The 141128-nt window shown below is 46.0% G+C and overlaps 7 protein-coding genes, 1 long non-coding RNA gene and 1 pseudogene across 23 annotated transcripts; 4 read left to right on the forward strand and 5 right to left on the reverse strand.

Annotated features, from left to right (window-relative positions):
• Window positions 1–15693: 15693 nt before the first annotated feature.
• On the reverse strand, window positions 15694–22343 carry ZNF691 (zinc finger protein 691). Of its 2 annotated transcripts, none has more exons than XM_005204773.5 (2): window positions 22302–22343; window positions 15694–18436 (listed from the first exon to the last, which is right to left on the reverse strand). In XM_005204773.5, the coding sequence occupies exon 2, from the start codon at window positions 18425–18427 to the stop codon at window positions 17579–17581; it is 849 nt and encodes a 282-aa protein (XP_005204830.1). In that variant the 5' UTR covers window positions 18428–18436; window positions 22302–22343; the 3' UTR covers window positions 15694–17578.
• A 2317-nt stretch (window positions 22344–24660) lies between these two features.
• On the reverse strand, window positions 24661–59799 carry ERMAP (erythroblast membrane associated protein (Scianna blood group)). The gene is made up of 10 exons (XM_010803775.3): window positions 59377–59799; window positions 35753–35842; window positions 33062–33178; window positions 32340–32372; window positions 31310–31342; window positions 29195–29215; window positions 28413–28433; window positions 28291–28317; window positions 28138–28164; window positions 24661–26561 (listed from the first exon to the last, which is right to left on the reverse strand). The coding sequence occupies exons 1-10, from the start codon at window positions 59558–59560 to the stop codon at window positions 25837–25839; spliced, it is 1278 nt and encodes a 425-aa protein (XP_010802077.2). The 5' UTR covers window positions 59561–59799; the 3' UTR covers window positions 24661–25836.
• On the reverse strand, window positions 35851–43109 carry LOC788834 (peroxiredoxin-1-like; annotated as a pseudogene).
• Window positions 59118–65835, forward strand: SVBP (small vasohibin binding protein). 6 transcript variants are annotated; one of them, XM_005204847.3, is made up of 3 exons: window positions 59118–59519; window positions 59820–59969; window positions 65405–65835. In XM_005204847.3, exons 2-3 carry the CDS (start codon window positions 59856–59858, stop codon window positions 65489–65491), a joined length of 201 nt encoding a protein of 66 aa, XP_005204904.1. In that variant the 5' UTR covers window positions 59118–59519; window positions 59820–59855; the 3' UTR covers window positions 65492–65835.
• On the reverse strand, window positions 60513–91280 carry TMEM269 (transmembrane protein 269). Of its 7 annotated transcripts, none has more exons than XR_009494011.1 (8): window positions 86124–91280; window positions 84728–84836; window positions 81502–81640; window positions 76596–76693; window positions 75779–75922; window positions 74936–75136; window positions 73024–73188; window positions 70098–70253 (listed from the first exon to the last, which is right to left on the reverse strand). XR_009494011.1 is itself a non-coding variant. In XM_024990197.2 (7 exons), the coding sequence occupies exons 1-7, from the start codon at window positions 86136–86138 to the stop codon at window positions 62517–62519; spliced, it is 843 nt and encodes a 280-aa protein (XP_024845965.1). In that variant the 5' UTR covers window positions 86139–91280; the 3' UTR covers window positions 60516–62516. The 7 variants fall into 7 exon arrangements, 5 of the variants coding, with proteins under 5 accessions (XP_059741160.1, XP_059741161.1, XP_024845965.1 ...); XR_003034095.2 differs by having other exon boundaries at window positions 70098–72926; XM_024990197.2 differs by lacking the exons at window positions 70098–70253; window positions 73024–73188 and adding an exon at window positions 60516–62653.
• Window positions 68429–70438, forward strand: LOC132344930 (uncharacterized). The gene is made up of 2 exons (XR_009494012.1): window positions 68429–69086; window positions 70165–70438. It is a non-coding gene; the product is annotated as an uncharacterized lncRNA (long non-coding RNA).
• A 96-nt stretch (window positions 91281–91376) lies between the features above and the next one.
• Window positions 91377–98909, reverse strand: C3H1orf50 (chromosome 3 C1orf50 homolog). Of its 2 annotated transcripts, none has more exons than XM_005204679.5 (5): window positions 98789–98909; window positions 98559–98674; window positions 92920–93006; window positions 92272–92403; window positions 91377–91899 (listed from the first exon to the last, which is right to left on the reverse strand). In XM_005204679.5, exons 1-5 carry the CDS (start codon window positions 98865–98867, stop codon window positions 91699–91701), a joined length of 615 nt encoding a protein of 204 aa, XP_005204736.1. In that variant the 5' UTR covers window positions 98868–98909; the 3' UTR covers window positions 91377–91698. The 2 variants fall into 2 exon arrangements, with proteins under 2 accessions (XP_005204736.1, NP_001029451.2); NM_001034279.2 differs by having other exon boundaries at window positions 91517–91899; window positions 98798–98885.
• A 266-nt stretch (window positions 98910–99175) lies between these two features.
• P3H1 (prolyl 3-hydroxylase 1) lies at window positions 99176–118603 on the forward strand. Its single transcript, NM_001103291.1, has 15 exons — window positions 99176–99667; window positions 102949–103101; window positions 105125–105314; window positions 105515–105646; window positions 106709–106848; window positions 111809–111898; window positions 112168–112220; window positions 112395–112516; window positions 114417–114544; window positions 114710–114805; window positions 115473–115623; window positions 116727–116844; window positions 117253–117328; window positions 117584–117724; window positions 118130–118603. Exons 1-15 carry the CDS (start codon window positions 99203–99205, stop codon window positions 118283–118285), a joined length of 2211 nt encoding a protein of 736 aa, NP_001096761.1. The 5' UTR covers window positions 99176–99202; the 3' UTR covers window positions 118286–118603.
• A 5905-nt stretch (window positions 118604–124508) lies between these two features.
• CLDN19 (claudin 19) lies at window positions 124509–130479 on the forward strand. Of its 3 annotated transcripts, XM_005204718.5 has the most exons (6): window positions 124509–124621; window positions 125295–126043; window positions 127305–127469; window positions 127578–127662; window positions 129474–129626; window positions 130341–130479. In XM_005204718.5, exons 2-6 carry the CDS (start codon window positions 125821–125823, stop codon window positions 130387–130389), a joined length of 675 nt encoding a protein of 224 aa, XP_005204775.1. In that variant the 5' UTR covers window positions 124509–124621; window positions 125295–125820; the 3' UTR covers window positions 130390–130479.
• Window positions 130480–141128: the final 10649 nt, after the last annotated feature.

The following is a 141128-nucleotide window of genomic DNA, read 5'->3' on the forward strand; positions in this document are numbered from 1 at the left end:
AGGGCAAAGACTAATAAGAGTTTTTCCAAGAAAATGCACTGGTCATAGCAAACACCCTCTTCCAACAACACAAGAGAAGATTCTACACATGGACATTACCAGATGGTCAACACCGAAATCAGATTGATTATATTCTTTGCAGCCAAAGATAGAGAAGCTCTATACAGTAAACAAAAACAAGACCAGGAGCTGACTGTGGCTCAAATCATGAACTCCTTATTACCAAATTCAGACTGAAATTGAAGAAAGTAGGGAAAACCACTAGACCATTCAGGTATGACCTAAATCAAATCCCTTATGATTATACAGTGGAAGTGAGAAATAGATTTCAGGGCCTAGATCTGATAGATAGAGTGCCTGATGAACTATGGAATGAGGTTCGTGACATTGTACAGGAGACAGGGATCAAGATCATCCCCATGGAAAAGAAATGCAAAAAAGCAAAATGGTTGTCTGGGGAGGCCTTACAAATAGCTGTGAAAAGAAGAGAAGCGAAAAGCAAAGAAGCAAAGGAAATATATAAGCATCTGAATGCAAGTTCCAAAGAATAGCAAGGAGACATAAGAAAGCCTTCCTCAGCAATCAATGCAAAGAAATAGAGGAAAACAACAGAATGGGAAAGACTAGAGATCTCTTCAAGAAAATTAGAGATACCAAGGGAATATTTCATGCAAAGATGGGCACAATAAAGGACAGAAATGGTATGGACCTAACAGAAGCAGAAGATATTAAGAAGAGATGGCAAGAATACACGGAAGAACTGTACAAAAAAGATCTTCACGACCCAGATAATCACGATGGTGTGATCACTCATCTAGAGCCAGACATCCTGGAATGTGAAGTCAAGTGGGCCTTAGAAAGCATCACTATGAACAAAGCTAGTGGAGGTGATGGAATTCCAGTTGAGCTATTTCAAATCCTGAAAGATGATGCTGTGAAAATGCTGCACTCAATATGCCAACAAATTTGGAAAACTTGGCAGTGGCCACAGGACTGGAAAAGGTCAGTTTTCATTCCAATCCCAAAGAAAGGCAATGCCAAAGAATGTTCAAACTACCACACAATTGCATTCATCTCACATGCTAGTAAAGTAATGCTCAAAATTCTCCAAGCAAGGCTTCAGCAATACGTGAACTGTGAACTTCCAGATGTTCAAGCTGGTTTTAGAAACGGCAGAGGAACCAGAGATCAAATTGCCAACACCTGCTGGATCATGGAAAAAGCAAGAGAGTTCCAGAAAAACATCTATTTCTACTGTATTGACTATGCCAAAGCCTTTGACTGTGTGGATCACAATAAACTGTGGAAAATTCTGAAAGACATGGGAATATCAGACCACCTGACCTACCTCTTGAGAAACCTGTATGCAGGTCAGGAAGCAACAGTTAGAACTGGACATGGAACAACGGACTAGTTCCAAATAGGAAAAGGAGTATGTCAAGGCTGTATATTGTCACCCTGCTTATTTAACTTCTATGCACAGTACATCATGAGAAACGCTGGGCTGGAAGAAACACAAGCTGGAATCAAGATTGCGAGGAGAAATATCAATAACCTCAGATATGCAGATGACACCACCCTTATGGCAGAAAGTGAAGAGGAACTTAAAAGCCTCTTGGTGAAAGTGGAGAGGGAAAAAGTTGGCTTAAATCTCAACATTCAGAAAATGAAGATCATGGCATCTGGTCCCACCACTTCATGGGAAATAGATGAGGAAACAGTGGAAACAGTGTCAGACTTTATTTTGGGGGGCCCCAAAATCACTGCAGATGGTGACTGCAGCCATGAAATTAAAAGATGCTTACTCCTTGGAAGGAAAGTTATGACCAACCTAGATAGCATATTCAAAAGCAGAGACATTACTTTGTCAACAAAGGTTCATCTAGTCAAGGTTATGGTTTTTCCTGTGGTCATGTATGGATGTGAGAGTTGGACTGTGAAGAAGAATGAGCGCTGAAGAATTGATGCTTTTGAAGTGTGGTGTTGGAGAAGACTCTTGAGAGTCCCTTGGACTGCAAGGAGATCCAACCAGTCCATTCTGAAGGAGATCAGCCCTGGGATTTCTTTGGAAGGAATGATGCTAAAGCTGAAGCTCCAGTATTTTGGCCACCTCATGCGAAGAGTTGACTCATTGGAAAAGACTCTGATGCTGAGAGGGATTGGGGGCAGGAGGAGAAGGGGACGACAGAGGATGAGATGGCTGGATGGCATCACTGACTCAATGGACATGAGTCTCAGTGAACTCCGGGAGTTTGTGATGGACAGGGAGGTCTGGCATGCTGCGATTCATGGAGTCATAAAGAGTCAGAGTGATTGAACTGAACTGAACTGAACTGAGGTGATAGAGCTACAGTGATGTAGCTTTGATTTGCATTTCTCTAATAATTAGCAATGTTGAGTCTTTTCATTGCCCATTGGCCATGTTTATGTTTTCTTTGGAAAATGAAACATTCCTATTTAGGTCTTCTGCCCATTTTTTTATTGAATTGTTTGTTTTTTTGATATTGAGCTGTATAAGCTGTCTATATATTTTGGAAGTTAATCCCTTGTCTGATACATCATTTGCAAATATTTCCTCCTGCTGCGTAGGTATCCTTTTGTTTAGGTTTTCTTTGCTGTGCAAAATGTATTGTTTAATTATGTCCCATCTATTTTTGCTTTTATTTCCATCAGAGTAAGTCTCCTACATACAAACCTTCAAGTTGCAAACTTTCAAAGAGGCAAATGTCTTCAAAGAGGACAAACGTTCTCATGTCCGTTCACATTGTTAGTTCACATATTTGCCATACATTGTTACATGAGTGCAAGTCATGGAGAGTGATTCCTCCAGCTCTATTCTTTTTTCTCAAGGTTATTTTGGCTATCTGGGATCTTTTGTATTTCTGTATAGATTTTAAATTATTTGTTTTAGTTATGTGAAAAATGCCATTGGTATTAGTTTGGAAAAACCTGAATGAACTTTTTGGCTAACCCAATACCAATGGCATTTTTCACATAATTAGATGTTATGGAAAACCCAAATGAACTTTTTGGCCAACCCAGTTATTTGATAGGATTGCATTGAATCTGTAGATTGCCTTGGGTATGACTGCATGTGATTGCATTTTAATAATATTGATTATTCCAGTCAAAGAACACAGTATATATCCTCCAATCTATTTCTGTTGCCTTCAGTTTCTTCCATCAGTACCTTATAGTTTAGGGAGTAGTCTTTTGCCCACTTAGGTAGGTTTATTCCTTGGCATTTTATTCTTTTTGATACAATTGTAAATGGAATCGTTTCCTTAATTTCTCTTTCTGATATTGTTAGTGTATAGAAATGCAACAGATTTCTGTATATTAATTTTGTATTTGACGACTTTACTGAATTCATTGATGAGTTTTAGTAGTTTTCTGATGATGTCTTTAGGATTTTTTTTAATAGAAGTGTAGTTGATTTACAGTGCTGTGCCAATCTCTGCTGTACAGCACAGTGACTCAGTTGTACATACACCCTTTTTTATATTCTCTTCCATATGGTGTATCACAGGTTACTGAATATAGTTCCTTGTGCTATACATTAGGACCTTGTGATTTATCCATTCTAAATGTAATAGTTTGCCTCTGCTGCTGCTGCTGCTGCTAAGTCGCTTCAGCCGTGCCCGACTCTGTGCGACCCCATAGACGGCAGCTACCAACCCCCAAATCCCCGTCCGTCCCTCTCCCTCCCCCACCCCCTGGCCACCACAAGTCTGTTCTCCACGTCCGTCCGTGAGTCTGTTTCTGTCTTGTAGGTAGTTTCATTTGTGCCACATTTTAGATTCCCCATATAAGTGATGTCATATGGTATTTGTCTTTCCCTTTCTCACTGACTTCACTTAGTATGATACTTACTTCACTTACTCTAGTTGCATTTAGGATTTTCTATATACAGTATCATGTCATCTGCAAAGAGTAACAATTTTACATCTTCCTTTTAAATTTGGATTCCTTTTATTTTCACCTCTGATTGCTGTGACTAAGACTTCCAAAACTCTGTAGAATAAAAGTGGTGAATGTGGGCATCCTTGTCTTGTTCCTGATCTTAGAGGGAATGTTACCAGCTTTTCACCATTGAAAATAATGTTTGCTGTGGGTATTATTGGCTGTCTTGTGAAAGATCAGGTGACTCTGTGTCAGTTTCCTTCTAGGCTCTTTATTCTGTTCTTTGTTCCATGTGTCTGTCTTTATACCGATACCTTACTATTTGATTACTGTAGCTTCATAATATTAATATATTTTGAACCAGAAAGTGTGATGCCTCCAGCTTTGTTCTTCTTTCTTAAGGTTGCTTTAAGAAACCTTGGGGGAGGTCTTTTGTGGCTCCATGTGAATTTCAGGATTTTTTTCTATTTCTGTTAATAATGTCAGGATATTGATGGGGATAGCATTGAAAAGTGAAGAAAGGCTAAGGGACCCAAACTTATACTTTGGGTAGTATAGACATCTTTAAAACACTATCTTCCCCAAGATGAACATGGCATGCCTTTCCATTTATTGGCAGCCAGTTTCTTTCAGCAATATTTTGTTGTTTTCAGTGTGTGTCTCTTGCCTCCTTGGTCAAGTTTATTTCTACATATTTCATTCTTTTCGATGCTATTGTAAATGGGATTGTTTTCTTAATTTTCTTTTCAGCTAATTCATTATTAATATATAGGAATGTTGTTAGAAATGCAACTGATTTTTGTATGCTGATTTTTTATTCTACAACTGTACTCAATTTATTAGTTCTAACAGTTTTTTCATGAAGTCTTCAGGGTTTTCTACATGTAAGAAAAATTTACTGCTTCCATTCCAGTGGATGCCTTTTATATCTTATCTATCTACCTTTCTTATGCCACAGAAATAAGAAGACTCATAAGAGACTTCTGTGAAAAATTATGTGCCAGAAAATTGGATGACCTAAAAGAAATAGATAAATTCTTGGAAACATACAATATATCAAAGATTAATCACAAAGAAACAGAAAATCTGAACAGAGCAATAACTACTAAAGATATTAAATCTGTAATCAAAATGCTTCCAACAACAAAAGGTCCAAGACCAGATGGCTTCATAGGAAAATTCTACCAAGTATTTAAAGAAGAATTAACACCAATATTTCTCAGTTTGGGGAGATTTTTGACCATTATTTCTTCAAACATGCTCTCTGTCCTTTTCTCTCTCTTTTCTCTTTCTGGAACTCCCATAATGCATATACTGGTTTACTCTGTTATCCCATAAGTCCCTTAGCTTTTCTTCACTTTTCTTTTTTGTTGTTGTTCCTCTGACTCTAAATAATTTCAAATGACCTTCTTTGAGTTTGCTGATTCTTTCTTCTGTTTGATCAAATGTGCTATTGAACCCCTCTAAAAAGATTTTAGTTCACTTAATTGCATTCTGTAGCTCCAGAATTTGGTTCTTCTTTTTTTTTTTTTAAATAGTTTCTCTTTGTTGATATCCTCCTTTTGTTCATGCATCATATTCCTGATTGTTTTAATGGACTGGCTTCATTCAGGGGAAGTCCTTGAATAGTTAGCCTCACTAGAGATTCTGGGGATCTCTGAAAACATTTTTGGTGGATACAACTTCTCCGAGCTTGTGTAGCAAAGTTTCCAATTAGAGAGGGCTGCTTGTTTCTTTCGGAGAAGGCAATGGCACCCCACTCCAGTACTCTTGCCTGGAAAATCCCATGGATGGAGGAGCCTGGTAGGCTGTAGTCCATGGGGTCGCTAAGAGTCGGACACGACTGAGCGACTTTCCTTTCACTTTTCACTTTCATGCATTGGAGAAGGAAATGGCATCCCACTCTAGTATTCTTGCCTGGAGAATCCCAGGGATGGGGGAGCCTGGTGGGCTTCCGTCAATGGGGTCGCACAGAGTCGGACATGACTGAAGCAACTTAGCAGCAGCAGCAGCAGCAACTTGTTTCTTTTTCATAATCTCTTGCTCCCTCTGGTGTCTGTCTGTGGCCACTGAACGTTTACTGGTGCTACAGCAGTAAGCCACCTCACCAAGCAGGATCACAAAGTATGTTGATCCCTGAGTCAGGAAAATCCCCTGGAGAAGGCCATGGCAAGCCAATCCAGTATTCTTGCCTGAAGAATCCCATATACAGAGGAGCCTGGCAGGCTACAGTCCTTAGGGTTGCAAAGAGTCAGACACAACTAAAGCGACTTAGCACACAGGCACATGGGGGTTTCTTTTCCAGTTTTCTTTTCTGCAATCTCTTGCTCCCTCTGGTGTCTATCTGTGGTACTGAAAGTTCTCTGGTTCTACGATCACGGCAGATGGTGACTGCAGCCATGAAATTAAAAGACACTTGCTCCTTGGATGAAAAGTTATGACCAACCTCAACAGCATATTAAAAAGTAGAGACATTACTTTGCCAACAAAGATCCATCTAGTCAAAGCTATGTTTTTTCCAGTAGTCATGTATGGATGTGAGAGTTAGACTAAAAAGAAAGCTGAGTGCCGAAGAATTGATGCTTTTGAACTGTGGTGTTGGAGAAGACTCTTGAGAGTCCCTTGGACTGCAAGGAGATCAAACCAGTCCATCCTAAAGGAGATCAGTCCTGGGTGTTCATTGGAAAGACTGATGCTGAAGCTGAAACTCCAATACTTTGCCCACCTAATGTGAAGAACTGACTCATTGGAAAAGACCCTGATGCTGGGAAAGATTGAAGGTGGGAAGAGAAGGGGACGACAGAGGATGAGATGGTTGGATGGCATCACTGACTCAATGGACATGAGTTTGAGTAAGCTCTGGGAGTTGGTGATGGACAGGGAGGCCCGGAGTGCTGCAGTCCATGGGGTTGCAGAGTCAGACACGACTGAGCAACTGAACTGAAGCCACCTCACCTAGCAGGATCACAAAGTATGTTGTGCTCAGTGGCATCCCAAGTATTTTGGCTCCCCATCAGTATCGCAAATCAAGGGAAGCAGAAACTAGTCCCTTGGGCAACCCTCTGAAAAGCCAGAACATTGCACGCATATTCCACTCTTCTTTCCACTCTCATCCCAACCCCAGAAAAACAACCCAAGTTGAGCTGTGCTTGCTTGTGGGTTTCTGGAGTTCTCAAAAAAGGTATTTTGGTCCATACGTTGTTGTTAAGTTGGCGTCTCGGTTTAAGACTGATGCCTGAGACTTCCTATTCCACTATCTTGCTGAGATCATGGCCTCCTCTCTTTCTTATAATATGGTATTTTATTTTCTCTAAAACAGCATCAATTATCGGATGTATTTTAACTTTAGAGATGCTAAAATGTGGAGGAGAAATGACCAATGGCAAGAGTAAGACATCGTACATAGTATGATGAGCCACAGTTTTATTATAGCAGAAACTCACCTGTAAATATCAAGATGAAAGATTAGGGTGCTGTAATAAAGAGACCAAACAACACAGTGGTTTGAAGTACCAAAAAAAAAAAAAAAATGTGTTTCTGTCTCATTAACAGCTGTGAAATGTGCATCCAACTAAAAATGATTCATTGTTTATCTGAAATTAAAATTTAACTTGGTGTCCTGTGTTTTATCTGGCAAATCCACACTAGGACATTGTACAGTCTGCAACCATCAAAGTTGGGTTCCTGCAGGTTACAGCTGGTGAAAAGGGGAAAGAAAATGATGTGAAGACACACCTGCTTTCCTGAGTGCCTTGGCTGAGGAACATCATGTATCATTTCTGCTCATTTTCCATCGGCAAGAACTTAAATGAGAGGATTATCCGTAATGGCAAAGGAGACTGGGAAATACTAGTTAAGTGCTCCAAATAAAATAGATGGACAGATTTTGGAGAACAGTCAGCAGTCTTCATCATACGAAATTGATCTTCTGTGTCACTTATTTCCTCTTTCCCTATCTCTGTATTTTTGCCTTACATTTTAGGGGCTTTTCTCGATGTTATCTTCCAAGTGGTTTCTTGAATATCTTATTTTATCTATCATATGCTTAATATCCATAAGGGCTTCCCAGGTGGCGCTAGTGGTAAAGAACTCCTGCCAGTGCGGGAGACATAAGAGACGCAGGTTTGATCTCAAGTTGGGAAGATCCCTGGAGGAGAAAATGGAAATCCACTCCAGTATCTGCCTGGAGAATCCCTTGGACACAGAAGCCTGGCAGGCTACAGTCCATGGGGTGCAAACAGTCAGACACGACTGAAGCAACTTAGCACACAATTTTAATATCCAAAAGCTGTTTCCGATTTTCCAGTTGGTCTCTTTCCACTAGCAACCTTCTTGTTCTATAGAGGTAGTATCTTGCCAGATCTCCCTGAGGATATCTCTAGAGTTTTTAAAAGATTCTATTGTGTCAGAGAGCCCAGAAATAAGCCCACGCCTTTATGGTCAATTAAGTTCTAACAAAGGAAGTGAAGATATACAATACAGGAAAGGCACTCTCTTCAATAAGTGGTGCTGGGAAAACTGGACAGTAACATGTAAAAGAATGAAATTAGCACATTTTCTTATATGGAAAAGTAAACTCAAAATAAATTAAAGACCTAAATGTATAACCAGAAACCAAAAACTCCTAGAAGAAAGCAGAAGCAGAAGTCACAGCAGTATTTTTGGGGATCTCCTAAGGCAAAGGAAATGAAATAAAAAATAAACAAATGGGACCTAATTAAACTTAAAAGCTTTTGCACAGCAAAGGAAACCTCAACAAAATGAAAAGTCAACCTAATGAATGGGAGAAAACATCCAAAAAGGGGTTAATATCCAAAGTATATAAACAGTTCATACAACTCCACATCAAAACAATAAACAACTCAATTTCAAAATGCTCAGAAGACTTACACACTTTTCCAAAGAAGGTATGCAGATGAAATAGGCATGTGAAAAGATGTTCAACACCACTACTCATCAAAGAAATTAAAACCACACGATATCACTTCATACCTGTCAGAATGGCTATCATCAACAAGACCACAGATAACAAACATTGGTGAGAATGTGGAGAAAAAGGAAACTTGTACACTGTTGCTGGGAATGTAATTAGTGCTGCCACGATGGCAAACAATAAGGTTTCTCAAAAAACTAAAAATAGAACTACCATCAGATCAGATCAGTCGCTCAGTTGTGTCCGACTCTTTGCGACCCCATGAATCACAGCACGCCAGGCCTCCCTGTCCATCACAAACTCCCAGAGTTCACCCAGACTCACATCCATCGAGTCAGTGATGCCATCCAGCCATCTCATCCTCTGTCGTCCCCTTCTCCTCCTGCCCCCAATCCCTCCCAGCATCAGAGTCTTTTCCAATGAGTCAACTCTTCCCATTAGGTGGTCAAAGTACTGGAGTTTCAGCTTTAGCATCATTCTTTCCAAAGAAATCCCAGGGCTGATCTCCTTCAGAATGGACTGGTTGGATCTCCTTGCAGTCCAAGGGACTCTCAAGAGTCTTCTCCAACACCACAGTTCAAAAGCATCAATTCTTCGGTGCTCAGCCTTCTTCACAGTCCAACTCTCACATCCATACATGACCACAGGAAAAACCATAGCCTTAACTAGACGAACCTTTGTTGGCAAAGTAATGTCTCTGCTTTTCAATGTGCTATCTAGGTTGGTCATAACTTTCCTTCTAAGGAGTAAGCGTCTTTTAATTTCATGGCTGCAGTCACCATCTGCAGTGATTTTGGAGCCCCCCAAAATAAAGTCTGACACTGTTTCCACTGTTTCCCCATCTATTTCCCATGAAGTGGTGGGACCGGATGCCATGATCTTCGTTTTCTGAATGTTGAGCTTTAAGCCAACTTTTTCACTCTCCACTTTCACCTTCATCAAGAGGCTTTTGAGTTCCTCTTCACTTTCTGCCATAAGGGTGGTGTCATCTGCATATCTGAGGTTACTGATATTTCTCCCGGCAATCTTGATTCCAGTATGACGCAGCAATTCCATCCTGGATATATAGCCATAAAAAGACAAAAATACTAATTCAAAAAGATAAATGCATCTCAATGCTCATAGCAGCATTATTTACAATGGCCAAGATATGGAAACAAGCCAAGTGTCCCTGAACAGATGAATGAATAAATAAAATGTGGTGTACACGCATATATACACACACACACACACACACACACACACATACAATGGAATATTACTCAGCCATGAAAAGAATGCAATTTTGCTATTTGCAATAACATGGATGGACCTGGAGGCATTTTGCTTAGTGAAATAAATCAGATACTTTATGTTATCCCTTATATATGAAATTTAAGAAGTAAAATGAATGAATATAACCAAACAGAAGCAGAAATAGCAGACTAGTGGTCACCAGTTGGGGGGAGAGAGGGACAAGATAGGGTTGGGGACTAAGTTACTAACTACTATGTATAAAATGAAGTACAAGAATATATTGTACAGCATGGAGAATATAACCAATGTGATCATTTTAAATGGAGTATTAGCTATAAAAATTCCAAATCACTATGTTGTATACCTGAAACCAATGTAGTATTATAAATTAACTATAATCAATTTTTTTAAATGATTCTACTATGCCATTATAGCTTTCTGTTTTCTGGAGTCACCTACTCGGCTTGTGTTGTCTCACGCTTTTAACTGTCTTTATCATTCTGGTGCTGCTGGTTGTATGTTTATGGAATAACGGACCAACGGTCTCAGTAATTGTGTTGGTTTCTCTGTTGCTGTGTTTCCTCTGCTGCCGTGTCTGCTTGCCTGAGCGGGACCATGAAGGACTTCTGGCAGTAGGGTTTTCTGTCAGGAATTACTACAGGGTGAGTGTTTGGGTGATTCCTGGTGGGGAAGGGTGGGAGGCTTATAAATGTCAGAATAACAAAAGTTTTATTCTGAGATGTCAACACCACATTAAACACCCTAGATTTCCCCTAGGGACTTACTGGATTCCCATAGAATGATTCTTCTTGGTTTGGCTGTGTGTGTGGTGTGTTGCTTGTCTGGAGGTAAGTGCCAATCACTCTCCTCTTTGAAGGTGGAGGGATAGGGGGTGACTGGTACAAGCTTCTGCACAGAAAGACCTCCTACCAGCTCCCTCATTTTTAGGTCCACTTTTCATGTCTGTCCCCAGTATTTGCTGGTTATGAACTCAGAGCCTCTGTGGGGTCTTGCCAGGAAGACTGGCTGTCACGTCCATCACCTACCTTCTGGGCCATGGCTTCCTCCACTCTGCTGAATCACGAATGTGTTGTCATCCGCTTCTAGAAAGGCGTTGACATCGCTTCACCTGCCACCCCATCTCCCTGCCATCTTCTTTCTGTTAGGTGTTTATATGCCTACTCTGTCCTTTTAATGGGGGTCTCAGAAAGAAGTGGAAAACACTTGTGCTCACATGAGTGTCTTGAACCTTTAACATGTTCACATGCTTTGCAAATCTTCCAGGATATTTGTCGTTTGGATTTTTTTTACAACTGCTTTTTGGGGATGGGTGTACCACTGTCACCAAGAGTTGGACACAACTGAGCTGAACTGTACCACTGTTAAGCGGTGAGGCCTTTGTTCTGCTTAGCCCCTTGATGTGTTTGCGTATACAAATTATTATCGGAAGCTAAGGAGAGCTGGACCAGAGAAGGCAATGGCACCCCACTCTAGTACTCTTGCCTAGAAAATCCCATGGATGGAGGAGCCTGATAGGCTGCAGTCCATGGGGTCACTACGAGTCGGACGCGACTGAGTGACTTCACTTTCACTTTTCACTTTCACGCAATGGAGAAGGAAATTGCAACCCACTCCAATGTTCTTGCCTGGAGAATCCCAGGGACAGGGGAGCCTGGTGGACTGCTGTCTATGGGGTCGCACAGAGTCAGACACGACTGAAGCGACTTAGCAGCAGCAGCAGCAGCAAGGAGAGCTGGACAGCTTTTTTATAACAGAGTAAAACGACCTGGAGTTTCCACAGCAATCTGAGAGAGGAGGAGTAAGGATAGTGATGGGAGGAAAGAAGAGCAAGTTAGCCCCACTCCCTGATGAGACCCCTCCCCAAGATTCCCAGTCTCTCGAAGGGATTCTAGCTGTACAAATGCCTGATATGACAGAACGTCCTAGGGAACTCAGGAAGGTGCTTAGTTCTGTGACTAAGCAAATGGGGACAAACAAGGGATGAAATAAAATTTACATTTTATGGTAAGACAAGAAAATTTTAAATAAAATTTTTTTCTCCTCCTCCTTCCCTCTTTACTGTGTATTATGCACCTACACTACCAGACCTCATTCAGAGACAATGTCTCTTCTTAATCTCATCAAGGGTTATAACTTCCTGGGAGATAATCTTCCTTCTTCATCTTGGAAGGGGCCATGATGACCCATGGCCCACTGCTTGCTTTGTACACACAGATCTGGATTGTGTAAACTGTCAATAACACAACGTACAACCCTCTGTCTCATTTATATAACTTTGCTTTGACGTCTAATGGGTGGAACAGTTCTCGGAGCTTTCTGAGAGGCTGTTCCTGAGTCATAATCCTCAGTACGGCTCAAATAAAATTTTCTATTTCTTTCTTAGATCGCCTGATTAGTTTTTTGTTGACACAGAGGATTGCACAGACCACAGGAACCTCAGGCATGAATGTGATAATGTTATCTCTTGGCTTTAAAATTCTCTACTGTCCACAACCTGAAATTCCTTTTCCTGGCATCCAACACCCTTCAGGACCCAGTCCCCAGCTACCTTACCAACCTCATCTTCTTACCCAGGACAACCTTCACTACCCCAAATGTTTCACTGTTCCCTAAAACACTAAAGCTTCCCTTCCATCAGAAATAGCCTTCCTCTTCTTTAACTAGTAAACACTTACTCATTCTCCAAGACCAGATTCAATCCTCTCAGCCTTCTCCCCTCCTGTGAAGAGTTTAGGCATCCTGCCTGTGTTCCCCCAGCACCTTGTTCAGAAGGGAGTTTCCCTTCCTCTGAGTTCCTAGCAGGAAGGACTGTCCTATTCAGTCCTGGGGACCAATGTCCAGTACGGGCCAGGTTAGGGCCCTCCCCGGGGCTGCTCCCGCAGACCCCTGGGCATGACTGTGAATGACACCTATCATCCTGCCTCGGAACTCTGGGTATAAGTGCCAGTCGCCCACAGTCAGAAGGAATGACTCAGAAAAACAGAGTAGGAATTACTTTTTTTGAAAGGGAAATTTACACTTATAAAGGAAATCTCTATTTGTGAGGTTGTCTCCCTCGCTGCACTAGGAGAAACAACTAGATAGTAAGAGAATCTTACTGATGGGGAAGGCAGAGACTTAATCTGCATAACAAGCCTTACCCTGTTTACCCTGCTCTTCCTGGCAACCTCCCGTAACTGGCTGGCTTCCTCACCCTCACCTTTATTTCGTCTTTGGCTAAAGATGGTATTTAAACTGCTGTTTAGGCCACGTAGGGCTTCCCAGGTGGCTCAGTGGTAAAGAACGCAGGAGATGTGAATTCGATCCCTGGGTTGGGAAGATACCCTGGAGAAGGAAATGACAACCCACTCCAGTATTCTTGCCTGGGAAATCCCAGACATAGGAGCCTGGTGGGCTACATGGGGTGGCAGAGTTGGGCACAACTGAACACGTTAGACCAGCTAGGTGAGTTCACTCATTTTCCCTGGGTGTCTCTCAGGTTTGTGAGATATACCCATGAATAAGCTTGTTTTTCTCCTGTTCATCTGTCTTTTGTGACATGAGTCTCAGGCAAGAACTCTGAAGGGTAAAGTGGTAGTTATTTCTCACCTCTTCCTGGAGGCTCCTCCCTCTCCCATCACTGGCCTGCTTCTGCAGGTGAAGGAGCTCTGCAGGTTGTACCCTGGTCTGCTGTCTCACATTAGGGTTGGTGAAAATTAAACCCAGGGTGGGAGCCTCAGGGCAGTAAGCTGAGGCCCGGGGCAGTGTCCCAGAGCAGGGGAAAGACAGTCAGCTTCTCAGTGTCCAATGAAGAGGAAGAGCAAGCCCTGGTTGTCCCAGGGTCCCAAATCACCATGGGGACTAGAGCAAGATGTTGTACCGCCCAGAAGACACCCTGTGGGGGAGGGAGAACAAGGAGGAGCCTCACAGGGCTCCAGCTGATCCCTGTTCTTGTTCAGACCTTACCCTCAGCAGCCTGGCTTTGGCTCAGTACACCCCATCTTCTCTAGGAACATCAATTCCTAGGCCAAGCCAAATAACCATGATAGAGATGTGAAAGAACATCCTTCTGGGTGGGATAGGACCACTCTAAGGAGTAGTGGGACCTGACAGGGAGTGGGGGTCCAGGGAGCAAGGCTCAATTACCATGTCATTAAGAAGGCCTTACTATCGGGTCTGGGTTGGTTAAAATCCCAGGTGAGCCACCTAGGGGCCCCATGACCTTAAATGGGCAAATTACTTAATCTAACTGAACCTCAATTTCGTTGTCAGCAAAATGGAAACAGTAATTACCTCGCAGAACTATGAAGACTTAAAATTAGGATCAGTAGTAAATGCTGTTACAATCACCATTTCCCAGTACCCAAACCTGTGTAGGGCTGGTTCCAGGCCTCTCTTCTGGGCTCCATCAAAAGCAATCCTGTAATTTGCCTGCATTATGGTTTTTGTGAGACTGAATGGGAAAGAAGTATTGTTACCCAAATCCTAATGGGATGACGTCTCTCTGTGGACTAGAGCCTGGGAAAATGCCTGGATTCCAAGGAGTACTGGATGGTAGGTGGCAAGTTACATGTGGGCCTCTGCTTTCATCTGGGATCTCATAGCAGAAGGAACCCAGAACTTTCAGAGCATAAGGAGACCAGGGGTGACTGTCCATCCCAACAGAAGTCAGGACCCAGGAGCTCTGTCTATGGCTGTGTTGATGTCCCTTAGATCTTTCCTATCATAGAGAGTTCAGGGGTTAAGGTTCTCCAGTGCTGAGGGGAGAAGGCCTGCACATAGGCTATGCGTGCTCAGCTTTTCCCTTCTCCACACCTACCCACAACATCCCTTCCCTGCTGCAGACCCTCTCAGGCATCCAGTTAGGACCCCCTTAGGTGAGGCAGGGAGAATTCCCTGCTTCCTGACGCGTAATAGCTGCTTCATAAATGTTGGTGGATGGAACTGAATTGCATGCAGGCTGATGGGAAGTCCAGGGGCAGGGAGGCCGTGGGTGGTCACCACACCAGGATCAAGTGCCAGGAGTTGATGGGAGCCCCACCCTTCCAGGTTTGCCTGCTGTTGAAACCTAGCAGCCACCCCACACTAGAGAATACAGAAGCCATATCTTCACTGTCAGTATTCCTAGTAACTAGGAGGAAGAGAGAGGAAGAGTGGGGAGGGAGGAAAGAAGGGGAAGGGAAAGGGAGGAGGAAAAAGGAATGAAGAAAAGGAAGTTAGCAAAAAAAGAAATCAGAGTGAATAAATGGACTAATCAGAACTCAATAGCCTGGACCAAGACCAAAAACATAGCCTATGCAATTGTCAGAAAAGGGTAAATGAAACGGGCCAGCAAGCTCAAAGCAGGTCCTAGGTCTTACTGGCAAGACTCCAAGTCACAGCAGTTGTCACTAAGGCTCTGGGTCTGGAAGGTTAATGTTACCAAGCTCCCCAGACTGAAAGACCACCAGCAGACCTAGCTTGGTAATGAGCAAAAACGAAGAGCTGGCCTAACTGGAATCCCAGCTCAGCCATTAAGTCAGGTCATTTAACCCCTCAGAATTTCCTTATCTTCAAAATGGGGATATTGCTACTTTGCAGATTAGTCATGCAAATCAGAAATAACTGGCACTCAGTAGGTGTTAGATGGCAACTTCTTAAGTTTTATTTTTGGCCACGCGGCATGTGAGATTTTGGCTCCCCAGCCAGGATCAAACCCGCAGCCCCTGCAGTGGAAGCAGTCTTAAGCCACTGTACAGCCAGGAAGTCCCTGGCAACTTCTATTATTAGGGAGCAAGATATACATACAAGTTGGGTGACTATATGTTTAAAATACTTTGTATGAAGATTTTCAAGGAGCGGGAAAATGTATATGAAATAAAAGTCCTTTGTAAACTGAAAAGGACCCTACAAATATCAGGGAATTGTTTGGAAGTCATGTTTTATGGTTAGAAAAAATAAAGGCACATCCCTTCCTGGGTGGGTGGCAGGATCCCTTTGCAGTAGGTCAGGTCATCAGCTGTGCCAGTCATTCTGCCAGCTGGTGACAGATGAGGGCCTCTCACCCTGGAAGAACAGAACCCCAGAGTGGCCAGAGGCGGGGTTGGGGGAGGGTGGTCTTTTCTATTTGTTGGAGGAAATCTGGGTGAACTCTATAAACTTTAATGCAGAAAACACTGAAAACTTGCCACATGGAGACAGGCCTTCAGAAGGGCAGGAAGCCAGGCCTGACCTCTACCAAGCTATCCCAACCTTAGGAACTAAACTGCTGCTAAGGGCAAAGACTCTCTCTAGGTTCATCTTGTCCCACCCCTCAGCCCCTACTCCAAGTTCCTGTCATATTTCCTAGGCACAGAATAGTGTCAATCAATTATCAATCTAAAGCTGAAAAGGTTCTCATGCTTGGCACTGACGTCCCAGAGCAAAGGGTCCAGGACTGTCTCAAGAGGCCACGCGCCAGCTCCCACTTCCAGGAAATCACCTGGTCCCAGGCCAGCTCCCTAAGTGGCTCCTCCTTCAGAAGCCAACAAGGTGAATGTAGTCAAAGAGCCTCAGCTCAGAAACAAGGGAGACCCAGGTCTGAACCCTGGCTCTATCAACATACCCATGTGACTTCACAGCAAGCGATTTCACCTTTCCTCACTTGTCTCCTCCACATACTCCCTTGCAGGCTGCTGCAAAACTAAGTAAAGAATGGGAATGTGACCTGTAGCATTGAGGGCACACAGTAGATGCTCAATTAGTATTACTTCCCTCTCTCTCCCCTTCCTCCTCACAGACCTCAGTTGGCTGCTTCCTTTTGCTTTTCAGAGCAGTCACCTGTTCTTTCTTGAAATTCAGCTCCCTTCCAGACTGGGGGCCGTGTGACCATCTCTCCACCTCTTTGATGCCCCCAAATAAGTACACAGGTCCTTTTCATTAAAGGGTTTTACTGCTAATCCTGGAGAAACAGATGCACCCTGGGCTGGGGGTGACAAGTCACAAACATGAGGGAATGTGAAGGTCCCTGGATCAAGGTTCCTTGAGGGTTTCCCTTTCATTCCTAAAGTAGGACCTGAGACCTCTTCTCCAGGCCTGGGAAGCCACTTCCTCCCTGTCCAGCTGAGGCACAGTGGGTGGAATTAGTGGACCCCTGCAGTGCGCCCTAAGCTCAAGCAGTCCATACACAATACAGAGACCGTCCAGACAGCGATGCTTATCTCACAGGCACTTCCTTAAAGGCCAGGAGAAGGTCACCCTAATGATATAAGCAAGTACTAAACCTACCCTATTTCTCTTTCACCCCAAGGAGATGAAACTAAGATGGAGTCCTCTGACTATCTACCACAAGAAACTGGCCTGGAAAAATGTAAAGATTTTTACTCAGAGTCCCTTCTCTGACTTCCTGGAGATCCTGGCTTCAGAGGCAGCAGAAAACCCGTCTCCAAAGTGGGAGAAGGGCTTGAGGTCAATGGAGCAGCAGCGGATCCTAAAGGTCTTTCTACGTAGGCTGGGGCCCCTTGCTCTGTCCGCGCTCCCTCGGCCTCTTCAGCTGGACTCTCTCCCGGCCTGCTCTCCCCGGTGTGTTTTCTGGTGGCGGATGAGATTGGAGCTGCGGGAGAAATGCTTCCCGCACGCGGTGCACCGGTAGGGCTTCTCGCCCCTGTGGGTCCGCTGGTGCGCCCCGAAGTTGGAGATGTCGCTGAAGGTCCGCCCGCACTCGGTGCACTCGTAGGGCCGCTCGCCCGTGTGGGTGCGGTGGTGCACGCCGAAGCTGGAGCTGTTGCTGAAGCTCTTCCCGCACTCGCAGCAGATGTAGGGCGCGGGCTCCAGGTGGGTCCGGTAGTGCACCGCCAGCGCCGAGCTCTGGCCGAAGCTCTTGCCACAGAGGTCGCAGCGGAAGGGCCGCCGGCCCAGGTGGTCCTGCTGGTGCGTGGTGAGGTCCGCGTGCCGCCGGAAGCTCTGCTCGCAGTTGGGGCACTTGTAGTGCTTCTCCTCCAGGTGGATGCGCTCGTGCCGGATCCGGTTGGAGCTTCTGGAGAAGCTCTTACCGCACTCGGAACACTGGTAAGGCTTCTCGCCCGTGTGGATGCGCTGGTGCGTCCTCAGGTTGGAGGTGTTGTTGAAGGTTTTGCCACACTGGACACATACAAAGGGCTTCTCATCCACCTCGGGCCTCCGATGAGCAGAGAGGTCCTCCGGCTCTGCAGCAGAGACAGCGACTTCCTGCGTGGGCTCTTCTGGACTGGGCCCTTGTGGCGCCTCCGACGGGTTTGCTTGCCCAGGCTCTTTTTCCCCATCCGGTACCTTGGAGTCATCCACTCTCCAGGGCTTATTACCCCGTTCCCCTTCCTCGGGTAGGTGCTGTTCTGGGCTCTGCTCCTTCTCACTGCCCATCTCTGAACCCTGAGAATGAACACAAATGGCCAACACCTTTATTCCATGCGTCAGACCAGCCCCCAGCGAATCTTCTATCCTGGGTTGATTCTGTCCCGGTACACGATCCCTATAGAAAGAACCATTTCATTCCATTAATTGGAATACTTGGAAGAATGCCTTTACTAACTTCCAAGTGACAAACCTCCACAGATATGTAAAGTTACCCACCACAGCAAAAGGAAGGCCCCCAGCTTTGTCCACCCCCAAAAGATGTTATCTGTGAAATTTGCATAATGCCACTTATCTTACTACCACACTAAACCATAAGTCTAGACTGTAATTCACCTGCAAGTACAGGACCTTCCATTAGGGGGTGAGTTTGATTTTTCTGCCTAAGTTAACTGAAATTCCCATTCTGTTTAATCTTATCTGGAAAAGTCTTCCTTACAAGTATCCCTCTATCTGCCTGCTTTCAAACTGAAAATAACAGAACCTCTAATTCCTGAGGCTCTCCTACTCACTTACAAGGCCGAGCTCTGAATCCTCTGAAGTGTTCTGCCACCCTTCCCTTCGCCACATCTCACCATAGTCTAACAAATAAAGGGTAACATCTGGGTCCTCCAAGATCCACTGCAGAGCCTGGACTGTGTCTGTTCTGCCTGGGCAGTGCCCACTTCCACTCACACACCCCACAGAACAGTGCCTACACACACAGTCTCACACCACACACACAGTCATACTCACCATACACACACACTCTTACAACACACGTGCATATCATGCAATCACACCTACACAGCCACACACGTACCAATCACACACACCATACACAGCCCTCCCATACAAAGAACCATATACATGGCTACACCACCACACACCATACACACACGCAGCTACACACTCACACCACACAGTCTCACAGGCACACACTGCCCCCTCTGCCCCACTGCCCCCCACACAGTCCCCAGCACGGGGCCTATTTGTGCATATGTCAGTAGATGCTCGCTAAGCCACTCAGACTCCTTTAGAGTTCCTACAGACACGGACGGCAAGTGAGGGAGAGAAATACTGACAAGAGGAGAGTGGTATTTCCTCAGAACCTTGAGGAAATAATGGCATTTCAAAAGGCAGAATGGACTGGTGGAAATACCGCAGAGTGACATGAACAAGGGGATGTGGGAGGCAAGCCCGGGCTATGACGGGACACTGACAACAGGGAATGAAAGATTGGTAATTCTGCATCCTTTGTGGAAAACAACAACAAACAATAATGGAAGGGACACCAACTACATTTAGGGCTGGATCTCAATGGTGACATATACTGTCTTTACAACTCTGCAAATTACTCAACCACTCTGAGCCTCAACTCCTGTATCACTGAAACTGTGAGACCAACTGACACAGCAGGACTGTTAGAGGAAATGCCTATCATATGCTCAGTGTGAAGTGTGGCATGTACTAGTCATTCAGTACATGACAGCTGCAATTAACTGCTGAAGACACTATATGCTAGCCCTGTAAAGAAGGCAAGAATGAAAAAGATTCCTTATATGATCTTGTTAAAAATTCAATTAAAAAAATGGTACAGTATATATAATCTAAAATGTGAAATATGGACAGTACATTAAACCTTTAAGGAGTGGGGTGGGGGGATGGTCAGTAAACTTTTTCTGTAAAGGACCAGGGAGTATATATTTAGTAAATATTTGGGGTCATAGGATCTCTGTTGCAACTACTCAACTCTGCCATTGTATCATAAAAGCAGGCGTAGAAAATCCGTAAATGCTTGGGTGTGGCTGTATCCTAACAAAACTTTATTTCAAACAAAAGAAAGCAAACTATAATCTACCAATCTCTGTTAAGAGTGTTTCTTTTTTCAATAATCTAGGTAAGTAATGTTTAAAAAAAAAAAAAAAAAAACCAGAAACTATTCCTTGATACTTAGTCACTATCTTCTGACCATCCCTTTAAAAAATTACAACCCCTCCAAAACTAAAAGTTAAAAATAAAAATTATAACCCCTTCCCCCACACTCAGTTCCCCCTTGCCCCATAGCATTTCTCACCTTCTAATGATCTGTTCTTTGTGTCTATTATTTAGTATAAGCCTCCCCTTGCAAAACATAAGTCCCATTAGGGCCAGGTTCTTTGCCTTATTCATTAATGTAAACCAAACTCCTAGAGCAGTGGCAGTCATACACAATAGATCCTTAATAAATATTTACTGAATAAACTGAGTGAAGACCAGGTCTGTCTCCACAACCCATTTTATGCTTACCTGTGTCTATTCTCACCCACGATTCCTTAGCAATCTCTTAATTCCTGCCCACTTCCTCCTTTATGCACTCACAGAATTTTGTACTGGCTTTTACGGTGTTTTGCAATTATCTGTTTACATGTTTGTTCCCAGTATTAGTTTATTAGCAATTTGTGGGCAGGGACTGGTCATTTTAGTAATGTCTCCAGCACAAGGCCTGGTGCTCAAAATTTTTTAAGTATGAGTGAATGGATATGATCTTAATTTACCTCCTACTCCTTCCCATCCCACCTACGGCTCCAATATCTCTCTCTATGCAATGAGCTACACGGCCTCCACTCATAACCAATCCCACTATACTGAGAATTCACAATATACCAAGCCCTGACTCTTCCCAGAGCTGAATGCTGAGTTGAATAAGAAGATTTAAGACTAGAGTCACCACCCTAAAAGACTTTATGGTACAGTGCAGCGTCATGGGCCACCAACTCCAGAAACTGTCATGTAAGTGTAGAAGGTTAAGTTCCAGGCGAAGCAGGAAACTTGTAATTCGCCCAAGGGCACACACCAAATGAGTGGCAGAACTGGGAGCCATGCCCATTGCTCCAAAGCCAGTGCTTTTAAGCGCTACACCAGTAATAAATACAGTCCCGTGGGAGTTCTGATGACACAAGCATATCTCCCTGAAGAGTTCAGGGATAAGCAGCTTCATGGAAAAGGTAGTCTTTGAGTCAGGACTTGCAGGATGGATGAGCAAGACTGGAACTGACACAGATGGGGAACCCACCATCTACTAAGAAGACAGTGCCAGGTAAAGAAGCATTTCCATATCACATTTCAGAGATTGGGGAGAAAGGGACTCATGGGGTTTGTCTTCCCAGGAGGTTGAGAGGTACAGGGAGGACCACAGGTGGAAGGGACTGAGACGGTGTGCAAAAGGAGCCAGATCTAACAAGTTAGAGCCAAGAAGATGGGGCTTGTGATTAGAGATGCTGAAGGCCAAGAGCCTGGGTTAGATGGAAGGGACAAAGCTGGAAAGTGGTCTGAGGAGCCTTTAGGGTCATGTCAAGACTTGCAGGGAGGAAGGAAAGAGGGGAGCTTGGAAATATCAGGGGAAATGTGTGAAAGAACTGCGAACTGAACGGGGAGGTGGGGGTGGTGGATAAGGAGTCAGAGAGAGAAGAGGACCAAAACAGTCAGAGGGTCCGAGGAGAGACTGGTTAGGGTTGGGAACCCGACTCAAGAAGCTAGGTTGTGTGCAGCCGGGCGGAGTCTGAGGTTGGAGCGGTCTACAGGAGCCAAGTTCAGAGCTGCCGGGCGGGCGTGGGGCCGGAGGGGTGAGAGAGAAGGAGAAGCTGACCCCAAAGATATGGTCAGTGGCAGCGGAACTGGGTACTCAAAGGCCAACAGAAGGGCGGGAAGGCAGGGGCTTGGAGCCAGACGCTGGCCATGCAGGCGGGAAGGGGCTCCAGGAGTTGGGACGAGAGGCCACAGGGCCCCGTTTGTTCCCCAGGGGGTCCGAGGAACAAAGCCACAGCCCCAGCTGCCCGGTGAGAGGAAAGGGACTAAGCTGAGAGTTCCCCCGCGAAGCCACTAGCACCTCCCCACGGCAACCTCGGGCCCGACCCCAACCCACCTAGCTCCAGCGTCTCGCGGTCAGGAACAGTACCGCCTCTCTGAGCCGGGGGGCGGAGCCGGAACCGGAACCCGGAAAGGATCCGCCCTACCTCTTCAGGATTGGTTCCTGAGGATTCCCTTTCCTTTCTACTGGCTGCCACAACGCTAGAATCCTGGGAGTGGCCTGCTGGGAGTTGTAGTCCTGTGGAAGATAATAGGCTCGGAGAAGAAATTTGAGAAGTTTAGAATTTAGTGGTGGAGACTGGATTCCCTCTAAAGTCGAGGGCTTCCTGCTGCGCTCCGGCGTTAAAAGCCCAAAGTGTGGGCCACCAGTGTGGTAAGTAGTAGGCTATGTAGCGCTAACCTACATGATCTCCTGCTGCTGCTAAGTCACTTCAGTTGTGTCCGACTCTGTGCAACCCCATAGACGGCAGCCCACCAGGCTCCCCCGTCCCTGGGATTCTCCAGGCAAGAGCACTGGAGTGGGTTGCCATTTCCTTCTCCACATGATCTCCTGCTGCTGCTGCTGCAGCTGCTAAGTCGCTTCAGTCGTGTCCGACTCTGTGCGACCCCATAGACGGCAGCCCACCAGGCTCCCCGGTCCCTGGGATTCTCCAGGCAAGAACACTGGAGTGGGTTGCCATTTCCTTCTCCAATGCATGAAAGTGAAAAGTGAAAGGGAAGTTGCTCAGTCGTGTCCGACTCTTAGCGACCCCATGGACTGCAGCCCACCAGGCTCCTCCGTCCATGGGATTTTCCAGGCAAGAGTACTGGAGTGGGGTGCCATTGCCTTCTCCAACATGATCTCCTAGGGGCCATGAATTCAGAATTTCTTCTTCACTCTAAATTTGACACCCTTGGTGGTCCTGTAGACATCCCCCGAATCCAGAATCCCGCGCCCCACTGGAGGTTTTTAAAGTCAAAGGATTTGGGAACTGGAAAGGCGTCTATTTATTATGAAGTATAGGTGATTTACAATAATGTGTTAGTTTCCGGTATATAGCATAGTGATAAGGAGTAGTTGTTGTTTACAGATTATATTCCATGATAGGTTATTTCAAGATATTGTGTGTAATTGCCTGTGCGTTACAGTAAATACATGTTGCTTATCTATTTTATGGATACTAGTTTATATCTGTTAATTCCGTACTCCTAATTTATGCCTCCCCCTGAAAGGGAGTTGAAAGATCAACTAATCCCATACCTACTAATCCAGTACCTTTGTCGGAGAAGCTAAACATTCCCTGGCCAAGGAACCACCTCCAGTTTCCCAAAGTCCCTGCACAGGGATTTTTCTGAGTGCTACTTAGTTAAACTTGACTTTTGTTCATCAATTCAAACACAACAAGACCACTATCCAGGATTAAGACTTTTTTCTTTCAGGTTTAATTTTTTAAAAATCTAATCACTGCAGATGGTGATTGCAGCCATGAAATTAAAAGACGCTTACTCCTTGGAAGGAAAGTTATGACCAACCTAGATAGCATATTCAAAAGCAGAGACATTACTTTGCCAACAAAGGTCCGTCTAGTCAAGGCCATGGTTTTTCCAGTGGTCATGTATGGATGTGAGAGTTGGACTGTGAAGAAAGCTGAGCGCCAAAGAATTGATGCTTTTGAGCTGTGGTGTTGGAAAAGACTCTTGAGAGTCCCTTGGACTGCAAGGAGATCCAACCAGTCCATTCTAAAGGAGATCAGCCCTGGGTGTTCTTTGGAAGAAATGATGCTAAAGCTGAAACTCCAGTACTTTGGCCACCTCATACGAAAGAGTTGACTCATTGGAAAAGACTCTGATGCTGGGAGGGATTGGGGGCAGGAGGAGAAGGGGACAACAGAGGATGAGATGGCATCACCGACTCAATGGACATGAGTCTGAGTGAACTCCGGGAGTTGGTGATGGACAGGGAGGCCTGGCGTGCTGCAGTTTATGGGGTCGCAAAGAGTCAGACACGACTGAGCGACTGAACTGAACTGAACTGAATCAAATATGTAGACTAAAATTCTACAATCCTCTCACATCTTCAAGGTATTTCAGTGCAAAGAGAAAAAAGAGTATTGTCTTCAGAGACAGATACACTAGGTTTATAAACCCAGTTCTACCACCTTGCATTATTTCCTTCCCTTATAAAATCCCTGGCTGAATTACTGTAAGAATTAAATAAGTTAACATATGTAATACTTCTACCACCACAAATGTCAGTTCTCTTTCCTGTTGGTAAGTTTTCTTGGGTGCAACCAGTGTGAACAATGTGAATCAGTTTTAAGACTGGGATAGTCACAAATTATGGTTGAAACTAAATATGGATGAGTGAAATATAAATTGCCCACATACACTACGACTTTATAAATGGATATAAATGAAATACTGAGAAGGCAGACTCAGAAATAAAACTGTGGCTTTATTTTTAACTGTGGTTAAACTCTCATGGGTGGAATCAAGGCTCTTCAAAAGCAGTCTTGTAATGTGCCTTTTGCTTATCAGCCCAAAGCCTTTCCCCACAACTTCTCATTCCCAATGAAAATAAGAGCATGCCAAATACCAAGCTTTTATTTAAGGACTGTACAAAAGCAAACAAAAAATTCCTCTCTGAATCTCAGAGGGGATTCAAAAGGATCAGTGTAACACAGGGCCTCACTCACAGCTGCTTTTTCAAGGCCACACACAGCTGGGCTACTCTGTATGAAGCCTTGCTTCCTATCTTCCTGATGGTGATCCTTAGGTTTTTCAAAATTAAGGTTACGGCTACCACGTTTAAAGTCCCCATACCTGGCTATCACCAAGTTAGCTTTGAAAACATTCTCTGGTGGCTCAAATGGTAAAGAATCTGCCTGCAATGTGGGTGACCTAGGTTCCATCTCTGGATTGGGAAGATTTCCTGGAGGATGTCATGGCAACCCACTCCAGTATTCTTGCCTGGAGAATCCCCATGGACGGAAGAGTCTGCAGTCTATAGGGTTGCAAAGAGTCGGACACAACTGAGTTACTTAACACACCCATATATTAGTTCTGCTTGTCACCAAAGTATGTTGTAGATAGCATCAAGGAAATAGAAAACAATGACTTTCTTTTTTTAAATCCCTCTGGCCCTCTGCTCTATATTCCAGAAGAAAGAAGAAACAGTACGTGATCCAAAAAAAGTTTGGTTAGAGGCCTGAACTGAGAAAAGGAGAAAAGCAATTCTTGATGTGATAAGTCAGGACTGGGCATCCTAACTTCATAACTACAAGCCTGAGTGCAGGATGAGGCAGGATGAAGGCTTTTAAGAAGCCCCTTGAGTACAGAGTCCCTATATCTCAGTGACACACATTTTACACTGTCACCTAAACCTAATCTGATTGTTCATTTGGTTTTCAAGAATTCTTCCAGGGCAATAGAAACTTCAAGTTCCCAGAAATTCTAAAACTGAGCCCTGGGAGAAAGGTGGTGCAAGAGAAACCATAAAGGGGTTTGGGTTGGGTGAAAGGAGAGGAGATGGTCCAGAATCACTGGGCCAGAAGACTGAAGTCCAGGGCACTGGGCTAGAGAGTCTGAGAATCAGGTGACGAGGCCCATCCCTAAAAAGAAGGAACCTTGAGCCCCTGAAGGGCTGGGCCAAGGTCAGAAGACCAGGACAGGATCATATCTCTGAGTGGGATGAGCTCTGATGCCTGAGCAGGGAGCAAGAAAGGGTCCACTTGCAGGGCCACATCTCCATTAGCCTGGCCTTTTTCTTCTGTGTTGGGGACAGTTGATTCCTCTGGTTTCTGGAGTTCAGAACAGATAATTAGAGGTGCCGTGTTTTTCCCTCCATCATGAAGGCAAGGTTCAAAGAAAGGGCGGAGGGGGCCGGAGAAACTGTGGGTGAAAGTAAAGATGTGGGACTGGTTGGTCACGTTGTAGAAGGAGATGACTCCTGCTTCATAGTCCAGGAAAATCCCCACGCACCTCATGGGCTCTTTCAGGCGGAAGGAGGTCTGCGGGGATGTGAGGGCCTCGTACTCATTCCCGTGATTCTGTCGCAGGAGCCAGTGTCCGTTGGCGGGCGAGGCGGTGACCTTCCCCTTCCTGCTCACTGACTCACTACACACCCCCAGGGCCCATTTGGTCTTGTCTGCCACAGACACCTCCCAGTAGTGACAGCCAGCTATGAAGTACTCGGAGCCCAGGACGCTGACAACGAAGTCAAATCGCTCGGGATTGTCGGGCACGGGCTGCCTTGTGTCTCCAAGCTTCACACACTTGCGGTCCTCAGACAGGATGAGTTTGGGATGCGCTGTATCTGGGTCCAGGGTCACAGTCACTGCAGAGAGTCACAGAGAGATGAGGTTTAGGAAGCTAAGTCTCCAGCGACCTCTGAGTAGCTGTGGAGGGAATAATCATCTCTAGGTCTGCAACCATGGTGCCCTCATCCCCACATGTCCTGGAACTAAAAAAAAATACATTGTCCAGTCTTCTAGATCTACTCGTGGATTAAGTAAAAGAGGGCAAAGTTTTTCATCTGTCTGTGAAGCTGTCTTAATCCTTAAGAAATATTGCCTTTGTCTTTGCTGGTCCAAAGGACTCTCACATATGAAAATAAACAAGTTTTGATGTTAGACCCAGTAGCGTGATAGCATATTGGAGCCCCAGCTATGTCTTACACTAGTTATGTGATACTGGGCTTGTTATTCATCTCTAAACCTTCATCTGTAAAGTGGGAATAATAGCAACACCAATGTTGGAGAGTTGTTGTGCAGATTTGATGAGCTAATGCACTAGATAATGAGTGTGTGATGCTCATTTTCTTAACTAAAATTATTGCTTATAATCATCATCTTAAAATGCTAATGTAGAGAGATAACTTCCTTAAAATTATGGATTAGGAGGGTGACAATGAATCTCCTTCCTTCCCCAAGTCAAAAAACAGGCTCATTTTGGAGAGTTAAATCCACAAAATGCACACTCAGTTAAGCAGTGGGAATGAATCAGACTGGGAGAGTGAAAAGGGTTTGTGAGTTCCCAGAATGTCAATAGAGGTGACCCGGTGTTTTCTCAATGGGCCGACTCATGGATTCTATTGATCCTGCCTAAACAAAAACCTTCTGAATGGAAGGGGGATGAGCATCTTGGAAAACACAGGAAGGGCAGAAGAGCAGTGAAAATAACAGGTCTCATTCAAACAGCAACAAAAAATGTGATCTATGAAAAAAATTGAAGAGATGTGCAAATCTTTTCAAATAAAACTATGAAACCTTTTTGTAGTCTACATTGCTGGGGCTGCTGCCCAACTCACTCTCTTCTCTGAGAAGCACCACTCACCAAGGAAACGGATCTTCAGAGAAAGAAGGATGTGGCAGATGCGCAGAAAGAGACAGGAGCACTGACTAGCTGTCCAGTAGTGGGAAAGGAAGGAGTGCTCAACCTGAAAGCACAGGAGAGACTACAGGAAAAGACGAATAGACTTGACCACAGAAAAATAAAACACTCATGCTTCAAAAGAGGACATTAACATGCGAAAGAAAAACTCAGAAACATACTGTGTGAAAAATACGACCAAGGGTTAATACTGCAAGAAGTCCCCACAAATTGAAAAGTAGCCAGAATAGGACAGGAGCAGACAAGTCACAGAGAGAAAATACAAATAACCAATGAACCTAAGAAAAATCTCAAAAATCATAAAATACCCTTAAGAAGAGTAAACCAAATATTTATCAGTGTTTTTAAAAGAAAGGAGACTTTCTAAATCTAAATTTGATCCTCCCAAAATAAAAGATTGTCAAAATTTGAATTACAGATAAACAGATTAGATTTAAAATTTGTTAAAATTACAGTCTGCCTCCTAAAGGAACAGAGTCATGGGCTCTCAACTGTGGATCCATCTGACTGGTGTACCTTACCAAAGTGCAGCCGGGCCCTTCTCCAGCCTGAAAGACAGAAAAAAAAGGCATTGTTAGAGTGACGGAGAAATAAATGGAGACTTTCTGATACAGGGTGGGGGTGGGGAATGGTGGAAGGATGAGTAGGGGCTGGATGGGGAAAGTGCATCTCACCTGAGTTTGCTGCAGCTCTTTTTAACTCTACAAAAGAAGAAACACAGAGAATGAGTTTTCATTGGAAGCAGAATCAGCAGGAAAGAAGATGTTATGGCAGTTATAAGAGCAGGGTTACTTACTCAGTTCTCTCCGGAGTTTCTCTAGAGAATAAAAACAATTTGACAAATCAGAATGAGGGCTTCTACATGCCTGTGATGCTCCAGTCCCATCCCAACCACACTCCTAGAGCAGATCCTTCCCCCATGACAGTGTTTCAACCGCAATGACTCCCAGCCCGGGTCCCCAGCGATAATGCAGAGGGTCAGCAAGTTCCTATGGGAGCCAAAATGACCTGCAGACTGAACGTACAACGCATCTCACGTAAATGTATACAATGTTGTGGGAGAAAAATAAAATATAGATTCATTTAAAACTGGTATTGAATTTCCATTAGATTTGCTAATGCATATTTTCTCAGTGTGAAATCATATAGATACGTCACGTGTTTGAGGATTTGGGGTAGTTGTTGTTATAACGAGGTTCTCATACATGAAAGGGTAGAGAAGCACTGCTCCGTATATTCACTTGAATGAGGATCCATCTACCTCGGATTCCACCTAACCGAATGTCATGCCTGAGTGATAGCAGTGTCTTCCTGATGACTTCACCTGGAGGAGGTACCTCTCTTCTTGCTAAAACATGTCCTTTTTAGAGACCAGATAACAACTGTGCAGGAAACAGGAGCAGGGAATATTTGAGGAAAAAAAAAAAAGAGGCCTTTATGAAGCCAAAAAGTTCCCAACCCATATGCTTTAAGTACCCTTGCCCCCTCTCTTCTGCCCAGGAGGTGAATCTGGGACTCTCATCCTAAAACAAAGATGTCTGCAGAAGGTTTGGAGCACAGATGAGAAGCAGAACTTACTGAGGGCTTTATGGAGTCGTCCTAGAAAACAGAGAAAGAAGCACAAGTGAGCAGGAGGGCTCATCATGCCACCCCCGCACCGCCCCCCCCACCCCCCCCCCCCCCGCCGGTGGAAAAAATGATGATGATCCCATCAGCCCCCAGTCCAGTCACATCTCCCTAAGGGCAGATGTGGAAATTCACTAGTGCCCGTTCCACTTTCCAGATGACCTGGACTACCCTGACTGTGGTTCCTCTTCCCTTCCCTTTGTCTGTCTGGTTTCCTTTCCGCTGTCTGTATGAATTTTTCCATATGTTTTTAACTAGTGTCCATAAGTGTATGCCTTGCTGCTCTTTTATAACTGTTGGGCTTCCCTGGTGGCTCAGATGGTAAAGAATCTGCCTGGAATGCAGGAGACCTGGGTTTGATCCATGGATCAGGAAGATCCCCCGGAGAAGGGAATGGCTACCCACTCCAGTATTCTTCCCTGGAGAATTCCTTGGACAGATGAGCCTGGTGGGCCAGAGTCCCTGGAGTTACAGAGAGTCAGACATGACTGAACACGCCGTAATATCTATGGTGTAAAACCAGCTGAAGACCCACTGTCCACTTACTGACATGTTCTTTTATTCTCTACAGTAGCCCTCCCTGAAGAACTGTGACCCCAGGAGGTCTGGGACATGTGCATATGCTTCTGTGCTGTGGGGGAGTGCCTCCAGCTTCTCTGGAAGGGTCACCCGTCCACGTTTCCACTCAGCACTGGCCCCACCACAGAGCTGAAGTTATTCATCTGAGTTTACTGTCAGCCTTGTGCTAAGGGCTGGGCATGCATTAGGTGCTGGGCATTGGGGCAGTGAAGCTGAATATGATACAGCCTCCCAACAAGACAGTATTTTATCATTCTCACTACCAACAGCCTCCATTCATTGTGTCCTGTTCTTATGACGTAGGTCTTGAATCCTCTCAACAATGTGAGGTGCATATAATGATTATTCCCATTTTACAGAGTGGTGGCCTGGGGCTCAGAGGGACATGGAAATTTGTCCAGATTATCCAGCTAGTAAGTGGCCGAGGAGGCAGGATTCACACGCAAGTCTGTCTGACTCCTAGCTGGAGGCTTTCATACTACCCCACACTGTCCCTTCCCTTCTAGGACAGGATGGTCATTGCACGGTCATTGCATCCTTGAGGCTGCATCCCACACTTTAACCAGCCCGGAGGAGATGAGATGGGGGAAGGGAGGAGATGCCGAAATCATTGCATGTGGAGCCATTTCTGAGCTAGAAGACAATGATTTGTCTTCCCAGATAGACTTTCAAAGGGCAGAGTCCCACCTGCTTTTTGAATCCAGGGTTCTATCTTTTACCCTCAGTGGCCCAGAGCAAGCATTTAATTAATGAAGACAAAATGGTAATAAGAGAAAGGTTTCAGGAATTGTAACAGGAGGGTGTTTTTTTTTTAAGTTGTCTTTGATAATACTGAAAACAATCAGGTGAGAGGATTTATTATCACAGTTTTACAGATGAGGAAACCAAACCTCAGAGTAGTAAAGTGACTTAAGCCAGGCCTATAAGTGGCAGATCTGAACCAGCTGCTGCTGACTCCAGCACCTACGATCCTCCCACTGTATCGCACCACCTCTGTCGATGCAAAGTTTGTATGGATCCTTGAGATTCTCGTACACCCTGTAATACCTTGTTTTAAAAAAAAAAATTGGGACCTGTACCACACAGCCTGCAAGGTCTTAGTTCCCCAACCAAGGATCACATCTGTGCCTCCTGCATTGGAAGTGCAGATTCTTAACCACTGGACCGCGAGGGAAGTCCCCCATATACCATTTTAATATATTTTTACATAGTATATAGATCTTCTTTTTAGGTGATTGGTGGAAAAGCCAATGAATGGACCAATGAACTCTGACCACAGGCATCCCCTCACCCATAGCTACCAACCCTTGATACTGGAAAGCAAAGTCCAATAATACGAACAGAGGAGATATGTGTGGGGAGTGTGTGCGTGTGTATGCACATACACACATGTATATTGTATGTTTAACAAGCGACTGTCAGCATTTATGTAGAAGGAGAAAAAATATGCTATCTGTTCCCTGCCCTTTATGCTATACATATAATTACCTTTTTCTTTTGCATGGTCTGAGAGAAGATTTTCTAGAGGAAGGAAAGTAAAAGGAAATGAGATTCTATGCCATTTTCTTGAGGATCCCTGCTTCTTACTGAGTTTAGGGCTCTTGAACATATCCTCCTCTACCTCCACCTCCTCCTCCCTGATCCAGGCCCTCATCACCTCCCATCAGGATGCCAGAAAGAGTGGCCCAAATTGCCCTCACGTTCTGTCTCCTCCCTCTGGTCTCCTTTCAACACAGCAGCCAGAGAGAGCTTTCTGGAAGCATAGTTCTGGTCGGGATATCCCACTCACAGCTTCACCACTGCTCCAAGGAGAAAGATGAAGACCTTCATGGGATCCCCAGGGCCTCACACGCTGGTCCCTGGCTCACTCTGCAGCAGCATCTGCTGCCACCTTCCCCTCACTCAGGCACCATGTCTCTTTCTCAAGCTCTTCTGCTGTGGGTGGCTTTCTGTGCTCCCTTCCCCCATGTCAGTCCATCCTCCAGGCCAAACATCACTTCCTTTGGAAAGTCCTCTTCTATCCCTGAAGTCTGGTTAGTTTCACCCAGTCACCGTCTCTCCAGCCTTCAGAACTTCCATCTGTGGCATCTGTCTCACTATTAAAGCCAGGTGTACCTCCCTGACGGGATCAAAGCTTCCAAGAAGGCAAAGACTGTGCCCACTTTCACTCACCATCGTGTCACAAGCATCTGGTATAGTCTGAACCACTTAGTAGAGAATTATCAATTATTTGTTGAATGAATAAACATGTCCCCTGTCTTAGACCTACATGACTCTTCCAGAATCAGATCAAGCCATGGGTTCACAGACAAAATCACCAAACACATTGGAAGGCAAGAGATTACAAAAAAGAATCATCAGAAAGTGGAAATGACAGGTGCTGATCCCCCACCCCACTACTGTCACCAGCAAGGACAGCAGATGCCAGGATCTGCAGGTCCAGAATTTAGATTAGTGGGTCCCGGGGACACAAAATGAACAAACGGAGAAACATCTCCACCCAGCCCAGGACACTTACCTACCTCCATCGCATGTTCATAGAGAAGCCTCTCTGGAAGGGAGAGAGAGAGATGTGAGCTTAAGGAAGGGTCTTTTCCTTTTTTTTAAGGAAGGCCCTTTTCTAACACCCACTCCAGTGTTCTTGCCTGGAGAATCCCAGGGACGGAGGAGCCTGGTGGGCTGCCATCTATGGGGTCGCACAGAGTCGGACACGACTGATGTGACTTAGCAGCAGCAGCAGCAGCAGCTTTTCTAAAAAGGTGGCAGCAGATGCTGCTGCAGAGTGAGCCAGGGACCAGCGTGTGGCCTGAGCAGGATTTTGCTCCCTGTCACTATGAGTGTCTGACCATTAGAAAGGATTAGAGGGTCTTCAAACCATCAGATGCAGAAAGGAGTGTTGGATTATGTGATTTTTCAAAGTCCTTTGCAACCCTGAGAGCCATGAAATGCAACCCTATTAAGGGTTTCATCCAATGGATACAACTGGAGTTCTTAATTAATTAGAAGATTGGCATGATGTGTTATGTGCTAATTTCTCTAAAGATGAGAATTCACAGCCCTGCCCAGGAGCTTCCTATTGATCCGCTCTGCAATGTGGACTCCGAGAGCATGGCTTTACCAGTTTTCTCCCAGACAACCTACCGATAACTGTTGAATCTGTGTCGGCATCCTCCCAGCCTTTCCCTAGAGAGTCTGCAGTACTATTTCCTGCCAGTCTGGGCTCCCTTACCACTCAGTTACCTTTTGACCTTCTTTGCTTCCAGATGATGTAAATGCCCACCATGATGAAAATCCCCAGAACAGGTAGGATCACAGTAAGAGCCACGGCTGATGGCGAGAAGCTCCCTGGAGATTCGGCTGAAACAGAAACCACCTGTGACCACCCACTCAGAGCTTCTCCCATGCCAAGGGCCCCACTTTGAATGGCAGGTGTCTCAGGCACATCCCACAGCCTTTGTCACCTCAAGAGACACCTTAAGCCAAGATGGTGAGGGGCTCTGCTTCTCTCAGCAACTCAAAGCCCAGATGATCAAGGGATGACTTTAAAGTGAGATGTTTATCTCTCAGGATTGGTTTCAATGACCCTGCCTGAAGACAATGAGTCAAACTCAGCAATTTGGACTTCCCTGGTGGTCCAGTGGTTAAGAATCCTCCTGCCAATGCAGAGGACACAGGTTCGATCCCTGTTCCAGGAAGATTCCACAGGCCATAGGACAACTAAGCCCGTGCATCACAACTACTGAGCCAATACTCAGGAACTACTGAAGCCTGGGCACTCTACAGCCTGTGCTTTGCAACAACAGAAGCTGCCACAATGAAAAGCCCGAGCACCAAAACTAGAGAGCAGCCTCTGCTCACCACAACTACAGAAAGCTGATGGGCAGCAAGGAAGACACAGCACAGCCAACAATAAAGTAAATTTAAAAAAAAACTCAGCATCTAGGGACTTCCCTGGTGGTCCAGTGGATAAGACTCTTTGTTTCCAATGCAGGGGGCATGGGTTCAATTCCTTATTTGGGAGCTAAGATCCCACATGTTGTGCAGCATGGTCAAATAAATTTAATTTAAAAAGAATAAAAGGTGTTAGACAAGACAAAAAAAAAAAACTCAGCACCTAAACCACAATCTCACCCTACCCTATATGGAAAAACTACCCAGAGACTTTGCAGAACTGGAGGTGTGCCCTCAGGAATCCCCTATCATCTTGTGAGCACCCACCTGCTTCCCCTTCAAATCCTCACTCCAGGATAGAACAGCCGTCAGTAAACCCTTTTCCCTGAGCCCTATTGGCCAGGGCAAACCAATTTCAATAGAGCTACGGCAGCAAGCCAAATGTCTAAGCAGGAGAGAAAGGAGAAAGGAGAGACAAAGTGGAGAAGGAAATAACAGCAGAAGAGGCTCTTTGACAAGCGGCGAAGAGCATAAGCTGGATGCGAGTCTTTCGCTCAGCACTGCATGACCCCAGGCCAGAGACTGAGGCTCACCAAGCCTGGCCTGCCAACTCTATTGCATTGGGTTCTTGGGAGATTTAATGAGATCAGGTACTTAGCTCTTAGTGAGAGACAGTGACAGTAATAAGAGAAGCGGGGGAGAGAGAAAAGACAAAAGAGATTGGCAGAGATCCATGACTCCTCCCCATCTGGGACCCAAGACCACAGTCTTTCTTGGCTCTAAAACCACTCTGCTCTGCCACAGGGCTCCATGTTTCAAGAGTCTTTAAAAGAGTCATACCCTTTTGACCCATTAATTCTACTTCCAGAAACACATTCTAAGAAAACAATCAGAATCACTTCCCAAAATGTGTGCTAAGATGTGCATTGCACCATTTATTATAATATAAGGAAAAAATAGAAACCTTCAGATGTCTAGAAATGGAGATCTGAATAATTGTATTATGCTATAACCACACAATGAAATACTATGCAGCCCTTAAAAACCATGCTGCAGAGAATGACTTAAGGACATGGGTGAACAATGTTCATGGCATTGTAAATGGAGGGAAAAATAAACCTGAGCAGAAGAATACATACACGTAAACACATAAACACACAGAGATACAGACATACAAGAAAGTCTTCAAAGAAATCCCTCCACTATATACGTATGTATAGACATATATAGTGTGTATATATATTATATATAGTGTGTAGACATATGTATGTCTATATATATAGATCTATGTAAAACTGAATCACTTTGCTATACATCTGAAACTAACACAACATTGTAAATTAACTATGTTTCAGGTTTTTTAATGGTTAAAAAAAAAAGAAATGCCCCCAAATGTTAGCAGTTGTTCTTTCCAATTTATGAGGTTCTAGGTCATTTAGCGGAGAAGGCAATGGCAACCCACTCCAGTACTCTTGCCTGGAAAATCCCATGGGCGGAGGAGCCTGGTAGGCTGCAGTCTATGGGGTCACTAAGAGTCGGACACGACTGAGCAACTTCACTTTCACTTTTCACTTTCATGCATTGGAGAAGGAAGTGGCAACCCACTCCAGTGTTCTTGCCTGGAGAATCCCACAGACAGAGGAGCCTCGTGGGCTGCCTGCCGTCTATGGGGTCGCACAGAGTCGGACATGACTGAAGCGACTTAGCAACAGCAGCAGCAGGTCATTTAGGGTTTTCTTTAAAATGTTCTGTATTTTTTCAAATTGTCCACAATAAACATTTGTTATTGACAGTATTTTAAAAACCCCCAAATTGCTTTCTTAAGTTTCAACTAGCATAGGAGTTTTCTCTGGAACCACCAGGGACTTCAAGCTTTTTTCCTACCCTGCATTTATCTCCTATGACCATGGCTACGGTCTTCTCTTGGCCGAGGGCCACGCTGCAGATGGTGCAGTACACATTCCCCAGAGTGCTGTCCCTGACTCTGTTGGACACCTTTGCCCAATGTCCCAGGCAGGGAAGAGGTTCAGAAACTCTTACCTGACATGTGCAAAGGCAGCTGGAGGAAGACCAGTGTGATGAAGCATCTGGAGAGCCAGGAGCCTGAGTAACTTGGCATCTTCATCCAAACTAGGAGGACAGACACAGGGAGACATCAAAAGGAGTCAGTGAGCTTGATGTGAGAAAGGGTACCACCCAGCAGATGAGGCGGAGATGGAGGTTGCATAGAGTATGCTCCGGTGTCACAGAAACAAGGTGTCTAATCCCAGCTCTGCTGCTTAGCTCCATGTAAGCTGAGTCTCTGGGACTCAGTTTCTCCATCTTTGAAATGGGTATACTTACTGTGCCTCCTGGCAAGATTATTATGAAGACTGAAGGAGGCTGGCAACACAGAGGCTGGCACCATGGTTTAGTCTATAAATGCCTTTAGTGGGGACAGGAGGGTGAGACACCAACTATGAGTTAGAGAGCACAGGGAGGAGTCTGGAAGAATGAGAACTTATATCCAGAACTAGCCAGATAAACGTGGTAAGGACTGAGTGTTTTTGCGTTTAGTGTCCCAGGTCAGGCTTGGAAAGTGCCTGTTGCAAGCCGATCATGGGCCCACGATGTGGCCCGAAGCACTTCCCTGACAGCTTTTCAAGTCTGACTGTTGGAAAACAAGAAACCAAGGCAGTGAGGTCCCTTCATTTCATCATGAAGGCACTAATTCTACAATTTCAGCATCTGGAGTTAGAAAGACCTGGGCCCAAGGCATAGCTCCATCCATGCATTAGTTCTGTGTCCCTGGGAAAGTTGTCTTTTTTTTTTTTTTTTTTTGATAGTGCTGTGCTGCCATGGGGAATTTCTTTGTTCCCTAACCAGGAATCAAACCCATGCCCCCTGCAATGTAAGCCCTGAGTCTTAACCTCTGGACTGCCAGGGAAGTTCTTAACGTACAAAGGGAGGACCTTCTTCACTTGCCAATGTGAGGGTTCAAGGAAATGATGCATGTAGAGCACCTGTCACCAATACCCGTTGTTATTATTACTAAACTGAAAGAGACCAATCATCCCTGGGAGGTGTGGGTCACCATCTGCACTTGCTATTGTCTGAAATTCCTTGTTGTTTTTCAGTCGCTAAGTCATGTCCAACTCTTTGCAACCCCATGGACTACAGCACTCCAGGCTCCCCTGTCCTTCACTATCTCCCAGAGTTTGCTCAAATTCATGTCCATTGAGTCGGTGATACCATTCAACCATCTCATCCTCTGTCTCCCCCTTCTCCTCCTGCCCCCAGTCTTTCTCAGCATCAGGGTCTTTTCCAATGAGTTAGCTCTTTGCATCAGGTGGCCAAAATATTGGAGCTTTAGCTTCAGCATCAGCCCTTCCAGTGAATATTCAGGGTTGATTTCCTTTAGGATGGACTGATTTGATCTCTTTGCTGTCCAAGGGAGTCTCAAGAGTCTTCTCCAGCACCTCAGTTTGAAAGCATCAGCTCTTCAGTGCTCAGCCTTCTTTATGGTCCAACTCTCACATCTGTACATAACTACTGAAAAAACCATAGCTTTGACTACATGGACCTTTGTCGGCAAAGTGATGTCTCTGCTTTTTAATACACTGTCTAGGTTTGTCATAGCTTTCCTTCCAAGGAGCAAGTGTCTCTCAGTTTCATGTCTGCCATCAAGAAATTCCTTGGTCAGGAAACAAATCTTTCATGCCACCCCTGGGGTTGAAGTGCAAATGCAAACCCTCAAAGAAGAGAGAATCTATCTCTTACATTCTCTTCAAGATTTCAAATCTTTTCCAAAAAGTCACAAGGCTGGGTCCCTGCAGGTCTTGGGAAATGGCAAAATGGAGCTTGGAGTGGGTAGGACGGTCAAAGCAAGGTTGTGAAACTGAAGATGGACTCAAGATTTGAACACATTTCCAGTTCTGTTTATCTCATGGCAAACAGCATACTGGTTTAGGGTTCTATTGTTAGTTTTTGCTTTAAAATTGTGATGCATGCATATAACAACTATGCATAGGGACTTCCCTGGTAGTCCAGTGGTTAAGAGTCCACCTTGCAATGCCGGGGACACAGGTTCTATTCCTGGTCAGGGAATTAAGAACCCAACCGCAGCTGAGCAACTGAGCCTACGCGCCACAGCTAGAGAGTCCGTGCACCACAGCTAAAACCCGATGCAGCCAAATAAATAAATATTTTTACAAAAATTATGCATCGTCTGATACAATTTAGGGAGAAGATGCTTAGAGAAAAGTCAAGAATGCAGACATTAAGCAGTGGTTATTTCTAAGAGTGGGAGAGGAGAACAAAGATGATCTTTACGGTTTTCTCTGTGTATTTTCTAAATTATCTACCTTGAATGTGTATAACTGTGATTATCAGGAAATAAATCTATTAAAAGAAGCAGTAGGAGGATGACCAGGAAGAAAAGGAGAAAAAGGAGGAGAAATAGAGTTCACTTTGGGCAAAGGAACACACAGTCCAGGAGGCACCTCTCTCATTCTTGCTATTGGTGATTTGTGTCTCTTTTTTCTTGATCAGTCTGACTAGAGGTTCATCAATTTTATTGATCTCAACGAATCATCTTTTGGTTTCATCTATTTTCTCTAATGTTTTTCTGTTTCTTATTGTATTCGTTTTTGCTCAGATCTTTATTAATTCCTTTCTTCTGCTTACTCCGGATTTAATTTGTTCTTCTTTCCTTGTTGCTTAGGTCAATGATCTGTGATCTTCTTTCCTAATGTTGTCACTTAGTACAATACAGATGACTATATTACTCATCTTTCCTAATATAGTCATTAGTCATTTAGTCACAAATTTATCCTTAGGAATTGCTTTAGTGACATCCACCAAATCTTGATATGCAGTGGTTTTCATTTTTGTTACAGTCAGAATACATTCCATACTTCTGATTAAATTCAGGCATCCGTGGACCCAGGATACACGGAAGAACCAGGTGGAGAGAGGCATTTTAGGGTGACAGTGAGACAGTAGGGCTCTGAGCCTGAGTCACCACTTACCAACCCATTGTTTAAGCAGAACTTCTAAGCCTCAGTCTCTGTCTTTGTGAAATTGTGAATAAAGACAGTGCTCATTTCAAGAAGTAAAAAAGGAAAAATGTTCTAATTTCCTTTTAATTTCTTCTTTGAATTAAATGTGTTATCTAGTTTCCAAATATTTGAAATTTTTTGAGATGACTTTCTGTTAGTTTCTTTTTTCCCTTTAGCTCACGTTTCATAGAAACTACAAAAGATTAGAAGTGATACCCTACTACTATGCACCCTACTACTGAACACATCAGTTGGCCTGCCCCATAACACAGCTCAGGTCATTCCGTCCAGAGGAAGAGAGGCTTGCCTCCCCAGCTCCTGCAGGAAAGGCCTGTCCTGTACCATACCACATCTAGAATGAGTGTAAGGTCTTGGTTTGAAGCATGGCAGTAGGACAAAGGAGGTTTTGTTCTCAAGGCCCTCTACTGCAACCTGGCCCTAAAATGGCCCAGGGCTCAGTTCTACCTGGAGAAATATTCTTTGCTCTTCTGGACATCAGACTTGACGGTATTACTGCCAGGCTTCCAGCCAGCTGGGCATACTTTTCCACATGTGTCAATAAACTGAAAGTCCTGACCTAGTCTCAATGTCGCATCCACAGAGTGGCCAACAGGAAGGTCGTTGGTGGTGATCTTTCAAAGGATACCTTTATCGTCAGTAGTAAAGAGTCTGAATGAGATGCCTTCATCAGCCTTTAAGACCCCATAGTCCTGAGCAATGGTGCCCTTAGGGTCTGAGATCAAGGGAATGTTCACGGGCCCCAGTCCTCCTTGTTTCCTGGGTGCGTTAATCCACGCCAGATGACAAGAAGTGAAAATCCACAGAGACATCCATCACTTGGCAGTTGAGTCTCTCTTTTTTTAAAATTTATTTATTTTAGGCTGCACTGGGTCTTCATTGCTTCTCGAGGGCTTTTGCTAGTTGCAGCGAGAAGGGGCTGTTTTCTGTTGTGAAACAGAAAACCCCAGGCTTCTCGTTACAGACGCTTCTCTTGCTGAGGAGCGCAGGCTCTGGGGTGCACAGGCTTCGGTAGCTGTGGCATGAGAGCCCAGTAGTTGTAGCATATGGACTTTGTTTCCCCGCAGCACATGGAATCTTCCCAGACCAGGGATCGAACCCGTGTCCCCTTCTTTGGCAGGCAGATTCTTAACCACTGCACCACCAAGAAAGACGGGCAATTGAGTTTCTTCAATTCTTCTGCCATATCACTGAAAGCAATGATCTCCATGGGGTACACAAAGGTGAAGTCAAGAGGGTAAAAGAAGGACACAGCACATTTTCTCTATAGTCAGATAGGCTGATATCTTTGAATTGACCATCTGGCACAACAACTATTGCTTTGAACTGAGGGGCACGGTGCCCAGTTTTGGCATTTCCTGAAGACATATTGCTATCAGCAGTTCTCAGGCGGGAACCACAGAGACCAGTCAGGAAGAAGACACACCTCTCTTATTGATTTCTAGTTTAATCCTGTTGGGGCCAGAAAACATACTTCGTGTGGCTTCAACCCTTTGAAATGTATTTACTTATTTTATGGGCTAGTATATGGTCTATTTTGGTAAATGTTTCATGTGTATGTTGCTGTCATTGGGTAGAATGTGACTCACGTGACATGAGACTTGAGCATTTTTATTGAAGGTGTGAATGTTATTCCTCATAATCTCATATGAGAAGAGCAGAGAGTAAACTACTTGACAACATTCCCACACATCTAAGGTTAAATAAAACCAAGAGATAAAAGAAAGGCTTATGTCCCTAGTGAATTGAGGACTAGAGCCAGATGCTTGCTTTCAGTCTTGGCTTGGGCTCTCTATCTGTGTGACTTTGGAGCAAGTCACTTAAACTCTTAGGCCCTGATTTTTCATCTTAAATTGGGAGATTGACTTACATTTGCTGAGTACACTGTCAATTGGGAAGTAACAAGAGATAAGGAAATGTATTTGGCTTTTGATCCAGTAAGAAATATTCTGGAAATCTACCCTAAGGAAAGAATCTGAAATACAGAAGTTTACGTGATGCCAGTAGTATTTGTATAATAGTGAAAAACGGGACCATCTGTAAGTACATCAATAAGGAAATGACTAAGTTAATTACAGTTCATCAAGCCCATGCTTCAAATGTAAGATAATGATGTGTCAAAAGCAAAAAAAGAAAGGCCTATAAAATATGAGTAGTTATTAATCATTAAGGTGTTGGAAATATGGGCAATTTTTTCTCATCTCTATTTCCCAACTTATTAATAAAGTATGATATATTGATGAACAAATGTGTAACATGAAACTAAATTTAGCACAAAGGAAATGTATTTAATTAAAGAATTTTGACTAGATGAAGCTTTAAATCCCTTTCCCCAGCTCCATTATGCTATAATCTTGCTTCCTAAAAGGAAAAACAACATATCAAGGATGTCTAACTTTCAGTTCTCCATTCAGTTCAGTTCAGTTCAGTTGCTCAGTCATGTCCGACTCCCTGCGACCCCAGTTCTCCATTAGAAATATCCTAATTTGGAAAGTTGATACTTCAGATAACAAAACTACTGAGTTAAGAGGGGCATTATTCAAATTCTCTTTTTGAGAGAGCCTTCAGTGGGCAGAGCAATGGTAAAGGAAAACCATGTTATTCAATGGAAGTTTCCAAGCCAGATGGGAACTGGAAACTAGAAGATGGTAGAGGGGAGACAAGGCAGAAGAAAAAGACTGAAAACATAAAAGGGTAAACAGATGGTGAGGAAGAGTTTGCCATCATCAGCTGTCTAGATGTTACCTTTGCTGTAAGTCACCTGTAGGACACCAGGTCCAAAAATTGCTATATGTAAAAGAGTATTTTTCCATTGCTATTCATGTGATTTTAATTTTTTCTTGTATCCATCCTACTCTAAGGAACTTAAAGTCCTCTCTTCTTACTATCTCCCCTAGTCTTTAAAAAAATTTTATTAGAGTATATTTGATTTATAACGTTGTGTTATTTTCAGGGACACAGCAAAGTGAATCAGGTACACATATACATATGTCCACTCTTTTTAAGATTCTTTTCCCCATAGGCCATTATAGAATATCGAGTAGAGTTCCCCATGTTATACTATAGGTCCTTATTAGTTGTCTATTTTATATACTGTAGTGTGTATATGGGCTTCCTGATGGCTCAGACGGTCAAGAACCTACCTGCAATGCAGGAGACCCAGGTTTGATCCCTGGGTTGGGAAGATCTCCTGGAGGAGGAAATGGTAACCTACGCCAGTGTCCTTGCCTAGAGAATCCCATGGACAGAGGAGCCTGGCGGGCTATAGTCCATGAGGTCACAAAGAGTCGGCCACGACTGAAGTGAATGAGCACACACGCACAGTGTATATATATCAATTCCAATCTACCTCTCCCCCATCCTTACTCTCTGGTAACTGTAAGTTTGTTTTCTACATCTGTGACTCTATTTCTATTTTTTAAATAAATTTATTTGTACCCCCCCCCCATTTTTTAAAGATTCTACATGTAAGCAATATCATATGATATTTGTCTTTCTCTGTCTGACTTACTTCACTCAGCATGACAATCTCAGTTCCATCCATGTTGCTGCAAATGGCATTATTTCATTCTTTTTAATGACTGAGTAACAGTCCAGTGTGTATATGTACATCTGTATCCATTTCTTTGTTGATGGATATTTAAGTTGCTTCCATATCCTGGCTACTGTAAATACTACTGCAGTGAACACGGGGGTGTATGTATCTTTTTAAATTATGGTTTCCTTCATGTATATGCCCAGGATTGGGATTGCTGGGTCATATGATAGTTCTATTTTTAGTTTTTTAAGGAACCTCCTTACTGTTCTCCAGGCGGCTTTATCAATTTACCCACCAGCAGTGTAAGAGGGTTCCTTTCCCTCCACATCTTTTCCAGCATGTATTGTTTGCAGAAAAAATTGTGGACAATGGCCATTCTGACCAGTGTGAGGTGAAGCCTCACTGTAGTTTTGATTTGCATTTCTCTAACAATTACTGAATTACATCTTTTCATCTGCTTTTTGACCATCTATAGTTCCCTTACCTTTGGCCTCAAATTCACTCAGGCTCTGGGAACCCTTCACACTGCCTTCTGGAAATGGGTGGTCCCTGCCCTGACAGGCACCCATGGGCAGCCAGCTCCAGCTCACCTCTAGCATAGCCCCATGATATTTCAGCTGTTTTACATTTTTTATCAAATAAAATTTATTACTTTCTCTATCCTAGTTATTTTAGAAAATCTGGAAATTACAAGGGAGAAAGGTGACCAAAACGTGTGAAATGATCTGTAATTCCTTTACCTAAAGATAATATAGTTCTTTAAATATTTTTTCTGTGTAAGTGTATAACTTTTAAAGTAGGACTATATCCTCTGGAGGAGGGAATGGCAACCCATTCCAGTATTGTTGCCTGGAGAATTCCATGGACAGAGGAGCCTGGCGGGCTATAGTCCATGGGATTGTAAAGAGTCAGACACGACTGAGCGACTAAGCACAGCACATACTGTATATGCTGTTTTCATACCCAGCATTTTTACCAAGAACTACATTATGTAGTTTTTCCCTGCCATCAAATATTCTTTTAATAATTTCAGTATTCCATCATGTATATGCAAGAATTTAAAAAACAATATAATAATTTAAAAATAACTTTTAAAATAATATTATAGAATATTCAGGTTTTCCCCAGTGCATTTCTATTATAAGCTTTGCTACAACTGGCTGTGGATTAAAGGTCGGGTTATAAGGCTTAGTTCTAGTCTTAGTTTGGCCTCTAACTATGTGACTTTGTAACTTTAAGGAAATCACAAACTCTTAGGCCTTGAGTTTCCCATCTTTAAAATGATGAGACTTTTAATTTGCACTGCCAAATTGCCCTCCAGAGAGGTCATAGCAATTTACCAAAGTGTATGAAATTGTTTTTCCACAATCTTGCCATCACTGGGTTTTAGTTTTTTTATTCTTTGTCATTTTAATGAGTAAGAAAATGGTATCTTATTAAAAATAATGATGTGTCATTTTAACTTGCACTTCTTTGATTATTCCTTTGTCATTTGAACTTTGTCAGTTACCTGTCTTTATACTTTGTCCATTTTTATATTTGGACATTTGTCTCTTAAATGGTTTCTTTAAACAATATAATTCTTCATAGAATAACAATTTTTTTTTCTATTACACATGTTGGAAATATTTTCCCCCACAGGAAATCATTCACCCTTAAGTTTGAAACAGTTTAATTTCAAAAACTTCTAAATCAGAAAAAAATATGCAACCAAAGCTCCCCTGATAAGTCCAAGCAGCTTTAGAAGACCCTGCATATATACAGATGTTCAGTCTAAAAGCACACAGCCAGGACCTGGCTTAGAGTAAGGGCTAAGTGTTAGCTGTCATATTTGACAACGATGACAGTAATAACTAAAGGAGAGTCTTTTGACAAAACCCATTGGGTCCCCTGGTCACTTGCCCCCTTTTTTGTTCCTCATTTCATCCTCTAAAATGTTCTTGCGAATATGGAGAAAGGAGATAGTTTCTCCAATGAACCTGAGGATCCCGAGAAAGTCACAGAACTGAAAAGAATGCAGAGAGGGGAGAGGGAGGAGGACTCACCACCTTTGGCACTGGGGGCCCTTTGTCCCTCACTGGCAGCACTGGAGTCTCTAAGCTGGGAACATCCTCTGCCCGTTCAGGGAGACCAGGCATCAGGCAGGAGCAGCAGGAAGGACTCCGGAGGTGGGCCTGGCAAGTTTTTCTTTTATTCTAAGGCCTGAAGCTCTCAGCCAGAGCTCCCTCTGCCACACAGTCTCTCTTCCAGCTGTTCCTAAGCACCAACAAGCCACGCCCTGCCTGTCTGCCCCTGATAAAGGAACAGAGCAAAGAGAAGGTTCCTAAAAGCAAGGAAGCCTCCCCAGCACCGCCAGGTAAGGAACAGAACCTCTGCCCCTCAGCTCCTTCTCCCATTCAAGCTAATGGCATGCTGATTGCTTTGACACGTTTTGCTCCTATCACACCCATGCTGAAAAGCTTGCTCCTCTTTACTTTCCAAATCAGAGTCAAATTGAAGACTGGTTTCAGACACCCACCAATTAGCCACCTTCTTTAACTCGCTACTTTTATCTCCAACTGCACTCTGACATGTGCTTTCTGACAAACCTGCTGACTGTCCCTCAATATGTGATAAGCCCTTTCCTGCCCATCTTGCTCCCAGAATATCCATAATTTTATGTTCATAATATACATAATGGTGTTCTTACCCACGCATTATATACCGTTACGTATTTTTGAACTTTACAAAGATGGAGCACATTGCACATGAGTTCCTGTGATTTCCTTTTTTTCACTCCACAGTAGTTTCTGAGTCTAGCAGCACCTATGGTTGCTCACACCATGTCCCCTCAGCCCACTCAGTTTCAGGGTAGCTGAGTGAGACTTGCAGGCAAGCTGCCAGCATTCCACCTCACAGCCCATAGCAGTTCTTTTCCTACCGAACTGGGAGTCTTTACAAAGTTGAGAAGGCTGTTCAGCCTGTGCGTAGCTTAAGAGTTCAGGAAAGTTAATGCCCCAGGGGGTCAAAGGGGCTTGGACTGTCAGGGATGGAAGTCAGTGGAAAATGGTCCAGCCCCACATCTCCAGAGGAACAATTCTAAGCTGTATTCTACACGATTCCTCAGGGAGTTCCCAGAAGGAATAAGGACAATCCCCACCATCATCAGTAACTCAGTAATGCACATTTTATTGGTTTGTCTTCCTTTTCTTCTCACTCACCATTTCTGATTCCTGGGATCATCACCTAAATACACTCTTGCACTGAAGAATTTATCTTGCACTCTGATTTTGTGGAGTACAAATTAAGAGAGTGAAATCTATCCCTACTGATTGATAGAGCTTTAATATATTCATCCAACACTGTGGTGTGTGTGTGTGGGGGGTGTGTGTGTGTGGTCAGTCGTGTCTGATTCTTTGCAATCCCATGGACTGTAACCTGCCAGGCTCTTCTGTTCGTGGAATTTTCCAGGCAAGAATACTGGACTAGGTTGCCGTTTCTTTCTCCAGGGGATCTTCCCAACCCAGGGATTGACCCCAAGTCTCTTGTGTCTCCTGCATGGCAGGAGGATTCCTTAGCCACTGAGTCACCTGGGAAGCCCCGCTGTGTGGTAGGTCATTGTATTTAATATGAGTATACCAACAGTCTGCCCATTTCCTCATCGATAACAGTGAGGCTTATTTCTGGGCTTTTGCTTTTACAAACAGTGCTGCTATGAACATTCTTGACCTATGTTACCCAGTTTATATTTGCAACAATTTCTCTGGGACAGCAGTTCTCAATGTGGATCCATGAATTCTGAGAGTCCCTGAGATCCTTTCAAGGGACCCCTGTGTGATCATGTTCACTGAGCCATCATTTGTCTTTTTCAAGGTGTTGACGTTTTCCCTGAACCTGCAAAATCAATGATGGCTAAAACTGACGGCATCTTAGTACAATTGAGGAAGTGGCACCAAACTGCAGTAGAAGTTGCTGATTTTATTGAAGCGCAACCACTGAGCACGTATCTTTTAAATATTCAGTGTGTCAAAATGGAAGTAGACGTAAGCAGTTCTGCTGCGTATCAAGATACAATGACTTTCTCCAGGAAAAGCACAGCAATGATGACTTGTGAGCTGAACTAGCCCTTTACTCATGAACTTCATTCCTACCAAAAAGTATAACCAACAGACAAACTATGATTATCCAGACTTGGGGACTCGGCAGTTGTTTTCTCTAAAAGGAGCAAAGGGCACCTGTCACTTCAAGGAAAACAACTGACAGTGTTTGTTGCCAAAGAGATTTGATATTTTGGTTGGAAATTATAAGTTTGGAAAACTTTTATCTGCTACTGTGAGCCTAATGGTTTCCCACTAAAGGAAGATTTTCCTGATGAGATTGGTAGTGACCTTAATGAATATGAAATGTGTCAACATTTGAAAGATCTGCACAATTCAGTGAACCAGTAAACTCAAATTGACTAATACATGTGTTGACAACCATGCATGAGTAAAAGATCCACCAAAATTCAAGATAATCTAGTGTATTTTACTGTAACAGTATGAAAAGTTCATTGGTATATAATATATTTGAAAGTTGCTAAAAGAGTAGATCAAACCAGATAGCCCTAAAGGAAATGAACCCTGAATATTCACTGGAAGGACTGATGCTGAAGCTGCAGCTCCAATACTTTGGCCACTTGATGCGAAGAGCCAACTCATTGGAAAAGACTCTGATGCTGGGAAAGGTTGAGGGTAGGAGGAGAAGGGGGTGATAGAGAATGAGATGGTTGGATGGTATCACTGACTCAATGAACATGAGTCTGAGCAAATTCAGGGAGATAGTGAAGGTCAGGGAGGCCTGGAATGCTACAGTCCTTGGGGTCTCAAAGAGTCAGACAGGACTTAGTGACTGAACAACAAAAGAGTAGATCTTAAATGCTCTCACCACAAAATAGAAATGGTAATCATGTGATGTGCTGGTGGTGGTAACTGCCTTTATGATGGTAATCAGATTGCAATCTGTAAGTGTGTCAAATCAACCTATTGTACATCTCAAACTTATACACTATTATAAACTTACACAATTATATCTCAATAAATAGGCGAGGAAAGATAGGAAAAGTTCACTGGTATAGTTTTAGATTCTAAGCTGCAATAACTTTTAAGACAAGTGGTAACTTGTCAAGTTTCTTCTAGCATCAAAGAAGAAAAATCCACAATTATCTGAGGTGATTGAAATACTCCTTTTCCAGAGAACCCTCCTATACTGTTGGTGGGAATGTAAATTGATGTAGCCACTATGAAAAACAGCCTGGAGTTTCCTTAAAAAGGTGAAAAATAAAGTTGCCATATGATCCAGCAATCCCACTCCTGGGGACATATCCAGAGAAAACTGTAATTCAAAAAGATATATGCACCTCAGTGTTCAAAGCAGCACTATCTACAATAGCCAAGACATAGAAGCAACCTAAATGTCCATCAACAGATGAATGGATAAAGTAGATGAACACACACAATGGAATACTGCTGCTGCTGCTAAGTCGCTTCAGTCGTGCCCGGCTCTGTGCGACCCCATAGACCGCAGCCCACTAGGCTCCTCTCACCCATTAAAATGAATGACATAATGCTATTTGCAGCAACATGGACGGACCTATAGATTATCATACTAGATGAAGTGAGTCAGAAGGAGAAAGACAAATGCCATTATGATATTACATGTGGAATCTAAAATATGGCACAAATGAACTTATTTACCAAACAGAAACTGGATCACAGACAGAGAGAGCAAAGTTATGGTTAACAAAGGGAAAGGGGGAAGGAAGGAATAAAGAAGGAGTTTGGAATTAGCAGATACAACATACTATACATAAATTAGATAAACGACAAGGACCTACTGTATAGCACAGGGGCCCAGAGTCAATATGCTGTAATAAATCATAGTAGAAAAAGTATTAAAAAATAATAAATAAATATATATATATATATATATATATATATATATATATAACTGAATCATTCTGCTATATACTAGAAACAAATACAACTCTGGAAATCAACTACTTCAATTTAAAAAAAATTTTTTTAAAGAAAAAGAAAAATATCCACATATAAATGAACCTGGGCAATTCAAACCATCGTTGTTCAAGGGTTAACTGTACATGAACTTCCTGATTGAATGCAGTAGCTTGCATGAGGATACAGCTGACTTCTATTAAGCCAGACACATAAAAAAATTTACAGAAACAGAAAACAAGTCCATCTTTCTCACTAACTTTTTTGTTTCAGAAAATAATTGTTTTTCATAAAACATGTTGTACATGTTAACATGTAATGTGTTTATTATTTTTGTTTTCAAATGAAGCAATAATTGTAATTTAAGTATCTTTGTTTTAATTTCTAATATGGTAAGTTTCAAAAACATAACCCACAGAAACTGAAGCTCTTGGGAGTTCTCAGTAATTTTTAACACACACAGACACATACAACTACACCCTTCATGCCATCACTATACCTATCAAAATTGACAATCAGTTCAGTTCAGTCACTCAGTCGTGTCCAACTCTTTGCGACTCCATGAATCGCAGCACACCAGGCCTCCCTGTCCATCACCAACTCCCAGAGTTCACTCAGACTCACGTCCATCGAGTCAGTGATGCCATCCAGCCATCTCATCCTCTGTCGTCCCCTTCTCCTCCTGCCCCCAATCCCTCCCAGCATCAGAGTCTTTTCCAATGAGTCAACTCTTCGCATGAGGTGGCCAAAGTACTGGAGTTTCAGCTTTAGCATCATTCCTTCCAAAGAACACCCAGGACCGATCTCCTTTAGAATGGACTGGTTGGATCTCCTTGCAGTCCAAGGGACTCTCAAGAGTCTTCTCCAACACCACAGCTCAAAAGCATCAATCCCTCAGCGCTCAGCTTTCTTTATAGTCCAACTCTCCCACCCATACATGACTACTGGAAAAGCCATAGCCTTGACTAGACGGACCTTTGTTGGCAAAGTAATGTCTCTGCTTTTGAATATGCTATCTAGGTTGGTCATAACTTTCCTTCCAAGGAGTAAGCGTCTTTTAATTTCCTGGCTGCAGTCACCATCTGCAGTGATTTTGGAGCCCACAAAAATAAAGTCTGACACTGTTTCCACTGTTTCCCCATCTATTTCCCATGAAGTGATGGGACCAGATGCCATGATCTTCATTTTCTGAATGTTGAGCTTTAAGCCAACTTTTTCACTCTCCTCTTTCACTTTCATCAAGAGGCTTTTTAGTTCCTCTTCACTTTCTGCCATAATGGTGGTGTCATCTGCATATCTGAGGTTATTGATATTTCTCCCGGCAATCTTGATTCCAGCTTGTGCTTCTTCCAGCCCAGCATTTCTAATGATGTACTCTGCATATAAGCTGGTTTTGGAAAAGGCAGAGGAACCAGAGATCAAATTGCCAACATCCGCTGGATCATCGAAAAAGCAAGAGAGTTCCAGAAAAACATCTGCTTTATTGACTATGCCAAAGCCTTTGACTGTGTGGATCACAATAAACTGTGGAAAATTCTGAAAGAGATGGGAATCCCAGACCACCTGACCTGCCTCTTGAGAAACCTATATGCAGGTCAGGAAGCAACAGTTAGAACTGGACATGGAACAACAGACTGGTTCCAAATAGGAAAAGGAGTACGTCAAGGCTGTATATTGTCACCCTGCTTATTTAACTTATATGCAGAGTACATCATGAGAAAGGCTGGGCTGGAGGAAGCACAAGCAGTCCCTTAATATTATCTGGTGTCCAGTCTCTGTTCATATGCTTTCAATGATGTCAAACATGTCTTTTTATAATGGCTTGTTCAAACTTGGATCCAAACAAGGAACACACATTGTATTTTGTGATTAAATTTCTTAAGTGTCTTTATTCCATAATGATTCCTCTGCCCTTCTTTCAAAAGCTTTCCTTACACACTTGATTGTTGGTAAATTGTCTTATACAAAGGGACACATTGTGGATTTGGCCAATTATATTCCTGTGGTAACATTTAATGTATTTCTCTATTTCTCAGATTTCCTAAACTGGAAAGCTGCAAGCTTGATTACATTCAGGTTCACTTCTGAGCTGTGTGACCTGGGTGAGAGGTGTAACCTACTGTTTCCCTACTAGTAAACTTCTTGTTCTGGCCTCACCACACAGTATGTGGGATCTTAGTTTCCCAGCCAGGGATGGCACCCACACCCCCAGCAGCGAAGGCTCAGGGCTCTAACCACTGGACTGCCAGGGAATTCTCCTTACCAGTAAAATTTTTTACATTTCTTTGTAATTTTTTCAGGAAAATCAACTTTTAAAAATTTTACCACAGCCTCATATACCAGAATAGTAAATAAACCAATCACTCTTTTTTTAAAGGTTATACTCCATTTATAGTTATTATAAAATATTGGCTATATTCCTTGTGCTGTACAATATATACTGTAGCTTATTTATTTTACAGGACTTGAAGGTGGCACTAATGGTAAAGAACATGCCTGTCAATGCAGGAGATTCAAGAGACGAAAGAGATACGAGTTGGATCCTTGGGCCAGGAAGATGCCCCGGAGAAGGCAATGGCAACCCAGTCCAGTATTCTTGCCTGGAGAATCCCAAGGACTGAGGAGCCTGGTGAACTATCCACAGTAGTTTGTTTCTTATTGGTAAATTGAGGATAAGAATGGTAACGCCTTAATTGGGTGTAAAGATTAGTTAAAACATGTAAAATACTTAGAACTGTGCTTTACACCCAATGAAAGTGTTAGCCGCTCAGCTGTGCTGGACTCTTTTCTACGCCATCAACGGTAGCCCGCAAGGCTCCTCTGTCCGAGGGATTTTCCAGGCAAGAATACTGGAGTGGGTTGCCGTTTCCGTCTCCAGGGGATCTTCCCGACCCAGGGATCGAACCTACTTCTCCCCCATTGCTGGCAGATTCTTTAAGGTCTGAGCTATCAGGGAAGCCTGTTAGTTGCTCAGTCATGTCCAACTCTTTGCGACCACATGGACAGTAGCTCCCCAGATTCCCCTGTCCATGAAATTCTCCAGGCAAGAATATTGAAGTGGGTTGCCATTTCCTTCTCCAGGGGATCTTCCTGACCCAGGGATGGAATCCAGGTCTCCTGCATTGCAGGCACATTCTTCGCTGTCTGAGCCACGAGGGAAGCCCTTACACCCAGTAAATGGCAGCTATTATTATTATCTGAGAAAAGTCTGCAACTTGAAAGTGAAAGTGAAAGAAAGTGAAGTTGCTCAGTCGTGTCCGACTCTGTGACCCTCTGGACTGTAGCCTTCGAGGCTCCTCAGTCCATGGGATTTTCCATGTAAGAATACTGGAGTGGGTTGCCATTTCCTTCGCCAGGGGATCTTCCCGACCCAGGGATCGAACCCGAGTCCTCCCGCATTGTAGGCAGACACTTTACCGTCTGAGCTACCAGGAAAGCGAACGACAATAATAAACAGAGGCAGTCTAAGAAGTGGGAGAAAATGGGAGAAAACAACAACTGATATCCTCAGAAGCATGAAATAAGATCCTGAATCAACAACACAAAAGCAAGAGGCTACCAAAAGAAAGCCAAGGAACCGGGAAGAACACTGGAAATTAAAATTTTATAGCAAAAAATGAGCAAATTCAACAGAAAAACTAGAGGGTAAAGTTCAGAAAAATCTCTTATAGAGTTAGAATAAGCAAAGCCAGGAGATAGAAAGTAAGAGAAAAAATGATGGAAAAAAACAAGGAAATCTAACACAATGAAAATTTCCCAGAATTGAAGACTATATGTTTCCTGATTGAAAGGGGCCACTGAATACCTACTGTAATGCATGAAAAAGACTTACATTATTATTACTTATCATGATAAAGGTTCAAAAGATCAAGAAGGGAAAATACATGTCCTAAAAGCTTCCAGAAACAACAAACAAAAATTACATAGGAAGTAACAGAAATCAGTATAAATCAGACTTCTCAAGAGTCTGCATGCGTGCAAAGGTGCTTCAGTCATGTCTGACTCTTTGCAACCCTATGGACTCTAGCCCACCAGGCCCCTCTGTCCATGGGATTCTCCAGGCAAGAATACTGGAGTGGGTTGCCATGCCTTCCTCCAGGGGATCTTCCTGACACAGGGATCAAACCAGCATCTCTTACATCTTCTGCATTGGCAAGTGCGTTCCTTACTACTGGTGCCACGTGGGAAGCCTTCTCAGAGTCTAGCCACATGAAAAGCTAGACAACAATGGATCAATGCCTTTAAAATTCTGAGAGAAAATGAGTTCCAATCTGTTCCACGCTAAACTGTCAATCAAGTGTGAGAGCAAAATAAAGCCATTTTTAGACAAGCAAGATTTCAAAAATTTACCTCCCGTGAAACTGTCCTGGGGAAATTACTGGGGAATGAACTCCTCCGAAGTGAGAGGATAAACCACAAATAGGAAGATCCAGGAGACAGGGGCTTTGGCAAGAAGAGGAGATGGAAGTCCCCAAATGTGGTTAGGGGAAGTCTCAGAACTACAGTGGGACAGCAAAGCTAAGAGTACAGCTTGGAGTTCGAAGAGGATAAGCCTAAGGAATGTTTTTTTCTCCAAGGGAAAAAAAACAGTTGAAATATATTGGATTTTTGTGTGACCAGATTAAAAGACATTTTACAGTCCTGATGGAGAGTTTATGGAATGATTATCAGTAGATGCATAGATAATTACACAAAGGAAAAAAAACAGACAATTTTTGACTCCAGGGTAAAAAAAAAATGTTGCTTAATAAAGTGAATGAAATATTAGTACAATATACACTGTAAAAATATTCTACAGTTATATTCATGTAAACACTGACTCAAGCAACCAGGGAATTGAAAGACTAGCCAAGACTCCGTTGACAGTCCAGAGACAGAGAGGGAGAGAGAAATTATAAATTCTTGGATGAAGAACAGAGAGGGGACTTTCACTCCCTCCTGGCTCCAGCCTTCACCTTCCTGATGAAGAATCCCAAACCAGTACCTCCACACCTATGACTCTCTGGAGCCCTGTGCCTATTGCCATCTGTAAGTTTAAACGAGCTCTCTCTCTATATATATTTCTCTCTCTCCCCCACCCTCTCTCTCTCTCACACACACACACACACACAACACACACACCCCTCTGATTTATCCTCTTCCTCATCCCTTCCCAAGCCAACTCATCATACCTTCACTTTTTATCAGTGGTCCACTGTTTCTCCAACCTTCCAGTTTAGCTTTTCCACTACTTAATACTCTATATATCTAATCTGTTTCCATTGGCTTTATAAAGCCTTCCAAAGGTCCCTGCCCTGTCTCCAGCTATAATCTAATCCAGAGTTTATACGAATTTTATAAACTGTACAATGTGATAAAAGTGTAAAAAAATATAAATCTTGCTGAAGTTTAAATATTCACTGAAAAAAATTTGGAAAATACAGAAAAGCACAGAGAAGATAAAATAATCTCCACTCAAAGTAATTTGAATATGCAACTTGATGTGTTTCTATCCAGCCTCTTTTTCATGAAATGAAATGATAAAACAAATATTGTGACTATGTTGTATACTTAATATACTAAATTTATATTTAATATACTTGTCATATTTAATATACTAAAAACATTTTAAAAATATTCTTCTATGTCACTATAATGGGTGCATAGAATCCCATTTTAGTTATCCTGTGATTTACTTAATCAATCTCTATTCGTAAATATTTTGGTTGTTTTGGTTTTTTACTCTTAGGAATAGCACCCACTCTGATTATTTAGTTAGGATAACTTAAAAGTGCAGTTGTTGAGTCAAAGGTTGTGCTTATTTTTTTGTTGTGATTTAAAAAACCCACATAACATAAAACTTACCATCTTAAATCTTTTAAAAAAATTTTAAATTGAAGTATGGTTGATATAGAATATTACATGTTACAAGTGAAAAATATGGTGATTCACAATGCGTAAAGGTCATATTCCATTTATAATTTCTACAACATACTAGCTATATTCCCTGTGTTGTACAATATATCCATGTAGCTTATTTATAATTTGTACCTCTTAATCCCTTACCTCTTCTTGCCCCCTCCCCATCTTCCCACTGATTACCACTAGTTTGTTTTCAATACTTTGAGTCTGATCCTTTTTAGTTATGGTCACTATACTTTTATTTTTTAGATTCCACATATAAGTGATATCATACAGTATTTGTCTTTCTCTGTCTGACTTATCTTACTTTTAGCATAATACCTCCAAGTCCATCCATGTTGTTGCAAATGGCAAAATTTCATTCTTTTTTTTTTTTTGGATTGAGTAGTATTCCACTGTATATACATACCACACCTTCCATATCCATTCTACATCCGTTCATCTGTTGATGAACACTTAGGTTGTGTCCAAATCCAAATTGGCAATTGTAGACAATGACACTATGAACATTGGGGTGTATGTATCTTTTTAATTAGTGTTTTCATTTTCTTTGAATATGTATATCCAGGAGTGGAATTGCTGGGTCAGGTGGTAGTTTTATTTTTAGTTTTTTGAGAAATTTCCATATGTTTTCCACAGTGGTTGCACCAAGTTACATTTCCACAAACAGTGTACAAGAGTTCCTTTTGGTCTACATCCTCAGTAACATTTGTGTCTTTTTGATGATAGGCATTCTGACAGATGTGAGATGCTATCTCATTGCCGTTTTAATTTGCACTTGATGAAAATGAAAGAGGAGAGTGAAAAAGCTGGCTTAAAACTCAACATTCAGAAAACGAAGATCATGGCATCTGGTCCCATCACTTCATGGCAAATAGGTGGGGAAACAATAGAAACAGTTATAGACTTTATTTTGGGGGGCTCCAAAATCACTACAGATGGTGACTGCAGCCATAACATTAAAAGACCCTTACTCCTTGGAAGAAAAGCTATGACCCACCTAGACAGCAAATTAAAAAGCAGAGACATTACTTTGCCAACAAAGGTCCATCTAGTCAAAACTATGGTTTTTCCAGTAGTCATGTATAGATGGGAGAGTTGGACTATAAAGAAAGCTGAGCGCCGAAGGATTGATGCTTTTGAACTGTGGTGTTGAAGACTCTTGAGAGTCCCTTGGACTGCAAGGAGATCCAACCAGTCCATCCTAAAGGAAATCAGTCCTCAATATTCATTGGAAGGACTGATGCTGAAGCTGAAGCTCCAATACTTTGGCCACCTGATGCAAAGAACTGACTCATTTGAAAAGACCCTGATGCTGGGAAAGATTGAAGGCAGGAGGAGAAGGGGACGACAGACGATGAGATGGTTGGATGACATCACTAATTCAACGGATATGAGTTTGAACAAACTCTGGGAGTTGGTGATGGACAGGGAAGCCTGGAGTGCTACAGTCTGTGGAGTCTCAAAGAGTTGGAAATGACTGAGCAACTGAATTGAACTGAACTGATGATTAATGATGTTGAGCATCTTTTCATGTGCTTGTTGGTCATCTGTGTATGTTCTTTGGAAAAATGTCTATTCAGGTATTCTGCCCATTTTTCAACTGGATTGTTTGGGTTTTTTTTTTATACTGAGTACATGAAATGTTTATGTATTTTGTATATTAACCCTTTATTGAACAATGTCATTTGCAAATATTTTCTCCTATGTCTTTTCATTTTGTTGATGGTTTCCTTTGCTATGCAAAATATTTTCATAATTTTCCACTTGTGTGTTACTTTTATTTCCTTTGCTTTAGGAGACAGATCAAAAAAACTGTTATGATTTATGTCAAACTTGTTATGCTCATGTTTTCTTCTAGGAGTTTTAAGGATTTTGGTCTTATATTTAAGCATTTAATCCATTTTGAGTTTATTTTTGTGTATAGTGTTAGAGAGCATTATAATTTCATTGTTTTACATGTAGCTGTCCAGTATTCCCAACATAAATTGTTGAAAACACTGTCCTTTCTCCATTGTATATTCTTACCTCCTTTGCTGTAGATTAATTGACCATAAGTGCATGGGCTTATTTCTAGGCTCTGTATACTGTTCCATTGATACATGTGTCTATTTTTATGCCTATACCATACTATTTTGATTACTGCATCTTTGTAGTGTAGTCTAAAGTCAGAGAGCATGATTCCTCCAGGTCTGTTCTCCTTTCTCAATATTGTTTTCACTATTCAGGCTCTTTTTTGTATCCATGCAAATTTTAAAATTACTTGTTCTAGTTCTGTAAAAAATGCTTGTGGTATTGTGATAGGGATTGCACTAAATCTAGATTGCCTTTGACAGTATGGTCATTTTAATAACAGTAATTCTTCCAGTCCATGAACATGGTTCATCTTTCCATTTGTTTGTGTCTTCAATTTCTTTCATCAGTGTTCTATAATTTTCCAAGGACAGGTCTTTACCCCCTTAGGTGGGTTTATCATCTTAACTATTTTTTAAGTGTGCAGTGCTGTGGTATTAACTATTTACACACTGTTGTAGAGAAGGCAGTGGCACCCCACTCCAGTACTCTTGCCTGGAAAATCCCATGGACAGAGGAGCCTGGTGGGCTGCAGTCCATGGGGTCGCTAGGAATCAGACACGACTGAGCGACTTCACTTTCACTTTTCACTTTCTTGCATCGGAGAAGGAAATGGCAACCCACTCCAGTGTTCTTGCCTGGAGAATCCCAGGGATGGGGGAGCCTGGTGGGCTGCCGTCTATGGGGTCGCACAGAGTCGGATGCGACTGAAGTGACTTAGCAGCAGTGCAGCTGATCCCTAGGACTTTTTCATCTTGCAAAGCTGAAATTCTATACCCATTGAACAGTTTCCCTTTCCCCCACCCCAGTCTGTGGCAATCACCATTCTACTTTTTTAAGAATTTGACTACTTTAGATATCTCACAAAAACAGAATCAAGCATTATTTGTCCTTTTGAGGGGTTATGTTCATTATCAAAGCTTTTGCTGTGCAGTGATAAACTGGCTTCTCAAAAGGTTGTGATAATTTACATTTTGACAGAAAAACATCTATTTCTGCTTTATTGACTATACCAAAGCCTTTGACTGTGTGGATCACAATAAACTGTGGAAAATTCTGAAAGACATGGGAATACCAGACCACCTGACCTGCCTCTTGAGAAACCTGTATGCAGTCAGGAAGCAACAGTTAGAACTGGACATGGAACAACAGACTGGTTCCAAATAGGAAAAGGAGTACGTCAAGGCTGTATATTGTCACCCTGCTTATTTAACTTATATGTAGAGTACATCATGAGAAACGTTGGGCTGGAAGAAACACAAGCTGGAATCAAGATTGTCAGGAGAAATATCAATAACCTCAGATATGCAGATGACACACCCTTATGGCAGAAAGTGAAGAGGAACTCAAAAGCCTCTTGTTGAAAGTGAAAGAGGAGAGTGAAAAGGTTGGCTTAAAGCTTAACATTCAGAAAACGAAGTCATGGCATCCGGTCCCATCACTTCATGGGAAATAGATGGGGAAACAGTGGAAACAGTGTCAGACTTTATTTTTGGGGGCTCCAAAATCACTGCAGATGGTGACTGCAGCCATGAAATTAAAAGACACTTACTCCTTGGAAGAAAAGTTATGACCAACCTAGGTAGCATATTGAAGAGCAGAGACATTACTTTGCCAACAAAGGTCCGTTTAGTCAAGGCTATGGTTTTTCCAGTGGTCGTGTATGGATGTGAGAGTTGGACTGTGAAGAAGGCTGAGCGCCGAAGAATTGATGCTTTTGAGCTGTGATGTTGGAGAAGACTCTTGAGAGTCCCTTGGACTGCAAGGAGATCCAAGCAGTCCATTCTAAAGGAGATCAGCCCCGGGTGTTCTTTGGAAGGAATGATGCTAAAGCTGAAACTCCAGTACTTTGGCCACCTCATGCGAAGAGTTGACTCATTGGAAAAGACTCTGATGCTGGGAGGGATTGGGGGCAGGAGGAGAAGGGGACGACAGAGGATGAGATGGCTGGATGGCATCACTGACTCGATGGACGTGAGTCTGAGTGAACTCTGGGAGCTGGTGATGGACAGAGAGGCCTGGGGTGCTGCGATTCATGGAGTCGCAAAGAGTCGGACACGACTGAGCGACTGAATTTAACTGAACTGAACTGAAAGTGTGTGAGTGTCCATCAGGCTATACATCACTGCTGCTTAGAATCCCCTTTTTGTTTCGATTCGTGCCTAGTCCTTGAAGGAACAACAGGGGTGGACATGCCTGGGATTTCCCGGGCAAGAATACTGTAGTGGATTGCCATTTCCTTCTCCAGGGATCTCCCTGACCCAGAGATGGAACCTGCAACTCCCGCATTGCAGGCCGATTCTTTACTGCTGAGCCACCATCGAAACCCCAAATTATTGTATATAGTTATAAAAATGTAATTTTTTAAAAAGTAACTAAAATTATCGATTTTCAGTGAACTTGAGCGTTTCTCTTCGTTTATATCGGCTGCTTACACTTCTGTCAGGATTTCCTTTCTTAAAAGCATTCTAGTAAACGGGGTCTCATTTGATCTTCCTAACAAGTTTCCGAATCCAGAAGACAGCAATCACCATCCCTCAGCGAGTTACAATTCTAGCCCCGTTTCAGATCTCTCCCTTCAAAGCCTAGTAGCTGTCCCAGGAAAAATCCCCCAGGAAAAGTTTCAGCTACAGGTACCCACCCACCCGACCCGGCCCCAGCCCCAGCCCCAGCCCCAGCCCCAGCCCCAGCCCCAGCCCCAGCCCCAGCCCCAGCCCCAGCCCCAGCCCCAGCCCCAGCCCAGCCCAGCCCCAGCCCCAGCCCCAGCTCCTGAGCTTTCTGCGCCCGCGCAAGCTGGCCTGTGGGCGGGGCCTAGGCCCGCCGACCCGCCCTTCGTTTCCTTGCCCCGCCCCCAGGCCCCGCCCAATCCGAGGAGCGGCAGGCTCAGAAGCTAGGCCAGGAGGTAGGGGAAGGTGAGGGTCCACGCGTGGGGCCTTGTCCGCGCCGCGGCGGGGCCGGAGTCCTGAGGCCGGGGAGGAAAGGCGCTGAGTCCCGAGCGCCGCCCGCCTCCCGCCGCCATTTTGTACCCGAAGAGGGCGGTGGCGGCGGGAGAGGAGCTCCCCTGGGGCCGGGCTTGGGCCCCGGGCGGGGCGGTGGCGGAGGGCGGGCCCGGCAGGCTGTTACCGTCTGGGAGGACAGAGGTGGGGTCCCGAGGTTGGCGGCCGCGTGATGCTCGGGCTCCCCGCCGCCCCGCTTCGAGACTTCGGCTGGCCGGTCCCTCTGGGCCGCGGTGTCCTGCAGTGCCACGCTGGATGCAGCCCGCGAGTGTAGGAAACCGTTCGCTGTGCTCTTCGCGTTTCGTGCTCATACCGCAGCTGGTGGGAGGGGCCAGGGAATGGACCGTTGTCTTGTGCAGATGGGGAAAACTAAGGCTCGGAGTGGGGGTGAGATTCGCCTAGAGACACTCAGTGAGGTGGTGGCAGTAGGGGTCTTATTCCTCCAATGCAGCGCCCTTTCCTCTGGGCCCCTCTGCCTCAGGAAGGAGCTGAGGTAGGGCCTAAGTTTCTGGGAGTTCGTTCATTCGTTCGTTCTTTGTTTTTAGATCAGCCTTCCTCTGTACCATCCAGGTTAGAGCTTACTAAGAAGTATACGGAAATCAAGTCATGGATCCACCTGCACGTAAAGAAAAGCCCAAAGTTAAAGAGCCTGTCAGCAGAATCGAGAAGGCCAAGCAGAAATCAGCCCAGCAGGAGCTGAAGCAGAGACAGAGAGCAGAGGTGAGAGTGAGGAGGGCCCTTGTACCTGTAGTTTGCTGGAGGTGATGCTGGAATAGGGAGAGCGGAGAATGGTATAGGAGAGCTCCGCCTGCCTCCAGCCAAAAACAGGGTTCTCCTAGGTGTTCAGAGGAGAGCACTGAGGACCAGAAGGTGAGGTGGCAGACCAGAGTCACATGCCAAGTGTCAGGAACCCCACCCCAACCCCGACCAGTCCCAGGTGGTCTCCTGGTGACCCCGATGCAGAGCTTTTGTGGTGGGGTCCTGAGGGAAGGAAGAGAGGAGTAGGAGAAGGGCCCTGTGAGGGAGGGTCCTGTAAGGGAGTCCAAGAACGCGTGTCACACACCCTAGCACGGATGGCCTGGATTTGGCCTGGAGAGTAGCTGCTCCTAAATCAGAAGTGGAGGCCTGAGCTCTACACTCAGCACTGTGTTCCTCTGTTCAGTCTGCCCTTAAAAGTCCATTTGACTGTTTACATGAATGTTTTACTTTAGTATTTAATATTAGGAAAAAGCTCACTCTGGTCTTTCCCCACTATTTCTTTTGTTTCTTTTTTTTTGAAATTTCAAAATACAGAAAAACAGAATATTATAACAAACACCTGGGTACTCAGCACCCGAGATTGGCAGTGTTTAACATTTTGTCATATTTGCATGTAGTCTTTTTTAAGATAAACAAAAATTACCTGTAAATTTGGAATCCCCTCTCTCCATTTCCTGTCTTATGCCATTTTTCCCCTCTTTATGGACAACCATGATTTTTTTTAATACTTTTACACTCAACTATATTAGTAGATATTCTTGAACAATATAAAAGTTTTTGTTTTAAAATCTTACATTAAACTAACTGCATATATTTTATTTTGCATTACGTTTTTTAGAATTATTCATGTTAATATAAGAATCTAGTTTATTCCTCATCACTGTTTACAGTAGTCTACTTTGTGAGGCCACTTAGTATATTTACTCTGTCATCCAGTGATGAATGTTTAAATGATTTATAAGGGTTTTTTTTTGCTGTTACAAACAGTGGTGTAGTGAAAACCCTTTAGATGTTTCCTTTGACTCCTGTACTGGAATTCCTATAGGGCGAATATAACTAGAATAGAATTACTTTTCTACTTTTCAAATTTATTCAGTTATTCAGTTCAGTTCAGTTCAGTCGCTCAGTCGTGTCTGACTCTTTTCGACCCCATGAATTGCAGCACGCAAGGCCTCCCTGTCCATCACCAACTCCCGGAGTTCACTCAGACTCACGTCCATTGAGTCAGTGATGCCATCCAGCCATCTCATCTTCTGTTGTCCCCTGCTCCTCCTGCCCCCAATCCCTCCCAGCATCAGAGTCTTTTCCAATGAGTCAACTCTTCGCATGAGGTGGCCAAAGTACTGGAGTTTCAGCTTTAGCATCATTCCTTCCAAAGAACACCCAGGGCTGATCTCCTTCAGAATGGACTGCTTGGATCTCCCTGCAGTCCAAGGTACTCTCACGAGTCTTCTCCAACACCACAGTTCAAAAGCATCAATTCTTCGGCACTCAGCTTTCTTCACAGTCCAACTCTCACATCCATGACCACAGGAAAAACCAAAGCCTTGACTAGACGGACCTTTGTTGGCAAAGTAATGTCTCTGCTTTTGAATATGCTATCTAGGTTGGTCATAACTTTCCTTCCAAGGAGTAAGCGTCTTTTAATTTCATGGCTGCAGTCACCATCTGCAGTGATGTTGCCAAATTGTTTTCAAAGAGATTATACAAATTTGTACCCATATTAGCAGAATAAGAGGGTTCTCATCCCTCACTTCTTTTTCAGTGCTTAATAGTGTCAGACCTTAAATTTTTGTTAATCTGATCCAGTCACTAACGATATTGAACTGCGACTACATGCTAGGCACTGTTGTGGGCATGGAGGAGTCCCTGCCTTTGTGGAGCTTGCATTCAGTGAGGAAGGCTATCATAATGAGTAAACTTAATAGTGTGTTTGAAGTTAATCTATAAACTGAAATCTGCCTTTGGATTAAGTCAGACTATCTGAGAGCTGTGGACCTGGCTTCCAACAGATTGTTCCCACTTTACTTCACCTCTGCATCCCCCCTGGACGCAGGCCCCCAGATGATTTTACTGCATTGCACTTTGGTGAAAGTTGGAGAACCGCTATAAGAAACAGCGCTAGGAAACTGTGCTTTGTGCACACTGCAGTGGTAGATGTTACTGAGGACATTGTTCATGCACTCATTGACACCCTGTTGGTGAGCTTTCACGGGTTACACTTACTTGTCTGACCTCAAATCCCAGCTCCTCCATAAGTTCCAGTTCTTCCCAGGTCAACTTGGGCAAGATACTTAACCTCTCTGAACCTCGGTTCTTCATTTCCTCCTTGGTAAAATGAGGATTGATGATATCAGTCACATGAGTTTGTTGTAGGCAGAAATGGTGTATCTGAAGCACGTAGTGCCTGCCCCAGAGAAGGCACTCGAAAATGGCAATGCTGTTTACCACGAGTCTGTGCTTTTATTGTGCTCAGTCTAAGTCGAATTGTGCTGACTTGCTAAGCTGTCATATTGGACTTGCACTGTTGTAGCAGCTGGCACTTGTTGAGCCCCTCAGATGTGCCAGGCACATGCCTGACCACATGTAATCTTCATACTGCTGTGTATTACTGTTGCTCCCACTTTGACCTTTGTAAATCCATCCTGGAATAAAGATGGGAGATATAACATACGTGACCTTGTGAGGTAGGAGGCATTATCATCATTTAAAGTGAGGTATGGTGACCAGAATCCCTAGGTGGTGATGGACTGAGGGGCAGGGCTGCCATCTAAACAGGTCTCTTGACATTCTTCCCTGCTTCCAGCTTTGCCCCACAGCTGCTAGTTCATCTGTGTGGCCTGGAATGCAACCTCCTAAGATAAGAATGTAACAGGAGCCCATGTAGGGAGGCAGAAACACAGTTTCCATTCAGTTTTGCATAGATGCCACATTCTAGGAAGTGAGATGAGAGGGGAGAATGGACACAGAGGCCCATTTGGCAGTTGAAGCAACATTTAGAACTTTTGATGACCCTTTCTTTCTTGAAAGTCTTTCATTCCTTGGCTTGGACCCTTGACCCATTTTAAGTCTTCTTTCTCTGCTTAGTATAAATATACACTTAATACATAATAATATATATAATACATATAGATAATATATAAATTATATATATAAAATGTATTTGTACTCTTGAAGAAGATGAATAAAACAAACACCCTACCACCCAACTACAGAAATAGAACATGACCATACATTGGCAGGCCTCTCTGGCCATGTCTCCAACCTTCCCACGAGCAGTACCCGTACCCTCAGTCCTTAATTTTATGCTAATCACCCCCTTGCTGTTCTGTATTTACTGTTTCTATGTGTACTCCTAAATAATACTGTATAACATAACAGCGTATCATCTAGTTTTGCGTGTTTCTAAACTTTATGTATGCTACCATATTCCATGACTGGCCCTGTTCATTGAGCATGTTTTTTTAACCATTCAAATTTATTTGTGTTTGTTAAACATACATAAATCGTGACCATTTTAACCATACATTTTGAGAATCATTGCAGTTGTTTGAAAGTGTTTTTATCACTGTGTGGAGTTCTATTTTCCTTGAAGGTTACAGAATCTTACCACAATTTTTAAAAATTGGGGGAAAAAAGATTGTAGGATTATTCAAGCTTTCTGTTTAGTCAGTTTTGATCGTTTTACTCTTCCTCGGAATTTGTATCATTTAAGTTTTCAAACTTATTGACACAAAGTTTGTAAATTTTAATTTCTACTCTGGCTTCCCTGGGGGTGAAAAGTGTTCCTGCAATGCAGGAGACCCAGCTTTGATCCCTGAGTCGGGAGGATCCCCTGGAGAAGGCAATAGCTACTCACTCCAGTATTCTTGTCTGAAGAGTTCCACGGTCAAAGGAACCTGGCAGGCTACAGTTCATGGGGTTGCAAAGAACTGGATACGACTGAGCAACTAACACACATGTATCAGTAATTATGACTTCTTTTTAATTCTGATAATATTCGTGCAGCCTCCCTTTTATGTCGACAAGTCTCAGAGGTTTGCAGTTTTCTTTAGAATTTTCAAAGAACCATCTTACAGTTTCAGTGATCCTCTCTGTTGTACATTTGGTTGCCTTTTCATTAATTTCTGCTCTTATTTTATATTTTTTATTTGTCTCACTTCTCAGGGTTTTTTCCCTTCTCTTCTTTTTGATTATTCAAATTTTATCCCCTACACACAAACATGACCCTTTTCCTCTATACAAATTTGGAAGTTTTATGTTGTTTCTGGTTCTTTGGTGGACTGATGAATTACTGCAGGGTGAAGCAACAAGGTAGATAGCCTGCCTTTCACCTTGGAATGGCTCTTGCAGTTTTCTTCTCCCTGCACTGCCTGCCCTGGGTCACGTTCCTACTCCCTCCTACCTGGACTGTCATAACAGATGTCTCCTAAGTGCCTGTGATCTCTCCTCCCTGACTGCATCCTTCACATGGTCTTCAGTTTTCTTTCTCAAAGCACAGATATAATCAGGTTTCTTCCCTGCACACTTATCTCTTCAGAGTTGGTCAGATAAAGTCCAGATTACTTGGTATGGCATTTAAGAGCCTAACATACCTTTCTTTCTTTCTCTAGCTCCCCAACCTTTCGTATTTAGCATCCTTGAAGTTTCTAGAACTAATGCTGTGCTTTTACATTTAATCATAAAATCCATTATTCTGTCACTTGGGTTCTTTCTCCAGTCTCTACCTGTTTAAATCCTATGTGTGTTAGTCTCTTAGTCGTGTCTTGACTCTTTGCAACCCCATGGGCTGTAGCCCGCCAGGCTCCTTTGTTCGTGGGGATTCTCCAGGCAATAATACTGGAGTGGGTTGCCTTTTCCTTCTCCAAGGGATCTTTCTGACCCAGGGATCGAACCCAGGTCTCCTGCATGGCAGGCAGATTCTTTACCATCTGAGCTATAGGGAAATCCCACCAACCCTTTTTTTTTTTTTGGCTTTGCGGGCTCTTCGTTGAGGTATGCAGGCTTTTCTCTAGTGCTGTGTGACTTCTCTCGTTGTGGAGCATGGGCTCTGGAGTGAACAGGCTCAGTAGTTGTGGTGTATGGGCTTAGTTGCCCCGCATGTGGGATCTTAACTTCCCAACCAGGGATTGAACTGCATCCTCTGCATTGGAAGGTGGATTCTTAACCACTGGACCACCAGGGAAATCCCCTACCAGTCCTTTCAAGGCCAGGTCAAGCCTCACTGCTTCTTTCCTGATTCCCTGGTGGAGCTAATGTTTGCCTCTCCAGTTGCTTTATCACTGCCCCTGCATTACTGATGCAGTTCTGGCATTTTCAGATGACACAGCCTGTGGTGTCTGAAGACATGTTGAGCAGCTGCCTCCATTGTTAACATATCTTTTTTTCCCACTCAGATCTATGCCCTCAACAGAGTCATGACAGAACTGGAGCAGCAGCAGTTTGATGAATTCTGTAAACAGATGCAGCCTCCCGGAGAGTGAACCACCCCTGCGTTCACACTAGATGGGACCCTGGAAGCTTTGTTTATGAGCGTGTTACCAGTTTTAAGCTGAGATGGCCCATTTGGAGCCTTACACAGCTAGACAAGAAGAGATTTGTGTTATTCCTGAAACTGGATAAATCAGAACTTCCTGTATGTAACTTGCTTCACTAGTTCCTCCAATCTGAATTGGCCCATTACTTGCTGAAGAGACTTCTTCTATTCTTCCAAGACAATACATTCTTTTGTTTTTTAACTTATTCTATCGTTTGAAAAAAAAATCAGTGTTTCTTCTGAAACTGTAAACCTTCTCCAAAAATACAAATAAAATACTAATAAAATGTTTGTTTGCTCATACTTTAGGGGTGCCTAGTCATAAGAAAGTGTAGTCAAAATGAATGTAATAGGTAGGAAAAGTTGACATGAGCAGAGCAGGAAAAGTTGACATGAGTTGACATGAGGTAGGAAAAGTTGACATGAGCAGAAGTTTTTCCTTCAGGAAGGGAGCAGAGGTGAGAGGACAGAAAGAACATGACTATTTCCAGATTCATTCTTCCTGAGGCTAGGGCTCTGCAGACCCTGTAGATCCTAAGTCTTTAGCTATACAGGTGTAAATATATGACTTTTACTCCCAGATGAGCCACTACTCAGAGCCTTGAAGCTAAGATTCCTGTCACCCTATGAATGTGGAGAGCTAGCAGGAGGCTTGTACCAACAAGGGGAGGAGGGGAGCGAAGTGCTTTTGGTTTTTCATTCTGTATTTTATTGGGCATAGAAGCAGAATATGCATGGAAATGAGGCTGATTACTCAGAGCGTACAACAGTCAACATTGCCTCCTCTACTCTCTGCGCTAGAAATACCTGTATTTTCCCTAGTGGTTCTGGGAACATCTCTAGCAATTCCCACCTCCTCTTTGTCTCCCCACTGCTCTGAAGTCACTGAGAATTCTGTTCCCATTCCTATGCTTATTTTGGCAATAAACCGTGATGTTAAGGAACTTGCTGTCCCTCTGGAGAATGTGTTCTGAGAGCCTAAGTCTTAGTTAAGGATAAACTTTACACAGATTATCCCCATAAGTAGTAATTAGGTTCTATAGGGTCCTATTGAATTTGGACTGAATGCAAATTTTTCAGTTTTATGTTTTGGAGGAATGGGGGTTTGGAGTAAGCTGTCATCATAAACATAAGGAAATGATGTAGTATACTAGAAAGAACACTGTTTTGGGGTCAAGTATAGTTCTTACTACTTTGGATAAGTTATTAACCTCTCTAAGCCTCACTCTTCTCCCATCTGTGTAATGGAGTAATATTTTCTTCCTCTCAAGATCATTCATCAAGAAATAAGTAAGATAATGTATGTAATAACTACTCAGTAAATATTACTTCCCAGCTACCTTACTTCATGGGATATGTTTCAAATTTCAAATAACCAATTAATATATGAGTGTTGGTTGGAAAGATTCTGATCCTTAGTTGGGAACTGCTTGTATTAACATGTCACAGCCCTGGATATAGTTTATCCTAGAGAAGTGTTCTAGTATTGCAAACTGTAGGTGGTTGTCAAATCAGTATAATAAATTATGACTAGGTTATCTTTTTAATTAAATAATAGGGGCCTACCTGGTGGTTCAGTGGTTAAGAATCCACCTTGCAATGCAGGGGATGCCGGTAGATCCCACATGCTGCAACTAAACATCAGCATGCCAAAACTAAGACCCAGTGCAGCCAAATAAATTTTTTTTAAAAAAAAGCTTTTAAAGAAAGAACAGAACAGATTTTAAAATATCGATGTGGTGAGGATATTGTTTCATGAAGCTTTTGTTTCAGCTTCAGTTTTTTACCATTGAGTATAATGTTAGCTGTGTGTTTGCATATGTGGACTTGAATATGTAGAGGTACATTCCTTCTATACCCACTTTATTGAGAGTTTATCATAAATAGGTGTTGAATCTTCTCAAACACTTTTTCTGCATCGAGTGAGATGATTATGTGATTTTTATACATAATTTTTTTTAATGTGGTGTAGCACATTGGTTTGTGCATCCTAGAATCCCTTAATCTTAACAATCCACTTAATCCTTTTAATATATTGTGTATTTGGTTTGCCAATATTTTCTTGAGGATTTTTGTGTCTATATTCAGTAGTGACACGTGTCTGTAATTTCCCTTTTTTGTGTGTTTTCTCCGTTTGCTTTTGGTGTAGGGTGACGTGGGCCTTATAAAATAGGAAGTATTCCTTCCTCTTCAGTTATTTGGAGTAGTTTGAGAAGGATATTAAGTCTTCTTGGAATGTGTGGTAGAATTCACCTGTAACCCCGCCAGGGCCTGGACTTTTGTTTGGGGGAAGTTTTTGATTACTGTTTCAGTCTCTACTAGTGATCGATCTATTAGGATTTTCTATTTCTTCATGATTCACTCTTGGAAGACCTTCCGTCTAGGTTGTCCAATTTGTTGATTTATAGCTGATCTAATCTTTTGTATTTCTGTCATATCCATTGTTATTTCTCCTTTTTCATTGTTGAGTTTATTGGTACCTCCTCTTTTTTTTCCTTAGTGAGTCTAACAGTTTGTCAGCTCTCAACTGATCTATAACTATCCTCATATCGCTAACCTAAAGTTTTGTTTGAGGTGATGTAGTATGATTATTCGGAGAAGGCAATGGCACCCCACTCCAGTACTCTTGCCTGGAAATTCCCTTGGACAGAGGAGCCTGGTAGGCTCCAGTCCATGGGGTCGCTAAGAGTCGGCCTGACTGAGCGACTTCACTTTCACTTTTCACTTTCATGCATTGGAGAAGGAAATGGCAACCCACTCCAGTATTCTTGCCTGGAGAATCCCAGGGACAGAGGAGGCTAGTGGGCTGCCATCTATGGGGTCGCACAGAGTCGGACACAACTGAATCGACTTGGTAGCAGCAGCAGCAGCAGTATGATTATTATTGTTATAAACAAAGTACAAAGTGTATTTTCCCTTTCAAAGTATTCCTCTGGAAGTCTACATATTTATTTCAGCTCTGCTGCTATGGCTCAGAATGGATATGGAAATCCTCTTTCAGAATTGCATCTTCTTCCTTTGAACATAGTTCAAGTTCTAGAAATAGCCAGAAGTCATTTGAGGCCAAAATCAATAGCTAATTTGGTTTTGGTTTACAAAGAGGATATCATTGGCTAATATTAAATATTATTAGGTTTTTGAACTAAATTTGGTTGGCTCGAGCAAAATAAGTATTTTTTGAGCACCTATTATATCTAGGCACTGTGCTAAGTGCTGACCTCTAAGAGCATATGTGAAGACAGTTATCATCTTAGAATTCCTAAAATATTTTGGTGAAGGATAGCAACAGTGAAATGAGGGTTCAGCATTAAAGGGCATCACACTGAAATGTCTGAGCCCATGTATATTTGTAAGATTCCTACTATATTATTCTAACCTTGTACAGAACTCACTAGAATGCACAACCAAATCAATTCATCTACAAAGTATATGTTTCTGAGTGTGGAGCACCGCTGTGGCAGGCAGCAGAAACACGAATATGTAAACTGAAGGAACTTAAAAATCTAAGAAACAGATCTATTCATCTATCCATGAAAAAAAATGTAAGTACTGTAACAGATATAAACAGAAAGCCATGGAGAAAAGAGGGTGCTGTCTTTTCCTTTAGAGCCAAATCAGAGCAATGTGGACTTCACTGGACTTTTTTCATATAACTTTAGAGTTAGTGCATATTTGCAATATATATTTTTCTGCAAACTTCAATAAGTTAGACCTGAGGTAAAGGTGGTCTGGTGCGCTGGCCGAGGAAGGGGCAGAATGAGCCAATAATCCTCTAGCACACCACCCGGAGGTGGAAGTCCAGAGGCAGTGCTGCGAGCGTGACTTTTAGTGGGCCTGAGTTCTCTGTGACATGCCACTTTAGGGTTCCGTACACTTCTCTTTATTTCTATTCAATTTGGATTTTAGAATATGAAATGTCCTTTGAATATCTTGAGTTTAGTATTTTTTAGAGCTTAGGGAAAAAAAACACATATAATGAGATCCTGGAGGCCAGATGATGCCCTCAAGATGCCAATGTGTCTAATCTAAACAAAGCAAAAGGCATAAGTTTTAATTGTGAAAATAGAGAATATTAAGTTGCAAAATCCTACACATAAATGGGGCAACAGGATTGCCCTGCCATCAGCTCTGCTCTACAGAGCCAGAGTCTATAAATGTAAGAAACCCGTTAGTAAGCCCCACCTTAGCACTGGAGTCATTACATTCAGGCAGGACAAGGTGGAGGCTACACCAATTCTGAAGGGTTTCATTCATTTCCAGGGGACAAACCTTAGTGCACCAGGTCACATAGCTGGTAACAGAACTAGAACTCAAACCCAGCCCAAGTTTAGCTTGGAGAAAAATCTGTTCTGTATGACACAAACAACTATTGTCACCAAGTGATTCAGAATCCTGAATAAAGAGGAAGAAGTACAGGCCACTGGCTCTACTGTGGGTTGCTCTGGTTCAAGGCCACATGTATCTAGCACTGCACAACACAGACACAAAGACAGATTTATGAGGGTAAGGTAAGCTTTGGCCCACCATGCTGGCAGAAACCCCACAGAGGCCAGTGGGAGTGGGTAGGGCTGTTTAATATCTTCAGTACCATGGCCTAAGACATGCTGCCTTGCCCCACAGAGCATCTGGAAAGAAGATGTAGGAGAGTGACCACGTCAGGCAGTAAAAAGCAGCTATCGAGAATGGACACAAAAACAGCATGATGACACCTGGAAGAAGGAAAAAGGCAAACACTCAATTTTTATGAAGCTGTCTTATGTGTATTTTCCACCCTCTAAGTTCAACCCCCATCTTTCCAGCCTCCAATTTTTACTCACACTAAAACCATTGGCACATGAGCCTTACCTTTATGAAGTTTGTGTAACTAGATAATTACAATCTAATGCAATCTCTATTTCTTTGCATTGGTCACTTAAGGCTTTCTTATCTCTCCTTGCTATTCTCTGGAATTCTGAAAGTGAAAGTGTTAATTGCTCAAAAATTCTGAAAGTGTTAATTGCTCAATTGTGTTTGACTTGTTACAACCCCATGGACTGTAGCCCGCCAGGCTCCTCTGTCCATGGAATTCTCCAGGCAAGAATAGTGGAGTGGGTAGCTATTCCCTTCTCCAGGGGATCTTCCCGACCCAGGGATCAAACCCAGGTCCCCTGCATTGCAGGCAGATTGTTTACTATCTGAGCCACCGAGGAAGCTCTGACTATTGAATATTCATTGGAAGGACTGATGCTGAAGCTGAAGTTCCCATACTTTGGCCACCTAATGTGAAGAGCAACTCATTGGAATAGACTGTGATGCTGGGAAAGATTGAGGGCAGGAGGAGAAGGGGGCGACAGTGGATAAGATGGTTGGACAGAATCACCAACTCAATGGGTGAGTTTGAGCAAACTCCAGGAGATAGCAAAGGACAGGGAAACCTGGCGTGCTGCAGTCCATGGGGTCACGGAGTCAGACATGACTGAGCAACTGAACAACAACAATGCCATCTCAGATTCTGTGTTGTCAAACTCAGATCAGAAATCAGTCTTAGCCAAGAATACATTTGAGTTGCCTGGATCTCTTGTTAGAAAAAGAAAAGGAAAAAAAAGTATATTCATATTGTTTCAAGTTTAACATGTGATAGGGGTCAATACAGTATTATACACATGTGGAAAAGTATTATACACATGTGGAAACATAGCAGGCCTAAGACTGCTATCCTTAGAAAATCCTGCTTGCAAGGTGGGCCAAGAGCCTAGAATCTTGAATAATAAAGTTTCCTACACTGATAAAAACTGATGAGAGCAACTGGTTATACAAGTGAGGTAGTTAATGCAGAACATTGATTTCCTTCTGTGTAAGTCTGGAATTTTGGTACATGCTAGGCAGAGGGGAGGGGCTTCCCTAGGGGCTCAGTGGTAAAGAATCTGCCTGCCAATGCAGGAGACTCAAGTTCAATCCCTGGGTTGGCAAGATCCCCTGGAGAAGGAATGGCAACCCACTCCAGTATTCTTGCTTAGGAAATCCCATGGACAGAGGAGCCTGGAGAGCTACAGTTTATGGGGTCACAAGAGGTGCACACAACTGAGCAACTAAACCACTGCCAGGCAGAGGGGACCTATGTGTCCAGCCCTGTAAATGCCTTCAGCACTGAGTCTCTAAAGAGCCTCCTGAAGACAGACCTTCACAAGCAGTGTCATAATTCAGTGCTGGAGAATTGTGTCCTGTGTGACTCCACAGGGAGAGGATGCCTGGAAGCTTGCACCTGGTTCCCTCCAGACTTGGTTCCTTTCAAGTTTCCCTTGACTGATTTTGCTTTATCCTTTTGCTATAACAAATCTGAGCTATATGTGTGACTCTCTGCAGAACGCTGTGAGTCCTCCTAGAGAAGCACTGACCCAGGGGTGGTCTTAAGGGAGCTCCCCCGCTCCACTCCCGCAACACAATTTCAATCTCAGATTTACCACCAAAGGGCACCAACATTTGTGGAGATCTACTCTGCACTAGAGGCTTCACAGGTGGCTCAATGATAAAGAATCTGTCTACCAAAGCAGGAAACATATGTTTGATCCCTGGGTCAGGAAGATCCCCTGAAGGAGGAAATGGCAACCCACTCCAGTATTCTTGCCTTGGAAATCCCATGGACAGAGGAGCCCAGTGGGCTACAGTCCATAGCGTCACAAAGAATTGTACATAATAGAGCACAAGCACACACACTTTGCACTAGACAGTCTGCTAGGTAGGTTACAAAAAGTACTTTATGCGCATTTCAGAATTACCCTGTGATTTAGGATTAAGTCTCTTTTTCAGATAAGGAAACAAAGGGGATATAATTCGGACAAGGTCCTGATTCAATCCCTCGTCTGCCTGGATGTTAAAAACTAGACACAGACTGCTTCAGAAAGCTCAGATGGAGGGAGGGAGTGTATAGTCTATGACATTTCCACGGGAGGAACCAGCATATATTCCTCAAGAGAAATCAGAACATGGGACCTGAAAAAAACCACGTCTAAGGATAAGAAGCAGTTACAGAAAGGTATTAGAATATTGGAATACTACTTCCAGAGAACAGTCATTGATGGTTGAGTTAATGAGATAATATTTTAAACCAAAGTTGTCCTGGAAAAAGGTCTCAGTAGCCATAGAGCAGCTCCTCAGATGTACAGAGCTCTTGCGGGGAGAAGGGAACTTGGTCTAAAAAGATGACTGGCTGTGCTCCAAAATCCACAGCAGGCATTTTGAAATCTATCCAGCAGGGCTTCAGTATCAACCAGTGTCAGGTTTTGAGGTTCAGTCTCCCCCTTTACCCACACAGCACAGATAATCCATGGAAGGCTGTCAATGTGCCATCAATTTTGAGAAGAGGGGATCAATGGTGTCTACAAAGAACACTGCAGGAAACACTGCTGCAATGAGATAAGAGAAGGGTGAGTGGAGGGAAGAAGGGGGCTAAGAAATATCCATTTACAGGACACACTGTGCCGGAGGATTTATATACATTACCTCATTTAATCTCAAGAATCTTGCAAGGTAGGGATTATCAGCTTCGTCTTATAGATGAAAGCAGGCTCAAATTCAGGCAACTAATATGTGCTGAAGTTAGAACTTGAACTCAGGTCTGTTTAGCTCCAAACCAGGTATCTTCTCCCCTCATTGTGCCTCTGCCAACTGGGACACAGGAGGAGCCAGCACTTAGAACTTGGACAGGGCTGTGGGTGCTAATGCTACAGAAGAAAGGGTGTGAACTTAAAGGGGAGAGTCAGGATGGAACCCAGGACCCTTCAAATCAAGTGAAAGTGAAAGTGTTAGTCACCCAGTCATGTCTGACTCTGCGTCCCCATGGACTGCAGCCTGCCAGGTTTTTCTATCCATGGGATTCTCCAGGCAAGAATACTGGAATGGTTCCCATGCCCTCCTCCAGACTCAAGGATTGAACCTGGGTCTCCTGTATTGCAGGCAAATTCTTTATCATCTGAGCCACCGCTTCAAACCAAGTGGACCCACATATAAACTAAGCATAGATGTCATCCTGTTCACATGAGTGCATTTTAAAAGAAGAAAAATCGATGTTCCTTGAAGAAGACCATAAATCAGGGAAATCTTAGAGAGACATATTCCAGGGCCCCAGTGTGACCAGGGCCTCAGGGCCTGGCACCCTTTACTCAATTGCTATAGCCCAGAACCTGCTTCCTCGATATCAGCTGTACAATATTTCCAACACTCATGTCGCATCTCTTCATCTTTACCCCCACCATCACCTTTCATGTGACAAAAAGCTGGTTTTCCTACTTCCATTCTGAGTCTCCTACAATCTATTCTCCACATTACAGTCAAAGTAAACGTGTAAAACTGCTGCTCAGAAACCCCTTCAGAGACTTCTCTTTTGCCTCCAGGATCCAATCCCCAATCCCACCCAGCCTGCTCGCTTCACTGGCCTCCGTCTGTCGCCAGCCCTCTCTCAGAAGTCCAGCACGCTGCTGCTCAAAGGCACCTGGTGGCTCCTTGCCTCGGAGCACTCACAAAGCTCTACTTCATTTTCCGAACCACCCCTCCCACTGCTTGGCAAATCATCTTGTAGTTTTCATGTGTTTTTAATTTTTTCCAGTTTTATTGAGATATCACTGACATATAACTTGGTATTAGTCCAAGGTATATCAACAACTTTGATATTTTTGTATATTGCAACATGATAACCATAATACATTTAGTTAGTATCCATCACCTCACAAAGTTACAATTTTTTTTTCTTGTGATGAGAACTTTTAAGATCTACTATCTTAGCAACTTTCAAATAGACAGTACAGTATTGTAGACACCATGATGTACATTATTATATGCACAGAACTTACTTATCTTGTAACTGGAGTTTTTACCTTTTGACCAATTTCACCCAGGTTTCGTTCCCTCTAGGCATTCCCATCTAAATTAGGTCATCCTCTGATGCCCTCTGAGAACATGCTACAGTGTCACAACACATCAAAACTATATATTTTTAGTTATTTCTGCCATGATTCATTTGGTGTCTGACTCCCCCATTGGAAGGAAGTATTTGTCTGGTTTACCAATTTGATTCTTAGTATCTGATTTATGGTAGGTGTTCCTAAATTCCTATTGAACTGAAGAACATCCAACAAATATTTACTTGAGTATCTGCTACGTGACTGGCACAATCCTAAGTACTAGGGATTATGGCACAAATAAAAAAAGGCCTCTATGGGTGGAGGGGGGCAGGTTTGGTGTATATAGACAACAAACACGTAAATACACTTCAGGGGATGATATTACAAGTTCAGTGGAGAAAAACAGAGCAGGGCGAGAGAGAGAGAGGGAATGCGGGGTGAGAAACAGGGTGGCAATGAGCAGCAATGATAACAAATGATCACTAGTGACATTAAGAGCAATATATGTCACTTACCTCCCAGATAGACTATTTTTTTCCAGCTCTCAGACTCCAGGATTTCGTCATGTGGGTAGTAGCTCTGGTCCATCATGAACAGAATCATGAGTGAGGCCATGCAAGACAGAATGAACGTGTTGCCTTTGGTCAGGAGGGAGGTGGAAGCCAAAACACAGGAAGCATAGGGGCAGGGTAGGCCCTTGTATGTGAAAGGAATGCCTGCAGGGAAAGAAAAGATGGGGTTAGCTGCTTCCCACTGCTCCAAAGCATCCACAGGAGGAAGCCCTTCTCTCTTTGGGTCTTCCCTACCCCATATTCCAAATTCCTTCACTCTTAGGGCAGCGGCCAGCTGTAAAGAACTTAGTTATTCAGAGGTGACGTGTGGGTTTTGCACTGGATCCGCAAGGTAAAGCAGGCAGCTAGGACCAGGCCTGTGCTCTGGCCCCTAGGAAGCCTCTGTAGAAGAGGCCTTTGAGATCTTTCTGTCTGCCTCTGCAATCCCTTGCATTGTTACCTTAGGCAAGGCAATTGCCCTCCCTGGAGTTCAGTTTTCCCATCTGTTTTGGGAAACTGGAGTATGACCTCTAGTTTTAGGATCTGTGAAGCCATGTGCTCCATCCAAAGGTCACACAACAAGAAAAAAGCACAGCTGGTTCAAGAACCAAGGGTTCCCGCCCCCTAGACCAGGGCTCAGGCAAGGCAGCCTGAAACCTCCAGTGGGCCTGCAGCAGGAGAGAAGGAAGGAAGAGGGTGCCCATAGAGGGAAGGAGAGGAGTCAATCACTGCTCCTGGGTTTCTGACATCCAACAGCTTCTCCCCTCCAGTTTCCTACCCTCAGCCATAAGTCTGGTTTCCACTCACCTGTCGAATAAAAACAGAGGCGGAATGAAACAGCTAACACATACATGACGGCTAGTAACCCATTCAGAGGTCCATCCACGCCTAGAAGCAGGGCTGAGGCCAGGCCAAAAGTGGTGAAGACTGCGAAGTCATTCAGTTCGGTTCCTGCTCCAGAAGGCCAAAGTTAGAAGAACTTCTGCTCTCATGTCTGTATCTTAGTCCCCTCTGCTGGGGGAGCTGGAGTGGTGACAAGTAGGATCCTGCTGTCAGGTCCCTGAGGGGCCGGAAGGCAACGCTGCTTCCTGCGGTGGTCTGCTGATCAGAGAATGGGGTCTCCTTCTGGCTCTGCCTCAAACTGACCATGTGGCCTTAGGAAAGTCTTTCTCTGTCTAGGTCTTAGTTTTCCTGTTCTTCAACATGCAAGGGTTGGACCACAATTGGAAACAAATTAATGATGTGGAACCCTTTTTTTTTCCAAGCAAAATCTTACTTGGGAATATTTTATTATATTTTAAGTGAGTTTCTCTGCTTGAGGTATTTTTCATTTCTCCACACCTCCATTACCACAACCATGGCTCCCACTCCCAGATCCGCCCTGAGAGGGAGACAGGGCAGATAAACCAAGTGAAGGCCAGGAGAAGGACAGCCAGAGACCCACAAGTGAACCAGCAGAGTAGCTAGATATAGGCTGCGGGGCTCACACACTCCTGTTCTAGGGCTGCTTCTGTTACACTCAGAGGGACTCAACGGGGGTGGTGACTGCCAGAAGCCCGCTGGATATCACAGGACAGGGGAGCTGACCGGGGTCAGGGATGATGAATCTGAGGCCTGGACTCACCGGATCCGGAGCAGATGTTCAGGTGTCTGGTCACTGACCCGATAGCCATGTCTAATAGAAAGCTGACCAAAACCATCCAGGAGGCACAGGAGCATTTCCTAAAGTACAGGCCCGCAGGCCAAACAGGTCAGCTCTCTCGCAGTATCACAGAGACTCCACCCCTACCCAGCCCCAGCTAAACCAATGTGCTTCCTATGCTAGCCAGCACACATATACACACTCCTACATGCTCCCTAACTCACATCCTTTCTGATCTGTGCTGCCTTACACACCACACACACACAGACTTACATCCCTTTCATACTCGTATTCTCAACCCACGTTCTTAAAGGGCTGCCCTCTATAGGTAATCATTAAGAAATAGGGTCCCTTCCAATTCTAAATTCCAGGTGTATTCGATGGCAAGGGAGATCCTAGGTCCTAGCCCAGCCTACACAACCATCTCACTGTGGCCTCTGTTCCTCCATCTGTAAAATGAAAGGTTTGTTTCAAATGATTTCTTTAACAGATACAAGCCTATTTAGATTATCTATTTCTCCAATGTGAGTTTTGTATCTTTGAAGGAGTTGATCTGTTTCATCTTAGGCTATCAAGTCTGTGGACACAGAGTTGTTCACAATATTCCTTTATTATACTTTAATGTCCATGTAATGATTCCTCATTTTTCATTTCTGATATTCATAATTTGTATCTTCTCTTTTTCTTGGATAGCCTGGCTAGAGCTTTATCAATTATATTGATCTTTTCAAAGAACTAGATTTTGGTTTCATTGATTTTCTTTATTGGTTTTCAATTTCTTTGATTGACTTCTTGTTTTCAATTTCATTGATTTCTATTCTAATTTTTATTATTTCTTTCCTTCTGCTTACTATGGATTTAATTTGCTCTTTTTTTTTTCTAGTTTCCTAAGATGGAAGCCTACGTAATTGATTTTAGATCCTCCTTCTTCTCAGTTTTTTCAAAGACTTTATTTTTTAGGGAAATTTTAGGTTTACAACAAAATTGAGAGTAATGCAGAGATCCATTACCCTTGTTCTCACATGTGCATAGCCTCTCCCATTATCAATATCATTCAACAGAATGATACATTCTGGCCTTGGTATATACCAAAAGTGACCCTACACTGACACATTGCAATCATTCAAAGTCCATAATTTACCTTAGGGTTCATTCTTGATGTTACATTCTACGGTTTTGGGCAAAAGTATAATGGCATATATCCATCATTATAACATCATGCAGAATATTTTCACTGTCCTAAAAGTCCTTTGTGCTCTACCTATTTATGTTCTCCCCAACCCTCCTGACAACTATGATCTTTTTACTGTCTCCATATTTTTGGAGACATATTTCCTTCATATTTCCTTTTCCAGAATGTCATGTAGTAGAGGTCATATAATATGTAACCTTTTTAGATTGGCCTCTTTCATTTGATTATATGCATTTAATGTTCCTCCATGTCTTCTTAGGGCTTAATAGCTCATTTGTTAACACAGAGAGTGATAGTCCATTGTCTGGATGTACCACAATTTATTCATTCATTTATCTACTGAAGGATACCTTTGTTATTTTCAAGTTTTGGCAATTATGAGTAAAATAGCATGATCATCTAAGTACAGGTTTTGAACATAGTTGTCAATTCATTTGCTTGATTGTACGGTAGAAGTTGGGCTTCCCTCGTGGCTCAGAGGATAAAGAATCTGCCTGGAATGCAGGAGACCTGGATTCAATCCCTGGGTCAGGAAATCTGAAAAAGGGAATGGCTACCCACTCCAGTATTCTTGCCTGGAGAATTCCGTGGACAGAGGAGCCTGGCGGGCTACAGTCCATGGGGTTGCAACAAGTTAGACATGACTGAGCAGCTAACACTGACACACTGACTCATGCTAGGAGTATGCTTAGTTTTGTAAGAAGCCACCAAACTGTCTTGCAGAGGGGCTGTACCATTTTGCGTTCCCATCAGCAATGAGTAAGTGCTCCTGTTGCTCCACATCTTCAGAAGCATTTGTTATTGTCAGTGTTCTGGATTCTAGTCATTTTAATATATGTGTAGTGATATCTCATTGTTATTTAATTTGCATTTCCATGATGACATTTGATGAGTATCTTTTCATGTGCTTAAATGCCATCTGTATATCTTCTTTGGTGAGGTGTCTGTTAAATTCTTGGGCCCTTTTCAAATTGAATTAATTTTTTATTGTTGAATTTTAAGCTTTGTATATTTTAGACTATAGTTCTTTATCAGATGTATCCTCTGTAAATATTTTCTCCCAGTCTGTGGCTTGTTTTCTAGTTCTCTTGACATAGACTTTGGAAGAGCAGATTTCTTTTCTAATATATGCGTACAATGTATAAATTTCCCTCTAAGTACTGCATTCACTGCATCTCACACATTTTGATAAGTTGTATTTTCACTTTCAATTAGTTCAAAATATTTTTTAATTTCTCTTGAGACTTTTTTTGTCTATGTATTATTTAGAAATGAGTTGTTTAACCTCCATGTACTTTGGAATTTTCTAGTTATCTTTCTCTTACTTATGGTTTAACTCCATATGGTCTAAGAGCTTACTTCGTATGATTTATATTCTTTCAAATTTGTTAAAGTATGTCTTACAGACCAGAATGTGGTCTATCTGAGTGAGCTTGAGAATAACATATATTCTGCTATTGTTGGATCAAATATTATATAAAATATCAATTAGATCCAGTGGGTCAAGGGTACTAGTCAGCTCTATCCTTCTGATTTTCTGCCTGCTAAATACCCAGTTATGGTAACAGATCCATAAAATTCTGCTGGCAGTTCTATCAGTTTTCATCTCATGTGTTTTTGACACTCCAAATGATTGCCAAGGTATCTTTCACACCCTACCTCCGGGGACTCCTTCTCTTTGGCTGTGCTGGATGTCCGCTGCAGCGCGGGCTTTCTCTAGTGGCACACAGTGACATGCAGGCTCAGTAGCTGTGGGGAGCTGACTTCTCTAGTCACGGCACATCAGCCTAGTTGCCCCACGGCATGGGGGATCTTAGTTCCCAGACCAGGGATCAAACCCACATCCCTTGCATTGGAAGGTGGATTCTTAACCACTGGACCACCAGGGAAATCCCACCTTCAGGGATTCTGTGTTTCTCTCCAGCACATGCTCCCAGACCCCCTATGAAAGCAGCTATAACAATCTCAGGCCAACTTGCCCTAGGAAGGCCACACCCAAGTTGACGCACTGACTGCAATGCTTGGGTGGCCCAGCAAAAGCAAACAGAGAGCCTGACCCTAGACCTCAGCTGTCCCTAAACAACCTTAGAATTTCCTTTGTTTAGACCCATATTTATGTGTCTAGGGGGGCTTCCCTGGTGGCTGAGCAGGTAAAGAATCCCCCTGTAATGTGGGAGACCTGGGTTCGATTCCAGGGTTGGGAAGATCCTCTAAAGAAGGAAAAAGCTACCCACTCCAGTATTCAGGCCTGGAGAATTCCATGGAGTAAACAGTCCATAGGGTCACAAAGACTCAGATACGACTGAGCGACTTTCACTTCACTATGTGTCTAAAGGGAATTGGGCCCACCATCGTGGCCTTAAAGACTACATTCCCAGAAGATTAGGTTCAACTAAGAAGATAGAGATTTTCTGCTGCAGGTATGTCCCAATCTATGAGACCCCCAAACCTAGATTTAGAGAATTTTCAAACTGGAAGGGAACTTAAACATCCTTAGGTAAAACCATCTTATTTTATGGATGAGAAACAGATCCAGAGAAGTTACTTGCTAATGGTTATAAAGAATCAAATAGATTAAGAGGACGTTGCTTATATTATAAAGGACTTGTGTGTGTATGTGTGTGTGCACTCAGTCTCTCAGTTGTGTCTGACTCTCTGCAACCCCCATTGACTATAGCCCACCAGGCTCCTTTGTCCATGGGATTTTCCAGGCAAGAATACTGGAGTGGGTTGCCATTTCCTTCTCCAGGAAGGAATTTTCCTGACCCAAGGATCGAACCCACATTTCCTGCATCTCCTGCATTGGCAGGTGGATTCTTTACCACTGAGCCACCTGGGAAGCCGATAAAGAACTTATATTTTTTAAAATATTTATTTATTTGACTGTGCTGGGTCTTAGTTGTGGCATGTGGGATATTTATGTGGGATCTTCAGTTGCAGCATGCAGGATCTAGTTCCCTGCCCAGGGATCGAACCCAGACCCCCTGCACTGGGAACTCGGAGTCTTAGCCACTAGACCACCAGGGAAGTCTCCATGAAGAGATTATCTTTAAAGCTCTGATTTCACAAAGGCATTGAAATACAATTCAATTCATAGAAATATAATTTGCTGACAATTTTTGAGGGGACCCATACTCATGTCTCAGACTTTCCAGAACAGGGTTAACTTTAACTATTCTGCCAGGTCATATGCTGTAATTTAAGAATCAAAAAAATATTAATGGTACCTGCCTACCCAAGGATTGTGCAAAGGCTACAGGAATGGAGTCTCTTGATTTTCTTATAGAAACCATTCTAGATTGCCATATCTGGAAAGATCTATAGAGATCATAGTTCCTTGTTTTACAGATGGAGAGGGACTTCCCTGGCAGTGCAGTGGTTAAGACTATGTGCTCCCAATGCAAGGAACATGGGCTTCATCCTTGGTTGGAGAACTAAAACCCTACATGCTGCAAAAAAAAAACAAAAGATGGGAGAAACTGAGGTTCAAGATATGACCTAGCCAAGGTCACATATTAGGCTGGTGGTTAGAACTGAGGCTAGGATCTTTGCCCCTTGACTCCTAACCCACTGCACTTTCTCCTGCCCCGAGTCAATCTGTATGTCTCAGTGCTTTGTTCTCTAGACAAATCCCTCCCTCCCTCATGCCATTGGTTCCAGCTCTTGGCAAAGAGCTTGCTGGGCTCCCAAACATACTTGCAGAAGCTGCAGAAGATGGAGAAGAGCCCCAGGGACATGTTGGCCAGGGACAAGGCATTGACAACATCCTTCCAGGTAAATTCATTCATCTGGGGATGGCTCTGCTCTTTGGTCAGGAAGAAACTGCTGCACTCACCTGGGGCCCAGGAGAGAGGGTAATGGGGTTGCCAAGGTCAGAGAGTCCCAAAAGAAGCTCCCCAGGGACCAGATACCTCCTGCTCCCCTAGACCTCACCCCAGAACTGCACCCTCCCAACATCATTTCACTGGCTGGAATGAAGGAGACTACAGGTTAATGGAGGAGACCCAGGAGGTGAGACAAAGGTGCTGAAGATGAATGCCTGTGAACGTTCAATAGCAAAATGAATGAACCATAGCTATGAATCATGACCACAGCCTCCACCCTTCTCTGACACCTCTTGCCCTACAGCACAGACCTCTCTCCAGCCCATACAGTAACCCTCCTGGCACCCCCATGGCCCAGGGTCCAAGGGGTATGGGCCATTCCCCAATCTGAGAGATGAGCCCCTTGTCATAAAGACCTTTAACATAAATGAGCCTCCTTTATTTTTACATTACAAAGTAAGTAAGTGTTAAGTGTTAGTTACTCAGTTGTGCCCGACTCTTTGTGACCCCATAGACCGCAGCCCATTTTCCAGGCAAGGATACTGGAGTGGGTTGCCATTTCCTTCTCCAGGGGATCTTCCCAACTCAGGGATCGAACCCGGGTCTCCTGCACTGCAGGCAGATTCTTTATCGACTGAGCTACAGGGGAAGACAAAGCTACTTTTAATACTCTAGAGTGAGCCCACAGGAATCAAAACACTGGCAAGAGGTAACCCCTCACCCCTAGGAGTGGCCCAGGAGGCGAGAGGCTGCCTGATGGGAGGGAAGCACAAAGGGCCTGCTGCAGATCCAGGCTCCTTTGCCCTTCCAGCCACACTCCCTCCCTTAGAAGGAGAGGGTGTGGCTGAGGTGCCCCAGGGTCCTAGTTCAGACAGCCCCCAGCAGCAGGCCGGGTACCAACAGCGGAAGAGATGAGAAACACGAAATGAAGACAGACAGCGCTGGATAGTTCACAGGACACTTACCACATTCTCTCTCCCAATCCTGACAACCTGGGGAGATGCTACTATAATTTTCCCCATTTCACGGTTGAGGAAACTGAGGTCCTGAGAAATGGACATACTTGCTCACAGTCACATATTAGGTGAGTAGAATTAATTCCACCTGTTTGATTCTAAATCTGGTGCTTCTTACTAGGGGCGTGATCTCAGCAGGAGGAGGTCTTTGGGGCAGGGAGTGATGAGGGAGCTCCTCCCAGCGGGGCAGCTACAGCCTTTCCACGCAGAAGCAGCCCCTGCCCGTCCTCCTCTCTCCCCCAGCCTCCTTTGGCAGCAGGGGTCAGCTGGCCCTGGCCATTTTCACAGTCCTGCTGTGTCTGTGTTCACTCTGAGACCAAATACGTGCACTCCTTACACATAAACTGCATTGTGAACCTTGCTTTTAGAGAAAGAGCCCCAGTGCTCTCTGAAACAGGGAGGCCCCGCCGGTTGTAAACACACTGCCCACATACAGAATCCTGCACTTGAGTAAAATATCCAAGTTCCAAGGTGTTTCCACGTCTGTTTTCTCATTTATTCCCCACTCATTTTCGAGGTGAGGAAGCTGAGACTCTGCTTCCATATAGCCCCTCTGTACAGCCCCAGGCATTTCTGGTCTTGGCAAGAGCTAAGACAAGTCATGGTCCTTTCCCATAAATACTGCTGCCAAGATGCATAGGGTGAGAGGGGGCCAGACTTGGAGTTTAGAGCTAAAAGTTTATCAGGCAGCACAGCAGAACTAACTGCTCCCATAGGCCAGCTTTATTCACCAAGGGGTATCAGTAGCTATAATAATCCCAAAGCCACTGGGACTCCTGAGACCTTGTCATGCCAGATTCCCTCAAAACGTAAGACAGGAAGCAATGCTAGCCAGACAAATCTGGGATGGGAAGGGGAGCAAAGGACTAGAGTTATGTTCCCTCCCTGTCAACCCTTCCCTCCTGGTCTGTCCTGAGTCTCAGGGCTCAGCTGGCAAGACCAAACACCTCTATTCCAGTCTAGCCTACTGTTGCCTGGAAGATTAGCATCCTAGCATCTCTGCCTCTCTGCAGAGATACCTGGGGTATGTCCAACAGTTATGAGACATACCTCATCTATACTGCTTCACCGTTTAATTAATGTTCAATTAATTGTCTACCAGATTATCTTGTTCATTCACAAAGCATGTTCATTTCTGCCGTTTCCAATGGCCCTGTGAGGTCTGCCAGGTAAAGCAAAGACTCAGAGAGGGGAAGAACCTCATTCAAGGTCACACTAGAACTGGCAGAACAAGACTTCCAACTTCACCTTAAGGGTTCTTTCCTGTGTACTCTGCTGTCTACCAACCAACAGGACTGATCATTTTTGTATTTGTTGTAAGCTCAGATCAAGCCAGGTGCTGAGGAAAGTCCTTGGTACCTGCCTGGACCATACAACTTACAGTCTATTCAGGAAAAGAAGACTCATGCATGCATGTGGAGACTTACAGACTGTTCATGGTGATAACTCATCTTACAGGTGGAGAAACTGAGGTTTCAGGACAGTTAAACAATTTGTCCCAGTAAATGGCGGAGCCAGGATTGGAATTGGGCCTCCTTTTTCCCAATTAAAAGCCATCTGCAGCATAATGCATAGGCTCCAGGTATGAAAGGATATGGACCTGAGAGTAAGGGCTGGTGAAATTTAGAGAAAAAAAAGAACAGTCCATTCATTCAGCAAACATTTTGTCTTGGGACAAAAAAGATTAAAACCTGGTCTTGTCTCTCAAAAACCTGGTCTGGCAGAGGCTTCAACCCTGCACAGAAAGGAAGAGGTCACAAGGCTGCTGAGAGAGCATAGAGGAGGGGTCCTGCCTGTCAGGGGGCTCAGAGGAGGGATCAGAGCCGAGGCCTTGCCCAGCAGTGGCTGGCAGGACTAGCTTGTGTCGCTCCCCAGCTGCTTGGAGGTCATCAGTGGCTCCCAGCACCCTCAGGATGGAGCTCAACTCCTTCATCTGATATGCAAGTCCTTTCTGCATCACCCCTCGAGCCCTTCTCTGCCCCCTTCTGGTCTCGGGTTGAGTGGTGGTCCTCTTTGGGAAGCCCGGCGCGCCCTCAAGTCTTGAGGTGCTCCTCCTCTGCACTGCCACATCTCCTTGCTCACCGTGTGACAGTTGGCACTCTGTATTGGCACCGCCTATGTAGTCTTCCTTCTCTAGTACAGGGAAAGGAACTTGAGTGCCGACCGAGATCCCCGGTGCCCAGCATGAGGCCTGACAATAGAAGTTGTTCGGTGATTGTTAAATTAATAGAGCACTCTGGTGCTTGCCTGAGATCCTCTCCCTGCACTCAGTCCCTCAAAGCCTGTCTAGTCTGTCCCATGAGAAGCCTTCTCAAACGAACAATCCAGCCTCTTCAACACACCCAAGCATCTACCTGATGCTTATGATCTTCCATTATTCATTTTAAAAAATGTGTTTGCTGATGCTTGCCCTGAGCCCAGCCTGCATGTTCTGGGCACACAGAGCACCCTCAAGAGGCTGGGAATCTGGTCGGGGAGGCAGATGTGTGCAGGGACAATGATGGCGGTGTGACGAGTATTGTTGGACAAAGGTTTGTCCGGTTGCTGAGTGTGTTCAGGGAAGACTAAGTCTGTGAGGGGGGCAGGGGAAGGCTCCACCAACAGGATATTTACGACTCTATAAGCATAAACAAAAGGGGTGGGTGGTAGCGGGGAGGGCGGGGCGGTGGCGAGGGCAGCTTCTTGGCAAAGGAAATTGCAAGAAGGAAAGCACAATGAGGAGGCTGGATCCCAAGGAGAGGGGCGCCTGGAGGCAGAGCCGGCAGGGAGGACACCATTGTGATAGCTGGTGTGATCTTGCATTGCCGCTGTGACTAGGCAGTAATGTTTATTTAGTAAGAGGGTGTAGGAGGGTGTCTTGCTCAGATGTGGGTTGCGAGTGGAGGGTGGTCTCAAGGGGAGAGGCTGAAGAAAAGGAAATCAGCCATGAAACTGGTGAGGAAAACGAGGTGAGCGAGCCGGAACGGCAGACGCTGGGGCTGCTCCTGAAAGGAGTAGGGAGGGTTGCGTATGACTCGGGGCTTTCTAGGGAAAAGCAAGGACAGCGGTGTGGGTTCCGTGCGCAGGAACCCCGCAGCATTGGTGCGAGAACGCTCCGGGTGACACTTCCCCGCGGGCAGGCAGTGAGCCACGGGCACAGCCACTTGTGTGAGAAACAACCTGCCTCCCCGCGGCCACCCCACTCCACCCGCTACCCTAGAGGCCAACAGCCCAACAGAGAACCGGCCTCCTCCTGACGCTGGTCCGTCCAAGCTGAAGACATCAGCGTGCTCCTCCTCGTCCCTCCCTCTCCGCTATTCCTCGCGCCCTGCGGGATGGCAGCAACGGCGAAGATGCCCAGGTGAAAACACAGAAGAGACCAAGCCGGGGCTGGGCGCCAACACGTCAGGACAGCTCTTTCCCGACTCCCGCCACCCCTGCTCCCCGCCCCCACCGCTGACAGCACGTGGAGGAGGCACGTGCTGCTGCGGATGCTTACCTGGGGACCAGACATTCTTACGTGGGGTGGGGGCCCACACTCCTCCCCTGCTTCCTGTGCGGTGGAGGGGCCAGCCAAGGCAAGCGGGAGCTGCCGACCTAAGCCTCTCACCCCTGGCTCTTAGCTCACAATCCCCAAGAGGCAGGGGAGGGGCAACAGGGCTTTAGTTGGCATGAAGAGGGGCCTTATCTTGCAGGGGAGCCCGAGGTCTTGAAGCGGCAACACGGGTAGGAGGGTGGTGGAATGGAGGGATCTGGGAGGAGTGGACTAGTGTAACACGACGAATGTGCAAAGGCTCAGCAGGTGAAGAGACGAGCGTGTGCACGGTGCATGGGAGGTAGGCGGGGAGCTGGGGGTAGGTAAAGCTGTAAAGAGACGCTGGGGGTCCAGCCTGTGAAGGGCCCCTGGAATATACGGCCCCTCCTCGTGGGCAGGGCTTCGGCTCTGCTTGGATCACTGCTGTATCTTTGAGCCTGTATGAATGCTAGGCATACAGTACCCTCCCGCCCCCAGCCTCAGTATTTGTTGGATCAATGACAAGCCGAGTAATCTACACTCAGTCCTGAAAAATTGTACATTTTAGGTAGGGAAATAACAAGGTCAAGTTGATTTAGAAAGATTATCCTGGCAGCCATTGTGGAGGAAGGCTCTCTTAAACACCGCATGAGCTGGGGCTGTGGTGCTGGAGCAAAGACATCTTGTTAGACAGCAGCAGACAGGACCAAGAAGTAGCCTGACCAGGAGCCCCTGTGAGAGGGAATGCCAAGACAGCAGAAGAGTGAGAGGGAGGAGGAAAGAGCCCCTCTGAGGTATCCAGGTTCCGTAACTGGACGAGTATGTGCCACAGACACCTGTTAGTGTTCCGGAGGATCCCAAGCACTACTTCTAATACTGCCCCACATTCTCTACGCTGTTGCTAAGTCACTGCAGCAAGAGCTTCCAGGGCCGCACAGAATATGCGAGAGAAGGGGTGGAGTCAGGTCAGGTGACCCCTTGCCTCACCTGGCAGCCTGGAGAGGGAAGAGAATAGGATCTAGCCTGTCCTGAGTGGCTGCTAGCCACTGGGCACTGTGCTCAATGCTTTACAGACATTATAGTCATCTTACTGGGTTTTTTCAAATGCCTCTAATGTTAGTATTAGCATTCCCATTCTCCAGAAGAGGAAATGGGCATTAGTCAATTTTACCATTACTAGTTAGTGGTTCTAAGAATTGAACAGTTTGACACTAAAGTCACACCTAAGGTATTTGAGAAACTAAACTGGAGATCCAGGATGGAGGCAAGTAAAGCTGTGCTACAAGTCTAAGCCCAAGTGTCAGGTCAGCTTCTTTCTGTCATTTGTATTTCTCTTCATTTTCCCAGGCAACATGAACCATTAAAGTGGCAAAATAAAAACTGTCACATAATGATCATAATACTGGCCTTGACTTTTAACCAGATTTACATCCCAGCTCTAGCATTAACAGAGGTGTACATCTGAACAAGTTACTTTGGTTTCCTGAACCTATTTCCTTATCTGTAAAATGGGATTGCTGTGACAATAAGCTTATAATTTATATTAAATAAAAATACAAATAATAAATATATTAAATAATGCTCAGCACAGGACAGAAGCTCAACCATCATCATCATTATTCTAAGGACATGATCATGCATCTGTTACCCCGGACATCCCCAAGGCTTCCTTCAGAAGGGGGAGAGGAAGTAGGGAGATCTAATAAAAACCCTCCTCTCGAACTGGCAGAAGTTTCTCCCTTCCTCTCATTCTGGATCTCACAGAAGTAGAGAACAGGAATAGGGGAACATGTGCTTCCGGCTAGTCCAAATTGAGGCGGCAAGAGTCTGGACTTTATTCTAAGTGTAAAGAGAAACGTGGAGGTCATTTTTCATAGAAGTATTATAACCTGATATGCTTTTAAAGGATGATGACAACAGCCTCTGTGGAAATGGACTGAAGGAGGGTGAGAACAGAGGCAGAAGGCACTTGAGGAGGTTACTGCATCCATCCAGGCCAGAGATGCTGGCGGCTTGGACCAAGAGGGTAGGGGTGGAGGCGCTGAGCAGCAGTCAGAGTGGGATATATTTTGAAGACAGAGCTGAGACTTGCTGACTGGTGTGGGAAGAACAGGATGACTTGGGTTTTGGGTCTCAACAGCAGTGTGACACAGGTGCTGATGGAAACAGAAGGACCAGTGACAAAACGGCCTTGGGGTGTAACTCAAGACTTCCATTTTGGACACGTTAGGTTTGTAATGACATCAAGTGAGACTGTTGGATAAATTAAGTCTGCATGAAACTCAGGGAGAGATCAGGATAGGAGACACACATGTGAGTCAGCAGCATGTGGGTGGCGTTTAAAGCCAAGGGAAATGATTACATCACCTAGCAGAGAAAGAAAAGAGGACCAAGGACTCAGCCTCAGAGCAGTCCGAACTATTAGTGTCATGAGACAAGAAAGATGCAGGGGGTAAAGTGGAAGATGGTAATGTTCCAAATCAAAATGAAGAACAAAGCTTTTAAAAAGGGAGTAGTCCACGAATCAAATGCTGCTTGGACTACAGAAGTCCAGTTACTCCAAGCATTCAGTCTCCTTCCTCCCAAGCTCCAGGTTCTTTAGGGAAGATGCACCTCATCTTGTGTGTGGGTGTTCTGCACATGGGCTTTCATACTAGAAGTGTGGGCTCAATTATTCTTAAGTTGTGTGACCTTAGCTAAGTTACTTAATTTCCTCAGACTTTGATATATACCCTCTGCATGTTCATCACTACTCAAGTGAACTACTTCCATAGTATCCCCTACACACGTTACTCTGTCACTTCTGTATTTATTTCTTCACACTTCTATGAAGAAATCTTCTAGGACTGTCTTAATCAGCCAGAACAGCTTATAGATGTGAACTAAACAGGAATGTTAGAACCTGACCTCTAGCACTTTGTACCTGTATAATCACAGGTCAGGTGCTTAATCTCTGAGATGATCCAGCTCTGTAAAATAGGAATACTATATAATACCTTATGAGTGAGTGAAGTCGCTCAGTTGTGTCCGACTCTGCGACCCCATGGACTGTAGCCCACCAGGCTCCTCCGTCCATGGGATTCTCCAGGCAGGAATACTGGAGTGGGTTGCCATTTCCTTCTCCAGGGGATCTTCCTGACCCAGGGATCGAACCCAGGGTTTCCCGCATTGCCGACAGACGCTTTAACCTCTGAGCCACCAGAGAAGTCGTATAATACCTTATAGATGGTGATTATATAAAGATTAAATCAGACAATGGCTATGCCTGGCAGAAAAAGAGCTCACGAAACAGTATTTATCATCTCTGAATCTCTACCACCAGTGATCTCAGTGCTTGTGGACTGATAACTTAGAAGCCAAGGACACAGTCAGGCCTCCTTTCCCTCCTTCTAGAGCCCTCACAGGAGAATGGGAGGCACAGTCAGTTGTTACTCATACTCGGTGAACCTAAGTAGGGCCAGCTGGGTGGATTATTGAGGCAAATACAGATTGCTAATTATTTTGGAAAATTATCAGGGAGTGGATTCCTACCATCCACACACTCAAGCAAGAAATGCAAGCATTATCTAAGATTCTTTCCTTTCATTCTTTTTGCCACACGGTACCAGTTAACAAGATGGTGATCTACTGTACTTTTTAAATGCCACACTTCATCAAGCCTAAGATGACATCCATTGTTAAGACACACGATTATTTCATGTAGCTATAAGAAAGAAAAAAAAATGCTGCCACTTAAACAATGACCTACCACTGACTTCTAGAAGCATCCAGGTCTCAAGAGATTAAATGTGGAGGAAGAAAAGTACATCTTACGATTGATAAAATACAGCACTTCTCATTCCATCACCATCTTAATCCAGACCTCCAATATCTCTTGCCTGGACTGGGATGAAGGCTCACAGAGGTTTTGCCTCCACTCATCCTCTGTTGTCAAAATGAGATTTCTAAAAAGGTCAATTTTATCAACTCCCTATCCCCAATCCTTCAATTAGCTCTTTTCTCATACCCCTCGGCCAATACTCTTCACTTTAAACTAGCTCCAATTCCCCAAATGTTATATTACTTCTTGTCAACGTCCCTCACGTGCAATTTTTTTTATCTAGAATTGTTTATCATCCTATTCATCTACCTATCTCCTAGCTGTTAGAAGTAGAACTGTTCTGGTCAGGAGATGTCTCAGTCCACCCGTGATTGGCAGGATTATTTTGGTTGATGTGGCTTGTTAAGTGGATATTCCTTTGTTCATTCACAAATAAATTCTATCCAAAAATGAACCCTCCCCCTACCCCGAAAGACAGCCTTTCCATAGAGAGGACAGTTGGTACCCTCCAGATAAGCTCTAACTCTTGTTTCTCAGTTCCCAAGCAGGTGTCAGCTCCTCCAAGTCTTCTTAGGTTCTCTAAGCTGAGTTAGGTAGCTCTCCTTGGTGCGCCATGACATTCCATGTGTACTTCCATCATAGCCCTTTTTATACTATGTTGTGATGGCTGAGTTACTTTCTCCCCAACTAGACTGTGAGCTTCCTGGAAACAGGGGCCTGTCTTACTCAGCTGTGTCATTCTCCAGAATCTTGAAGCTAGAAGGCACTTAATACTTAGTAACTAAGTATTATTTACTTATGGATGGGTGGATGGATGGGTAAATGAAAAATGGTTACTGTATATAATCACTGGGTATTAGTCCCTCTAGGAGATGCTACCTCCAAAATAACTTCACAATGCTCCTTTCTCTGAACTTGGTAACCAGCTTAACCAGGAAATCACAATGGCACCACCTAGTGGTCAATGTAGGGAGTAGAGTCAAGTAAGCCAGACCTTATCAATTGCTTCACTTTCACTTTTCACTTTCGTGCATTGGAGAAGGAAATGGCAACCCACTCCAGTGTTCTTGACTGGAGAATCCCAGGGACGGGGGAGCCTGCTGGGCTTCCGTCTACGGGGTCGCACAGAGTCGGACACGACTGAAGCGACTTAGCAGCAGCAGCAGCAACAGTCCATAGGGCGGCAGAGTCAGACGCGACTGTTGCAACTTAGTGCACACACATACACACACACCGGAATTACACACTATCGCTAGCCAAGCCAGGCTGTTTATCATCCTCCAGTACCCAATATTCTGCTTCCCAGATGAATTTGAAGCTAGAGTTACACAAACTATTAAATAGCCTCAAGCCCAATCTTAAACACTTCTAGTTACAAAAGACTGTTAACAGTGTTTCTGGAAAATGACTCGCCAGCCTTTTTTGCAGGAAGAGAACTTTCCTTCTTTAATGCTCTAACTCATGAGAGAATAGATGGAGATAAAGGAGAAGCAAAGTACACTGGATGGTCCTCTGAAACTGACTGGTTGGGTACATGTGACCCAGAGAGGATCCCAGGAGAGACTGATATGATTCTACCATCCCACATAAAAGTAATAACAACAGCGTTTCCATTCACACAGGATTGCCTTCAAAGAAGTTCATGATTCACCCACATGCTTTCGTCTCTCTTGCTACCTCCCACCAGGGCAGAGGTTGGGGCAACAAGGAGGTGAGAGGTCCATGTCCTGACAGCCTTTGTCAGAGTCCGCTCTCGGTGGACCTGAACCCTGGGAAGTTGGATTCAGTGCTTGGAGGCAGAGCCACTGGCTGGCTTAGCAACTTGCTCATGACACTGATTTTAGCATCCTGCTTCTCAATGTCCTCATACGGAGTCCAGGACAGGTCGTGCTGTAGCTTGTAGGCACCAAGGAAGTCATGTGGACGACTCGTCCCCCATTCCTAGAGAAGGCAAAGGAGGCCGTTCTGATCAGGGCGGGAGGTAAAGAAGTTGAGTCCATTTCCTAATTATACCACAATTTTCTTTTTTTGGCTTTTCACTTCAGACCAGTCAGAATCATCCTTGACAAGCACTGCATTACACATCAGGTACCTCCCTGAACAGAGATAATGATTGTGAAATAATTTAAGTGCATATATTTTTCAGTCACCTCTGGGCTCATGCCACCTCTAGTTTTCTAGAAAATCACTTACCAACTCCTATGCCTACATTTTCTCACACATAACACATACGTGCGCACACACACACACAATACACCAAGAATTTCTTAAAGACAGGAGTAGGTTTCTGTAGCAACAATTAAATGTTCTTACCTCTGGAGAAATAATGGAGAAATACTGCTGGCCACTCTCCCGTTTATAAAGGTAGTAGATGCTGCCCGGCTTTTTCACCATATTACAAGCCACATGGTGCAAGTCAGCATCCCTACGAGCATCTTCCAAAACCTGAAATCCACAGAGACAGAGCCAATCGGATATGAGAGCAAACAGCACTCATACTCAGTGAGCATCCCACCGGAAAGCTGGAACCTGTTCCATGCTGAGGGTCTTGCTCCCTCACATCAGTGAATCATGACTGAGATCCAGATGACACTGAAGAGAAAAATTAGACTACATTATGCGACTATGCTATAAAAATGCCTTTGGAAAACTTATATTTCAAAATGTCAAGTACTACTGGCTTTGGGTGGTTTTTAAATTTCTTCCCAGTTTTTTAGTGGTAAGTACATTTCTTTTATAACTGAAAACAAATTTTCCCCTTTAGATGCTTTTTACCTCACTGAGCTTTCGCCCAGTGAAAAACCTTATACGTAACCTCTTGGGCTTATCCTATTTTGCTCAACACTTCTATATTTCTAGGAGGTACCGAAACAAGTTAAGTTACACTGATTATGAGCAAGTTCAGTCAATCCTGTGGACTAAATGAAGAAAATGAAAGCTTACCAAAAAGCTACTACTTACCTTCCTGGCTTGTTCTTGCAAATGTTCGATTTGCTCAGCTATGACTGTCAGTTTGTTGGTGGCATTTGCTCTGATGAATTCATTAGCCTAAGGGTGAGAAAAAACTGAACTGTGGGTCAGAAAAGGGTAAGACTTTACGATGCTCCTATTTAGAGCCCAATGTGAAATTATGTCAACATGTTGGCTTATGCCTTTCACACCCTTCCCATTTTCACCATTCCCCCGTGAACACCCACTCACCCCAAGGCCTAGCTCAGAAGGCACTGCCCAGGAGAAGTCAACACTGCCATGACCCCATGACCCCATAACATGGAAATAAGTGCTCTTTTTCTATCTCCCAAACTATCTATCTTGTTCACTCTAGATTCTGGTCACACTCAAAATTTTCAGTCTTCCAACATGCCCCAATCTCTTTTGCTTCCAAGTAATTTTGCATATGGCCTCTCCTCCATCCAATACATTTCCCCTCTTGCTCTTTTGCCTGACTAACCCCACTTATTCCTCAGATCTCCATCTGTTTTCTCACATTTAAACATTTCTGAAATCAGGGATGGATCTTACAATGAAAACCTGAAGACACTTGTGCTATGTCTCTTATGGCCTGCGATATAGAAACCTGACTATATATAGAAGGTATCTTTTTTTTAAATTTATTTTAATTGGAGGCTAAATACTTTACAATATTGTAGTGGTTTTTGCCATACGTTGACATGAATCAGCCATGGGCATACATGTGTTCCCCATCCTGAACCCCCTTCCCACCTCCCTCCTCATCCCATCCCTCACGATCGTCCCAGCACACCAGCCCTGAGCACCCTGTCTCATGCAACGAACCTGGACTGGCGATCTGTTTCACATATGATAATATACATGTTTCAATGCTATTAGAAGGTATCTGTTAAACTGACCATTATTCAGTTGAGTTATTTACATCACACTTAATTATATTTAACTTATATTTGCATTCCTGTCACTTAAAATGTATTTTTAAAAGACTGGAAGCTCAGTGGGTAAAGAATCTGCCTAAAAGGCAGGAGACCCGGATTTGATTCCTGGGTCAGAAAGATCCCCTGGAGAAGGAAATGGCAACCCACTCCAGTATTCTCGCCTGGAGAATCCCATGGACACAGGAGCCTGGCAGGCTACAGTCCATGGGGTCGCAAGGGTCGGACACGACTTAGCGACTAAACCACCACCACTATGATGTACACCTGGAACAATTATCATATACACAGAAGATTGTCATGTCCTAGGAAATTCAACTGAAGGCACTGGAAATTGCTTTAAAGAAAATAACTTTCAAAGCTAGGAGACACATATGTAACCAATTCAAGTACTGGGAAGGATTATCATCCACACATCAGAAATTTGTCAAAAAACTTCCAGATTTTTTTTCACAAAAAGCTGATTAACTTTTTTTTTTTTTTGGCTCTGTCCAACCAGAGACTGAATCAAGGTCCCAGCAATGAAAGCAGAGTCCTAACCACTGGACCACCAGAAGAGTTTCAAAAAAAACAAAACACTGATTAACTTTTAGTGGTATACAACTGTTAAGGAAAAGAAAGTAAGAGGTTAAACTTGAACTAAGAAATATTAAGAGAATTTGCTGGTTAGTTAAGGAAGCTTATGATCAAGGTCAGGTATCAGTCGTGTTCTGAGTGAAGAGAAAACAACTGAGTAGGCTGAGTCAAGCCTTTATCTGTTTCACAGACACACAGTGAGCAACTACCATGGGTCAGACACCACGCTAGGCACTGCGCTGGACACACTGGCAAACATGAGAAAGAGGCCACAGCCTTTGTTAAGACTACAGTCTAATGCAACTATCCTTGAGGATAGAAACAAGTCACATGTGAAATTGTAAATTTTCTAGTAGCTGTGTTAAAAGTAAAAATAAATAAGTAAAATTAATTGTAATAATATAGTGAATTACCTGGTAGTCCAGTGCTTAGGACTTGGCACTTTCATTGTGGTGGCCTGGGTTCAATCCCTGGTTGGGGAACTAAGATTCCATAAGCCACATGGCACAGCCAAAAAAACCCAAAAAACTACTAATATAGTTTATTTAACCCAATATATCAAAAAATTGAGCACTGAAGAATTGATGCTTTTGAACTGTGGTGTTGAAGAAGACTCTTGGAGTCCCTTGGACTGCAAGAAGATCAAACCAGTCAATCCTAAAGTCCTGAATATTCATTGAAAGGACTGATGCTAAAGCTGAAACTCCAATACTTTGGCCACTTGATGCAAAGAACTGACTCACTGGAACAAAGACCCTGATGCTGGGAAAGATTGAAGGCAGGAAGAGAAGGGGATGACAGAGGATAAGATGGCTGGATGGCATCACCGACTCGATGGACATGAGTTTGAACAAACTCCGGGAGTTGGTGATGGACAGAGAAGCCTGGCATGCTGCAGTCCATCGGTCGCAAAGAGTCTGACATGACTGAGTGACTGATCAGAAAATTTATCATTTCAACATGTAATCAAATAAAAATTGTTAAGAGATATTTTACATTTCATATTAAGTGTATATTTTATATTCACAGCACCTATCAATTTGGATGCTATATTTTCATTGGAAAAACTTGATCTGTATTGAGACTTCATAAAGTTTATAGTTGGAAGAGTCAATTCACATACTCAAATTGTTCCAAATATACTTGTTTCCAGTCATTAATTCAATTACCAGGTTTTAAAATTTAAATTAATTAAGATCACATTAAAACTTTTTTTTTGAGATCACATTAAAATTTAAAATAGTTTATCAACTGCACTAATAGATAAGAAAGTCTCACTGAGGTTGTGACATTTGACTTGGGTCTGAAGGAAAGGGCTAGCCATGCAAAAAAATCAGAGAAGCAGCTTCCAGGCATTTCTGAGGCCAGTGCAGCTTGAGTAGTTAGTGAGGGGAGATGTAAAAAAGGGTGCAGGCATCAGATCACGTAAGGCTTTATGACCCCTGATATAAGAACTTGCACTTTGTTCCAGGGACAGTGAGGCACCTCATGGCCAAGCAGAGAGTAGGTGGTCCCTGAGCTAGGATAGTTCTGGTTAAGAGTGGCCTTGAAATAAATCTTTTTTCTTAAGGTGGCAACAAATCTGTTCTTTGTACACAAAAGAACCTAATTAAAACAGAAATAAGAGAAAGACTACCTCTAACCACTAAGCATAAACTCTGGCCCTAATCACTCTGAGGCCCTTTGCATATTATCTCATTTAATTCTCGTAATACCTTATGAAGCTGGAGCTGATAACTTCACTTTCTCATTTTAGGATTAGACTCAGACAGGTGAAGTAGCCTGTCCAAGGTTTGAAGGCTTCCCTGATGGCTCAGCGGTATAGAATCCGCCCGCCAATGCAGGAGATGGAGGAGAGGCTCCCTAGGTTGGGAAGATGTCCTGGAGAAGGAAATGGCCAAATACGACACTATTCTTGCCAGGATAATCTCATGGAGAGGAGCCCGGCAGGCTACAATCCAAAAGGTCACAAAAACAACTGAGCACACACACACATCCACAAATCTCAACACAGATCAGTCTGATTCTAAATTCCGTGCCTTAATACCAGGCTTCTTGCACTTTCGAACACCCACGAATACCTAAATTGCATGTAAGAAGTCAGTCCTGCTACAAAGTACCTTTCAGTTCACAAACTGAAATACTCTTGATTCTGTTTATCTTCAGAGTGCTTTTTCTTCAGTTTCTCAAAGAAAATGGAAAAATGAAGGTAGCACAATAATGCATACTAGATTACAGACTAAAGGACAAAAACTGTCTTCCTTCTTTCTTTTCCACATCCTTGTAATAAACATGTCACTCAGGAACCCACCAAAAATGTTTGCCTAAGATGTGACTCTGGGAGCATTCCTGCCAATAAGTGATTTGATTCAACAGACACATAAAGTGAAGGTGAACTGTCCAACTCTTTGCGACCCCGTGGACTATACAGTCCATGGAATTCTCCAGGCTGGAATACTGCAGTGGGCAGCCTTTCCCTTCTCCAGGGGATCTTCCTGACCCAGGAAGCGAACTGGAGTCTCCTGCATTGCAGGCAGATTCTTTACCAACTGAGCTATCAGGGAAGCCCACATAATGTTTTCATAATCCATAAAAGTCAGATTTTACTTTTCACCTCTCTAGGAAAGAGAAAGCACATAATATATCAAAGGAGATTTCCTAAGCATTTGAAAACAAAACTGAGATACCGAGACATACATGTAATGGAATTTGAGCACATTATTAAATTTTTTTGAGCAAAATGAAGGCCTTTGAATATAACCAAGGCCAAATGTGATCATATACACCAGGATGAGGGGATATCATAAATTTTAAAGTAGCAATGCCCTGTATCTGTATATCTCAAAGAGGGTTCTACAACTGGAAGTCTTGGGAAGAATGATTAGAGGAAACCTGGATTTTCAAGAATTTCAGACTTAACAGTTCTCCTAGTTCACACCCTGCATTTTACAGATAAAGAAGCTGAGGTCCAGAGAAAAGTAATTTACCTCAAGTCACAGTGCAAGTTAATATCAAAACTGGGATTAAAAATTCATGTGTTCAAATTCCCAGTGACCCTGGGAGAACTGTTTCCAGGAAGAAAGGGGAGGAGTCAGTTATACATAAGTTTTGCAACAAAGGGCAGGTAGTCTGAACATCAAAAGACTATTACTAATTAAAGAAAACCAGGTAATCCAAACTAAAGAATTAAGCGCTTTTCTATATATGTGAAGATACAAGAGTCTGGACTCACTGAAATCATTCCTTTGATATGCACCTCAGCTATCTGAGGCAGCATCCTGTTTTCATCCTAAGCTTCCTCAGTGCTCACTATAAGCAGTGGCTACAGTCTGATAGATGACTGCTAGATGGGAGATATTCTCTCCTTCCTGAGTTCCCTCAGGGCTCACTACCTGTGAAGGCAGCAATTGCTAAGGACTGTCTAGTCAAGGCTATGGTTTTTCCTGTGGTCATGTATGGATGTGAGAGTTGGACTGTGAAGAAGGCTGACCGCCGAAGAATTGATGCTTTTGAACTGTGGTGTTGGAGAAGACTCTTGAGCGTCCCCTGGACTGCAAGGAGATTCAACCAGTCCATTCTGAAGGAGATCAGCCCTGGGTGTTCTTTGGAAGGAATGATGCTAAAGCTGATACTCCAGCACTTTGGCCACCTCATGCGAAGAGTTGACTCACTGGAAAAGACTGATGCTGGGAGGGATTGGGGGCAGGAGGAGAAGGGGAGGACAGAGGATGAGATGGCTGGATGGCATCACTGACTTGATGGACGTGAGTCTCAGTGAACTGCGTGAGTTGGTGATGGACAGGGAGGCCTGGCGTGCTGCGATTCATGGGGTCGCAGAGTCGGACACGACTGAGCGACTGAACTGACTGACTGTGACATCCTTATTTACTCATACAGCATGAAATATTCCATTTCTCAGAGATTATGGGCACTCAAGCTGCAACTGAAGGTGTGTTTGGTCTCAGAAGATCAGCTGGAGTCAGGCCACCAACTGGCCATGAACATGTATTCCCCGAGTGTAATATGGAGTCAAAAAACCCCACTACTCCACACTAAGTGGCTGGGAGGACCAAATATGCAAGAAGATAGTCATTCACTATCCCAGCCCCGCCTCCTCACCTTCTGCACCTGCTCTGCGAGCGCCACGAGGTCTAAAGGGTCCCCGGCCCGGTGGGTGTGGTAGGGGCTCACCAGGGCCAGGCCGCCGGGATTCGGGGTGAGCTCCACCAGGGCTCCTGCGACACACACCCAGGAACAGAGGCCGTGAGCGCCCGCCCTCGGCCTCCCGTGGAGCCCGGCAGACTAGCTGCTCCGGAAGGGCTTCTTTTCCCCATCTGACTCCCGCCTACCTCCCCGACCTGCCGCCGACAGAACTCCTTGGTTTTCTGTGACTCCCTGGGTCCCCCCGGGCGTTGCTGTATCTTCCATGACAGGACTTTGTTCTTCTCACTACCCAGGCGGCGCGAGACTGCAGAACATGCGCAAAAAAGCCCGTGGGCGGAGCTTCCGCGTCTTCTGACCACTAGGCGTCGGAACTGCCAGGAGTCCGGAGGCGGGGCTCCTGCTGACGCTCAGGGTTCCGCTGAGAGGCGGAGTCAAGGCTGGGGGAAGGCAGAAGAGATGGTGCCTTCTGGCAGACGCCGCAGGGTTTGGGAGGCGGGGCTTCGTCTAGGGCGGGGCTTCCCTCGAGGGCGGGGCTTCGCGGAGGTGGGACTCCAACCTCCCTGGCCGGTGACCAAGGGTCCCGTTAGGTCTGAGCGGCCATGGCGGCACGCGCTTTAAGGCTGCTGACCATATTGCTGGCCGTCGCCGCCACTGCCTCCCAGGCTGAGGCCGAGTCCGAGGCGGGATGGGACCTGACGGCGCCTGATCTGCTGTTCGCGGAGGGGACGGCGGCCTATGCTCGCGGGGACTGGGCCGGTGTGGTTCTGAGCATGGAGCGGGCGCTCCGCTCGCGGGCCGCCCTGCGCGCCCTCCGTCTGCGCTGCCGCACTCGGTGTGCCGCCGACCTCCCATGGGAAGTGGACCCAGACTCGCCCCCAAGCTTGGCGCAGGCTTCAGGTGCCTCCGCCCTGCACGACCTGCGGTTCTTCGGAGGCTTGCTGCGCCGCGCCGCTTGCCTGCGCCGCTGCCTCGGGCCGTCGACCGCCCACTCGCTCAGCGAGGAGCTGGAGTTGGAGTTCCGCAAGCGGAGCCCCTACAACTACCTGCAGGTCGCCTACTTCAAGGTGCAGACCTGCCCGAGCCCCGGGCGGCTGGGGGTCCTTCTGGGCGTGGTTGGTTCGGGGAAGAGGGGCGAGGGACGTGTCCGCGGAGAGGGAAAGTGGCCTCTTGGACGAGAAACTTTTCCTGGATCCAGGGAGAGCAGGGACCCTGCCAGGAGACCAGCCTCTCCGGGTTCGCATAGGCAGATGGTGACCCCAAAAGTCCAGCCTGGGGTTAAGGCACATGCCAAGCAAAACTTGGTCTTGTGTTACTCGGGAAGCCGCTTATAGGGAACTACAGCGTCAGCTGTAAATCCTGATTTCATTGTAAGTTACCCAGTGAGAAGCTAAGACCTTTCTACAATATCTTCCTTCCGGTTTGCTTTTCAGTGATGCTCTTCCTGCCGCCTGAGTGCAGCAGCCTTCTTTCAGGACGTGAGGTTGCCACGTCGCCAGTAGGGGCTGTCTGGCCCCTCCCTGTGAGGGACCCTCTGGCTAGTGTGTCAGGTTTCCAAAGAAAATGAGCATTTTTAGAAATTCCAGAGTGCCTTAAGTCCAAGTGTACACCCAGATTTGGAGCGTTTCTGATTTATGATAATGATAGCCAAAACAGACTTCCAGGCATTATTAAATACTGTGTTTGTTAGTTCATTTACCCAGATCCTGGCAATATCCTGTAAAGTAGATGCTATTAGTAGCCCCATTTTATTGGGGGAAAATGGAAGGAGGAGCTGTGTGGGCTTGTCTATTATATCCATAGTTTAACAGACCTTCAGTTCAACTTAGAGACTTACAAAGTCTTGGAGGCCTCAGATTTCCACCTCTGCACAAGCATTCTGCTTACACAGTTCTGCTCCATTCCTCTTAGTTTCCCAGAGGAGTACCGGATTTGACCCCAAAATAATTGGGCTGTGTCTTTGGTTATGTCACTTAACAACACTTTAAAAAATTCTTTGACAAACATTTACTAAACACTTACTACATTCCAGTTTTTGAACAGGTAATGTGCTTGACTTTGTATTTTTTTGTTTTACCCCGCTTTGCAGTTTAAGAGTCATTTTAGTAGTAAGGGCTACTAAAAGAGTATCTATATCCTGCTGTGGAAACACAACAGAGGAAGAATCTAACTGTGTGTCAGAGAAGTTGGACTTGAAAGAAGAGGTGACATTTGAAGCTGATCCCAACTATTGCCGGAGGAGAGGAAGGATAGCCATTTCCGACAGAGTAGGGCCAGAGTGGGAAGAGAATTCTGCAGACTTCATGGACTCATCATCAGAACTAGGTTGTAGGATGCTGATTCTGGAAACCATGTGGGATAAGCCCTGGGAGAAGGAGAAAGTGGTGGCAGAGTGAACCATTAGGAGATGACTGCAGTTGTCCACACGAGAGGGAGAAATCAAGTGCCTTGCGCTCAGAGGGTAAAAAGCTGGAGGTGAAGAGTGTAGAGATTGAGGAGAATGGAGAAAGGCAAGAGTAATGCTGAAAGATACAAAAGAGTCAGTCCATAAAAGAGACAGACTTGAGAGAATTTCTGGAGAAGGAAATGGCAACCCACTCCAGTACTCTTGCCTGGATAATCCCATGGATGGAGAATCCTGGTGCAGGCTACAGTCCATGAGGTCACAAAGAGTTGGACATGACTGAGCGACTTCACTTTCACTTTGAGAGAATTTCTGATTTTACAGTTAGGGATACTTAGGGACAGAGATGGGGATTGTTGACCTTGGGTCACCTAGCTATTTGGGGGTCACAGCCAGGGCTGACTCCTTGTCTAGTGTGCATTTACTAGTACTAAAGTCAGAAAAGAAAAAAATTTTTCTTGGCATATTAGTCATGTGCTGGGAAGAACTGACACAGTGGAAAAGACCCTGATGCTGGGAAAGGTTGAAGGCAGGAGGAGAAGGGGACAACAGAGGATGAGATGGTTGGATGGCATCACCGATTCAATGGACATAAATTTAAGCAAGCTCCAGGAGTTGGTGATGGACAGGGAAGCCTGGCGTGCTGGAGTCCATGGGGTCACAGAGTTGGACACGACTGAGCGACTGAACTGAACTGAGGATTTACATTCATTGAGCTGACATTTATTAAGCATTTAATATGTGCCCAGTGCCATGTGTTAAAAGCTGCATATATATCCTCTCATTTAACTTTCCCTGCAATCCTGTGAGATTAGGGGATGTATCTATATATTCATTCATTTTTGGCTGTGCTGGGTCTTCATTGCTGTTCGGGGGCTTTTCTCTAATTACAATGAGTTGGGGCTGCTCTCTAGTTGTGGTGCTCGGGCTTCTCACTTCTGTTGCAGAGCACAGGCTCTAGGGCACGCAGGCTTCGGTAGTTGTGGTGCACAAGCTTAATTACCTGCAGCGTGTGGAATCTTCCCAGACCAGGGATTGAACCCCTGTCCCCTGCATTGCCAGGCAGATTCTTAACCACTGGACCACTAGCAGAGTCCAGGGAATGAGTTTAGAGAATAAACTTTAACTTGTCTAAAACCCCAGCAAGAGAATAATTAAACCTACCATTGTTACCAGTCTGATACCACAACCCATGTTGTTAATCATTATATCATCAGCGATTTCTTCTGGATTCTATATATGAAGCTGTATAATTTTGGAATGCTGGAGTCCATTGCTCTACGCGTTACTGTGGCCTGTAGCACATTTCTTCCCCTCTCATATTTCTGTAAAGTCACTAGTTTTAACCTCATGAGCCCTGGGCTTTGAGAAGTCGGAAGATGTCATGTCTGGATTTTGTATAGGACCTTAAGACTTTTTGCCACCCACCTTTTCCTTGAATGAGTCAAAAGCACAAAGGCAAAAAAAAAAAAAAGCTGCTTTTTTTTTTTCTAGGCAAATTCTTAGGCATGGTCTAATTGTTAACTGCGCTTTCTCCCCTACCCCTAAATCCTTGAGTTCTTGGACTTTGCCAGCTCAGTCCCTACATCTGAATCTCGAGACTGTATTATCTCAGGCAGTCAGTCTTCCATAGCATTCCCCCTACAATAACACCTTTGTTTTAGAATAGAATGTTTATACTTTTGAAGCACAACCTCCTGTAATTTGAGGAATCCCTAATCCTGATTTGAGAAATAGCTGGAAATCTGTTCAGGGCCCCATGCTTCTAATCTCTGGTATGTAGTTTCTTGCGATAGGTGTGTTTTCTGGGCTTGGGAAGGGCTCGGGCACACTGAGTGGAAGGCTCAGGAAGGCAGGGATTTCCTGTTTACTGTGAACTGCATATTTGGACACCAGACTTCAGGGTTTGCATGTGACAATTATCTTTTTATTCTTCATCCTTAGATAAACAAGTTGGAGAAAGCTGTAGCAGCAGCCCATACCTTCTTCGTGGGCAACCCTGAGCACATGGAGATGCGACAGAACCTGGACTATTACCAGACCATGTCTGGGGTGAAGGAGGCTGACTTCAAGGATCTTGAGGCCAAACCCCATATGGTGAAAAAAAAACAAAAAATGTTATCCTCTTCTCTCACTCTTTTTTTTGGAATTTTATTTTTTTTAAATTTTAATTGAAGGCTAATTACTTTACAATATTGTGTTGGTTTTGCCATACATTCACATGAATCAGCCATGGGTGTACATGTGTTCCCCATCCTGACCCTCCCTCTCACCTCCCTCCCCATCTCACTCTTTATTATAGTGACATTCACTAGGGTTGTTTTCAGATTACAAAAGTTATGTATGTTCATTGTACAACATTAGAAAAATGCAAATACATAAAAAAAAACAGGAATTAATTATCTGTAACAGTGCTACATTCAGAAAACCAGTGGTTGATATTTTGGTCTATTTTTAAAGTCTTTAGTACCTAATTTTTATGGGCTTCCCTGATGTGCTTAGTGGTAAAAAATCCAACTACCAATGCAGAAGACAAAGGGTTCGATCACTGGGTCAGGAAAATTCCTGGAGAAGGAAATGGCGACCCACTCCAGTATTCTTTCCTGGGAAATCTCATGGACAGAGAAGCCTGGTGGGCTACAGTCCATGGGGTAGCAAAAGAGTTGGACAAAACTTAGTGACTGAACAATAGCAACAAATCTAATTTTTAAACCTAATTTGGTGTCATATTGTGTATATACTTTTAATCATCCTTTTGAATTAACATTTTATCATGTACTTTTTCTCATGTCTTCAAATTTTCTTTGAAAACAATTTTTAATAGCTGCATGGTAATCCATCTTATTCATCAATTGTATTCATTTACTTATCAAATATTTTTGGTTGTATAGATTTTTGCTTTTCACAACAGTGGGTAGTACCATAGTCCTCAGTGTTCTTACCTCTTTAGCAGCTGGTGGCTCAGACAGTAGAGAATCCTCATATAATGTAGAACCCAATCCTGGGTTTGATCCCTGGGTTGGGAAGATCCCCTAAAGAAGGGAACGGCTACCCACTCCAGTATTCTGGCCTGAAGAATTCCATGGACCAAGGAGCCTGGCAGGCTACTGTCCAATGGCATAGTATTTTTATAAAGGGCTTATGTTCTAGTTTATTAATAGAAATAGGCATATTAGAGACAATATCAGAATAGCTTTTAAAAGTAAAATGTGTACATATAGTACTTTATACAACTCTACACAGTTTAGGTTTTGTGTTTGTTTGTTTGTTTTTAGTGATTCTGTAACAAATGAAAATGGTTACTGTCCACAAGAAGGGAGCTGTGTCCCACAGAGAGCAGAAGCAGAGTCTGTAATCAGCAGTCCTTACTGCCAGAAAGATTGCTTTCATCACCTCAAACCACATTCTAACCTCTAAGAGTTCAATGTTTTAAATTAAATTTTATTTTGAAAACTTTCAGCCCTACCAAGAAAAAGTGGAGGAAGGTGACAATGAGAGACTTCCCTGGCGGTCCCGTGACTGTGACTCTGAGCTCCCAATGCAGGGGCCCCAGGTTTGATCCCTGGTCAGGGAACTAGATTCCACACGCTGCAGCTGAGTTTGCCTTCTGCAACTTAAAGACCCCACGTGTGGCAACTAAGACCCCCGCACAGCCAAATAAATAAAAAAAAATTTTTAAGAAAATGACAATGAATTCCCATTTAGCTTTCATCTAGATTGAGTTTGAAGTGAAGTGAATTTGCTCAGTCATGTCCGACTCTTTGCGACCCTGTGAACTGTAGCCTACCAGGCTCCTCAATCCACGGAATTCTCCAGGCAGGAATACTGGAGTGGATTGCCATTTCCTTCTCCAGGGGATCTTCCCGACCCAGGGATCGAACCTGGCTCTCCCGCATTACAGGCAGACGCTTTATCGCCTGAGCCGCCAGGGAAGCAAATGCTTCTAAATTTCAAAAGAAACAAGGAAAGACCCTTTGTAGGAGGCCTTCATTATACAGCAGCCACCCTTTCCGTCGGTAACCTGCGAGGGCTAGGGGAACGCCCGCCGAGGTGGCCGCGGGATAGAAGGGAGAGCCGTCTGCCGCCTGCCCGGCATCTGAGTACCCCTTCCTCCCAGTAGCACGAATTTCGGCTGGGAGTGCGCCTCTACTCCGAGGAGCAGCCGCAGGAAGCCGTGCCCCACCTGGAGGCGGCGCTGCGGGAGTACTTCGTGGCGGCCGAGGAGTGCCGCGCGCTCTGCGAAGGGCCCTATGACTACGACGGCTACAACTACCTGGAGTACAATGCCGACCTCTTCCAGGCCATCACAGGTGCGGCTGGAACCCCGCTCCCTATCGGGCCCGCTGGGCTCTCAGCGCGGCAACGTGACAGGGCATCTTAGGCCTCATTCCTGAATCTCCTAGAGCTGGGAATCCGACTGAAAACTGCTTCCTCTTGATTTGTTCATCTTAACCAGAATTGGAATCCTGAAGTTGACCTTACAGTTCTCCCTCTCTTCGATTCCTTTCAGATCATTACATCCAGGTCCTCAGCTGTAAGCAGAACTGTGTCACGGAGCTTGCTTCCCACCCAAGTCGAGAGAAGCCCTTTGAAGACTTCCTGCCATCTCATTATAATTATCTGCAGTTTGCCTACTATAACAGTAAGGTCTACTTCCCTCTTTCTCAGCTGCTTTTAACTAAGCCTAAAGCAAGGAAGGCAGGGATTGTGGCCGCTGTGCTTCTTTGGCCTGTTTGGCTTCTCTCTGTGGCTCTGGGAGGCACTGTGCCAGGTGATCCCTGGGTGCCTTGTTACAGGCCACCTCCTGGGAAGCCAGTATCAGCAGCCCAAGAAGCTGGGAGAGGGAGACTCTAGGACCTCACTGGTCTCCTCTATAACATTTATAATCTGATTTTGCACTTGAGTTAAGTTATAGCAAGGGCTTCCCTGGTGGCTCAGATGGTAAAGAATCTGCCTACAATGCAGGAGAGCCAGGTTCAGTCCCTGGGTTGGGAATATTCCCTGGAGAAGGGATGGCTACCTACTCCAGTATTCTTACCTGGGGAATTCCATGGACAAAGGAGCCTGGTTGGTTACAGTCCATGGGGTTGAAAATAGTTGAACATAACTGAGTGACTAACGCTTTCACTTTTTTCACTTTAAGTTATAGTAAAGGCAAGGATGTATTTCCATTTAAACCAGCTCACAGGACATTTCCCAGCCCTTCTCCTTCATAACAGCACTGATGCTCTGGAGTAGTGAGAGGGGCATGTCAATATCCAGAAAAACAAGTCAGCAGGTCTTTACTGAGTTCCTACTGTGTGCTAAAGTAAGCTTTATAGCATATTCAAGAATATATGCTTTTATAGTTGAGGAAACACATATCAATAAAAGAGGTAATCTGCTATTACAGTCTTCCCTTCTCTTCTGAAAGTCCATAGAGGAAAAAAGATAGGAAGGTGGGAATATTCCTGATATTGGTCTAATGAATGGGACTATTAAGGCCAATGTTTGAATTACCTGAGGACACTGAGCACCTTAAAATCAAATACATATTCTATGTGGATTCTGTCATTTCTCTCCCCTAATCAGGCAGTTGTGTTGTGTAGCTGGTGCTTCCTGGCTGTGTCATTATCACCTGGAGCTGTGCTGAGACTGAACTCTAGGTGGTTGGTGGTACCCAAAATGAGATGCTTTCTTTTCAGCCATTTTTTCCCCTTTGCAGTTGGGAATTACACACAGGCCATTGAATGTGCCAAGACCTATCTCCTCTTCTTTCCCAATGATGAGGTGATGAGCCAGAATCTGGCCTACTATACAGCCATGCTTGGAGAAGAGCAAGCCAGATCCATTGGCCCCCGTGAGGTGAGAGACTTGCGTTACTTAGGGCAGCTGCCAGCTGAACCCAGACCAGAGAGCAGAGTGGGATAGAGAAGGGGGAGCCAGCTGCTGCTTGGGCAGGGTGAGGCAGGGTTCCCAGGCAGGCGTGAATGCATGGGAAGCGTAGGGAATAAGCCGGAGCCTTCATTAGCACAATCTGGGCCCAGAAGTCTGTTCTCTGAGTTGGCAAAGAAAAGCAGAACTGCAGAACAGCCACGTTCTTTGCCTTTTTTAGCATCCCTACTTTAAGACTTGATACTGTTTGGCCAAGATTAATCATTTTCTACTTCATGTTAACTTTTTTTTTTTCACTCACCACTTTTCTGCCTCCATTTTCCTTCCTGTCCCCTCTTTCTGCCATTGTCTGATCTGTCCCTGTTTCAGCATTAATCCCATATCCTTCCAAAACTGGAAGGAAAATCTATGTGATACAAAGACTAAAATGAAAAGTACTGAAGTGAAAGCACCCCCCATCCCTGCACTGTTGGGAGGACTGTACATTGTGCTGTTCATTTAACAGTGGCTATTTCAGGAATTACAGGTGATTTTTTTTTTATTTTGCTCATTTGTATTTTCTAAATTCCCTGCACTGAATGAGTATTATTTTTGTATTAAAAACATGAAAAGAGAGGATTTTCCTAGATGTCCAGTGGTTAAGACTCCACACTTCCACTGAAGCAGATGCAGGTTCGATCCCTGGTCAGGGAACTAAGATCACATGCCTCAGGGCATCACCAAAAAATAAATAATAAAATAGCCTAAAAAAAAACCACACACACACACATGAAAAGTTCTCTGTTTTAACTTAATGAAGTTTGGCACTGTGAACCTTCTTATTTGTGCATATGCCACGCACAGGCCCTAGATCCTCTCCTTCTTGAGCCCAGAACAATGAGGTGGATTTGAAGTCACTAATCTAGGCTCAAGTCCTGACTCCTCCACTTACTAGCCATGTGATTTTTGGCACATCGTGTGGGATCTTAGTCATGCTGCTTTGCTCTTCTGAGTCTGTCTCTTCTGCTATAAAATAGGACTGTGGTTCTTGCTCTGTCTTCAACACAGGATGAGTATGAAGGTCAAATGAGATAGTGAGCTGGGACTTCCCTGACAATCCAGTGGTTAAGACTCAGCACTTTCACTGCTGTTGGCCAGGGTTCAGTCCCTGGTCAGGGAACCAAGATCCCACAAGCCTCGAGGTGCAGTCAAAAAAAAGAGAGAGAGTAAGCCAACAGGCACTGTACAACATGTTGTGTGGACAGGTAGCATCACAGGGGTCTGGACGATGGTACATGAGTAGCAGTTGGAGGGTTTTCTCACTTCTAACCTCAGTTACCTCCTGAAACCAGGGGGCTTATCACTGTGGCCCTTAATCACTTGTGTCCTGCTGGCCTCACCCAAACCCCAGCCTGTAAAATTGGCTATAACTTTGGACGAACTTTTCACTTTGTCAGCAACAACAACAAAGATTAATAGCTACGATTGTTCTAGAAGCCCCTCAGTTGTTAACGCATCACATCTCTTGGACAAATGAAAGGGATAAGAAAACAGGTCCACCCCTGGGCTGTTTAACCAATGATTCAGTGGCCTGGGATTCACCCCGCAGCTGTACTGCACATTTGTGCAAAGGTAGTGTGCACAGCTGTGCATCAGAACACTGCTGCTGAAAGCAAAATAACTAGAAACAAGCTCAATGCCATCAATTTGGAGACTCGTTGAATCAGTCTTGGTACATTCATTCAGTGACATACAAGATAACTCGTAAATTGCATGAGTAGATTACTATGCACCAATATGATATTGTCTCCATGATAATAATTTTAGGTAAAGAAAAAAATTTAACATAACTGTTCATGGAGATTATTCCCCCACCCCCAACCCCCAGGCATGGGCCTGTAGGTCAGGGGTTGGAGGAAAGACCTGAACATTTCTATTTATATCTATCAGCTCTCTGTGGGTTTAGCTGTGTATGTTTTACCTTCATGTCTTTTTGAGTGCCATCTGAAACCACCTTGGAAAGGTATACAATATGACATTTGTAGGATACTGCAGTGAATATAATAAAAGAGGTGCCAGCAAGCTAGAGTGGACGCATGGGAGAGAAGGGAGTGCCTGGAGAGTCAGGAAGGGCTTTGCAAGAGGCAGTGGTGGTGACATTCGGTTTTTAAAGCCTACAGTAGGTGAATGAGACAGGGAAGGGCTGTTTGGATGGAGAGCAGCATGTACAACACCTACCCAACTATCCCATGCAAATGGAGGATGGTGCCAGGGAGCTGCAGGCAACGGGGCCTGGGAGGATCAGATTCTGAAGGTTCTTGAGTGCCTCTCTAGGACCTTGGACTCTATGCGGCAGGGAGTGGTGAGTCCTGGAAGGGTTTGAAGCAGCCTGATGAGCTATTATGGTGCAGGGTTCAGAATGGGACGTGCTGGGGGCCATGTGGCACCAAGAGAGCTGCCAAGCCCTGAGGGAGGCAGGGGAGCCAACCAGGTGGAGGAGGGAGGTGGAACTGGCAGCCTGGGTTGGGGGGGTGGTTTTCACTCCTCCCTTCTCTCCATGTCTAATTAGGTACCCTGTTTCAGTCTGGGACCCACTCCAGTATTCTTGCCTGGAAAATTCCATGGGCAGAGGAGCCTGGCAGGCTAAAATATTTGGGGTTGCAAAGAGTAGGACATGACTTACAGACTGAGCAATAGAGCACACACCCAAAATTCCCAGTCTGGGAGACCTGTGTGTGTTGCTGGCCACAGGGCTCCAGAGTGTACAGGTGGCAGGGTGGAAGGGACTCACAGCCTCCCTTCCTGCCTGCACTCCAGCCCAGGGGGGCTAACTTTTCCTCTGTCCACTGGGAGAAGCAGGGAGATGATGTGGTAGTAACACACTTCCCATTCTGGTTGTTGTGGCACTTTCCTGTTGAAAATAAGCACCCTTTAAATGTGTGTGGCATTTTATAGTTTACAAAAATCTTTTGTAGCTTTTCTTTCACTTGATTCTCATAAAAGCCCAGTGAGGTGGCATCACCAACCTACCCTGAAGTTAAAAACCAAGGTTCTTCCTTCCTAGATCTGGCGTCCTGAGCATCTCCAATAGAAGGAGTCCTCCTCTTGCCATCCCCTCCCATGTGGAGACTGTTTACCCCTGTCATTGTCCTCTTTGGCTGCTAGATGGTGACCACCTGGCTTTGAGATGGCACTTCTCCCGGCCTCTTTGCTCAGTTAAGATCCCCCTCACCCTTACCCTTGATGGCCATATCAGTGAGTCTTGGGCAGAAAGAGAAAATGAGTGGTCAGTCTACCATTTCTAACTAGAACCACCCTTCTGGTAAGAAGGTAACTCACATCTGTTGAGCCCCATCCCAGGCCAAAAACTGAGCTGGATCTTTACACCCATCATCTCGTTGAGCTGGGTGTTCACACCCATCTTCTCATTCTGTCATCACAGGTGCCCTGTGAGGTGGGCGCTGTTCTCTCTTTTTTAGAGATGAGGACATTTAGGCTCCAAGAAATGAGTTAACCTGCACGGTGGCCTGTCACTGCCTATGGTGACGAGAATCTCTGCTCCCCTGCTTTATCCCAGTGCCAGCATAGTTCTGACACAAAGCTGCCACTTGGAAAATCAGTGTTGAAGGAGTAAGTGGTAGAAGTAGGGCTTGCAGCCTCATAGGGCTGCTGCAGAGGGTTAAAGGAGTTAACACATGCCTGGAAAATCCCATGGACGGAGGAGCCTGTTAGGCTGCAGTCCATGGGGTCGCTAAGAGTCGGACATGACTGAGCGACTTCACTTTGACTTTTCACTTTCATGCATTGGAGAAGGAAATGGCAACCCACTCCAGTATTCTTGCCTAGAGAATCCCAGGGATGGGGGAGCCTGGTGGGCTGCCGTCTGTGGGGTCGCACAGAGTCGGACACGACTGAAGCGACTTAGCAGCAGCAGCTTTGTGTCCAGCACTTGGTGAGGGAGGCCAATCATTTCAACTCCTCAGGAAGGGCTTCGCTGGTGATTCAGTGGTTAAGACTCCACGTAATGCAGGGGGCCCAGGTTCCATCCCTGCTCAGGGAACTAGATCCCACTTGCCATGACTGAGAGTTCACATGCTGCAACTAAAGATCTTCCATAAAAAAATAAAAAGATCTCGCATGCACAGTGAAGATCCTGAGTGTCACAACTAAGACCCGACACTAAGATCCACATAAACAAATATTTTTTAAAATATTTTATCCCTTAAAAAATGTAAAAGATGAACTCCCTCAAAAATTTCCATCTTCCTCTTGAGTAAATATAAGAGGTGATATAGGTAGGCCTCATTGACGCCTTTCAAGTTTTCCTTATTGCCCTCATCTTTTGTTTCAACTGACACCGTCTTCTTTTTCTTTTCCTTCCTTCTTCTGCTGCTAGGAGACTAGCAGGGCACCTAGGGAAAGATGGGATCCAGAAGGTACTTAGTTTCCCTACCCCGGGTAAGCCCACCAGTGGAAGGGCCGTGGAGTCTGGATCAACCTCAAGGTGGCCGCAAAGATTGAATGAATAACACAGGAGTCACCTAACACCTAGTTTTTAAGTTGTTTGTTTGTTTTTCCCTGAGTACCAAACTCCTGTAAAAGTTGAGAAGGCGTTTTCCTTCTTTGAAGACTAATTGTTCCTGAGAATCCTCAGGTTTTCTGTCTCAGAGAGTAATGGCAGAGGAAGGAAGGGGGCGTTTTCTCTTCAAGGGAAGCCTGGCTCTGCCACCTCAGACATGCTGCTTGTGCCAGGCAAGAGGAACCCTCGAGCACAAAAGTGAGGCTTTTGTCCCAAACTGGGGGACGGACACACGAGTGGTGGTGGGAGAGGAAGCCTTGGGTCACACTGGGAGCAGAAGTGTAGATGCGGGGTGGAGGGCAGGGGGGTGGGGGGCCGGGAGCTAGCGGCAGGGCTGAGTTCCAGAGCGTTCCTCCCGCTGTGTGCCCTCAGAGTGCCCAGGAGTACCGCCAGCGGAGCCTGCTGGAGAAGGAACTGCTTTTCTTCGCCTATGACGTTTTTGGAATTCCCTTTGTTGATCCGGTGAGCCAGGGTGTGGGGGTGAGTGGTGGGCAAGGAGTGGGGTGAGCTGTACACCAGGTGACTCCGGGGAGAAGACTGGTGGACAAGAGACAAGGGGGAATTCTGGCTAGCTAGATATAGGTGACTTGGTCCCAAAGACATCTCCCTTTGTCTCCTGGAAGGGGTCTGGTGAGGAGGTGGACTTCCTGTAGGCCCTGGCCCGCTCATCAAGACCTAGAGGATTCACCAGGCCCTCTGGCACTGTTCATTTCCTCCTGCTCTGCTTTTAGGATTCATGGACTCCAGTGGAGGTGATTCCTAAGAGACTGCAAGAGAAACAGAAGTGAGGCCCTTGAAGAAACTGCATGAGTGGATCGGTGTGATGAAGCACTTGAGGCTTCCCGAGCCCAGGCAGATGTGAACTCCTGGCAAGGGGTGGGCAGGTCCAGTCTGGGGAGCCGGGGCGGGAGCCTGGGTGGGCCCCAGGATGCAGGGCTCAGAGCGGCTGTGCTCACAGGTCAGAACGGGAAACAGCTGCCCGCATCTCCCAGGAAATCGGGAACCTTATGAAGGAGATCGAGACCCTCGTGGAGGAGAAGACCAAGGAGTCACTGGACGTGAGCAGGCTGACCCGGGAAGGTGAGAGGATGGGCTCGGGGCCGCCTTGGCCATCGTGGGGGCAGAAGGGATAGGGTCCCCATGTCAGCTGGGCAGCTCCCATGAGAGGGCAGCCTCGGGAGCTGAGCCGGCACAGGTCACAGTCAGGGTCACCCTTCCTTACTCACCCACGGGACTTCTGCTTGCAAAGATAACTGAGAATTGGCCTTTGGTTAAGAAATAAGACGCCTGTGTCACAGGGACACTAGTTCACTTCGGTAAGTATTTAGAGGAGAAAACTCGTGTCCTTGCCCCCAAACCGTTTCCTCCCAACTGCCATCAATCGTTCTGTAACCAAGCTTCAGAGTCTTGAGGTGTCCTTTGATGCCCCCTTGCCTGTCGCCTCCAGTCCACTGGCGAGGCCTACCGAGTGGGACTCCGCTCTCTTTCTATCTCCCCAACCCTTTTCATGTCCCACTGCCTCAGGCCAGTGACACGTCCCCAGCCCCCCGTCTGCACCCTTCTTTCCTCTTCCAGGCTGTCCTTGCCCTTCCCACGGGGGGGCAAGAGCAGTCTCCAAACACCGGGGCTCCTGACACCATCCCCTCATCTCCCCTTTAACTGCAGGCTCCACTCTTGCCTTGTTTACACCTTTCCTCATCCTTGAGCCTCTCTCTGCCCACAAGTCCCTGTTCAGGTCTCTCCGTCCTCCTGCACACTTTCTACCATCCCTGCCCGTGCGGCATCTCAGATACACCCCACAGAGTCTTTCTTAAACTCAAGGCCAGTCAGGAGCCCCTGCCTATTATTTATTTGTTTGCGCTGGGTCTTGGTTGCGGCATGCAGGATCTTTAGTTGCAACATGTGGGACCTAGTTCCCTGACCAGGGATCGAACCCAGGCCCCCCTGCATTAGGAGCACAGAGTCTCAGTCACTGGAACACCAGGGAATTCCCTCCCCTCCCTCTTTCTGTTGAATTTTCAAGGCACTCTGTGCTTTCACAAGACCTGCTTTGTGCGGCTTATTGTGTGATTATTGGAACAGGTTCTGTCTTCAGGTGTTAATCCCTCACCTCTTCTAGCACCAGTGCCTGGCACATGCTGAGGCTGGAATAAATAGAGTTGATTTGGTGTCTGGGATGTCCCCAGCACAAAGAGATACCAGGAGAAACTGAAGAGAGAAAAGACTGGCCTTTATGGTTGCTTCAATTAACAGTGGTTAATTTAAAAAGATTAGCACATTAAATAATTTGTCTGTCATTCGTTTATTTTCAGAGAGCTTTCACTCTACTCTGTTATTTGTCTTGATTCTCATAATTGCCTGAGAGGTGGGTTTGGGCAGATTGTAAGATCCTCATTTTTAAATAGATGATGATATGGTGGTGGCTAAACTTTTTTTTTTTTTTCCTAATTGAAGGATAATCACTTTACAGTGTACCACTGGTGATGGGTAAACTTTTAAGCATTTACTCCAAGCCAAGTATTGTGCTAAACTTCTTAAGTTGTTTTATTATTCTTTATATTAAGCTTATGATATACCAGGAGAAACTGAAGAGAGAAGGACTGGCCTTTAAGATATTATTTTGCAGATGAGATAAGGCTCAGGGAGGTTAAATAACTTGCCAAGGTCAGACAGCTAGTAAGTGGAGGACCCAGGAGTCAAACCCAGTTCTTTCTGGTCTTGAGCTCATGTTATAGGAATGTCTATGATGTTTCCCCAACAATGTGTGAACGCCCACGAGCCAGCAGCTGCGGACCAGTGCTTGGACCCCCTGTCCTAAGTTCCGTCCTCTGGTTCAGCCCACCTTTGGAAGTGACCAAATGGAAGGTTTCTCTGGTAAACAGGAATCAACTGGAATTTCTATTCCTTACAGGAGGGTAGTATCTGATGGAGAGTGTCTGAACCGCTGCTGGATTTAGTTAGTCTTGTCACTGCTTTGCAGGTGGCCCCCTGCTGTATGATGGCATCAGACTCACCATGAACTCCAAAGTCCTGAATGGTTCCCAGCGGGTGGTGATGGATGGCGTCATCTCTGACGAGGAGTGCCAGGAGCTGCAGAGACTGACCAATGTGAGGGAGCCCGGTGACCACACTGCCTCCCTAAGGGCCCAGCATCCCCCGACTAGGTGCCCCTTAGGTCTGGGCGGTTGCCTGCCCCTTGCTCTGGGCAGTCGACCACCTCTTCCCGGGCTCTCAGCTGCCTGGCTAACTCTACCTGTTCTGGGGGCCTCCTAGGCAGCAGCAACTTCAGGAGATGGCTACCGGGGTCAGACCTCCCCACACACCCCCAGCGAGAAGTTCTACGGTGTCACCGTCTTCAAGGCCCTCAAGGTAGGGTCAGTACTCTGTTCTAGGTGTGGGGAGGAGGGAGGGGGTGCCCAGGCTCTGAGGGGGAGTTGGAGAAGGTGGCGGGAAGGGGAAAAGTATCTGCCTGTCAGCATTCCAGCTGCCATGGAGGCAGGATAAACCATGCTGGGTGAGGCTGACTTTTGAACCGTGGCTCTTAGTGTAATAAAACTGAGGCAAGCGAGTAAGACTAATACCCCAAGTTTAAGAGTGCTTTCTGAAGAACAGCTACACTTTTTAAAAATATTTACTTTTATTTCTTTGGTGGCACTGGGCCTTAGTCGCAGCACGCGGGATCTGTAGCTGTGGTACCTGAGCCCTTAGTTGCAGCATGTGGGATCTAGTTCCCTGACCAGAGATCAAACCTGGGCTCCCTGCATTGGGAGCACAGAGTCTTAGCCACTGGACCACCAGGGAAGTCCCAGAATGGCTCTACTTCTGAGCAGGATGCATGAGTTATTTATAAAGAGAAATGTGAAGGGGAGGGGAGCGGGCGACGGCAGAGGGTCACGTGCGGGAAGCAGAGGGACTGCGCCTTCACGAGCACCGAGCACCGAGAAGTGGGGCCAGGTGCCTCCCTGGTCTCTGTCGGCCTCCAGAAGGAGGGGCGCCCAGGGCCCCTGACCCAGGCTGACCCTGCTCTCGTTGGCAGCTGGGGCAGGAAGGGAAGGTTCCTCTGCAGAGCGCCCACCTGTACTACAACGTGACGGAGAAGGTGCGCCGCGTCATGGAGTCGTACTTCCGCCTGGATACCCCGCTCTACTTCTCCTACTCCCACCTGGTGTGCCGCACCGCCATCGAAGGTGGGCCTCCCTCACCCCGCAGCCCCCGCCCCAGGCACTGGACGAGGAGAAGAGCAGGCACGGGCCCTTTTATCCTGCTGGGGAACGCTGTGCGCGCTGCGGAAGGAGTTAGAGTCAGTCTCCCTGGGCAGTCAGGAGGGCTTCCCAGAGGCGGTGACGGCGGTTACACGGCATGAATAGGGGTTGTGGAGTACATGGGGCGATGGGAGGGTGTTTAAGCCAGAGGGAACAGCAGCCATGTACAAAGGAGTGGAAGCACTGACCAACCAGCAGTTGGGGGAGCTGAGAAAGTTGCCATTTCTGGAGAGGAAGGTCGGGGAGGTGGGGAGGCGGGGCAGCCAGGTGAGGCTGGCGAGGGCCTCAGAGGCCGAATCACAGAGCGCTGCTAGTTGGACGTGACTTAGAGACTAAACAACAAGCTTCAAGAGCACTTTTCATCCTCTAAGTCAGTGGTTCTCAGCATCAGGTTTGGGCATACAGGTGTCTAGATGAATCATGAGCTGTGTTTTAAGTTTTCTGCCACTAATTTTTAAATACCAAATTTGTGAGAGAACTCCTTATTTTATAAGTTAGGGCAGACTGGAGGTCACTCGTCGTTCACTCTCCTTGTCAACATTCCCTTTTGCGTCCCTGCGGAGGGGTGAGGTACAGCCAGTGTCCAGGACTCACATATGACCCACAGCCGGGTCTGTCCTGCCAGAGCCTTCAGTGGCCCCGGTGCTGACGTTCCGCTGATGGTGGCAGAGGTTAGGGCTTTACTGTCCCTCAGAATGTCTGGAATCCTACCATAATCTGGGCGCACCAAAGGAATATGCCAGGCTTGCAACTGTGTTATGGTCTCCAGGTAGGGGTGCCCTGGGGCCTGGCCAGGAGGAAGCCAGTGGTCAGGCAGGGGAGGGCTGGATGAGGCCTTGTCTTTATCCCACCAATGTTGAGGATTTAAGGTTGATCTTGCTGCTGTGTCAAAAGACTCGAAGGTGTGGATCAAACCAGAGGAGGGAAGCTGGTCGGCAGTGACCCAAACGCACCCCCCAGGCCAGCAGGAGAGCTGCATGGCCGTCCCCTGAGAGCCCCAGTGCTAATGTGTGTCCCCTTGGCCGCAGAGGCACAGGCTGAGAGGAAGGACGGTAGCCACCCCGTCCACGTGGACAACTGCATCCTGAATGCCGAGGCCCTCGTGTGCATCAAGGAGCCCCCTGCCTACACTTTCCGGGACTTCAGGTGCCAGTGGTCCTCAGGTCCCCAGGGCCCCGTGCCTTGCTCCCTCCTCCAACACATGCACGCTTGGGACCAGCTTTTCCCAGAGTCCAGGACCCTCTGGGTTGGAAATCAGACAGTATGGGAATGGTTACAGTGTAGTGGGAGAACAGAATGGAGAGAGGAGGATGTGATGCAGAAACAGCCCAGAGAAGGGCATGGTGTGTGCTCAGGGCTGAGGGTGGGGAGGCGGGAAGGTCAGGAGTCCTGTTCGTGAAGCTTCAGAGAAGGTTCTGGAAAGCTTTCTTCCTATGAAAGGGCCCCCCTCCAGCTGCTGGCTGGGAGCACTTGGAGGTGACAGCACTGGAGCTGCGGGTTTTCTCGGGGGCGGGAGGAGGAAGTTGGTGTCGAGATGCTCTCTGCCTTTCCCAGCGCCATTCTTTATCTGAACGAAGACTTCGATGGAGGAAACTTTTATTTCACTGAACTAGATGCCAAGACCGTGACGGTGAGTGCACCCGTCCTTGGGAGACAGAAACCCTCAAGGTGCAGTGGGCAGAATGGCCGGCTGGCCTTCCTGGTAGCCAGCACTCCCCTCCCCAAACCAGGAGGCTTCTGACCTGTCACCTTTTCTCTTTAGCGCTGGGCTTTGGGCAGGCAGGCAGAGGAGCCATCCCCCCAGCCAGACCTGAATGACCTCATGTCCCTTCTGAAGGCAGGTTTCAGTCTCTGACCTGCGCACCCGCCTCGCTGTCCCCTTTAGGCAGAGGTGCAGCCCCAGTGCGGAAGGGCTGTGGGATTCTCTTCCGGCACGGAAAACCCGCATGGAGTAAAGGCCGTCACCAGAGGGCAGCGCTGTGCCATTGCCCTCTGGTTCACTTTGGATGCTCGACACAGCGAGAGGGTGAGAGCAGCTGGTGCTGCTGTGACCTGTTCCCGGCAGGACCCCTGTTCTGCTTCCTCCTTCCCCAGTCCCACTGCCGATGCTTAGACGGGAAAGAAACGCTGGGCTTGGGAGTCCAGAGAGACTCTTCGCTCTGGCACTGTGTCACCGTGGTCCCTGGCCCTTCCTTCCTTGTCAGTAGGGCTCCAGGTGGGGGACCTGGGGGACAGGATGGGGGAGTGACCCTGGTTCTTGGTCCCTCACTGGGTATCACCTCTGCTACCTCTGCCCACGACCTGTTAGGAAGAGGATGAGCTCGGAGGCCGCAGAGGAAGAACCTTCTTGTTCTCCAGGAAGTAGCACCTGGGTGATGGTGAGTACCTGGTCCAGAGGCCTCCCTGAACAGCCAGGCGTTTGTCCTTGCAGGAGCGAGTGCAGGCGGACGACCTGGTAAAGATGCTCTTTAGCCCAGAAGAGATGGACCTCCCCCACGAGCAGCCCCAAGAAGCCCAGGAGGGGACCCCCGAGCCCCTACAGGAGCCCGTCTCCAGCAGTGAGTCAGGGCACAAGGATGAGCTCTGACAACTCCCGTGGATGGTGATCAGACCCACACGAGGGACTCTGTCCTGCAGCCTGGACTGGCCAGCCCCGGGCGAGGAGCAGTGGGAACCCAGGCCTGCCGCCCAGCTGAGGGGGCTCTGCTCACGGCCGTCCGCATGGTGCTGCTGCTCTTGGAGTGGACATGGCGAGATGGCCCTCTCCCCTCTGGGCCTGACTGAGGGCTCAGGACGCAGGCCCAGAGCCACTCTGGGGGCCCACACAGGCAGCCACGTGACAGCAATACAGTATTTAAGTGCCTGTGTAGACAACCAAAGAATAAATGATTCGTGGTTTTTTTTACCTGGTGGTTTGTTCAGAGTGGAAATATGCCCATTGGCCCTAGAGGTCTCACTTGATGAAAATTGTTCTGGGCAGGACACAGTGGCAGGCCCGCTGTGAGGAGGCCTGGTGCCACACCTGGCTTGGCCACTTCCTGTGCAGCCTCAGGCCAGACACTTAACCTTGGGGACCTCGGGGTTGTCATATGTACGAGGGGGACCATAATCCCTGGTCTGCCCACCTCCCGGGCAGTTGTGTGGCCCAGAGGCGGTATCGGATGTGACAGCATTTTGTAAACTGGAACGCTCTGGGTGGATGGCAAGGATTATCTTTAATCCTTCTCTGGCAGCCAGCATCGGTCAGCAGTGCCCTGGCGTGGTGCCCCCGTGTCAGCCACATGCATCCTGCTCTGCTGCCTGGCCTCTGGGTCCTCAGACCTCAGGGTCTCCATGTGCAGGACAACGCACACCTCTAGGAGACAGTGACAGACCTACCGCTTCAGCTCCTCTGGCCTCAGGCTCATCTCCCACCCTGGGCTTGAGAGGCAGGGGGGTCGTGAGTTGGGAACCTGCAGTCTGAGAGCCCATTTATTGATTTAACCCACGTTTATTTATTGAGCACCAGCTATGTGTCTGGTGCTGGGAACATGGAAGCAAACAAAACAAGTCCCTGCCCTTGTAGAGCTTGTACTTTAGTAAGGAGACAGGTAACAAACACATAAGCGTGTGTGTGTGTGTGAGAGCCTTTGAGGTAGATAAGAAAGCAGGTTAGGCCCTAAGTGGGGACCAGCAACAAGGAGGCCAACCTGGGGGCACAGAGTGGGCAAGGAGAGCAGCCAGTGAGGTCAGGGTCCCGGGGGCCACAGGGAGCACCTGGGCTTTGACTCAGTGGGACAGGAGCCCTTGGAGGATTTTGAGCAGGGGTTGGGGGCGTCTGACTTACATTTTAAAGGCCTCAGTGAAGAATGTACATGGAAAATGGGCTCCAAGAGCAAGTATGGAGACAAGGAGAGCATAGCAAAGGCTGCTGCATTGACCCTGGGGAGAGATGGAGGCAGTGTGGATCGGGCGTTGGCAGTGGAAAAGGTCAGGTTCTGGATCTCTTCAAAGTAGAACCAAAAGGGACTTCCCTGGGGGTCCAGTGGCTAAGACCCTGCATTCCCAACTTTGTAGGGGACCCGAGTTTGATCCCTGAACAGGGAACTAAGATCCCACGTGCCACAGCTAAAACCTGGCACAGCCAAGTAGATAAATATTCTTAAAATTTTTTAAAGTAGAGCCGACAGGAGTCACTGATGGGTTGGCTGGCATAAGAAGGAACAACAAGGATTTAGCCTGAACAGTTGTGGAAGTGGAGCCACCTTTTTTTCCCATGTCGGGCAGACTGCAGACAAGAGGGTTATGGGCATTGAAATGTGTTTTGTGTGTTTTGCTCAAGTTTAAAGAGCCTGTTAAGGAGAAGATTCCTGAATCTGGAGTTCAGGGAGAGGTGGAGGTAGGAGTTGACATTTTGGAGGTTGCCATCGGCACATGGTGGGTGTTCAAAGCCAGGAAACTGAGGTCAGTGTAGACAGAAGAGGAGTCAGAAGACTGGGCCGGGCTGCAGGCAGCTGGAGGGCAGTGGGGTCCAACAGAGGACACGAGGACCAGCCGTGAGCAGGGAGCCAAGACGTCTGGTCCTGGAAGCCGATGAGAGTGTTTCAGGAAGGAGGGGTGAGCAGTGTCTAAAGCTGCTGAGAGGTTGAACAAGCTAAGAACCGGGAACCCGCTTTTGAATTTGGGGATGGACGTGGAGATCAGTGAGAACTTTAGCAAGAGATGTTTCAGTCGTCTTTCAAGTGAGAAGGAGAGGAGAATGAGTGGTGCTGGCAGGCGCAGACCACTCTTCTCAGGAATTTACTCGGGGGCAGGAGGAGCTGGAGGGAGCTATGAAGGAGCAGTTGTTTTTCAAGTTGGGAGACAGTCTGCTTATGGGAACCATCCTGTAGGGACAGTCACTATTCCTTTAGTCATTGGTGGTCTGTGTCCTGTTTGGATGACCCCCTTGCCTAATGAGGAAAGGACCACGTTAATGGAAAGAACTGCAACTTCATCCACATGCTGAGCTGGACAAGACTTTCACTTCCCACCACTTCCGGCTGTGTGATCTCTTGAGTGTGTTTCCTCACACACTCAAGGGCTATAACATGAGATTATAGCCCTTACCTCCTGGGATGGCTGAGAGTATCAATGAGGGAATATTCATAGAGAGCCTGGCATGACGCTTGACACACAGGAGATACTCAACATTACAGAAGACTAATCAGCCTGATTGTGGTCTTCCAGGAGTTTTCACTTCAAGGCAGATGAACTTCACAATTTCAAAGTATGCTAAACCATAGAGACAGCAGACTGTCTCAGTGTAGCGCATGAAAGGCCAGATGTTTTCAGCGGCAACAGAACTGGAATAAGTGCATATGGTTCGGTGGGTGAGTCCTGCCAGCAGCAGGAGGTGATGGCAGGGTCCAAGCTAAGATTGCTTGGCCTGTGTGTGTGACACACGCACACAAGTGGATCAGCACTGGGGAAGGCTGCTTGAAGTAAAGGGAGAGCAGCCACAGGAGCATGAGAGGGGATCGAGGCAACTCAGCAAACTCAGGGAAGATCTGGACATGGAAGACGTCTGTCTCGACACTCTGGGCAGCTGGCAGAGCTCTCAGCAGGGGTGCCAAAGAGAGCCATTGCTCAGGACTGTTTGGAGAGGAGAAGAGGGCACTGCCAGACACCCTCACCCTGGTTTAGTTGTTGTTTAGTTGCTAAGTCATGTCCGACTCTTTGCAACCCCATGGGCTGCAGCACGCCAGGCTCCCCTGTCCTTCACTATTTGGAGCTCGCTCAAACTCATGTTCATTGAGTCAGCGATGCCATCCAACCATCTCATCCTCTGTCACCACCCCCTTCTCCTCCTGCCTTCAGTCTTTCCCAGAATCAGGGTCTTTTCAGTGAGTCAGTTCTTCACATCAGGTGGCCAAAGGATTGGAGCTTCAGTATCAGTTCTTCCAATGAATATTCAGGGTTGATTTCCTTTAGGATTGACTGGTTTGATCTCCTTGCTGTCCAAGGGACTCTCAGGAGTCTTCCCCAGCACCACAGTTTAAAACATCAGTTCTTCAGTGCTCAGCCTTCTTCATGGTCCAACTCTCACACCCATACATGACTACTGGAAAAGCTATAGCTTTGACTAGATGGACCTTTGTTGGCAAAGCATTGTCTCTGCTTTTTAATACACTGCCTAGGTTTGTCATAGCTTTTCTCTCAAGGAGAAAGCATCTTTTTAATTTCGTGGCTGCAGTTACTGTCCACAGTGATTTTGGAGCCCAAGGAAATAAAGTCTGTCATTGTTTCCACTTTTCCCCCATCTATTTGCCCTGAGTTAGTTGTGGGACACAGAAATGAGGCTGGTGGTAGGGCCAGCAGATCTCTTAGTCCTTGGGAAGGAGGCAAAGGAACGATGAGCCAAGTGCTGTGAAAGGAAATATGCAAAGAACATGAAGGATCCCAGATCAGAGCACCCGACCCTGCCGGAGTGGGCGAGACACTGAGGTGGCCACCCTGCTGGGTCACACTGGGGTGGCCACGCTGCTGGCGGCACTGCTTTCTAGCTGTGCCGCCTAGGGCAAGTCCTCTCCATTTTAAGCCTGGGATTCCACGGGAAAGTCAGACTCCAAGCTGGGGGGAGTTTGGCCAGCACCACCACCTGAGCCGCCAGCGTTTCAGATGGTGGCTGCAGAGAATGTGCTGGACGGCAACCAACTGAGTCAGACCCTCTTAACTGGCAGGGGGAAAGGACCGGGGGAGGTGCTCCTGTGTTCCACTGGGAGGGAGGCAGAAATGTCATCTCCACACCCATCAGTCAGTGGTCACCACAGATCTACCTACTAAGCACCCGCCCCGCCAGGCACTGCCAGGCAGGAAGGGGCAGTGGGTCTTCAGCCACACAGGGTGAGAAGGCAGCCAACCTGCACCCAGGGTGAGAGGGCACGAGGGGGAGATCGCCCTGGAGGGGGCAGAGCCCTCATTAGCCACAATTCTTCAGGCGTATTATGTTTTCCAGAAGCACTTCTCACCCATATTGATCCTTCTAAACTCCCTCATGACCCAGACAGATGAATGCTATTGTCTCTATTCTTCAGGTTGAGGACCAGAACCAGAGAAGCAAAGGGACTTGCCTAGCATCACACAGCTTTTCAGTGGCAGAGATAAAGCTAGGATCCCTAAGTTTCTTGTAATTTAAGTGAAAGCACTTTTTAAACAGTGAAGTGTGATACCCCAGGGAAGTTTCTAGTTAGCTCTTAATGGAGGCTGGGGTGGGTTCCTGAGCCTTGTTGCTTTCCCCACATGCCTGGGAGTTGCTGGACTGCAGGGGGCCATGGGAATTGCAGAAGCCCTGGGTGGAGAAGCTGCGCCTGGTTAGGGAACTCAACTCCAGAAGCAGGATCTGGATTCCAAAGGGCTTTGGGACATGGGTGAGGGAAGGCCTTTGGGGTAGGAGAGAATGTTTTGGTAGAACAGACTCAAGACCACAAGTAACAGAAGGGATAAGAGTTTCCAAGGGAGATGTGAGCATCATTGTGGATCATAAAGTGGGTCTGGTCCAGTGTGGGGAGGGCTTGGGGTGGGGGGCCTAGCCAGGAGGAGCGAGCAGTTCCTGAGTGCAGCTGGGTGACCCTAAGCATCTCGCTTCCTGTCTCTGATTCTCAGCTTTTCATTTGTCAGTGGAGGGCCTTGTAGTCCCTGATCTCCCGGACTGTGTGGCCTTGAGGATCCTAAGGCTCAGAGACCTGACTCAGGTGCTACTCGGGATCAGAATGACTCCTGGATCCTCCTTACAGAGGAAGCCCTGCATCAGGCTGGAAGAGGGCTTCCCTGGTGGCTCAGCCATGAAGAATCCACCTGCCTTGCAGCAGACACAGTAGACACAGGTTCCATCCCTGGGTGTGGAAGATTCCCCAGGGGAGGAAATGTCAACCCACTCCAGTATTCTTGCCTAGAAAATCCCATGGACAGAGAAGCTTGGAGGACTACAATCCATAGGGTCACAAAGAGCTGGACATGGCTTAGCAACCTAACAACAAAGGCTGGGAGAAGCCAAGCCCAGCCGGGAGAGGGCAGTCAGTCCTTCAGGAATGAATAACTGCTGAGTGGCAGCCCCATGCAGGCAGTCCGCACTCTCTCAAACACTGGGCAGCTCTCTGGGTGATTCCATGAAGCTAATTAGATTTCATGAATCTAATTCCATGATTTAGAGGTGAGGACACAGGCTCCACAGCCAGCCAGCCAGCTCAGGCCCGTTCCTCCTGGTGCTGCAAGAAAGGTGGGGTGTGGACTAGACAGATCTGATAGGAAAGCACCCTGACCCCGGCTTCCTAGCTTGGGGTAGGTCACCTCTCTCAGTCTCGGTTCCTTATCCGTGAAGGGGCGCCCATCGTGTGAGGGGTTGTCTACGAATAGAGGGATAAGGCCTAGAAACCCTTGCCCGGAGTTTCCACTCTGGGCGCCAGGAGTCCCCTGCTCCTCTACATCCTTCTCTCGCTGCCTGTGGTGGAGGGATCGGAATTAGGGACTGACTGTACCATGGCTCTAGGCCCGGCTAGCTTTGGGGGACTCACAGGCGGCCCCAGGACAGCCAGATCCACGTGGCTCGGGACTTTCCAGATCTGAGGACCGCGGTGGGAGATGAGGGGGTGGGGGGAACAGTATAGGGAACCACAGGCCCAGCAGCTCCCACCGCCCCCTTGAGGGCAGGCCCCTCCCCCAGCTGGCAGGCGCGGGGCCGCGGGCCATAACAGGGCCCACGCCCCGGCGGGCTCACAGGGCAGCATTGTCTGCAGAGCCTGGCACCCTCTCGTTTGCATAGCCACGTGAAGAATGCGAGGGAGCGGGCGGGGCTGCCCCTGCGGAGGGGTTCTGGGTGGAGGGTGCCTGGAGCCCAGGGTCGGCGGCAGGACCCTGCCTTCCCCCAGCGCAGCATGGGGAAAGGCGAGGCGAGTGGGACGCTTGGGTAGGAGCGGGTGCGGGGGCGAGGGTGGGGGCTGGCGGGAGCAGGAACAGGATTGTGACATTCCCCGGCACCCACGCCTGGGGAGCCGAACTGAACGTGAGGGGATTGCTAATGAGGTCGACGAGAGTTAAACATTCCCTTGCTCCAGAGGGCTGAGCTGGGACTGGAGAAAGGAGGGGAGGGGGCCTCTCAGAGGGGGCAACCTGAACCCCAGGAATGTGCAGAGGCCACTGCTCCCCACCAGGCTGTTCTGGAGCTAGGGGCCAGGGCCTGGTGCCTCAGGCCCCAGCAGGAGTGTTAAGCCAGCCAGCAAAGGGATTAGCAGCCTGAGCAGTCTGCCCTCCTTCAGGCTGATGCCAAAGGTTGGTGATATCTCCCACCTCCCTGCCAGGCTCCTGGCTGGCTGGCAGCCAGCTCTGTCCCAGCCTTCATGAGGTCTCTCTTCTGCCCCCAACCTCAGATCTCAAACAGACCCCCTGTTTGAGTGAGTCTGGCCCTCCCCTCTTTTGATACACATGGTCCCAGGGACCCAGGACCTCTCTCCCCAACATCCCCTCCCCAGCCCAGTCTCTCCATAGCTGACCTCAGAACCTGCTCCAAAAAGTTCTCCTTGATGTCTAACCCTAGTCTTACCGCCTGTAAATTGGAATTCCATTCTCTTTCCATCCTACAGGCAAGGGACAGAAAACCCCAAGGGTCAGATCAACTGTGTGATGGCAACATCCATCATCTCAGGGCTGATGCTTGGGGTAGGAATGAGAAATTTAGGGCACTTGTATCAGCTTCTAAAGGGGTTCCCCTAGGGAAAAGGCCCTGAGAGCCAGCCTGGGTCACTCCTCCCAGCCCCTCCTTTCTCTATCCCTGGGGAGGGGAACCCACCTTGGCCACGCCCCACCCCACCCCCCACCCCAGGGGGCTGGGCAGGAGGAGCTTTGCTGGGGACCTTGCCCTGGCTTAGGCGGCTACTGTGGGCGGGCCCCTGGCCTTTCCAGCTTGGGCCTCCCCCTGCATTCTAGAGCCTGGATCTGCTGCCTTTGCTGCTGCCACTGCAGGGCTGCCGCCTCTCCTCTTCAGCCTCTGACCACTTGCTTCACCCACCCTCCCACCCTGCTGCTCCTGTCACCTGGCCATGATCTCGGCCCCCCCAGGGATCCTGGCCCAGCCCTGAGCCCTGGAACCCCCAGTCCCCTCCCTTGGCCATGGCCAACTCCGGCCTTCAGCTCCTGGGCTACTTCCTGGCTATGGGTGGCTGGGTGGGCATCATCGCCAGCACAGCCCTGCCGCAGTGGAAGCAGTCCTCCTACGCGGGAGACGCTATCATCACCGCCGTGGGCCTCTATGAAGGGCTCTGGATGTCCTGCGCCTCCCAGAGCACCGGTCAGGTGCAGTGCAAGCTTTATGACTCGCTGCTCGCCCTGGAAGGTAGGCCTCATGCCCTCTGGGATGGGGAGGTGGGAAGTGGGGGTGGGGGGCCCGGAGCAGGCTTTCCCACAGTCTGCCATCTGCCCTGGGCTGCACTCGCCAGCCCCTGAGCCCGTGCACTCGTGAAGAGCCAGGTCAGCCTGTCCCCTGTCCGGGAACAGGGGTTCTAGGTTCTAGCAACTGTGGGTCCACATGCCGGCTCTGCCACTGCAGCCTTGAAGGAGTCCCTGACCCTCTATGTCCTCATCTGGAAAGGGGAGGACTAGGACTCTGGCAGGACTCTGGGAGGGTCGGAGGAGATGACTGCCGGCACTCAGAGGGGCTCGGTCAAGACCCCTCCCTCTGTTTCTCCCCACACTCTGTGCAGACACACGTGTGCACATATCTACTTGTCAGTCCTGCCACGTAGACAAGTGTGCGGGCACTCGGGTGCACCTACACACACACACACCGATTCAAGGGACATGAACTTGAGAAACTCCCGGAGATGGTGAGGGACAGGGAAGCCTGCATGCTGCAGTCCATGGGGTCTCAGAGTCAGACATGACTAACACACACACAAGCGTGTGCATGTACACGCACGTCCACACACAGGCACCTGAGTAGGCAGGCAGTTCTCCTCCTCCTGAGGTGTGCGACTGAGTCTGACAAGTTGGCTCATAAACAGATACCACTATATAGCTCTACCCTGGCTGGGAGCCCACCCACCGCCCTCTGCCCAGGGCCCCACAGGCCTGAGCCAGGCTACTGTCACATGGCCCCCGCCACTGCAGACCAGACAGGTCATCTGGCCTCCATCAGGGACCCAGATCCCCTGAGCTGCCCCTGGGCCCGGGACTGACCCCAGCAGCAGGCATCCAGCTACCATGGGTGACTCAAGGGGCAGAGGGAAAGGTGACCAGAGTCAGATCCCTCAGCTCCTCCTTCTGCCGGATCTGAAAGGCCCCAGGAGAAGCTGCCTCCCAACCCCACTGCCTGCGAGGGCTGTGCCAGGCCCCAAGGGGTCGCCTGGTCAGAAAGCAGCAGATGGGAGAACTCATGCCCCCCATCACCACACACTATCCCAAGGACCCCGCAAGCGAGAGTGAGTGGTGGAGTTCACTGGTGTGGCTCAGCTCCACACCCTGCTCTCACACCCTCCCCATCCCCTCAAACCTACGCAAGTAGCACCTCCAACTTCAGCTCCAGGCACCCCCATCTTGGGCTCCTCCCACCCGCCTACTTCTCCCACCCCCGGCTCAGTCCCTCCCGCTCCACCCAGGTCACATCCAGTCAGCACGAGCCCTGATGGTGGTGGCTGTGCTCCTGGGCTTCGTGGCCATGGTCCTCAGTGTCGTCGGCATGAAGTGCACCCGGGTCGGAGACAGCAACCCCATCGCCAAGGGCCGTGTCGCCATCGCTGGGGGTGCCCTCTTCCTCCTGGCGGGTAAGTGCCCAGCTCCTCCCCCACCATCTTGACCGTAGCAAGTAGCCCCATGCTGGCTGGCCATCTGGGGGCCGGAGCAGAGCTGAGACCTCCCTCCCCTGTCCTTAGGCCTCTGCACTTTGACGGCCGTCTCATGGTATGCCACCCTGGTGACCCAGGAGTTCTTCAACCCCAGCACACCTGTCAACGCCAGGTGAGTGCCAGGACATGGCTTGAGCCATGGCTGGGCCTCTCGCTCCACCTTCTCTGAGGCCACTGGCCTTCGTCCAGCAGGGTGCCCGGAGGGGAAACAAGGGACAGGCCCCAGGAGCTGTCTCTGAGAAGTTCTTTGGTGTGGGGAGCAGACAGCATGTGGCTGGGCCCTCCAACGGGGCGGGAGGCCTATGGAAGCCACCCCAAGGGGTAATGCCCTGGCTCTTGATTTAAATCCCAGCTCCACACAGGCTGTCTGTCTGACTGGCAAGTTCCTTAATCTTTCCGTGTCTGATTTCCTGCCCTGGAACATGCAACTAGGACCAGGGACACAGCTTAGTGTGGTTGTGAGGGTTCTGTGAGATGGTGCAGGTAAGGGACCTAGCACAGTGCCTGGGTTCTTATTTCTGTAGGAGGCACAATGACTTTGAGCCAAAGAGATGAGGTTGGAAAAGTCTTAAGGGAAGATGGCAGAGGCCCTTGCAGCCATAGGAAGCTTTCTTTTCCCCCTCCAGGGGTGGAAGGCAGGACAATCCCTCTGGCTGTGGTGTGAGAATGATGGGGAGTGGGCAAGGCCAGTAAGGTTCTGTTGTAGAGGTCTGGAGCAGAGGGCTTAGGGCTGAGGGGCAGAGATACTTAGAGGCTAAAATGGTCAGGACTTGTAAGGTCAAGGTGTGGGGGCCAAATAAGGGGCTCTGTGAAGGGACTGGCCCCTCCCCTTACCTCTCAGCTCTGCCAGGAGCAGAGAATGGGACAGTCTCAACCCCAGATATCCCAACAGACCTTGAGGCCTGGGGTGGAGGATGAGGAGAGATGGCTGGGTCATTGCAGTCTGGAGGGCTCCCTGGAGGAGGCAGCAATATGGAGAGGGGAGGAAAAGGAGACTTCAGGATGAGGTTCAATCCCCGAGGCTGGCAGCTGTAACCACAAAAACCTGCGAAGCAAGAGGTAGAGCAGCTCAGAGACGCCAGGCTGACACTCAGCCTGTTCCTTCAGCATTCCTCAAGGTTGCCCGAATCGCAGGCCCTGTGCTGGGCCCTGGGGACATAGATGAATCCGGTGCTGTCTGCCCTTAAGGTGCTCCCCAGGGAGCCAGACAAGCAAGGAACTGATCAGCCACCATGTGAGAGTCAGTGCCAGGTGGCGAGCAAAGCGGTCAGGGAAAGCTGCTGGAGGAGGTGGTATCTACACTGGGTCCGGGAGGCAGAGGGGACGCAGGTAGGGGACACTCCAGCAGGGGGCGCCTCGGAACCAAAGGTGGCTGCAGAGGGGACGCCGGGCTGTCCCACCTAGTCTAGGGGTGGAGAGGCTGGAGTGCCAGATGGAAAAGGCGGAGGAGTCTGGCCTTCCCCAGAGGGCAGTGAGAGCCCAGTGGCGAGTTCCGTGGGCCAGACCATGACCAAGAGAGGTGGCTGGACTGCCCCGTTCCTCCCCTCCCTGACCCCCGCTCCCCCTCCCCCCCACCCCCCTCCCCAGCCACACACACCCCACCTTGCACTGGCCAGAGGAGGAAAGAGGCCCGAGGTTGCACGGAGCAGACCAGCCTGGGCCTGGGTCACTCTGGGTCTGTGGTGTTGATGTGCTGCGACAGGGGCTGAAGAAAGGATGTGCGTTCATCCCAACTTCCTCAGATGTGGGTTCACCCCAGCTTCCCCAGAGAGCCCAAGGAGGCTTGTGAGGCCCCAGCCTCCGCTCCCCACGCCCTGCCCACCCTCCGCTCTGCCAGGCAGAGGCTGGGAGGCCCCCGGGGGAGGTCGGGGCGGGGCGGGGGTAGGCACAGTCACACCTGATGGTGTCCTCCACCCCTCGCAGGTACGAGTTCGGCCCAGCCCTGTTTGTGGGCTGGGCGGCCGCCGGCCTGGCCCTGCTGGGCGGCTCCTTCCTCTGCTGCACGTGTCCGGAGCCGGAACGAGCCAACAACAGCCCGCAGCCCTACCGGCCAGGCCCCTCCACGGCTGCCCGAGAGTACGTCTGAGCCTGCCCAGCACCCGCCGGCCTGTGCAGCACCCCGGGTGGGGCCAGGAGGGCTCGGGGGGTCCCCCAGGTCGGTTAGGGCTCTGAGCAGCTTGTCCCCAACCTAGGCACCCAGTCTGCGTTCTGAGACTTAGACCCAGACATTCAGAGAGAGGCAGGAGGCAGGCCTCAGCCCTCCTGTGCTGCTGGGGCCAGGGCCAGGGCCAGGTACAAGCAGGGACCTGTCCACACCCCAGCCAGCTGCAGTTCCTTTCATGGCCACTTATTTACTCATCCGCTGGTTGAGTGAGTGACTACTCTGTGCTGGGCCTGGAGGACGCAGCAATAAAGACGCCCTGGAGGTGGCCAGAGCCCATTGTCCCCCTGGCCCACGGGGCTTCTCACAACCCCAGGAAGGAAGTAACGTCAGGATGACACTTGTCCCCGATTACACACACAAGGAAGTGGGTTCAGAGAGACCAGGAGGCGTGGCCCTGCTGCCTCTGAATTCAGGTCTTCCAGTATGCCTGGAGCTGTGTGGACACTCACACAGATGGCTGAGCGAGGCCATGTCACCCCTGCCCCAGAAATGGGCTCCCGCTGCAGGGCTGCTGTGAATTGCACTTGCCAGTCCCTGGGTCTGGGCCTGAACCCCACAGCCCCTGCCCCAGCCCCGCTGCCCTCTGCTCACCCCACTAACTAGCTCTCCTCTCTTTTGACTTTCAGACCAGTTGTTAAATTGTCCGCCTCCACCAAGGGCCCCCTGGGTGTGTAAAGTCCAGGTCCCCAGCCTGGCTCTGCCCCGCCTTGCCACACCTAGACTATGGGCTTGATATTTTTTTTGGAAAGAAAAGTGAACATCCAGCTCCGAGTGTGGTGTCATTTGATCCGTCTCTGGTACGGCAGAGCTGGACCCTGGGCTCCTTGGGCACAAAGACGGGGAGACAGGTCCAGTAAGCGTTACACAGCACATGCGAGCTGAGCAGGATCCTCCCTGACCGTCCTTAGGTTGGCACCAGCACCTCCTTGGTCAGAGACGCAGCCCTGCTGCTCTGGCTGTCCTGGAGCCCTCCTGGGAAAGGGGGTGATCCCAGGGAGGCCCTCTCACTTGGAGCTGAGGGTCAGAGCTGGGTGAGAGCCCACTGAGAGCCCTCCAGGAGCTGGCTGCCTGGAGAAGTGCCTGAGGGAAGGACGGTAGGGCCTTGCAGGAGTGGCGGAAACTCTGCTCCCAGCCCAGTGCTGCCACCTCTCCCACACCCACACCCCTCTTCCTCTCCAGTCTGCTGAGACCCCACTGTTTCTGCCCTGGAACCAGAGTAGGGAGGGGCAGCCTGAGGCTGCTTGAGGCAGTGGCTGGAGCTGTGGCCTCACACAGGGCTGTGGGCAGAGCTGGAAGGGCTTTGGGTCTTGGAAGTACAGTTATCACCTCCTTAGTATAGAAGCAAGTGTGTGCACGGCTTAGTCGCTCAGTCGTGTCCCACTCTTTGGTACCCCTTGGACTGTAGGCCGCCAGGCTCCTCTGTCATAGGATTTTTCAGGCAGGAACACTGGAGTGGGTTGCCATTTCCTTTTCCAATAGACGCAAGAGACGTCCTCAAAGGAATGTAGGGAAAATGAGCCCTTGCCCTCATGCTCAGGTGTTGCCCACCCTAGACGTCCTCCCGGGACCCTGGGTCTCTCTCTGGCCTCTGCCCTCTGTCTCTCCCAACCAGAAGGAGCTGACCACAGCTCTCAGAAAGAACTGTCTCTTGCCTTCTCCTGCCCTCCTTAGCCAGTTCTCTTCTGGCTTTCTCCACCACCCATCCAGTGACATCTCCTACCCAGTCAAGATCCCAAGGACACAGCTCAACCGTCTCCCCCTGACATGCCCCTGAGAGGTGAAGTCAGACGAGATGACCATCCGGCTCCCGCAGAAGGGAGGGGAGAAGCAGACGGCAGAGCTGCTGTGGGATTGTCCACGGGCGGCCAGGCGTGGCAGCAGCTGCGCCTACAGGGGTGCGCCTGAGGGGCTAGAAGGGGTGGGTGGCTGCGCCTAAATGGGTTCACTAGAGCCCTGCCTCTCAAACGAGGTGAGAGGTGAACGAGAGCTATGGCAGAGTCCCTCTGGGTGCCTGACACTGTAACGTAGGGGTTCTTGGCTCTGCTCGCACATTCAAGTCACCTGGGGAGCTGATGTCCAGCCCTCCCCGCCGCCTCTAGGCATCCCAACTTAATGGACTTGAGGTGGCCATGTGGCGGACCTGGGCACCAAAGGTCAGCACACTGAGGGCACTTCTGTGAGGCCTCAGAGCTTCTGTGAAGCTCGGGGCTGTGACAGCCACATTTCTTGCCCCTCTGAGGCAGTCTCGAAAGGCAGGTAAAACAAGAGGCGAGAAAGACGAAAGGAAGCCCCTCTCCCTCTGCCTTTCCTGAGACCAGGAAGCCCCTCTCCCTCTGCCTTTCCTGAGACCAGGCCGTTCCGTGAGAACACCACACCCTCCCAGTGAATAAATAAAACCCTTTCCACTGAAACGGTTTTGAGTGTGACTTCTGTCACACACAGCCATGTGTTATCTCTTGTGGTTCAGGGGCCACCAGAGGCTTGGGACTTGGTAGGAAAATGTTGGGATAGAGTGTGCTGGCTGCTTCAGGGATGGGCTGTGAGGGAGACAAGCACCAGGCCAGCCGGTGGCCCTACAGCCGGGCAGGAGCAAAATTCAGTGTGATCCTTTGTAAAGGGAAGTCTTTTGTGCCCAGAGCCAAAGACTGGACAGGTGGAGAGTCAGACGACCGCTCACAACCCAGTGGGTCCTGGCAATGGGTGGATGTCTGGGAAGAGTTCGGAGTTTGCAGCTAGAAGAGCGTGGGAAGCCTGATCCCCCCAGGCCTCTTCTCTTTCAAATGTTTACATCACAGTCACCTTCACATCACAGTCTGCCAACCTGTGACAGGGTCCACTGTCCAGGCCTCCTGTTTCCTACCCCAGCCACAAGGCTAGAGGACTGAGAGGAGACCCAGGTAGGTTTCTGTTATTATTTTACTAGCGGAGTTCTTTCAAGGATGAAATTAAGTGTTAGTTGCTCAGTTGTGTCTGACTCTTTGCAACCCCATGGACTGAAGCCCTCCAGGTTCTTCCGTCCATAGAATTCTCCAGCCAAGAATTACTGGAGTGGGTTGCCATTCCCTTTTCCAGGGGATCTTCCTGACTCAGGGATCAAACCCAGGTCTCCTGCATTGCAGGCAGATTCTTGATCGTCTGAGCCATCAGAGAAGCTAAGAATGAAATTGGCAGGCCATAAAAGATGGTTTGGGGAGGGATATATCTGTGCCCTCAGCCTCGAAGGAAATCCTGAGTACCATGGTAACAGATGTTCAGCTAAGGGGTGTGAACCAGGTGCTGGAGTATCTGACCAGACCTCATCTATTGCCTGCATCTGAGAGTATAGATAGGAACTGAGTATTAGATGATGTCAAGGAATTATGGTTAACTTTGTGTTATATATTATTCATTTTATGTGATAATGACACTGGTTATCATTTTTAAGCCTTGTCTGTCAGAAGTGCACATTGAAACAATGTAATGGTTGGGTTTTCTTTAAAAAACTCTAGGAATAGAAAAGTCAGAGGCAGGGGATTATAAAATAAGACTGGTAAATGCCAGTGGTACTTAGGGGTTCACTCTGTTCTTCTCTGTGCATTTGAAAATGAAAAAAAAATCAAAAGGTTAAAAATACATCTGAGTTTTGCTGGTTTGTAATTTTTATACTTTCCATTGGAATAAAGGTGATGAAGACTCTTGTCACTCAAAGCAGAGTCTTCCGGCCACAAGCATCACATCACCCAAAACCTTGTTAGAAGTGCAGAATTTCAGGCTCCACTCCAGACTAGGAGAAACAGACTCAGCATTTTCAGGAGATCTCTGGGTGATTCTGGAGCATTTCGGAAAGGCAAGTGTAGGCTAGTGAGAGCTGTGTGTGGCTTCTCCTTTTCTGGATGAGAATTTCAACTGAGCTACCATTGAATAACTGGATATAATGAAAGTGGTTCAATTTAAGATTTTGTCTAGAGTTGGGACGATTGTGGGGAGCACAACTAAACCTGATCCAGGCCAAACTGGACATAAGAATGGACAACACCCAGAGAAGTGCTTCCTGACCACCTCTCCTCAGAGAGCACACAAAACTAATACTTAGTTCAATTTATGAGAATATTGCAGGCAATTTTATTCTGGATACTATATATTCTTGTTTAAAAAAAGTAGAAATGTGGAGGAAACAATCACTTTGCGGAATAGCAGAAATTAACATTACATTGTAAATCAACCGAGAGTGAGTGAAAGTTGCTCAGTCGTGTCCGACTCTTTGAGACCCCATTGACTATACTGTCCTTGGAATTCTCCAGGCCACAATACAGGAGTGGGTATTATTAGTTCCTTCTCCAGGGTACTGTACATCAACTATAAATCAACTGTACTTCAGTAAAATTTTTTTAAAAAGAAAAAAATTATTAAGGAAAGGTTAATCAATTCTTGAGAGCATCAGAGGACTGACACAATGCTATGGAGTCAGAGAGTCAAACCTGAAGCCCTGCTGCTCCCTCTCCGTGTTGGTAGCCCATGTGGTTGCCACAGAGCTGAAGAGCCCTTGGTTGGAGGGTTTGGAGATTGGTTACATATAAAGGGATTGAACAAATAAGTAAATTTGTCATTGTTTACCCACTCCAGTATTCTTGCCTGGAGAATCCCGGGGACAGAGGAGCCTAGTGGGCTGCCATCTATGGGGTTGCACAGAGTCGGACACGACTGAAGTGACTTAGCAGCAGCAGCAGCAGCAGCAGTCGCTCATTCATCTCTGACTTGTGACCCCACGGCCTGTAGCCCGCCAGGCTCCTCTGTCCGTGGGATTTCCCAGGCAAAAATACTGGAGTGGGTTGCCATTTCCTTCTCCAGGGGTTCTTCCTGACCCAGGGACCAAACCCTCATCCCCTGCACTGCAGGAGGATTCTTTACCACTGAATCACCTGGGAAGCCCCAATAAGTATATACACAGGAGGTAATTGGAGCCAGTCTTCTCACTGTGAGAGAATGGATTTACAGAGTTGGAAAGGGGGAAGACTAGAATAACTCTTGAGGTGTTGGATCAGAGTTGGAGGTATGCGGATGAACATACAACTTTTGATATATGTAGATAAATGTAGAAATAGGTACAGTTGTATACGTACATGTGTGTAATATACATACACAGAGCCTTCTGTAACCACGGACATGGAACTGGAAATATGGAGAGCCCACTGTACTACAGTATTTTATATAAAGGACTTGAGCATTCAGGGATTTTGGTATGATTGTGGTCGGCAGGGGAGGGGGTGGATGGGTGTGGTTCTGGAACCAATCTCCCATGAGAACTGAGGGCTGACTGTACATCCCCTAGACAGGCCAAGAAGCAATGACCCCCAAGGGCAAGCTCATGTCTTGATTTCTGAATACCACGCAGAACCCAAGGGAGATTCAAGGAAAGTACAAAATAAGCTTGGAGCATCTTGTTCCAGAAAGTAAGAATGTGCTCAAGGAACGATGGAGAAGTGTCTAAAGGATTCAGGAGTTGGATTAAAGGGTTCCCTCTGATTTTATCTGGAACAATTTGATCATCAAAATACATAGTGACAGTAATGGATTTTAACTCTGTGAATAAAAATAAGAATCCACTAGTTCCTAGAGATATGAATAATTAAGTGGGGGAAAAGCTTTACAGTAAAATGGCAGTACATGTAACTTATTAACTAAGAAGTACAAAACACTTAATTTTGCAATGATAAGCACAGTGGACATATCTTAATCAAGTGATGAGTTAATACCACCAGTAATGAAACAAGACAAATGTAGGTGACTCCCAAGATAGAAATGGAAGCTTTGAACTCACCTACGACGAAAACAGAATCTTTCACCTTCATTTTTGAAAGATGTTTTTGCTGAGTATAGAATTCTAGGTTGAGTCCTTCATCCTTTTTCAGCACTTTGTAGATCTTGTGCTAGTGTTTGCTAGTGTTTTCTAGCTTACATCGTTTTTAAATCAAAAGTCTGCTGTAGTTCATATTGTAGTTCCTCTGTTTCTCTCTGGCTGTTTGTCAGATTTTCTCAGTCCTTGGTTTTCTTAAATCTGACTCTGATGTGCCTAGATGTATTTTTTCCTTTGTGTTTATTTTGCTTCATGTTTTCTGAGCTTCCTGGATCTGTGATGTATTAACTTTCATTGACTTTGGGAAATTTGCAGCCATTATTTTTTCAAATGTTCCTTCTGCTACATTTTTCCTATCTTCAGCAGCTACTTCAGTCACATGCTGGATATTGTGTCACAGCTCTTCAGTGGTCTGTTTTCCCCATGTTTTGGTTTGTATAATTTCTGCGGACATATTTTTAAGATGAAGACGTTTTCCTCCACTGTGTCATCATTTGATGAGAACATCTAAGCAATTCTTCACTTCTGCTGATACCTGGTGCTTAGTTTGAGACCTGGAATCCAGAGTTTTTCTTAGTGTTACTGAGCCTTGGCATTCAACACTTCCTGCATGCTGGCACCAAAGGAAATCTCTCTCCATGCTCTTGTTCCCTCCCCAGAAACAGCTTGCCATTGCTCGCCTTATGACACAAGGCTCATGTTGGTGGCACAGGTTTTCTCAGTTCTGTTCCAGCCTTAGTCATAGATGGGCCCTGTGCACCTGAGCATCTGACCCCTGCCTTGTGATGACAGTGGGTCTTGGGTGGGAGTTTCCTGCCCTCCCATCAGGAAGCAGATTTCTGTTTTGTAGCAATTCAGGATCTTAATAACAAGTTTCCGATTTCTCTCTAGTGTCAGGCAGTTTTTGCTTCTACCCCAGCTCAGAGGTAGGCAACCTTGGTTTAGGACTTACTTCTTACTTTGCTTTTCATTCCTTTTGTATCTCCTAATATTTCAAATAGGATCATTATCTTCTGCTTGTTAATGCCCATCTGCTGCTTGTGAGTGTTCTTCATTATTATCTCTAAATGTCTTTTTTTTTTTTTTTCACCTTCATATCCTACTGTGTATGGAATCCTAGGTTGGCAATTATTTTCTTTCAGGTCACTGAAGATATTTTTTTACTCTAAGACTATCATTTTACTATTTTCTGGCATCCATTGTTTCTGTTGAGAAATATCAGCTTAAATGTCACTTCTCTGAAAGTAATCTTTTTTTCTCCCTGGCTCCCTAATATATTCTTTTGCCATTTAAAAAAAAATTGTGCTATCATTTTTGATGTGTTTAGATGTGGATTTCTTTTTGTTTAACTTCTTTGGGATTATTGACTCTTTTGGTGCCCCTCTCCCCACTCCAGTCATTTCTGATTGAGTCTCAGTCATCATCTCTTCAATTTTTTCCTTTTTTTCTTTCTTCTGTGGCTACAATTACAGACTGGTTGATTTTCTTACTATATTCTCTCTTAGCTTTTCTCCTGTTTTCCACATTGTTTATTCTCTGTATTTCATTAGAAATGATTTCCTTCAACTATCTCTAATATTTATTTTTATTTTTTGACTGTACTGCATGGCTTGTGGGATTTTCATTCTCTGACCAGGATGGAACCCAGGCCCTCAACAGTGAAAGCGTGGAGTCCTAGTCACTAGACCGCCAGAGAATTCCCTTTTTATCTTCAGCATTTAACTAGCTTCTGAACCTGTGTATTGATTTCTTTGGTGTATTGTGTTTTTATAGTCTCAGATTTCCATCTGGTTAATTTTTAAAAATCTGCTGTCAATTTATACAGTTTCTGGTCCCCTCCTTTATTAGTTTGCCAGGGTTGCTATAACAGAATAATGTATGTTGGGTGGCTTAGACAACAGAAGTTTATTTCCCCACATTCTTGCAGGCTGAAAGTTTAAGGTGTAGGTGTAGGCAGAGTTAGTTTCTCTCTGCACACTCTGTCTTTACGTGGTAGAAGCCTGTCCTCTTCTGGTGCCTTGGTCCTTCCTTGTGCCTATGTCTTAATCTCTTCTTATAAGGACACCAGGTATATTGGATTAAGCCTCACAGTCCATGATCTCATTTAACCTCATCTCTTTAAAGACTCTATGTTCAAATAGGGAGCTTCCCTGGTGGCTCAGAGGTTAAAGCGTCTGTCTCCAATGCGGATGACCCGGGCTCGATCCCTGGGTCGGGAAGATCCCCTGGAGAAGGAAATGGTAACCCACTCCAGTATTCTTGCCTGGAGAATCCCATGGACTGAGAAGCCAGGTAGGCTACAGTCCACGGGGTCACAAAGAGTTGGACATGACTGAGCGACTTCACTTTCACTTTCTTTCATGTTCTAGAGTCACATTGGAAAAGTACTGGGGGTTAGGATTTAAATATATGAATTTGGGTTGGAGAGAGTCCCAATTCAGCCCATAACACGTCCTAAAATTTTCGAGTGTCTTTTATCTAATGAAGCAGTAAACACAGTTGCTTTACATTCTGTGTCTAATATTTCTGGCCTCTGGGATGCCTGTGGGGCTTTTTCCACCGTCTGCTAGTCTTTGTTTGTGATGACTTGTCCCCTGTAGACTTAATCATCTTTGAATGTATGCTTGATTTGGCATTTGTAAAACATTTATAGAAATAATTCAAAGCCTAGGATTATATTATTTTCAATTGCTTTAGCTGGGTGCCTGGGGTAGGGGGGTAGTGGAACCAGCAACTCAGGATTACCTTTATTGAAGCCTAGGGCTTGAGATCTCTGGGCCCCCATATGACTCCAAGTCAGGTGGCAATCTATGTGAGGGTTGGTTAATTTACTACCATGGTAACCATTCAAAGTCCTCAACTCAAAGCATGGGGAATACACAAGGGTTCACATGCTCAGTGGGCCCTCTAGCAGTTACAACTGCCTCTTCCAGGCCAGCAAACTTAAGCTTCCAGATAAGCACCCAGGCTCTGTTGTCTTGTCTAGATTTTCAAACATATCCAGGGGAAAGGAAGCCCTGAAAATCACTTACTTTTCTACCCTTTCATCCTCTCCTGGACCTAGCCTAGTAGTTTGTAGTTTAATCTCTTAAAGCTTAAAAAATTATATATTTTGCCTAGTGTTTTTATTTTTTTTGGTGGAAATTTTGCTTTATTTCAGTTGCCAGCAACTAGTAAAATGATAGTCTCCTGGAATCAAGATTGCCGGGAGAAATATCAATAACCTCAGATATGCAGATGACGCCACCCTTATGGTAGAAAGTGAAGAGGAACTAAAAAGCCTCTTGATGAAAGTGAAAGTGGAGAGTGAAAAAGTTGGCTTAAAGCTCAACATTCAGAAAACGAAGATCATGGCATCTGGTCCCATCACTTCATGGGAAATAGATGGGGAAACAGTGGAAAGTGTCAGACTTTATTTTTTTGGGCTCCAAAATCACTGCAGATGGTGACTGCAGCCATGAAATTAAAAGACGCTTACTCCTTGGAAGGAAAGTTATGACCAACCTAGATAGCATATTCAAAAGCAGAGACATTACTTTGCCAACAAGTCTGTCTAGTCAAGGCTATGGTTTTTCCAGTGGTCATGTGTGGATGTGAGAATTGGGACTGTGAAGAAAGCTGAGTGCCGAAGAATTGATGCTTTTGAACTGTGGTGTTGAAGACTCTTGAGAGTCCCTTGGACTGCAAGGAGATCCAATCAGTCCATTGTGAAGGAGATCAGCCCTGGGATTTCTTTGGAAGGAATGATGCTAAAGCTGAAACTCCAGTACTTTGGCCACCTCATGCGAAGAGTTGACTCATTGGAAAAGACTCTGATGCTGGGAGGGATTGGGGGCAAGAAGAGAAGGGGATGACAGAGGATGAGATGGCTGGATGGCATCACTGACTCGATGGACATGAGTCTGAGTGAACTCCGGGAGTTGGTGATGGACAGGGAGGCCTGGCGTGCTGCGATTCATGGGGTCGCAAAGAGTCGGACACTACTGAGCGACTGAACTGAGGATGGGACTGTGGAGGTCAACTAGAGAATATAGTCAGGCTCCTCTCTCCATGGGATTCTCCAGGCAATAAGACTGGAGTCAGTTGCCATTTCCTTCTACAGGGGATCTTCCTGACCCAGAGGTTGAACTTATGTCTCTTAAGTCTCCTGCATTGGCAGGCCGGTTCTTTACCACTAGCATCACTTCTATTTATACACTGTTTTTTCATCTTTAGTCCTGTATCTTCAAACATTTGTTCTAAAAGCTGTCTAGTAGGTCTGCTACCAGGTCTTTCTCAGGGATAATTTCTGTTGGTTTTCTTTCCTTTGATTGAGCCATATTTTCCTCTTCATATGCCTTATGATTTGTTATTGTCATTAAAAACTTGACATTGAAACTAATAATAACCCTGGAAATCACATTTCTCTCTTCTCCAGGGTTTGCTGTATTTTTATTTTCTTTTACTCCAGGTTGTATCTATACCAAGGATCAGCTTAAAGTATAAATTCAAGGTATCTTCAGGTCATTTCTGAGCTGTCTCCCCCCACCACCCCCACCATTTTGGCATGTGAAGTGACTATCTCCCTCCGACCCTCGTACGTGGGTGCTTTTGATTGTCCTTTAGACTAAAATGAAGAAGGGGGAGGCACCAGCTTTTTATATTCCCTGAAAGTCCCTTCAGCTGCAGGGGAGAGGCTTGCAACAATGAGGGTAGGTGCAACAATAACTGCTATCTTTGTGTTTGCATCTCCTTGATCAGAAACAGCTGACTGACTATAATCAGAACAATCCCAGTATTTAGGGGACAGGGTCTTTATTGCTGCCTTTGGCTGCTGCAAGGTATGTGCAAGGTGCTCCAGGAACAACTGCATGCCTTAGGGCTGAGCTGGGTAGTCACTGCTGAATGAAGAGCCAAAATCCCCAATTAATCTCAGTTTACCATGTCTTCCCTGAATGTTGCAAGCCTTCAACACAGTTACATCAGACCAATTCTACCAGTGTACTTGTTGAGATAACGGGGACAGATTCCTGGTGCTTCATACTCGGTCATCTTCCCAGAATCCTTTCTCATCTTCTTACTTTTCTGTGATGCTTGTATTAGTCTGGGTTCTCCAAGCAGTAGACCCCCACCCTCCCCACAATAGTATTAAAATGCAAGACGTTTACTATGGAAACACCTTTAAAAAATGGGTAGGGGGCTGAGGGAGTCATCAAGCCTAAGTGAAGGAATACTGGGTTGAAGAATTATAGACTACCATGGAGCCTAAGTCAGTTAGCTGTCAGAGGAGTTCAACAGCTTTCAGGAACAGGACTATGTTAGAAACTCTGCTGAGCTTACTCATTGATTGGCTTGGGAGCGCTTAGAAAGCACAGCCTCAAGGCAAACATGGTGGCAGATTTCAGAGCAAAGCATCTTGGGTCAGTTATACTGACTGCAGTTAAGAGATTTTCAAGTCATACTCGGGCCACCACAATTTCAGTTTACAGTGTTCAGAGTTCCTAAGTTGATACTTAAAATTATTATAATAACAGCCTACATTTACTGAGCAATAACTGATGCTCCAATACTTTGGCCACCTGGTGACAAAAGCCAACACACT

Source organism: Bos taurus, chromosome 3, assembly GCF_002263795.3.
Source record: "Bos taurus isolate L1 Dominette 01449 registration number 42190680 breed Hereford chromosome 3, ARS-UCD2.0, whole genome shotgun sequence".
Taxonomy (NCBI): domain Eukaryota; kingdom Metazoa; phylum Chordata; class Mammalia; order Artiodactyla; family Bovidae; genus Bos; species Bos taurus.

Coding starts and splice junctions, on each gene's coding strand:
- ZNF691 (XM_005204773.5), bottom strand. CDS start 18,427: ATGGGCAGTGAGAAGGAGCAGAGCCCAGAACAGCACCTACCCGAGGAA.
- ERMAP (XM_010803775.3), bottom strand. CDS start 59,560: ATGAGCACGAAACGCGAAGAGCACAGCGAACGGTTTCCTACACTCGCG. Junction 31,343..32,339: donor TGAACATGCGATGGAGGTAG/GTAAGTGTCCTG, acceptor TCCTTCCTCTAG/AAAATCTTCTCTCAGACCAT. Junction 26,562..28,137: donor AAGGGCCCGGCTGCACTTTG/GTAAGGTACACC, acceptor GACTCTCTGCAG/TGACTGTGACCCTGGACCCA.
- SVBP (XM_005204847.3), top strand. CDS start 59,856: ATGGATCCACCTGCACGTAAAGAAAAGCCCAAAGTTAAAGAGCCTGTC. Junction 59,970..65,404: donor AGCAGAGACAGAGAGCAGAG/GTGAGAGTGAGG, acceptor TTTCCCACTCAG/ATCTATGCCCTCAACAGAGT.
- TMEM269 (XM_024990197.2), bottom strand. Junction 76,694..81,501: donor ATCTTCTGCAGCTTCTGCAA/GTATGTTTGGGA, acceptor CCTGTACTTTAG/GAAATGCTCCTGTGCCTCCT. Junction 75,923..76,595: donor GAACATCTGCTCCGGATCCG/GTGAGTCCAGGC, acceptor CTTCTGGAGCAG/GAACCGAACTGAATGACTTC.
- C3H1orf50 (XM_005204679.5), bottom strand. CDS start 98,867: ATGGAAGATACAGCAACGCCCGGGGGGACCCAGGGAGTCACAGAAAAC. Junction 98,675..98,788: donor GTCGGCGGCAGGTCGGGGAG/GTAGGCGGGAGT, acceptor TGTGTGTCGCAG/GAGCCCTGGTGGAGCTCACC. Junction 93,007..98,558: donor TCGCAGAGCAGGTGCAGAAG/GTGAGGAGGCGG, acceptor TCTCACCCTTAG/GCTAATGAATTCATCAGAGC.
- P3H1 (NM_001103291.1), top strand. CDS start 99,203: ATGGCGGCACGCGCTTTAAGGCTGCTGACCATATTGCTGGCCGTCGCC. Junction 112,221..112,394: donor AGACTGCAAGAGAAACAGAA/GTGAGGCCCTTG, acceptor CTGTGCTCACAG/GTCAGAACGGGAAACAGCTG. Junction 114,545..114,709: donor AGCTGCAGAGACTGACCAAT/GTGAGGGAGCCC, acceptor GGGGCCTCCTAG/GCAGCAGCAACTTCAGGAGA.
- CLDN19 (XM_005204718.5), top strand. CDS start 125,821: ATGGCCAACTCCGGCCTTCAGCTCCTGGGCTACTTCCTGGCTATGGGT. Junction 126,044..127,304: donor CTCGCTGCTCGCCCTGGAAG/GTAGGCCTCATG, acceptor CGCTCCACCCAG/GTCACATCCAGTCAGCACGA. Junction 127,663..129,473: donor AGCACACCTGTCAACGCCAG/GTGAGTGCCAGG, acceptor CACCCCTCGCAG/GTACGAGTTCGGCCCAGCCC.